Raw genomic sequence first — 132,423 nt, forward strand, 5'->3', positions numbered from 1 at the left:
GACAACAGTAAGTAAAACTTTGGCAACTTTTAAAATAGGGACTTCAATTCCCAGAATTCCATATCTGGCATGGTGGCTGGGGAATTCTATGACTTTCAAAGTCTGTATCTTAAGCTGCCTAGTGAGTTGAGATGACCAGAAAGTAGGTGTGTATAACGTTGCCTTCCTATGTCACAAATCAGACAGTAGTAGTTCTTAGTCTTAAGGAAGATTTCATGACACAACTCAATCCCTGTGGGGGACGTTTTCAGATCTAGAGCTCTGGTAAATCGAAAGTTTGCTGATAAAGAAACATGTAACTGGAAAAAAAAAGTGAAATCCAATGCCAGCTTGTATATTTAGAATAGTGTTTCTCACTATTGGCTATTTGAAGATGTGGGGATTTCAACTCCTCCTTCCCCAGTTAGCCATGTTGGCTGGAGAATTCTGAGAATTAAAGGCCACACAATGTTGAGAAACACTAGAGTTCCCAGAACACTTGGGAAAAAATTCTTGTCACTTTTCTATCATTTTCTGTGCAGTTGAAAACCATTCTTGTGTAGTTGAAGTCAGTTTTGAAACATATTTGATGCATGAATAAATAATGCAACCCAATATATAGTTTTGCTTCAAATTTTGTATCTTTGGCAGTCATATTTAGTTTTGTTGGTAAACTGTTCAATGGTCCTCATAATTTTGATTCTGTGTGGTCATAGCTGACACATAACTGAGCTTCTTGATATAAAATTTAAAGCCCCAACCAATGATGGTTGAAGAAGATGGAAATTGTTGGAAATTAATTTTTATTTTAAATTTTGGAAGGAAACTGATCTGTTTTATAAAAGTCGTCTGTTTGAAGTAATGTTGAAATACTGTTCAGCCAGTTGAGCTCTAGAAAGGATCTCTGGGTGACTAAATTTCCCTTTGGAGGGCCTGAGTATAATCCTTGAATTTTATCCCTTGCGTCTAACACCAATCAATCCTTTCAGTTTTGGTCTTGAGCCTTACTACTGTCTCTGCCCCTGAATATCACTATGGTTTCTTCAGGTCATAAAAATTATTACAAACATTCCCTTCGGAATTACTTAATATGTGATCTACTTAGCATGTTGCTTATGTGATCTACTTAGCATGTTGCTTTTTCTTTTTAAAATAATGTTGGAATTTAACTTGATTGCAGCACATAGTTTAGGAGCTGTTTTTATTAGGCTTTTATTTAAAGTTATTTGTTTTGTGAATTGTTCTACAGTCATCACAAAAAGGAATATAAACATTTAAAGTAAGGTACTAATTTAAAGTGCTGCACTTTATTTTCAAATTCATCCTTTTCATTATTTTAAAAGGTATCCTTAATCATTACAACTGTTACTCTAATAGGATTATGAGGAATTGACCAATAAATTAAATTTGTATCATAGTGATATGCTTCCCATTGTGTTACTTAGGGTTTCTGAAAATTATAGCTCAATATCTAGACTACCAGATTGTTTATGCTTTAAAATAAATGTCTGTATTCTGTATTTATGCCATGTTGATTTTTTCATCACATTACTAACATTTGTTAACTAAAATATATCAAATAAAAAAAATCAAGCTCTGAAATATTATTGATCTTCCTCCTATTTTTATACCATAAAATAGGTTTTCAGTTTAAGTGGATTATTTCATTTCTGCTATTTATCAGTACTAGTTTAGCAGTTAGAAAATAGAATCAAACTGTGCCACCTTTCCAAAGGAATCAAATGACCATTTCCTATAGATATATTGAAATGGACTACTGGTAGTCTGTAACCATAACCTTTTGTTTAACAATGGTTCAAAGTTATGACAACCTCTGAAAAAGAAAATTATGACCCATGCTCAAAATTACTACCATCACACCACCCTCCATGGTCATGTGATCACAATTTAGGTGTTAGTCAACCTGCTCACATCTGCAACAATTGCAGTGTGATTTGCAACCTTCCTAGCTGGCTTTTGACAAGCAAAGTCAACAGGAAGCTGGATTCACATAACTGTTCTTTAACAGTCATGTGATTCATTTAACGACCATGTGATTTGCTTAGCAGCAGTGATAAAATGGTCATTAAATAGGGTCCAGTCATGTGAAGTTTCACTTGACGGCCACACAGATTTACACTGGAAATTCCAGTCCCAACTGTGATAGTAAATCAAGACTGCCTGTATGCCACTTACAGTTCTTGGCTGATGGATTTTGCAAAACAGCAGCATTATGCACTATAAGAATATCCAAGGTTGGGGAGGGGGGGGGGGGTTCCAATTATTTGCTAGGGAAGCATAAGGACATTTACTTTATTGAAAACTTTCCATCTAGCACAGAGTTTCTTGCTCAGATCTTATTACTGAATAACACATAACGCTAAAGTTTAATGATGTTTGTTGAGTTTTGAATTAAAGAAATATAACACATCCATTATGACATATGGAAAGCAGAATAGTCAGTTGTTCAACAAGCCAGAAAGAAAATTCCCAGTGTTGCATGCAAAGAAGTCATTGTTTGCCTCAGATAATTCCATTTTATATAATAAAACATTTAAGTGCATAGTCGAACGTGTGATTTATATATAGCTGTTAGTCGCAGATAACAGATACATATCCAGTACTGGCCTCCTTTAGTTTATAGCTGGGATTCTGCAATAACTCTAGGAGTGTAGGCATGTGTGTCTGTGTATTTTAATGCAAAAGGACACGGCCACCATAATCATGCTGGATTATTTTATATCTAAACACCCATTCCCCACTATCCTTATCTTATGTGCTGTTTGTGAGAAACCCGTCTTTCATCAGAAACCCTTCACAGCAAGGAGGTTCTTATCAATCTCTAGCAATATCGACTTGTCTGCATCCTGTTTAGTGCAAAACAGAGGCACGTAATTTGCTCCATTATGGCAGCTCCTCTCACTTTCACTGTATTCCAACCCAGGGTAGAGAAGTACACACAGCAGATGGTAGTACATGGATAATCTTTATTGTTAGAGGAGCACCGGCAATCCATTACTGACTGTAGTGGAGACACATGCTAAGGCACTTATTATATAAAAAAAGGCTTGCAAATTTGGTTTGGTGACAGCAACAGGGATAGGAGGTTCCTGCAGTGAGAGCAATAACCATACAGTATAAGATATTCTTATTTTAATTTGTCATTTACTTAGAAGTTTAAATGCAGCATATACAATATGGTTAAGTACACAGATAAATCCAGCAACCAGTGTATTGGTGTAGAAAAGTAAAGACTATCTATATAATTGCAGTCCCCATAGAAAGGCAGTGATAAAGACCTTTACTGTATTTTCTTAATTACTTATAAACAAGAGATACCAAGGTCTTCAACATATCATCTGTGCAGATTAAAAGGGTTTTTTTCTTCTTTAATATACTCTTAGTCACTGTGCAGAATAACTAAACCTATCCCCTGATTATAGAGCTAGAGGCTTGGACATTATAGTAAAGAAGCACTTCCTTGCCCGTACTCCATTCAAACCCAATAAGTTCTGTTTCTTACCATTAAATATATTTGGTCCCAAACAGGTTCTCCAATAAGAACATTAGGAAAACTTGATGCTTTATTGACTTGTCTTTAACTATTGGTTCATTCCATCTTAGACATAAAGCCAGAGACACCATTGCACTTCAGAACTGTCCAGGTCTTGGTTACAAGGAGGGATCAAATTAATAAAGTCTCTTGTAAGAGAAGCTTCCTTCTCCTTTACCCATTCCCGAGACTTTGTGATCTACATGATTTCAAAGACGTTTGGAAGGCATGCTGGGAATCCTTGCTTTTCCTATTCAACATGACCCTTAAACTGCTAAGTGGACAGACTGAAGAAGTCGAAACTATGAGGTCACCGAACATGATTGCCAAAAGCAAACAAAAGAGGAGGAATAAAGGGTGGTTTCTTGCCTCTATCACAAACTCGTTATTAGAAAATAGTTGATTTATAGCAACAAAAAGTACTCTCTTTCCCACCAAATTACAAACATTTACTGGCAGCTGTGGGAAGAAAAATCAATGTTACAGTCATCTGTAGTGCCCAGTCTCTTATCAGACTACAGACTCTTTGGCATTCAATACAAAAGAGTGTGATGCTGGGAGAGATGACACTAATGTCGGATGGCTCCAAATAGTCCAAGAAACATTGCAACACTATGATCCACTTTCCCCAGCATACTTTAGAAGGGCTTTGTGACAAAGGGGGGTAGGTCATTTGATAATGGGTAACCTGGAAGCAATTCTATTCAGTAGTTTTGGCATCACCACCATCTGCTTTGCCATCCAGTTCTTCATCAGACATTTCACCAGGTCCCTTCCTGGGAATCCGGCGTGTCATCACAAAGGGCATATCTCCTCCTCGTCTATTGGAGAAAGTAAACACAAGTTAAATGGGAACACTGGTATTCCATTCTTAGGCAATCTACTTATTCAGATATTAGCATGCTCAAGGTAAAAACGTTAAGGGAAGTTCATGTGAATAGCAATGAACCTAAGCAATGAGCCTAAACAATGAACCGTTACCTAAGTTTGCTTCTCAGGGAAGTAACCTCCCGGTTCATGGCATCAGCGGTCTCAGTGGCATCCTCCAGTTCTCGTTGCAGCTTTCTGCGACCTGCGTTGGCTCGTTGTGCTTCTTCTTCTGCCTCTTCCAGCTGACGCTTAAGTTGCTTCAAGCGTGCATTTATCTTATCTGCCTGTAGTGCAAAAAAGAGGAATCATCAGGGTCATAGTTTATTCACATGCAGGTATCAATCCTGACTTGGAATCTTTGATATGCAGCCGATAAACTAAGTGCAAATTCTTCAAAAGAGATGTCTAGCAAAACATTTCAAATCATTAAGTCATGACAAAGTTGCCTCACAATCTGAAATGGCATAAGTACTTCTTTTGAAGTAGTAGCACACTTCTAACATGGAATAGTCCTGAACACGACTATGCAAAGTCAATTTCATTTTTATTTTATTTTTTGGAAATTCTTCCTTTTCCGTAATACCTCACAGTACTACACAAAGGCAATCTGTATCAAAGTAAGTACTCTAAGGGTATGTTTGGCCATGATACTAGTACCTGGGCCAAAGTCACACAATGAGAACTTGAAGAAAGTTTTTTGATCCTAATATAATACATTCAGTTGTATCCCCTTGGATACACTAGTTTCCTTCTTAACTTGGAGATTGATTTATGATTCCAGGGTTTATAAGTTAAGCAATACAAACAGGATACCTCAATCGTAAAATTGAGAAGTTCTATTACTAGACATCCTGATTACCTAATCATATACAAAATGTATTAATGCAGGACTATTTGGTCATAGCAAAAAGGTTGTAGAAATCAATAAAGGGCAATACTGCTAACATCTTAACTTGCTAAACAGTAGAACTTTGTAGAGGTGTAGGTAATGGTTTTTGTCATGCAGCTTGGATTATCAAGCATCGGTTTTGAAAATGCACATACCTGATCTTTATATTGTTCAGCATTGCGCCTTTCATCTTCCACTTGTAGAACAACATCCTTCAGCTTCTTCTCAGTACGTCGGACCTGCTTGCTGGCAGCCTGGCGTTCCCTTTAAAGAAAGCAGATAGGTCATGGATGTTTGCTTATAAACTGCACAAGTAGACTAAAGGTTAAAAGACTGATAGGCTTTGAAGTTGGCACTGCAACAAGTTGCACTATCTAAGTGAAGTTTCAGTTAGGACCAAAGCAAATAGAAAATGGGACATCATTTGGTTACTCTATGAAGATTCTCTATAGTCTGAGCTCTATAGGCTGTGTGCTTGATCTCATCAAGCACTCTGCTGCACTACACTGAACAGTTGTTTGTCCTGGATGGCAAACAAGCTAACAATAGCCTAATCCAGAAATCAGCAAGACCACCACCACCAACATTGACAGGGCAAGCCACTAGTACATAAAATGAGAGCAAATCCAACTCCTAGCACTGAAAATGTTACCTAGTTTGGTAATGAACCATCTACAAGAAAACAACCAAGCTCAGAGTGCAAAAAAAAAAAATACAATTCCATCTTGAGCTATAAATATTCTCTTCCATTAAAGGAGAATAATCCAAAAATAAACAGGAGAAACGTAACAGTTGAGTGTACACTAGAACAATTGAAGGTGCTAGAAACTGGAGTCCCTGAGGACCAATACACAATTTTCCATATACTTCAAAGATTAATTTTGTACTCTAGATAATTTGAAAGACCTAAGCAGTCACACTAATTGATCTGCCTTCCACTCAATCCTTTTATCAATCATTTCCAGGATTTAATGAAGAAGGGTAGAATAACCAGCACTTAAAGTTTAGGAGGTATGTGCAAAAGGCTGCTGAATTTTGACCATGTAAATCGTTCTCAATCACTCCAGTTTCTATCTCCTTCCATTGTTCCTCTAGGTAAAGACAAATCATGTACAGGGCCATTAAACTGCAACAACTGGAGGGTGAACATGTGGTAGATTATCAATACCTACTTTGTCTCAGTGTCGAGCTGTTCTTCCAGCTGTACTATTTTTGCCTCAAGAGCAGTGATAGAAGACTTGTATTTAGATTTCACAGCACTCTCCATTTCCTGAAGTTTTGCCTTTAGTTCCTTATTCTGACGCTCTGCTTGCTGGCGAGCATTTTCATTTTTCTGGGCATTACTGCGTTCTGCATTCAGATCTGTATTTATCTGATCAATCTGGGAAAGAGAGTACGAGGTATATTAGCTTCATGTATGTGAATATTTCTTCCTCCACATCCTTTAGGCTCTCCTTTCCCCATTTTTGTCACTTTTACTAAAATCTTATCTTTTCGGTTGAAATGATGCAGGGCAGGAGGATATGGAAAAGTAATCCCCATCCAGTGCTACTAAAGAAAATTATATACATATAATTATATTATCTATCTATCTATCTATCTATCTATCTATCTATCTATCTATCTATCTATCTATCTATCACATGTGATTTTCTTTTATTTTTATAAAGTAAATATTTATGGTTTAAGCTATGCTCATCAGAAGCTGCACAAGTTATCACTGCTTGATATCTAAACAATGTCTTGATTATTCATAGTTTGTTGAATATATCATAATATGTATTAACTATATATATTATAGTTAATACATATTAAGCTATTAACCATGGCTTGAAAGCCACAATTACAGGTTTCACACTGATTCTAAGCATTCTAAACTCAAACCAATGAAACCTCTCAAGCAAATACCTGAAGATTTGCCTTCTTGAGACGATCATTCACCAACTCTGTATTACTCTGCTCTTCCTCCAATTCTTCTTCAAGCTGAGCTATCCGAGCCTCCAAGCGACGTTTTTCTTCCAAGGCCAGAGCTCTGAGATAGAAAAGGAATATATTCATATACAACATTTCGAAGAAAAACATACCTAATTATTTATCATCTGTAAGCAATTCTCAAAAAGATATGAGTTAATCACTCTGTCTCCAGAAACAGGACATTTTCTATCTAACTACCGTGTTTCCTCGAAAATACGACATGTTCTCATAATACAGCCATGCCACATTTTTCTGGTGGGCAAAAATACAAGCCCCACCCCCTGGCATAGAAGCCCTCTGGACAGCCCCCCACCTCCGGCCAGGCAGAGCGCCACTTACCAACCTAGCAGTATCCTGAAGGTGCCAAGCCGCGGGAACTTGGGGGGAGGCAAAGGTGATTGCGTTGCTTGGCGCCTTCGGGATACCGCTAGGTTGGTGAGCAGCACTATGCCCAGCTGAAGAGGGGGGGTTACCGGGCAGCTGCTGTCTTGCGAGCGGGCTCCCAAAGAGCCAGATACAGCCTCATGGGCGAATGGCTATGTTGCACTGTTGCAGCAGCGTAACACAACAGCCATGAAGTGACCACAGTCACGAGCAGCCACCCGGCAAACCCCCTTTGCAGCCGGGCACAGCACCATTCACTGACCTAAGGGTATTGGCAAGCCGCATGAGCGCCTGTTCGCCGCTGCCCGGCTCACGCGGCTTGGCGCCTTCCAAATGCCAGTGAATGGTGCTCTGCATGGCTGGAGAGGGGGGTTGCTCAAGCGGCTGTTCCGCTCTTGCTCACCCACCTCCCAATGCATGGCCCAGCTCTCATTATGGAACCAGGACACCTCCGCTGCTGCCACTGCTGCCGCCATCCCAGCATGGCTTCCAACCTGAGTCTTTCGGCAGTGGCCATTCTGGGCGCATGCTCTATGGTTGTACGCTCTGCAGGCAGCTGGCCCAGAAAAAGCCAGGCTGGTATGGCGGCAGAGGTGCCCTGGCTCCGTAATGAGAGCTGGACCATGCATCCTGAGGCTGGGAGGCAAGTGAGTGAGACCGGAACAGCTGCTCACCCCCCCCCTCTCCAGCCATGCAGAGCGCCATTCACTGGCATTTGGAAGGCGCCAAGCCGCAGGAGCCAGGTGGTGGTGAACAGGCGCTCACGCGGCTTTGCAATACCCCTAGGTCAGTGAATGGTGCTTTGCCCGGCTGCAAAGGGGGTTTGCCGTGTGGCTGCTCGTGAGCATGGTCGCTTCATGGCTGTTGTGTTGCGCCGCTGCAACAGCACAACACAGCCGCCCATGCGGCTGTGCCCGGTTCTTTGGGAGCCCGCTCGCAGGAGAGGAGCCGCCCGTCAACCCCAAAACAATAAATCCTCCCCACATAATAAAGCCCAAACCATATTTTGTAGGTAAAAAGAAAATAAGACCCTGGCGTATTTTCGGGGAAACACGCTATCAGCACTTAAGGTACAGGCACTATGGAACACTTTTTCCAGAACAGCCTTATTGCTCCATGAAAGAAAGAAGGAAAAAAGTGCTATTACTCACCCTTTGCCACTACTGTTAGCAATCTCATCAGCCAGCTCATCCCTCTCTTGTTGAGCCTGGCGCTTGGCACGTTCAGCAGCTGCAAGTTCCTGAAATCAGAGTAAGATGTACACAAACTCGTGAAAATCAAGCTTTATGAAACAAATATTGTAATCTACTTGTAACTCAGACAATCATATACTTTTACATATCAGAATAACCAAGTCACCTACGTATAATATTTATTATATATATTTATTAAAAGATCCAAGTAGTATCATATACAGTAGATATAATCAGAAAGGTTTCAGAATAAGATGCAATGGTTTGTAGATAAAAAATAAATTGGCAAACTTTTAAGAAACCAAAGTAATTTATTAATAAATTACTAATACTAAATTACACTACTAACCTAGTGTTTATAGTCACAGTGAAAAATTTGACTGTTACCAATGTAATTTGGGATTTTTATCTGAAATAGCAATCACTTGCCAAAACAGCATGTAAAGCTACCAGGCATGTAATCACAAACTAATCAAAACATGTTTTTGTTTCTATCTATCTATCTATCCATTCATCCATCCTGATCTATTTGTATGTCCATCCATCCATCTATCTCTGGAAAGAATCAAGAAAAAATTGGAAAAACAACTATTTTTAACAGCTCAAAGGTCTCCTGTATTCCTACTGTAACATCAATCTATTGATACATGAACTCGCTAAGTAACTACATTTACTTCCTAACCGACAATAGGCTGGACTGGAAGATAACCTCATCCCAGCTTACAGAAAATAGTGTGAACATACAAGATATAAAAATTGATATGTTTGTGCTTGTGGCATGCTGGCTAAAATATGCCAAAATTGACTGGTACTGACCTTGACTAAATGAAGGACAGATACGACTATGTCTATACCTTACCTATCTTACTAAAATAGGCAACATGAAAGCCTTACTTGACCTTAAGACATGATAGCAGGGGAAGCCAATAAAGTATGGGTTAATTTGGTGAAGATCCATGCCACATGTAAGATTATGTTTTTCAATACAAGAGGAATAAATGGATTAATAGATGAAATAATAATAAAGAGGAAGGATTTGATAATGTGAATGAAGGTAGTCTGATCTTGCAGGGTAGTGTTGATACGCACACAGAAGTGATGATATAAGATTGATTATGAATTAAAGGGTAAAATGTATGTTAGAAAATACGTTATCAAAGTTTCTTTAGTTTGTGTGTAATGTAGTAATCCCTACATTAATGATAGTTGCCTACTATGCTCAGTGACTGGTGATAATGGAAGAATCAGATACAGTTTTTTTGTGAGAAAATGTGCAGTGTTCTGAATGAATGTGATCAATGGAAAAATTATTCTGCTTGATGACATGAATGACATCTGCTTTATGATGGTTGGAAATGAGACAAGTACAAAAAATGAGTTGGACTCTAGAATAAATCAAAATGTGATTGGTGTTTAACAGCTTCAAAAACAAAAGCTATTCATACCTACCCATATGGCAAAAAAAATCCAAATGAATGACTAATTCGATTATTTTGAAAGAAAATTAGTGAAGAATACAAGAATAATGACATATTGTGAATGTGAGATGGATGATTATTTGGTAGTGGCAGGAATAGGAAAAAATAGACATTGTGATATGTATCCTATATAATAAAGTGTTCAATGAATGGAAAATGGCCTTAAGGAAATTGGATGTGGATATTGTTTAGAACAGACTGCATAAAATTATGTTACAGTATCACTATAATGTAATGACAGAATGAGAGGACAACATTATATAATGTTTACACAGGAAAAACAATAGCTGAAAAAAGGGCTGAAAAAGAGAAAGTGACAGTAAAGGTTAAAAGAGAAGAAAATCTAAAGCAATTTTCATGGAAACAAAATTGTGTTGGAAGTTGATGAAGAAGGCTTAACAAGGACCCTCAAGCACAGTGAATGGATTTTAAAATAATGAAATTATCTGGATGGAATTGAAGCAAATGAGTAAACTGAATGTAGTGGAAATGAAGTACTTAAGAAATATGCGTGATAAAGCAACAAAATACTGTCACTGAAATTATGTACAGAATGAATGTAAATTGAAGTGACCAGCACAAAGTACTTGTAGTATTTAGGTCATTTAGAGAGAATAAATAAGGATTGAATTGCAAAAGAAACATAAGAAGCACCAGGGTACAGACTGAGAAGGGAGAGAAAACTATGACAAATATGATGACGTCTTCAAAAAGAATGAACTGAGATATTTAAAGAACAAAAAGCAATGTAACAAAATAATTTTATGTAAGTGGTGGTAGCAAAAGTAGGGACAGAAATATATGGAGAGTTATAATCAATGGTGCTAATAAATTATTTTTAACTGTTCCATTTTTTTTCCAGGCATGTATATTCTATTAGGGTCCCCCTCCTCCAAAAAAATAATTACCTCCTGCATTTGAATCATTTCTGCTTCCATACTCTTCAACTTCTTTTCATTCTCTTTAGCCTGTGCCAAAATTTCTTCTCTTGAGCCACGTGTGTCATCCAGTTCACGCATGCAATCCTTCATCTGGGCCTAAAAAGTTATAGGTAAATTAATGAGTATATGAAACTTATATAACAAATTTTATGTAAGTTTATATAAATTTATAACAAAGTCCACAGTGAATCTGATTTATAACAAATCAGATTCACTATGGACTTTGCCCAAGACAAGTCTAATTTATTGTCAACTGGTCTCCAAGACTTCGGGCATCTAATACTTTTCAACTCCGCAACCCAACAATTTTTAACTAGTGCACCCAAAGATTCAATGTGAGAACTTCTACACATAAAGCATTCTCTCTTTGAAACAGTTAAAAGGAATGTTATCAGGTGAATTCGACCTAGTTCTCAAGGATTGGTTAAACTCTTCTACTTCTGAAGGAAAGACAAAAGCCCAATTAAGGACCGAGTGGGTGGATGCCTCGAACTCCAGCAGGATGCAGACTGCTCATCACTACACCCTCGTGTTGTTCACCTTACCAGATGCCTCCTCAACAATTACAGTCCCCCACTGACATGGATACTACTGTGGCTCAGGAATGTCATTAGTCCATTTCCCGTTAGATAACACCTAGAACTAGAGGCCACTGGGCCAACCAAAATAAAAAAGACCAGTATGGAACTGGTTGGCTAATGAAGGTAACGTCCTGGTCTAAAAGGAAACAGAGTTTTCATAAAAAGTATCTGAAGATTCATATAACTAGACTTCTTTCCTAAATTAAAATAATAACCGCTAAGCCTTGATGATTGTTTGGATTGCTTACTTCAGTTCATCTGCTTGTGACATAGCAACCAAAAACCAGTATTACACAAGTGGCAAACCTCACCTGTAACTTCCGGAGCTGTTTAATAGTTTCCTCACGACTCTTGTTAGCAGAGTCTATATGGGCCTCCAAATCCTTGAGATCCATTTCCAGCTTCTTTCTGGCAGCTACAGCAATAGAGCGCTGTTTTCTTTCATCTTCCAGCTCTACTTCCATTTCTCGCACCTGTAAGGAATCAAAGCATAGACGATTTACTCATTAACACAATCCAGATCCCAAATCCTAATGCAAGGGGACCACACACACACACAAAAAGAATGCTTACTAAATCATCAGAGAATTGGTAATTAATCTTATTGCCTAGCTAAAGTTTTCCAGTAAAGGTTGCAAACAACATTTCAGGAATTTCCAAGATCTCTGAAATTCTACCTGTCTCGTTAGCTGCTTTCTCTTTTCTTCATTTTGTTCATCTCGGGCCTGGAGATCTCGCTCGAACTGTGCCTTCATGGCTTGTTGGTTTACTTCTAAGCGCAATTTGGCATCTTCTGTGGCCTGCAGTTCATCCTCTAGTTCTTCCAACTGAGTCTTCATCTCTTCTACTTGTTGTTCCAGAGCTCTTTTTGACTTTTCCAATTCATGAACCTATAGCATACAGATACAAAATTAGCTTCCCTATATTGGCACAGCCATTGTTTTTATTGTCCAGTATTTTAAAAACTAAGGTATAAATAATTTATTTAGTTAAAAACATTTATACAGCCATCCATCTTATACCAAACTCTGGGCAGCTCACAATAAAAAAAAAAGTAAAACATATAATAATTTGTTACAAATTGCAATGAAAAATATTAAAACCATGAGCAATAAAACATAGCAAAACGTGGCACCATAGGTGAAATCTCTCATGCAGCCCACAACCAGGTCATCTCATCAATCTCGCCCTGTCCCAGTCGTTGTTGGGGAGGGGGGGGGAGACCAGGTCTAGTGGGGAAGGATGGTGCAGAGAACAGGGCTGCCACAGTAAAAGGATTCTTCCTAGGTCCCATAAGATGGCAACATCTAAGATCCTTAGGGAGAGGTCGACTGACAGATAACCTGGTCCTGTGCTACATAAAGCTTTAAAGGTAGTAAGTCATTTATTAACAATTCTCTGCCTCTCTTAATACTCCTAGTATTCTCTGGACATTTTACTTTAATAAAAAACAGAAATTAACTTGATCAGGAGTTCCTGCATCTAGCTTCTCATCTCAGACAATTAATATATATTGAAATTAAAGCACTAAATAAATATTAGCACCTATTCATATGTAGGCAGGAAGCAGGGAAACCTATATAGAACTGTTAAAACGGTGTTCCCCAACCTTTCTGGCTTGGCATCTCTTTTTATAACCTTACTGAAAGTGCAAAGTAATCCAATTTCCCGCTAAAGCTTCTTATCACAAGCCTGTATTAATGGTAATCACTTTCACTGAAATACTATCAACTTACACTTTTGCCAACATCATCTTTTGAACTCATCAAATCCTCCATTTCTGTCCGGAACTGCTTATTCAGCCGCTCTAGCTCTGCTTTCTGCTCTATGGCTTCCTCCAAGGCTCTAGCCAAGGAAAGGGTTTTTGTTTCCTTTTCTCGTGCTTCTGCTTCAGCACGGTCCCGTTCTTCGGCATATTTGGCAGATATTGTTTTCTCCTCTGCTAACAGCTGGAAAAGAAACAACGATGGGACAATAAGATTTCCAAATAAATGCACGGCTATCTGGAATGCTTGTCCCTTCAGTTATCACCAATGAAACAATAGGAGCATCTCGTACAGGTTAGTCATCAATTCCAGATATGGGTTAGGATGAAAAGTTAACTGATCAGTTTTTGTCCCAAAATACAGCAGTTGCCACCCTGCCACAACTGAGCTAGAAAAAGTACAAGTGTAGCTCATAGGTTTTTTTTTTTTTTTTTCAAATCAAAACCAAATAAAGGAAATGTGTCAAAATGGTGGTAACTTTTGTTGCAAGAGACAAATACAGTAAATATTTTACTGCATAGATGCCTCCACTCTTTCACTGAAGTATCAGGGCAAAGGTGTTTACCCAAAATATAATGACATGTACCTGATCAAATTTCTTTTGTTTTTTCTCCAGGTTAGAAACTATTTGCCGCTGATGATCCAAATCCACAGCAATATCATCCAGCTCTTGCTGGAGCCTGGTCTTAGTCTTTTCCAGCTTGTCATAAGCAGCTGCTTTTTCTTCATAACGTTGGCTCATAGCCTCCAAATCTTTCTGAAGCTTCTTCTTGATTTCTTCTACTGATTCCAGACAAACTATGCTTTCATCCATCTTCTTCTTCATTTCTACAATCTAGGTAAGGAAAGAACATTGTTTAACTAACTAGAAAATAAGAGATGGGGTTTTAATACACTTTTGCAAAAAGAAAAAGGAATGTAAAGTAGGCCTCTTAAAAATTGTAAGAAAATTGAAGAGGTGGACAATTTTTTAAAACAGTGAAGCGGCATGATGGCATTCTCATGCAGCAGTATGGGGATAAAATACCATGCAGCTTGCAAAGGTAGCGATCCAGAGTAGCTCTATATAAAACAGAAAAGCTATTCAAATCAATATTCCATTCCCACCCAATATATTAATCCAATATTTCACATAACAGAACAAAGTATCTCTGAAAGCTTGATTTGGATATAATCTGCACAATCCAGCAATCCTCAGGGTCATACATTCTTCCCCACACTCCAATCCTAGCAGTATTAAAAAGAAATGGAAAGATTCTACTTCCATATCAGATTAATAGCATTATATTTTTATTCTTTATCCTAAAAGCTCATTCCCAGAGTGTTTTACAAAATATTAACACAGTTCTTTTGGATCTGTCCATCTTTAGGCTAATTTAATATTAACAGATCCAGTCTGTAAATTTGTTCTATAGTACCTGAAACTGAAGGGCAGAAATCTGTTTTCCCAGATTCCTCTTTGCTTCTTCTTCTTCCTCTAGTTGGTCTTTGAAACTATTCTTCTCATCTTCCATCTGTTTCAGCTTGGTGCTAAGGCTCAGTTTTTGACGGGTTTCCTCCTGAAGCAGTTCCTATAATAATGGATAAACTGAAGAGTCATAAAAGTACTTTTAATTTACAACTTAACTAGAAAGGGCCTCTGTTTCTTTTTTGGGTCCCAGCTTGGAATAAGAACTAAGGATCAAGAATGCTGCATTTTCTTCCAAAGTACAGAACAGAATTTGATTTAGAAAAGGTGCCGTTTTTCTGTTTTAAAGTTTTCCAAAGTTCAGTATGAATCATATGATCCTATTGCAGAAAAAGGGGTGGCTATTGATAACACTTGAAGTTAGCTACGAAATCCAATCTGCATTTCTCAGTCAAGCTAAAAGATCTGTCACTGGTAAATAGAAAACGTAATGATATTTTAAAATGTCACTGTGGCCAATCATAAAAAATATATATTAGGCAGCTCACCTGTGTATCCTGCAGTTGTGATTCCAACGTAGAGAAATCTTTTGCTAATTTAATAGATTTGCTATCAGACTGATTCAAAAGGCCAGTGACGTTGTCTAACTCAACCTAAAAAAACATTGAAACCATCCATTATCGAAAGGCTTGTCATTTATTACTGGTATCATCTTAATATGGCAGGCAAAACACATAGCAAGCAGCGTATTTATATTAGATGCTTATTATCCATCTAAATTGCAAACACGGTATTTTATTTATTTACAGGACTTATGTGGCCACCAATTCTCCTATGATGATTCTAGGCAGCTCACAAGAATTCACAAAAAAACATAGTTAAAAACAAAAGTATTCTTTCCCTCAAGTGCCAGACCAATCATTCTCACAATTCTACACCCATCCTAGCGCAATACCTGAGAGAAGGGGTAGGTCTTCACGCCCTCTTGAAGGCTAAAAGAATAGGGATCCCTCAGATGTCAGGTGGGAAGCTATTCCAAAGGGCTGGAGGCAATGGTGACATTCAACAATTTTTTCTACCACTTCTGTGGGCATGGCTTGGTGGGAGTGGCAGGGAAAGGATACTGCAAAATCTCCATTCCCTTCCCCCTCCTGGGAGAAGGATAGTGCAAAATCTCCATTCCCACCCCACTCTGGGACCAGCCAGAGGTGATATTTGCCAGTTCTCCAAACTACTCAAAATTTCCGCTACTGGTTCTCCAGAACCTGCTGAATTTAACCCCTGGCAGGGGGGATGGCTGAACAGGTGTGCCTCCAAAGTACAATCAGGTAACAGCATTTAAGGGAAAAGCCTGGAACATACCCTAACAAACCTAATAGGAAAGACAGATACTCTCAGAGAGAGGCAGTCCCACAGGTAACCTGATTCTGTGCCATGTAGGGCTTTAACGGTGGTAACTACATAAACTCTTGCAAAGCTATTTAGTATATTTGATATAATCTGGAACTAGGTGTGAAGCAATAATTCTAGGGGTTTCAACACAGGTTTTTTCCCCCTGTATTTGCAAGATATCAAGAACCCAAAGGGAACTTGTATTGAATCCTTACCTGCAACTTGTTAACTCTCTCAGTGAGTTCGGTCCGGATTCTCTCCCCTTCCGTGAATTTCACTTGCAGCTCTTGGAGTTGAGTGTCAACCCTCTTCCTTTTGTGCTCAGAGTCTCCTTTGCTCTGCAGAAGTACTTTCACCTCATTGGAGAGTTCAGCACAATCACTCTCCAGGCATTGTTTTGCCTTTTCAAGATTCACTTTCACCTTTAGAAGACAAGAACAATTGTATAGTGAGGCATGACTGTTCTAGAAGTCTTAATGTCACTAATTTAAAATAAAATGCTGATGCAGGAGTCAGAATGCTGATACGGATTTGGACACCACTGGAAGAGTGAGCCTAGGCTTTCAATTCTGTCTTAACAAGATTTGTGTTACTGTGAACTGAAGCTTCCTGCATGCTCATAATGTTTTTGCCAATAAAGCAAACTGAAAAGATTCTGCAGATTTACCAGTTATGATAAGAAAAAATATTTATATAATACCCAAAATACACTTTCCCTCATAGGTAAAACACAATCTGAATTAACTATTAGCTTGTCTAATTACCATCCATTCTTAAATCAAGCATCTCTCTCTATTGCTTTTCAGATATTGAAATGAGTGACCCATTTTCAAAAACATTATGCGACAGCTTCATCTTTAATCTCTACTGCATCATTTCTGAATATAATTCATGCAATGGGCAATCTATTCTAAACGCTGCAAACTGCATCTGTGCTGTGCTCAGATACAGAAACTAAAACACAATCTTGGCCCTTATCAGGATATTTAACTAATGAAAATACTCATTACATACTCGTTTAGTTTGTTCCAGCTGTTCGGCCAGCTCTTCTATCGCCTGGCCATGCTTCTGCCTCATCTCCTGTATCTGAGCCTCGTGAGTTTTTGCCTCTTCATCCAGGGCTTTCTTTAGAATAGTCACTTCTTGCTCACGTTTTGACCTATCAGGAAGTCACAAAAACCTTTGTTAGACAACCATTAATCCCAAAGTTAATATAGTATCTCAAAGTTAATATAGCGATTGAAACTCAGCATATAAAGAGCTGCCCAGAGTCGCTTATTGATATATAAATTGGATGGATGGATGGATGGATGAGAGAGAGAGGGGGGGAGGGGGGGAGGGAGGGAGGGAAAGGGAGGATATCTAAGGGAATTGCACAAGATGACAGAATTTTACAATCACCTGAGTTCCTGCTGTGCTGCAGTTGAGTCTAGGGTATCCTCTAGCTCAGTCTTAAGAGCCTCAAGCTCTTCACCCAAATCCCTCTTCTGCTTCTCTGCTTTGTTTCGAAAAGCTCGTTCAGATTCCAAATCCTCCTGCAATTCTGTTATTTGGGATTCAAGTTCACGGATCTTCTTCAGAGCCATGTTCTTCTGAGCAGCCTCCTCTTCCACCCTGCATAGTTCAAAGGCACAAACAACATGCTACATTATTTTATGTTTTTATACAGAGAAGTATAAAATTCTTACATACATTTACCTGGAAGAAAATCCTTCTGCCCTCACTAGAATTTACTTCTGAATAAACTTGTATAGGTCTATTCTAACAAGTTATTAACATGTGAACTTGTTACATCTATAATTGGATTCTATTTGAAGTGCTTAGTTTCATTTTTCCATACCAGAGAAAGTATCAGTACTGGTTAATTTGAGAAGGCTAACTACTAGAGTGGTCAGGGGTCTCCAACCTTGGCCACTTTAAGATTTGTGGACTTCAACTCCCAGAATTCTAGCATTCTGGAACTTGAAGTCCACAAGTATTAAAGTGGCCAAGGTTGGAGACCCCTGCTTTAAACTGATGCCAACTGATAGGTCATGAGATGTCATGACTCTATTTGTTTTTTTAAATCAGAGGTCTGCTATCCCCATCCCACCTCCAATTAGAAATACAACTAGGCTCACCTAGCCAAAGCTGCTTGAAGCTCCTCTTCTTTTTTTGCCAGCAGCATTTTGAGTTCTGCTATTTGAGCTTGCAGTTCAGCAATTTGATCGTGCAGATCTGTGGAGTCTCCCTCTAGTTTTCTGCGAGTCTTTTCCAATTCTTGACGATGCTTTTCTTCCCGGCGTAATCGTTCTGAAGAAAATAATAATAGAATTGGATGCATCTTGGATTTCAGAATGCTCTTCAAATACACAAAGAGCCAAAGTGTAATAACTTACACCTGCATGTGGCAGAGATGATGGTCTAGAGCAGTGTTTCTCAACCTTGGCCACTTGAAGATGTCTGGACTTCAAGTGGCCAAGGTTGAGAAACACTGGCCTAGAGCACAGTTCCTCGTTCAGGCTTCCACATTAAAATTAAATCCAAGAGTGAGAAATATTACCCTTGGACGCTTTGGGTTAATTCATTCCTCTCCATAAAACATTGAGGCTAAAGCAGACATCATCATCTTTATGTCAATGGTGGAAAACCATCACTAACATTCTGAATGTTGGAATGATCCTCAATTTTAAAAATGTTTAACCCTTAAGCTAGTATAATTAATAACTACAGACATCTATATTTTAGAGTTATTAGTTGCAACAGAAACCTCAAGATTCAGTCACCAATGTATACACAAGAAAGATATTCCCCCAAGAGGAGAAATTAAACTAGCCCTTCTTCTTCACTTGTCTATTTTAGACGTTGTTTTTATTCAGAGCACAGCTTGCCTGAGTGTGTAACCTTCAACCAATCAGCCACTGAATGGTTCTATCTGACTGATCAATATGTCACATACAAACTCTGTGACTGTGACATTAACTCTTTGAGATTCAGTCTCCAATAAAGATGTAACTGCTTTTCTATGGCGAGTAAGAAATTCTGATGGGGAGAAGCTGAATAAATCCACCTCTTAGAGGGTCTTTCTCCTACCTTCCAGTTCTGTTATCATAGCCTCGTGTTTGTTCTTGAGTTTAGCTAAACTCTTTGATTTTTCTTCTTCCTCTGTCAGGTTAGTAGTGAACTCTGAAATCCTTTCTTCCAATAATTTCTTTTCCTAAAAATATATGTAATGGTGATGGTGATAAGTTATTTCCTAAATGAAACTTTTAAATGAAATTAATCACACCTGAGCTATTTCCTAGCAATATACTGAAACGCCTCAATAACTGAAAATCAGAATTATCATTACAAAAATGCAGCTAGGGCAGCATATAGCACACCTGGGTCCTTAATGATTCTTTTGTGTTAGGAAGCCTGTATCCAAATAATTATTGACTTTTTTTAAAAAAAAAGAAAGTCAACATTTGACAACTGAAAGACCTCTTTTTGCTACTACCTAGTTTCAATATTTAGAAACAAATGTATATAACCCAGCATATTATTAAAGACAGGGATCTTCTGCAACTTTTGCTGAAGCTCTACATTTCTACAAGAAAGAACTTCCTTCAATTTATTGACCAAGACACCTCACAAAAGCATTAAATACACATTAAAATTATTTAAAATTAAATGTAAAATTATCTAAACAAGCACATAAAGGTTACATAAAAACAATCATAATTCAAGCAATCTTTTGAAGTATTTTACTTGCCATGAACATGTTTTTGAATAATTTCTTATACTTTTGAAAAGTGCCGAAAAACAAATATAAAATGTATCATGAATTTACTTTTCCCTGAAAGGAAGATCAACATTTGTTAATCATCGATCATTATCTTGATGTCCATACTCTTCTCACCAGTGAGGCAAGTGGTTTAGTGATACAAGTGATCAGCTATAGCTATGCTGTAGTTATTCCCTGTACAGTTTCTTTCTTAATGACGTTACTGACTCTGGTATCAATATTGATACTTCTAAAGAACTAAGGGAAGTAACAGCAATCAATGATAAATATTCAATCAACCAATTACTGAAATAGCTTTTTCCAATTTCAGGCCTATGGAGTTTCTGTCGACACAGATCCTACCTCCCAACTAAACAGTTGGATTAAAATCATAATTTTATATTGTCTAATCCTTTAATGAAGCATTCCACAAAAATGAATATTGAAAAACATCTTCCTTTTCATTCTATATTAAGTGTACTCCTAATTGAATGTAACCATACAACTAATTTGATTAGCTAGAACAATAATTGCATGGAGGGGATGTAGGGAATCAGACTTTGAATATCTATTCAAAGTGTTAATTGCAGAAATTACAAGCATTTAAGACCTTACCCAAATACCAAATGGATTAGGAATATTTATTTAGTACGTACAGAACGACGTTATCCATATTAACAATCTCCAGTTATTTATACACTACCAGAGATTGGCAAAGGAAACATTTCATCATGAATGTGAATTCTCACATTCATGATGAAAATGATGAGATATGTTTCATCTCTTTTGCCACTTCACCATATAGCAACATTTTGTTTACCTTGGCCAATTTGCAGTTCTGATCTTCAAAGACTATCAAGTCTTCCTCCAGTTTCTTTAGTTTTGCTTCAGTGGTAACTTTCTCCAGCTGTAGTTTTTGCCTGGCACTTTCTTCTTCTTCCAGCTGCTCTTCCAGCTCCTGCACAAACAAGGAAAACATGGCATAAAGTATCCAGGCCAGTTTTAGATTCTTCTATCCCTTTCTAAGAATTATAAACCCATCTTTTTTTTCAACAACTAGAATGTCTGAATGGAAATAACAAAACCTATATTGAAGGTATGACTTTACAGAACCCACTTTTGTCCATCACCCAAATTTTGCTATCTTTTGTTATACTGTCTTCTTTCACCTCCATTACATCAACCATTAGGTATTGCAGTATGTCAACACGCCTATTTTGTACATTACCTGAATGTTTTGCTGCATCTTCTTTTTCTCAGTTTGTAGATGCTGACACCGCTCCTCTTCTTCCTCCACTCTAGATTCCAAGTCATGGCATATCTCCTCCAGCTCTTGTTTTTTAGCTGTCAGGCGGGTTCTGATCTCCTCTGCCTCAGCACAGAGCTCGATCTCTGCTTGCAACTGCTCTTGTAACTGCATTTTCTCTGACATGAGCTAAACAAGAAAATGACAAGGCAAATAATTTATAATTTTGCAAAAGTTTCTGCAAGCAGACCAATGGCAGGTTTTATTCACACCATTCACACCCACCACGGATGGGTGATTCAGTCTGTCTATTGTCCATGCCATTAGTGCAGTAGTGTAAATTCAAGTATTTCCATTCCTATGTTAATGGATTTTAAAAATAGGAAGCAAAAAGTTTTAAAATAACATAGCAGAAAAAGCAGCATCTTATTTCATGGTTTTCTTCAGTGGTTTACCTCCTCATAATTAATTTTATGTTTTATATGTTATTCATGTGCAGCTTACATTGATCCATATCAGCAGCTATTCTGAGTTTCCATTACTTCCAAGAAACAATTTTGTTCAATTTCATTTTCATATGATCCTTGAAACTAAACTTTAAATGTTCTGTAGCTGCACAATACTATCTGCATTTGAATTCCTGTATGTGCTGTTTTTTAATGCTAACTTCTTAGTCTGTCAGCCACACATTTCTCCCTGCTAGGAGAGGTAATAGAATAGATTAAGTTGAACACCAGCTGACATTTAAAAGCACTCCACAGGAAAAGAGATTTATGCAATGGCAAATTAATAAACTCTCTGCCCTGCATGAATCAGGTATAGACTGCTCCAAGAAACACCTGGATAGAAGTCTGTATTAGAGAAGCGTATACATACAACTTTATATGCTATAACCTATATATCGGGGAAGGGAGGGCAAGGGTTTTTTTTTAATTAAATCCCACATTAATTTCTACTCCATTCCAAACGATAGTCTATCCAATGAAGAAATTTACCTCCCTACTTCATGTATCATTTAAATGTAAATTAAAAAAATACAGAGAAATGTGTATTTCACATAATGCTATGATGAAAAGTATTCTGTGCTCATTACCAAACCTAAAAAAAACCACAGCAGCAGCCATCTGTTTTGTAATTATTCAACCATTAATGTGAAACATAAGTTGATAAAATGCTACCCCAAAGTCAGTTACGATACTTTAAAGAATATGAATAAGTCATAAAGTGGCACATCAGAAGGCTAGCCACTTACTCACCTGTGTATGGAGAGTTTCCATTTCATTCAATCTGCCTTCAGCAGCCACCTGCTTTTCCTTCACCTTCAACAGTTCTTCTTCTTTGGCCAGCATTTCTTCTTCTTGCCTACTCACTTGCAACAGTGGCTTTACCTGCCGAGAGACCATTTCAGGGGTAAGTTATTTCACAGTTACAGATTTATCACTGGATGAGTACTTGATCTAATCAGTATAAAGCTTAAACACTGGACAGAGCAACTAGTGAAGAATGGATACCTATCTAGTGCTGTGGCTGACCTTCCTATTCCTGAAGTTTCTTCCAAGTCATACCTTTGTAAACAGTCGCCACCACTGCCAGTTGCGAAGCTTTAAATAGGCAGCACAGTTCCTCTGCAGCACCTTCATTGCTGTTAATTGTTGCTGGCGTTTGGCAAAAGCCCTGAAATGGGGAAAAAAAGTGACCTCAGATTCTTTCATGTTTACTCATTAGTAGAGCTGTCACACAATTGCACTTTTCCTTCCCCATCGCTGTGTTTAATTCTCAATCTTTTCTTCTCTGCCATGATAAAATTTTACACACACATACAGACTGATTCCATTTACCTATGTTAAAAGATCCTGATTGCCAATTTTCAAAGTTGACTAAATTCAGTATTACCAGTAATTTGTTGCCAGCTAATGACATTCATGAGAAGGGATTGCACATTAACGTATACGTACTTTCTAGCTAAGTAGCCTCTACAGCATGCCTGGAACCCAATGATGACATCGGTGATCTTCAAGTCTCTTTCTTCTTCAAGGTGAGCAAGAACACCTGCTCGGAAAAATACTTTGCTCTGTCCAATTCGATAAAGATTTGGGTCTAGTTCTAAGGCTTTGATCTAAAATGAAAAAGAAGAACGTTAAGTTGTCAATATTGAAAAATGTATTCATTTATCATTTCTTATCGCACTCAGTCATTAAATAAGCTAAGGCTTTGCACAAGCTTCTCAAATATTCAAATATGCAATCAAATACTCAGCAAACTTGAGCTAATTAGCACAGAACTTTGCTAACTGAGGCAAACACCTTAAAAAAGAAGTTTCAGGACATATAATCTTCTGTTCTAAAACTATCAACAAGCAGAACATGCATCTTAAAAGTTTTTTTTAAAGAAAAACTTAAATTTTAGAAATGATCCATGAGCAATAAGAGACTGCTCACTGTCAGTCATGCCCTCTTGTTTGGATAATCTCGACACGTTCTAATGGGGCTGCCCTTAAGAAGCATTTGGAAGCTTCAGTGATACAAGCTGTAAATAGTGTGGGCTATTCAGCACATATAACATCAGTGCTTCGGGAGCTACATTATTGTTGCCAGTGTTTTTCTGGGTGCCAGTGGTCACTTTTAAAGCCCTTCATTGCTTGAGACCAGACTACATAAGGGACTGTATTCTGATTCTAGCCCTCTAATCTGGTCTGACACAATGGACATCCCATCAATCAAGGAATGTCAGCTGGTGGGGATTAAGTGATGCCATAGCCTCTGGAATAGCCTCCTTCTTAGAGATTAGAATGGCTCTAACCCTGCTGGCCATTCAAAAGATCTTGAAAATCTGGTTATTAATAGCTTGGCTCCTTAGTGTGTGAAGGGCCCCATTTCCTGGTTATATTGACACTGATTATAATATTTCCTGACTATTTAATTCCTTGTTTGTATTGTGTTTTAACTGTTCTGTTTTAATGATTGTTTGCGCCTAGCGTCACTGGTTTGAGGTGGATGGCTACTTTGAATGAATGAATGAATGAATGAATGAATGAGTGGGATTAATTCAATATATAAAATATTACATGCATTTTCCACAAGCTGGGGCCCTCCAGATTACTTTAAATGGTTATGTTCTTAGGGAATTTTATTTTTTCTGGAACACATCCGTTGGGAGGACTGGTTTAGAAATTTTAAACATCCAAATTTCAAAGTACTCCAGATAATGAAGGAGTAAGTTTAGCTTCTTACAACTTCATTTCAAACAGGAGACTCACCATGAGCACACAAGCTTGTTTTCCATCCATGAAACCTTTAGGAATGGCATTTGGAGTCAAGATCTCATATCTAAGAGAAATAACATAGTTCTGTCATTAAATTGTATTCAAGTGCATGAAACATAAACTAGGAATAACAAGACTTTTTTTCCAATGGAATTCTGGAAGAAGAGTCCATTTTTAATTTTAAAAAAATGAAGCAACCTTGTTAGTTGTTTTATCAAAAACATATCACAACTGACATTACAGCTTTTGAGAGTCATACTTATTAGCACAAAAAGAAATGTTAATAGGATGTGCCTGCAAGTATGATCCTGCTTATACCTTCCCCACCGAATGGCACTCAGTATTCACATATCTCTGTCTATTAAATGGTGAACAGAGATTCTGTGTTACCATAGAATGAACAACAAACCATTATTTAATGCAGTAGCCAAGGCATACTAAAAAATGAACACAGAAGCCAACAATCTTGAGTTAATAATCCACTACACAATCTGAAACTATAACTCAGTTTTACCTTTGTCTGAACTCCTGGAAGACAACTCTGTTAGGGAAACCTTGCCTGCAGATACGGATCCCTTCCAGGACTCCATTGCAACGAAGCTGATCCAAAACTAAGTGTGGATCTAGTTTTCCAGCCTGTGAAGAAAAGTATTAATAGGATCTCTGTATATCACATGGTTACCAAGACCCTGTAGCCAAGTAACTATACTGCGTGTTCTGTTTTACACTTCCCTTTAGAGAACATCTCTGGCTAAAACCATTCTAAAACCTCAAAAGCAGATTACTGTAATATGTATTAAAATGGGCCTCCTTGACGGATGGGATAGAACATATGACTTCAAGATGGTTTCAATAAATTTACTTTCAGGCCCAAATTAATGTGTTTTTCTCAATTATCTTTTTTTTCTATTAATTGTTTCATCACTTACTGACAAAGTCAAGCTCTTTCCCACCCATTCCTGAATCCCCCATCTCCGCATCTGCCCCCATCTGGGGTTCAGCAGGCAAGAGTAAAAAACTGTGTTTCTTCAGTTGTGATTTTTTAGTTAACAAATTATATCTCTGGGTTCCAATATCAACTGCCTTCTACTGGATGATGAAAACATGTCTCTTTTGGACATTTTTAAAATAAAAGCACATGTGTTTCAGCAACTAAAAAGTATGGAAAATGTTACTTCTTGCTCTTGCTACCATGTTTTTTCTTGCTCTATTGATTTATAATTCCATTTCTCAACTTATGTGAACATGTATATTCCATTATCTATTGTCATTCAAAACTTTGCAGATTATATTCAAGTAAAGAGAGATCTTGTCTGATATGTACATATATTCCCTGTTTCACATAGAAATAACTTTTGACATTTAGTGTTCCTTTTAAAAAATTTAGGAATAGAAACTATGTTCAAAATAGTTCAAAATTATAAATATGTCAAAAAGAATACCAATATTTATAGTCCTCATAAATCTAAGGCTCATATATGGTCCATATATGATGTTACTTCTAGTATCCAAAATGTTGAATTTTACCTTCTTCTCATGATTAGGGATGATACAACGGACAAAGTTGGGGTTGGTATTCCTCAGAGTAGCCATCAGTTTGGCTAGTTGTTCTTTATACAATTGTCCTACTGTTCGGAACATGCCTTTCCTGGTTTTAAAGGCTCCTGGTAATGCTGAATCTGAGATGCCAGCAACCTGATCCAGTCCAACTATGCGGTCAACTGTAGGAAATACACAGGGCTATTAGATTGTTCTCCCTATGCATTCATGATTGAACGCATCACTTAACAAGGATACAAAAAGGATTTGCTTCAGCTCTTTATAGATATAGGACTTTGATTCATAATTTATATTGTAATAACAACAAAAACAGAAAGCAAACAACCATCAACAAGTGCAGGTTGGATCCACCTCATGCCTGACAGATCCAGCTGGCAGATTAAACTGCAATATTAGGTCAAAGGAATAAGACAGAGTTTGAGACAATAGGGTTGACTTTAGTTAAAATATTTTTACTATGATTGCTTTAACAAGATGCCAACAATGACTCGAATAAAGTTTGTCTTTAAAAGTTAAAGGATTTTTTTTCTCCATGCAAACCACTTGAAGTACTCGTATCAAGTAATTCTAAATTATGACAAACAGTCAAACATAAGCTTAGCACTGGGGAATAGGTCCATATACTTAAATAGGTTGAAAAAATATCAAAAACAGTGTGTTTAAATTTCTTTTGTAGTACAAAACCTATATCACTACAATAATTTGTTTAATATGTAGAATTTATGAAACTGTAGGCAAACATTCCAGGTGGTATGGAAAATGCATTTTAGCCGATGTATGTACAAAGATAATTTTTTTCAATATTATTTATAATGCCCTTGTACTAAGCAACCAAACCCGTCCATTCATTTTATTTTCTTGATGTCAGTGTACCAGAATGCTAAGATGATTACAAGAATATATCATGCACTGACTGCTTTAGTAGGAAGAAAGTCATTTTTTATAGAATTAGTCAGGATGATAGGCATTGTAGCAGACTGAATCTCTTGGAATTGGGCATTTTTAAAAAAAAAAAAAAAAAAAGGAACTAATCAAGTCACTGATGGTTGATTGTAGCCAAGGCAACTCTTCTATTCTCAATCATATGAGAAAACTTATTAAAATCAGTAATAATACCCAAAGGAAGCCTTTAAGTTGCCAATAGTGAAATGAGGAAATGACAAGAAGCATGATTCATATGGCTTGGTTATAAAATTAAGATATTGCTTTTTTCTCTTAAAAGTAACTATTCAATTGACTGAAGAGGAAGAAAGTTTTCAAAACTGATGTAAAATAATGATACTTGTACTATCACTGAGACTTGGCCAAAATGCTCTATTGGAAGAATTGATGCCCAACTATTTGGAGGCAGAAAATATTTAATTTTTCAAAAAAGAAATTTACCAGAGATGATCAGCTATGTTATTTTGACCAGTTACAGTAGTTCTTAATAGCAATTAATGTATTTAATGGGTTCTTTATGCCCACAATGATCAGGTTGGAGTACATATGGTTGCCAATCTTAATGGCGTCACAGGTGTCATAATCAGTATTTAATTATTTCAAATCAGAAACAGCTTCCACTGGCAAGAGATTTAAGATATTATCTATATATGTCTTTGTTGTATCTGCAAGATCACAACTTGCTTAAAAATCAGTTTTTTCAATGTTCAAGAGGAAGCTACTAGCAAAAAGCAGAGGAACTGAATGAGACAGACAAGCAGAAACAGGAAAAAATAGGAAGATTTAATGGAAGCATTTCTTGCATGGTTCTAGAAGGAATCACACACAACACAATAGCTGCATTGCTCAGTCACCTGGTTCTAGATGAAGAATAGGAAAATGTTGATAGAAATAGGCTCTCTGAGCGTTCTGTATCTCTGGAACAGAGACGTCAAAGAAAAACCCAAGAAAAGAGACAGTAATAGTAAGATTTAAAGCAAGAAATATTCTGAAGAGCAAGATATCTAAGAACACTGGAATAGGCAAAAATAGACTTTTGGTCCCAAATTTGGATGGGCTGTTCTGAGGAACATATGGTTGAAAATTATTCTGCTGCTTGATGAACTTGTTATTTCAGTAACAAGAGAAATTGTCAAGCATTTTTAAGAAAAATGAAAATGGCAACTGTCAATTTTAAGAGGCGGCTGCTGAAACTCATGCTTCCAAAGGACAATGCTCTTAAATAAAACAAGAAAAGTAATATGATTACATACCATCTCTCCATAGGTCAGATACAAACTTATCAGAGGACTGGTGTAGCAGAGTAGCGACATTATCATTGAGAGGGTCCATGTTCTTCATCAGCCACTCATCAGCTTTATAATCAACCTAGACAAGATATTTGTTGCCGGTATTAACTACACATTATCAAATTGCCTCAGTAATGTCTAAAGAGACACAGTTATGAATCTCTCTTTTTTGAGATTAGACACTAGTCTAGATCCATTGCACAAACAATGAACTCTATGTGAATGACCTAAAACCCCTGAAAAATGCTGAAAACATCAAGTGAACAATAATTAATAGCCAAAGGCACAGAATCCATAAAAGTTATGGTTCACCCAGCCTTCTGCTTTTCCAAAATGCAGGCTCACAACATGTTTTAGCTATTACCTTGACAAAATAAGGAGGTCTCATGACTTGTTTCATGGTAGGATTTTATATTAGTGCACTACCGCAAAAATGTGTGGTCAATATGCTTCCTATTACCTTGTGGGATAAGTGATTATGCACTCTCTTCCACTATTGAAGAACTCCCCCCACCTCCTCAAAAACATTAATCCACTTAGATTACTGCAGCTGCAGATTTAGAAGCATTTTAGTCTCTCTTTACGCTAAGAGTACTTACTTTTCCAGCATAGTGTATAATGCAGAAGTCAGCTTTATCTTTCAGCTGTTTTGGTTTCTGGAATTTAGGATGAGTGCCTTGCTCTTGCACCACCTTCTCCACAAAGCTTTTGTCTGTGGCCTTTGGAAACCAGCACTCTTCATCCAACAGGGCCAAAATGCCGGGAGGACCAGCCTAATTTAAAAAAAAAAACTGTAAATAAACATTTCTGCCAAGATTTAACACTTCAGGATAAAAGGCACAAATATTATTTTCATTTGTACTCAAGAGTGGTTTCCTGTATAGGTCAAACCTGTTTTTCAACACCTCTTTCGCCAAATCTTGCCTTAATTTTTCATGTTTTCCAACCTAAGGTGTTTTATAATTAGAAGACTTGAACTCTACAACCTTGTTTTCTCCATCGCTACAATATGATTACACTATTTAATATACACATACATATAGATATACATACATACTGGCTCTCCTTAGTGATCTGGCTATCCTCTGCTAACAACCATAACAAGATGCCTCACTCACTGGTTTTTCTATAAGATCAATGCAAGGCTGCAAGTCCAGGCCAAAGTCAATGAAGTTCCACTCTATGCCCTCCCGTTGGTATTCTTCTTGTTCCAGAATGAACATGGTGTGGTTGAAGAGCTGCTGCAACTTTTCATTGGTGTAATTAATGCACATCTGTTCAAATGAGTTCAGCTATTCCAGATAGAAAAGAAAAAGCATATTTAAATTAGTAATTGTTGCCTATTACCACATTCAGCAAATGATTGCCAACTTTCATTCTGTTCTTTTGCTTTCTTTACACAAAGAGATCATTATTTTACATGCTTACTCGTACTTTTTTCTACTTCTTGGAATAGCATATCTTACCATCTACCACCATTCAATCTGAAGTAATATATGTTTTATCATTCCCCACAATCAAGATTGTCATTTTTATTGATACATTATTTCATAGCAACAAATCTATCCCCAAATGCATCATTTCTGCTACAAAATGAAGTTTTTAAAGCAAATACTTAACACATTTTTCTTTAGTATATTAAATCTGTCTATTAAAATACAGTCCCCCTGAAAATCAACTTGTACTTTATTTTCAAATTTTAAAGCAAATTCATCCAGTTTCTTCAGAAGACTCATTCCTTCTGACTTTCGATTTGTTCTATAAATATCTTGTCCCTTGTCTCCAAGATTAAAGAAAATATGTATCATAGAGGCATCACATCATTGTGCTTAAAGTTAATGGTGGACCTCTTTAACATTTCAGGAAGGGTTGGAGGCAACATTGGTAATGAAACATCCTCTTACTGTCAGAGACCATAAAAATGCACAGATAATTCAAATGAGTTCTTCAGGGAACAGTATGTAATTTATGATTCTTTTATGTTTCAACCTAAAGCATCCACTCCAAGTCCTCACTTATTTAGGCATATATTATTAACTTAATTCAAGCATATTTGATACATTTTTAAATTAGTAACTGAATATAAATTGGGTGTTAAGTTCTATCAAAACCCATTTCTATTAAATTCTCTGTTGCTTAAAGAAGCAAAATGTATAAAATATGCTTACTTCATGGAGATTTTTAGATTATGTCAGATGGATTAATTAAACAGCTGTTCCCTTTCACTTACTTCAAAGATTTCAAATCCGGCAATGTCAAGAATTCCTATGAAAGAAGCTCCCTGCCTCTTTGTCTTATCCAATGCCTTGTTGATGCGCATCACCAGCCAACGGAACATGCGTTCATATGTAGCTTTGGCCAGAGCTTCAATAGCAAAATCAGCCTGAAAAAAGGTAAGATGTCTATTGTACATTCCAGATAGAAAAGAAAAACCAACCCTCACCCTCCAATAATGAATCTATGTTTCAGATCTGAATTTCTGAGTTATTTCAATTCCTTCCAGTCCTTCTCTACATGTAACATCCAGGGCCTGTTTGGTGTAGTGTACTGGTTAAGGTACTGGCCTAGAAACTAGGAGACTGTGAGTTCTATATCTCTAGGTTAGGATGAAAGACAACTTACCATATTTTTCGGAGTATAAGACACACCAGAGTATAAGATGCACCAAAATTTTGAAGAGGCAATTTTTAAAAAAGTTTTTGCACTCTGCAAACCTTCCGAAAACAGGCCCATTTTTTTTTCAAAAAAAGGGCATGGAAGGCCTTTAGGAAGTGGATAGAGTGCTTCTAAGGGCTGGGGGGGGGGGGGGCAAAATTGAGCAAAAAGCGGCCCGTTTTTTGCTCATTTCTACCCTCCCAGACCCCAGGAGCTCTCTGGAAGTCTCCTAAAAGCTATGCACGGCCATTTTGGTGAAGTGGGCAGGGTTTTGGGAGGCAAAAAATGCTGTATTCAGTGTATAAGACGCACCCAGATTTTCAGCCTCTTTTTTGAGGGAAAAAGGTGTGTCTTATACTCCGAAAAATACAGTATATTTAACAGCATTATCTTTAGTGTTGCAGTCACAGACTAATTAATTAACATGGCCAGCGAGACTTATTCTTTCTATTTACTCTTCTACATCTAAGTGACTTATTTCTACAATAAAACTGGTTTTAAATATGTTGCATATGCATAATACATAAAATTTGGATCGATCAGAGATCAACTTGCCAAGTTCAAATGCAAGAGCCAGTCAGTCCTTGTACAGTTGCCTATGAGCTGCTGAGAATAATATTACAAAGCAATTCAATCTGCTTCTGAAAATGCGGATAAAATGTCAGGATACAAAAAAATAGACCAAGGACATTCAGCTTGAAAGCTCATTGCTACCTGATTAATGCCAGCTGAGAAAGCTGACATCACATATTGTATAATACATACTTGCTCTTTAGTCTGAGCCTTTTGGACATAATCTCGGCCCACTTTGATGCGAGGTGTGAGAATGCCTCTGGTGAAGTCTGTAACATTGATTCCCAGAAGGTGAGAAACTTTCTGAGCAGCTAAAAGAGAGGAAGGCAAAAGGAGATGCTTAGTATTTTAACTTCTTATATTCTATTCCGAAAAGATGAATACTTGCAGCAAACTCTCCTAATTCATAACAACAGCTAGCCCATCTGAGAGACTAGACGGGAACGGAAAGAATTCATCTATAAAAGGGAACAAATGATCCCTATACATCCTCTGAGGACTGTATATATCAAGACTCATTTCTGATTGAGCTACTCCAATGAAGAACAATAATTTCTAATCAAAAAGATTATGCTCAAATAGCAGAAACCATGGTCTTAATACAGTACATATTCAAGTCCCCCAAGACATGAGTTTTACATCTGATAGTAGAGTCCAACTATGGCATTTAAACTTAAACCATTTAAACTGGTTTTGGTATAAACCTGCAAGCAAGATTAATTGTTCTTGGCTCCCAAATATAGCAGCTCTTATAACAGAAAACAAACTTTTGAAAAACATTGTGCTGCTATAAAGCAGTGGTCTCCAACCTTGGCAACTTTAAGACCTGTGAACTTCAACTTTGCTGGCTGAGGAACTCTGGGAGTTGAAGTCCACAAGTCTTAAAGTTGCCAAGATTGGAGACCACTGCTATAAAGGACCCACTCATTAAAATTAAGATGACTTTTAAAGCATGGACACCTTTGTTTTCTGCATACATGGAAGCTTGAGAAAAAAGTGGAGCTATTCCAATAAATATGTGAAAGGTGCTGTACTCATGAAAGGTCCAAAGCATTTCTTCCAAATAATTTTTAATGAATGTGTTGTTTAAATAGAGAACTGATTTTTGAGGATTTTTGCTGAGAACTTCTCCATTGGAGAACCATCTCTAATTTTATTTCTGTAAAATGCTTACAGAATATTATCTTCTATTCATTAGAAGCATTCGTGCAGTCTGACATGGAGATTTCAACCTTAACCTGTTCACTGATTTCAATAGTCGAAGGAAAATACCAGCTGATCTCATTTAATGATGAGACAACTATAAAAACCACTTAAAAGTTACATCCAGGACAATTCCTCATTGCTTTTAAATGTGCTCAATTTTACAATATGAACTATACAGAGAAAAGAAAGCATCACTCCCTAATCCATATCTAGGAAAATGTATTTACCTGTATTATCCGGCATGGAAGCCTGATCTGTGTTACGTTCTTTCTTGAAAATAATATTCCCAAGCTGAAGAACACCAGAAATAACCCTTAGCAGTCCTGCGATGGGAAACAAAGGAGCAATTCAAATTTCTTAAGAAGTGTTCAATTAGATTTTTTAATCTAAAAATGTTTCATTCTCTTGATATACTTATACTCATGTGACCTGTTCATGGTAATTCCATTCCCCTTCCCATTCTGTTTTATCTTATCATACCAGCTGGCATTTTGTGGCAACTGAGCAGCCTCAATTCTCAGCCGATTGTTTTTGCAATCCACCCACCTCTTAGATCCACCCTTTACAAAATCTCGTTCTTTTACAATCATTGCTACTTTTCCAAGTCTATTCACACTTCTATTCTGTAGAAGTTTAGCAACAAGCAAGAACATTTTCCTTTCAATAAAAAACACACTTTCTAAACAAAGAAACATAGGAGTCAATAAAAGAAGCACCTGAGCAACCACAAGAGAACAGGAAGTGAATTTTCCTGTGTATTTATTATGCAAAATGTATGTGTCCAATATAGAATTGCAGTTATATAGCTCCCCACATGAGGTAGTAGTGAGCAGTTTCTAATAATCTCTCTACAAAACATATTCTAAGATAGCAATAACAAGACTTTATTGGGACATTTTGTTCATGAAATGTCCCAGTGATTAGCTAACATATTAGTTCTATTTCCCTTTTTAAACAAACACTATTTTGATGGATAGAACTTTTAGCCTAAATGGCTTCCATATGTTGCAAGTTTGCCTGTTTGACTAATACAGTTCATAATGCAACTTAAGGGTTGAAACATGGCAGAAATAGAAACATACACCCTGTCTTCTCAATCACCCATGAGAATATCTCAAACTTTTATTAGTGTTCAGCAAATATTGAACAGCTGTTAGAGTGACAACAAACCTGGAGTTTTAGCTATGCTTTCAAGCAAACATAATAATAATTTGCAGTAACCAGCCTACCCACATACAGCTTTCAATTTTCTCCCCCATGAAAATAATAAGGCTGCCTGAATGTATATTGTGCCACTTTTTATTATTAATCTTGTGTTAGTTTCATGGTTAATTCTTATGACTTAGATTCAAGGCTCAAGATGCTTGATGAAGGAACCACATAATAACAAGCAGAGCTTCAAAAAAACTGTGGCGATTTTTATCTCCACAGATGAGTCACAGGGAGTACTGAAAGTATTAGACCTGGTGAAAAGTTTGGAAATGAGAGGAACCTCACTAAAAACAAGCAGTGTTGTTGCCAATGAGTGGTAACCAATTGTAGAGAACTGTGGTTTTTTTTCTTTGAGTTGGCATCTTGTTTTATTGTAAATTATTTTATTTCTACATTAAACCTAATCCCCCTCACTCCATGTTTAAATGAAAACAAATAACATGTTTTAGTTGACACCATATAAGGCTGTATTCATTATTTCCTATTGTTCACCTTTATTGAAACTTGATTACTTGTAATTGTTCCAATTTTGTTTTTTCAACTTTTGTAAGACTAGTATTCATTGCATGATATACATTTAGGCAGTCCTTGTAAGTCCAAACTTACAAGAGTTTGTTTAGTGACTGTACGAATTTACAATGGCATGGGAAAAAGTGACTTGTTTTTCACATGAAAATCCCCATGGTCACATGATCAAAATTTGGATGCTTGACAACTGGCTCATATTTATGATGGTTGCAGTGGATCACCTTATACAACTTTATGACAAGCAAAGTCAATGGAAAAGCCAGATTCACTTAACAACCATGTTACTAACTAAACAATTGCAGTGATTCACTTAACAACTGTGGGAAGAAAGGTTGTAAAATGGGGCAAAATTCACGTAACTGTCTCACTTAGCAACAAAAAAATTGAGCTCAAATCTGGTCACGTAAGTCGAGGACTATCTGTATATAATTGTCACAACACTTGTTTTTCTGGAATTCCTTACCCATCTTCTCATCATCTGGAATACCCATTATCCTCATTGCTTCCATTGTCTCCTGAAACATGTCTTTGTCTTGCTGGCCCGGAATTGTAACATGTCCGTTGGAAAAGAAACGGTACTTATTGTAGGGCTCTAAAAGCAAGTCATCTAAAACAATAAAAAAAAGTAATGAAATTTATCATTATTGGATTATATCTTGTTTGGGTAAACATTCAAAGGCAAGACTTTAGACTTAAATCTCCCATGGCCAGAATGGCATTACAAATCACTACTCACAAGTAAGATTGCTTGTATTAGGTTTTCTATAGCAAAATTTAGTTTCATTAAGCTATTTTGTGGTAAGAGATTTCAATATTAATTAATTTTTAGTAAGGAGCAAATTTTCAACTATGTCATGACTGAATAATATTACTTTTTTTCTTTTCCTATTTCTCGATCAAATAAAAGAAAATAATTGGACATAATAACAAGCAACTATATCCAATAGTGCAAATATTGTAAAAAGGGAAACTATGGAACAGAAATTCAGCAAGATGAAAGAGATGAGGCATGAGGACATTTATCTGATGAGGGTTCCGATAAATCAAAATGCCTGGGTCAAAGAGCAAAATGATTATAGTCAAGTACTCACTCTTCAGGTGCTCTCCTGCCCCAGTCAGCAAGTAGTAGAAAATATGAAATGTCCTTTCTTCTTTAGCCTGTCGTACTGCTCTTGATTTCTCTAACAGATCTTTAGGAATGTTAAGGAATGGAAGAAATCCTAAATATTACACAGAGAAAATCTGATAACTGAAGCACTTTTCAAGTAAAATATCAATGGACATGCTGCTTTAAAAAAACTCCAACGTTCAAAAACTGAGCTTCTAAACTGGGATGGACTACCAGAGAAGGACACAATGAATAAACCAGCAGGAAAGCAGCATACCACAATCTGGAGGGGGGGGGGGGAAATGAGATAAAAGCTTTGAGGAAAGGCTCTAAGCCAAAGTCCCTGAGACAGATGTGCCAACCTGGTGGTTATCACAACACTTTGGCATAAACACAAGAGTTAGAATTATCTTCATTTTCAATCACCATATTGTTTTTTAAAAGATACTTAAAGATTTTTCAATGTTTGTATAACTTTGACAGGTTTTTTTAGATATGCCCCAATGCTTTAATTTAAAAGAAGTCTCAAATATATCTCTGTCATATTTGGGGATTTTCTCCAGGCATGAGTCTTTGAATCTCACCCACAATAATTTTAAATTAAATATATTTTTCACAAATTGTCAATCGTGAACTGGGGGGAACTGGGGTGAGAGATCTAAAATTCAAAAGAAAAATGTTTTCATTTACAGAAAGTACAGGGCTAAAATTAAAAATGTTCCAATACTTCCACCTTAATTGATGGATTAAGTGATTATGATTTTCCACAAAGTAGAAATTCCCATGCATTAAGACAATCTGAGTCTTCCAAGTAAAATCTCAAAATGCTACATTTTTTGTAAGCCATTATACAGTTTCATTATGAGTTGTCTGGATCAGTGTATAAAGGATACAAGTCTCAATGTTGGCTCCAACAATGTATCCATTTACATCGAAGTTGATTCTAATGAACTTTCCCTTAAAGGAAAAAAAAAGAGCATAAGAATTAAGCAATTGCTACAGAAACAATGCAAGACAGGATCATATAATTCTTCTAAATTCCCACAAATCAATAGCTCATTTCACAGGATAGCCTCAAAGGAACCTGATCAGAGAGTATCCCTTATTGGCAGCAAATAGTTCCTAGAGTTAAGTACAAAACACCAAGGAAAAAGATTGTATCTGCTTTATAGCATTTCATACCAGCTGTCATCAACAGCCTAAAATTTTTCTTGTGACAATAGGAAGGAATGTACAGTAATAACTGTGTTTATTGTTACCTTCTAGATGCTACTTAATATTACAATCTCATCCTAGTACATATATTTCTATCTTCAAAATGTTTCTAAAATGAAGCCTATCTTGTTTTAAAAGGAAGTTTAATCCTCACCCCATTTATAGAGACATTTCCTTCACAATATATTATATATTTGAGGCAATCAATCTTTTCCTTAACAGCAGGCATTATTCAACAATGATACAATGAAACAAAAAATACTTACAAATCTTGAAGAGTTGTCATTTTTAACAGTTTTGGCATTTCCAAAAGCCTCCAATATAGGGTTGGCCTGAAGCAGCTGCCTCTCTAGCTCTCCCTAAAATAAGAAAATCAAATATAACCCTCTCAACTGGTTACTCTCCAAAGCTACTCGTCAAGTAGGTCATTATCTCTTGACTTCAACCTATACTGATCTCCAGAAACTATAAACGTGAAAAGTTATTGTCTATTACCAAAATTAATACTTCATAATCACCAATAATTTTACCAAGATTAAATTTTAATTAAATTTTATTAAGATTAAGACATACTTAAGTCAAATTAAATTATATTATTGAATGAGGTTTGGTTTATTGGTTATACTTAGGTTAATTGTAAGTTTAAAGATTTATTGAGGTTTTGCCTTGTTTGTGCTTTGGATATTAGCCTTCAAGATGCCTAAATATTCTTTCATTTCCATAGTGTGCCTCTAAGTCCTCCTATAGGCTAGAGTGCCTGGTGAGCAGAATTCTATGATTGTTCAAAAAAACAGGAGTAAAGCTGCTACCAGACAACTTGAAAGATTATATGGGTTTATCAAGGAAAGACTGTATGTTGAATAAAAGAAATGTAAGTGGACTGGAATTAGGACGTCTTGTGTATCACTAATGCTTTTGAGGAATCCTGAATAAGAAAATGTATTGGTTGGAACAAGTAAGCTATTTCTGTATTATGTGCTTTTGTTGTAACTGTTTATCTTTATCAACTTGCTTTTTCATAAACTGGGCATTTTGCAATTTGATTTCCTATGGCAGCACCCAATTTGGTGACAACCAAATGGTAGCCATTTTGTAGTAGTACCTATTTTAAAAATTCCTACTTTATCTACTGGTCTAGCAAACTGAAGACTCTTTAGAATCTGGCTTTAAAATAAGTCTGTTTTTGATCTATGTGTCTATGGTTTTAGGGGGGGCATGGTTTATCCAAGGGCCAGATATAAAGCTAGCATTTAACATATAAATGTTCTGAACAAAAAAAAAACACTTTTATAAACTTAACTACAATTCAGTATCAGGTTACTGAAAAACCTCAAAACAGTTTTGTCAGAACAAAAATATAAAAACCAAATTGCTGTCAAAAAACAGGAGTGCTAAAGCTTCAGTGCTGCTATCCAGAATATCCAGGAAATCCTTTTTCCTATGTGGTAAAATAGGAATATCATATCTAGGCAGCTCTAAATAGCAGCAATGAAATAGGAATAACTTTTAACTCTTTGGTGCTATCTTATGGACATCTAGGTATTTCAAGATCATATATGGTAGCTCTAAGAATAGGAATCAACGAGGAACAAAAAGCCACATTCAGGGGTGAGTGAGGTATTTTCAAAGATAAGGCCATTTGAGCAAGGAGTAGCGAATGATTAATTTTACAAAACAAACATTTCTCTTTTAAGTTTGTAATTCTTTCCCTCATTTTTATCTATTCCAGAAGTGCACAGAAAGAATCCTTTTTTATACAATGCCAAAAAGTTTCATTTTAATTCAATCCTAAATTCCAATTATTTTAAGATTCTTAAAATAGTTTTGTAGCATGGTCTTGAAGTAGCATTTTATAACTGACACATTAATCACCCAGGCATGCAGCTCTGGTGGTATACAGTGAAAGAAAGTGAACGCACAAATAATTGAAGAAGTAGATGGTTGCAGATTATTTATTTTGCAAACGGAACAATGACAATTTAAACTTTTACTTATTCAGAACCTTCCTTTCTTTCAAAACCCAAGGCAATTTATAACTTCAGACTGATGTTTGACTAATGTTATCACTCTAACATTCTAACATTCATTCTCAAAATGCAACAAGAATATTAATTAATAGTGAAACATTACTATTCTTGTTGCATTAATACTTGTTGCATTACTGCAGTGAAATCACTCTACTCAAGCAATTCAGGTGATAGAACCCTAAAAAAATGTATTGTGAGAAAATAGTGGCAATCACAGTGAATGCGGGATATTTTTCCGACATGGGAATTGATAAAATTTAGAGACACATTGCTGCTATCCATCAAAGAGTTATCAAGTGGGCTGAAGAAAGCAAAGCCATAAAGTCTCAGATGAACTCCAACTGTTTATTTTGTCAGCAATGTTGAGTTTCCTCTGTTTTGCTTTTCCCACTCACACACCCAAAGGTTGTCCTTCCCCCATTCATTGTCTTCTTTGATCCAGCAATTGAATCCCATCTCTTGCTTCTGATTGCAATCTGTTGCTATGGTGATGAGCGATATCACAAAATGAAACATTAACACTTCCATTCTTCTTAACATCTTAAAATCTATGTTTACAGCAAAGAGCAGATCCATTACAGGAATGCAGCATTTGGCTAAAAGAAACAAGACTTTCCATTGGATGCATTGAGTATTTCATGTAGCTATTATTTTGTAGTTCTTTTTCCACTTTAAGAAAATAATGGCCAAAAGATGTGAATTAATCCAGGAGAGGTCCACAGCATAAAGGAAAACAGGAAAGAAGGGTCTTTTTAAGGCATTACTACTTCCTTGAGTAAGTAGCAAATTGGAATTTAAAGACAGTCTATATCATCCTATACATATTAAATATTAGACTGTGCAGCAAGACAAAAAAAAATTTGGGAGCATCCTGTAGCATTTGCATGAAAATTCTTAAAGTACCATATCTATGTCTTTTCTTGAGACCATGCAACTCTGCTTCACAGCTGCAATTTAATTCCAGGAAAATCAAGGCAGAACATGTTTCATAGTACCTCTATGCATCCCCAAGTACTTTTTGCTTTCAAATCCAAAGTATTGCACAGTCATACTAAATGTGCTGTCTTGTTGAGCTTTTGGAGTTGGGGTGGAGGTGGGGGAGAAAAAGTGCAAGTTGTTCTCCATGTTTTGAGACTTGGTTATTTTTGTGCTATATCTTCTCATTCACTTCTTAGTTACTCTGCTTTGGTTCTTTTTCTTTCAGGACTTCTTACCCAAGATAATAAATAATGAATGAAGGGGATGACAGTATACTATGGATACAGTAGCACTATTTTAAGAAATATCACTGGAAATGTAGGACTAAGAGCCTGTTCATAGATTTTCCGATTTGCAGAGAAAGAAATCAGATTAATTCTTTCATGAAAAACTAGTACCACAGAGTGAGATCTATCCCAAGCTATTATGGGATTGATTTTCTCTTCTTAGTGATAGGAGAAAAGACCATCATCTTCCCAGATTTATCTTCAGGACTACCACAGGACTGATATAATATTCAGAAACGATTTTTAGAGTCAGTTTCATAGTTTCATAGCTATTCATGTCTTAGAAACTATTTAGTGTCTGCATCAGTATAACATTTTCAACTATTCAGTGTTATTAATACTTTTAGCACAATTTGTAACATAATCTATTCAACTTTATTTACTGTTCATATTTAATAGTCAAAATTTTTTGCATTTACTTGTGAATGTCTTCCTAAACTTTTTTGAGAGATGTGAAATACGTAGCATAGTTGTATTCTATTTTATATATTCAGAAAGTGCAGTACTTTTTCTTTTAATTGCAACCTGAATTATGCAGTGAATCTAGTTTTGCACAACAAAATATTAATGCCAATAAAATGTAGACTTGGGAACACTGCTATACTTCTAGTCCAACTTCCTAGTCCATTAGACCATACTCTAAGGATATGCAGATCTCTCTGCCTTCAATAATTTCAGAAGATCTTCCAAGCAGAAATCTTAATAATTTTCCCACAAAGCAGTTTCAAATATTTTTCTCTAGGAAAACAATCCAGGAACAGTATCACTCTTGGGAGTCTTCAAATTGTTAACCTCTGACCTGGAAAAAGCTTTCAAAAGCTTCAACAGCCTACTCATGATTCAAACCAGCTAAAAGACACTGAAAAGGAGTTCAGGTGCCATGAGGCAATTTTTGGATTAAATCATTAAATCAACACAATTTGTTGAAAATGATACTGATTTTTCTCTTCCACTAGGGCAGATATCTTAGATAACAATCTTTAACAAAAAAAATGTAATCTCTGAAACTTAGAAACATAGAATGTTCAGAAAATATTTTAAGTATAACTGCTGCAGTGGGGAGAAAAAACAGTCCTGAGAAAGCTGCATTTTTTCTTCCAAAAGCCACTCATTAGAATGTGCATATGCACACGCACTCCATGCAGAGATACTCATAGAACTAACCTATAGACACGCATCATGCCAGTGTATTTAATATCAAAATCAAGATTTTATAGAATGGGAAATAATCAAGTGTACTAGAAAATACTCTACGTGATAATGGTTTGCAAGATTAATTCTGAGAAAGAGGCTTCGAATTGGAACATCCAGTCTGTGCAGAGGCAGTTTCTTTTCAATATTTTTCAGCATCTTGCACCACAGCTAGTATACTGGGTGGGACTGGAAGTCCTGGAAAAAATTTGGTCCACATTGTTGGCCAAATCACCACTGATATCAGATACTCTGTATTTTAAAAGGACATCTATATTGTTGCTCAGAATGCCTTACTTAGTGCACATAATAAATTGTATAAGGCAGATAAAATGTGATTACTAAGTTTAGATAATAAGCAATCGTGTATTCATTTTTTTAAAAAACTACAACCTTTCATTCAGCTCACCTAAAAAAAGCCAATGTGAATTGTGAATAAAATAGTTCTAGCAGCAAAAAGTGTGATACAGGTGAGTGAAAAGCTGCTATAAATCACACAATGGAGCAACACACACACATTCTTGGTGCAGATCGTGCAGTCAAACGTGCAGCTCACCTACGAAGTACCAAGGGACGAATTCTGACATAATCCACCAAGAGAAGGGGAAACAGTAAGTGAGACAATATTTCACAGGCTCTTATTGGCAAAAAAGATACACATTGTCAGAGAATTTATATGATTATTCGTAACAGTAAAGAGTCTAGCAATATAGTTACTGCAAAAGAAATAAAAAACCCATAATTGTAACTAGTGACTTCTACATGAAGTAGTTCAATAATTGTACTCTGACAGCAAAATGTAGACAAAGCTTCTATTGCTCAATCTATAGATAATTATCCTTTCTAATTCTTTAAGGCTTGGAATAATTTACATATGTTGAAAATTCAGATAAGAAACATCACAAAGAATCAGTGAATACTGATTCTCAGTAATAAAGGATCAAATTGTGTAAAAGTATCTCAGGTAAAATATATATATATAAACTTTTCAGTTCAAGTAGGTGAGCAATATCTTAACTGGATAACTTACTTGATCTTTTTTGCTCTTGTGTGATGAAGCAACATGAGCCAGATACTGAATGACCTTTTTAGTATTTTCAGTCTTACCAGCTCCTGATTCACCTCTGGAAGAGAAAGGGGAAAAGAGAGAGAAAATCCTAGTTAAGACTTATTGCATAAATGAAAGCTATGCAAGCTAGTTAACTACAAAGCTAGTTAAGATATAATGCATACATCAAACCCAACATGTCTAGTTTTTAAAAATAGGACTCTACTTTTTTCCCAACCTGGTATCTAATATGATAGATAACAACTTTCAACTAAAGCTTTTGGAGAAAGCTGCTTAAATATTTTGCTAATATGAACATCGCCAACAAAATTTTGGTTTCTTCCCAAACCATTTTTAAAGAAATTAAGGCTTTTACCAATGAAAAGTCTTAAACACCCCCTCCTGAACTTTCTCTGTCTTTATTTCAATTTAACATAAACAGATATGACTCCATGCATACATACTTTTTGATATATTAGTTAAAGCAAAGATGTTGTTTTTTTAGTAAATGCTTCTGCTGGTCAACTATGCTTTAATCATTTTTCTCCATTTTAAACAACCAATTATTTAAATACTTACGTGCAGAGAATGGACTGGTCCTCTCGATCTGAAATTAAAGAAAGGAAAGAGGTGAGCAAAACGAAACCTCCCCTTTTACTGTTATCTCTCCACACACACAACTTGATAAAATACACCTTAGTTTTAATGTTTTTTCCTGATGGAATTTAGAGGTGAAACAGAAAGACTATGAGTTAAAGACTGAATGGATTATAGAATCATATTATGTCATAATATTCATGTAAAATTCATTTAAAAGTATAACTTTTTTGCCACCTTGCATGGGGGAGGATGAGCACAAGGTCTGTCCCTTTTTTTGTTTTTGCATCTCTCTTACAACTAAACTTCATATGGCATCATGCAATGCAGGTATTCCTTCAATTAGGACTGTAATGGAGACTGCCCATTGCAATCATAACTGTTTTTTTTTATTTCAGCACAAAGAAGAAACAATGGCTCAACAGCTAACTAATTAGCTATTGATTTTGGGGGGGGGAGGATTACAATTTTCATTTTTTCATATAACAAGGCTACTTAGGGGCCGGTCAGAAAAATCCACATGACTTCCAAATATGGGCTGTTACTTCAAGCAATTCATTCTTCACCTCATACCCTCCCCTCTTATCCAGGTTTTATTATTTGCTTGCTCCATACACTCTCAGGAATGTACCTGCATGTAGGGGCAGATTACATGGCTGAATGCAGACACTACCATAAAAGGAAACATCCTTTTTGGAATCCAGGAAAAAGAATTTACTCAGCCCTTGTAGAGCATACATCATTAGGATAGCTGGGATTCTTTTGCACACTGACAATTGACAAGTGTGATGCGGTCTCTTATTTCCTGTTGTTCAGTATTAAGAGATGCTTTTTTCCTCCCCCACCTTCACAATAGAAGTGCATTCTCACACAGCTGGCATATAATGATCGTTGCCAGTTACTGAACATTCCGGAATATACATTCCTTTCTATTCGAAGCACTATTCTGTTCACACCAGCATCAGAGACACCCAAATAATTTGACTAACTGATAATGCAACAGACTCTGCTCCTTCTCTGCATTTGGAATAAGACCAGGACGCTGCAAAAACCTTTTGAGTTTGGTTTATGAGGGGGGGTTGGGGGGGGTGAGGGAGATTGCTGTATTTTTGTGGAGAAGGAAAAACGTATATCCAAACCATCACAATAAAGATATTTACAGAATGTAACTGAATTGAATGTACAACAGCTTTACTAGGGAGGAATGACATCTTGGGACTGTTCTTGAAATAAAGGACATATTACTCTGGCTGTAAATTTCATATTTCAGCAAACAAGCTAACACCCAATAACTGTAAGGCTACTAATTCCCTTCGCAGTATTAAGTAACATGACTACTTTCCAGCTTATAGAAAGTCGAGGAGTAATACAGGTTTTCAAAGTACACAAGTCATCTTATTCTAAGCTAGAGAGAGACTTGTAGGCTCACTTGCCAAAGCCCATCTTTTATTAAATAGATAATTAAGGAACAATTGTACAAATTACTTCATCATGCAACTAATTACAGTTTTGCTGGTGGAGTCCCAATAATAGAATATATAAGTGCTGTAAAAGTCATGCATCATAAAGACCCGACAGAGTTTCATTGGGATCGTTTTAAATATATGTGATTGTCACTCTCACATTGTAACTGTTTGCAGTTAAAAAAAGAGCTTATTTAAACCATAAAAGAAGAGTGGAGGTGGGGAATGAAAGCAATATGCAGTTAGGTGCTTCACAAGCCAATTAACAAACATCCTTATCACCCACTTCCTCTGCATGAGCAACTCTGAGTTGAGTCTGTTTAGCTCCATAAAAGGAGAATATAGCATTCAGAGAATGGTGACATCATCTCTCCAGCCAAGAGGAAGTGGAACAACAAACAGGGCAAAAGTTTTTATTCTTTGCTTATGGCCAATTCATCAGCACTGATATTCTCATTACTGAGTCCTCCTGCAGGCATACACAGACAAACATCTACAAAATTGTCTACATTTGCATTGTGGAATTCCTGTTGGCACTGAAAGGGTGAGACATCATAGAATCAAAACAGAGGAAGACAAAACCTTTCTGGAGTAATTTCCTTTTTTAACAATTTTGAAAAAGAGGAAATGAAATAGCAAGGCAATTGTTACTTCTCTGATATTTCTGATATGGGGTGATTTTGATGGGGCTGGTAAAATAAGCAGAGATCAAGGAGATATGAAGGATAATGCTTCAAGGACTACTTTAACTGATTTGTCTATACTTGAGAAAGTTGCTATGGCTAACAAGTCGTATAATTTATAGTGGGGCTTACAAAGGTTTACCCTACTAATGCATACCATTTCAAAATTAGTAGTAAGCTATAAGCATAACTCAAGGAAGCACTGAGTAATAGACAAGAAGGTCAGTGTTTGTTCTTGTCAGGAGTCCTCATTAATAATACATGATACTTTTTAGATCTATTATTACACCAACCAGATGGAAATTTTACTGAGATTTAGTATAATCTCAGTATTTCTGGATGTCACCAAGCTGAAGCATACTATGCTATGAACAGATAATTTGGAAAAAGGCCAAGCTAAATCATTTTTAACAGAGAAGTTCATTCAGTTTCCCATTAAAATTGTTCTAAAGCTGTACTCATATGAAATAAATTATTTAAAAGCCACTATCATTCCTCTTTGAATGTGTCACAGCTCTTGTTATATTTTGTGGTTTCGTTACACAAAGAACACAGCTGTTAATCATGAAGACCTATGACAACTAAAATGCATTTCATGCCTGTTGAAAGGCCATCTATAGTTTAGCCTTGATCAGCACCAAGACAAAATAGATTTAAAACTCTGATTTTTTTTTCTTATTGTATGTCTCACTGTCTGGGCCCACGCGATGTGCTAAGACTCTTCAATATTTTTTCTGTGAAAAAGAACTTCTGTTCTAGATGTAAAGCAAAAAAATTGGATGGACTGTAAATGTCAGACATCCCTATGCAATTTTCCTAATCTCCCTTTTAAAATCCTAGAAAGAACTGGAGTCAGATAAACCCGTCCACATCTACTAGTTTGGGGTAGGAGTAGGGCAGTCATTGTCAGTATAAATAAAACTGGCAGATATGAGTGTAGATCAAGATCTTTCTTTTTTTTTAAATCAGACTACAGAACCTGTTAGTTAAAAAAAAAAGTTAGAATTCCTGAACAAGAGGCCATGTTCTAATGATAGAAAATTAGCTACCTTTGAGTGAACTTTTTTTTTGCTGTTTGCTCTTAAGTCTCTCACAAAACCCCATCAATTTCTCACAGGATGTTAAGGTTTCACAAAGCACCATTTGAAAAATCTTGTTTTAGATGACCAAGATACACCGAGTAAATAGCTAAAGCACTTTCAGTGTAGTACTTTCAGAAAACGGATGCGCTGTTCTACATAAACTTAAAGCAGGAGAGTTGTTGTAATTTGTATTTTCTTTTAAAATTATAGTTATATTGTCATAATACACTCAGTCTAACTACATAGAAATTGACACCATTTTATTTTAAAAAAAATAGTGAAGAAACACAAAGGTCATGGATTTTGAGAGTTATAAAATCAAATCATTTTTTAAAAATCCTTAGACAAAGACTATTGCTGCAACTTGTGGTAATACCAACAGTTCAGCAAAGTCATAATTGAGACACAGCTATTGAAGAATGCAATCTTGCTTGCACAAAATTTTGTGCCCCACCCCTGCCAGTTACAGTCTGGCTCTGAGGCAGGAAGTTTGTTCTTTGCAGAATCACCCAGATTATGGAAAAAGATGCTGACTTTAGCAAAGACTGTAATTCTGATTTAAACTGAGGTGAGATGGGCGTCAAGTAAACCAAATATACAAATAAACCAAGGGGTCTCAGATTCTATTACAGCGCCTGCCAATTAAGAAGCCCTAAACCAAGTGCTGAATTTAATCAATGTATTTAACATGCAAAACCTTTTTCTCTGATAGAACATTGTACTCCAAAGTGCTGACCATTTAACAGTCAAATTTTTCTGCTCCATTAACTGAGGGAAATAAGACCATATCTTGCTGACAATGTGTCAGTGATTTGTTTGTCTTTTAAAATAAAAATAAATAAAAGCATGCTGAAAACCATGAAAGATTTCCTGCTTGCGAGGCTCTGAATGGAATCTAGAGCACAAAAGCTAATCCCAATGCCCTGAGTTCTTGCAGAGTTGCTGGCATTTCAACACAGATTCCTCCCATACCAGTGGCCACTGTGTGAAATTTCCCCCTGGCTTAAGTAAATTCAAAGGAAAAGAAGAATGCTGCTTTCCAGGGACCAGAGGTTTGATTAAAATAAAGAACTATAACTTATAACAGAAGCTACAACATGCTGTTTCCATGCATGTGTTGACATTTTACAATCCTAAACCTCTGAGCAAATTATTTAGTTAACTGAGCACAGTTAACTAAATTCGTGTCCACAAATATTTTTTAACTTTAAGGTACATTACCTTGCATCATACTCCTGTAGGCTGTATCTGTGATAGCATAGATATGTGGGGGCATCTCATGCCTTTTTTTGCCTTTGTACATTTCCACAATCTCTTCTGAGTAGATTGGCAAATTCTTGTAGGGATTTATGACAACACAGAACAGGCCTGAATAGGTCTACAAAATGAATTGCATGAAGATTTATTTAATAATTTATTAGCACGTTACTAAGGCTGTCCAACTCATGGCATCACACAATAAATACAATCATAAAATAAAAGTATACAACCCAAACCCTGGAAGAAAAGAAACACTGGGAAACAAACACACAGGACCTGCCACCCCCTGTAACCTAAGTCTTGCAGAAAGACCCAGTTTTTCAAGGCTTTAAAAAAAAAAAAAACATGGGACCACACTTATTTTAGTGGAGACAGTGTTCCTGGGAATGCAAATTCTTAGTTCCATCAGGTGGCGCTGCTTGATGGATGAGGCCTGGAGCATGCTGACTCTGCCTGATTGTACAAGCTGGACAAAAGTCACAGAAGAGAGATGATCTTTAGATCAAGAATGGGGAACGATGACCCTGTCATGATTTGCGGACTTCAACTCCCAGAATTCCTCAGCCAGGATGGCTGGCTGAGGAATTCTGGAAGTTGAAGTCCGCAAGTCATAAAGGAGCCATTGTTCCCTACCTCTGCTTTGAATCAAGGGTGCTCAACCTTTTTTTGTTCATAGCTCCTATCTGAGCCTATTTACTTCCATGACACCCCCCTCCTCAGTTGCTGTTATCTGGGGGGGGGATTATAATTTATAATTTGCACTGTTTATACATTGACAAAATATTTATTCATCTAAAAATGAGAAGTGAGGGTTATTAGACATTGATCATACACCTGGAAGTTTAGTTTGGATGCATCCTCAAAATATGGCACATATTAAGAACCAATGCATTAGATAACCAGAACTTTATTATGAAGGGCTTTATAGGAAGTTATTAGAAGTTGAATGCAGTTTCACATGCACTCAGAATATCTACCCAGAATATATGGTCTCTACAATGTGCCCTACATGGCCATGCATTTATTTCAAATGATCTTACTATTTATTAGGTAGCACATTTAAATTAAAGTTGTTAGAATACTACTGATAAGAATGTGAAATATTTAATACTTCTTTTACATGAAGATTCAGTGATCAGGATTGTCACTGTATTGCTAGAAGATATAACAAAAAGATTCAGAGCAAACTTTATTGATTTAAGTGTACATTATCTGGCTTAACTATAGCCAGATGATCTATGTTAAAGTCAGGGGAAAAAAACCCCAGCCATCTACAGGTAGTCCTCAACATATACCAGTTCATTTAATGACCAAAGTTACAATCATGGTCACATGATCAAAATTCAGATGCTTGGCAATTGGTTCATATTTATGATGGTGAGAAATTTGTTGAGTGAGTTTTGCCCCATTTTAAGACTTTTCTTGCCACCTTTGTTAAGTGAATCACTGCAGTTGTTAGTCACATAGTTGTTAAAAGAAGCTGACTTCCCATTGACTTTGCTTGTCAGAAGATTATAAAAGGTATTCACATGACCCCAGGACACTGTAATCATCATATATGTGAGTCAGTTGTCAAGCATTTTAATGCAAATCATGTAACCATGGGGATGCTGCAACAGTCTTAAGTGTGAAAAACGGTCATAGGTCACCTTTTTCAGTGCCATTGTAACTTCAAATAGTCATTAAGTGAACTGTTATAAGTCAAAGACTACCTGTGGAACTCTTTCACTTCAACCTTGAATATAGTATGTTGAGGAAGAGAGTTTCTACTACAAGGACTCATACAAATTCCATACCTGGATAAAAACTTGGATTTGTTGAATAGATGTCAGATGGAAATTTGAGAATAAAATAGTATCAGTAAAGAATATGGCTAAAGCTTATTTTCACAGTATAAAGTCAAATTCAGCTGAACAGAAAAATTAGAAGACATGCACCAATAATATTTATTTTAATTCTGAACTCAGAGCATTGCATTAATCCATACTTCCTCCTATGGCAGACTCATCTATTCCTACACTATTAAACCCTATTGAACTAATTAGTTGATAAATGAGTCGTTTATAAAATCAATTTACATATAGAGAAGTTGCCAGTTGATACCTATATTTTGATGTCAGAGACCAATCAGAATAACTATTTTTCTTTGATAAATAAAACAGCTTGGTTCCCAGAGTTGTGGGTGCTCTATCATTGGAGGTTTTCAAGAAAAGATTAGACAAACATTTGTCCGGAATGGTATAAGGGTCTACAGTAGGGGTTGGACTGTAAGACCTCTAAGGTTCCTTCCAGCCTTATGATTCTATTATTCTAATCCATGAGATGGAAGAATAAATATATTTTTAGCATTATATTCATGCCAATTCTCATAAAAGCAATTATATATTCTTGTTTCCATAGCAGCAATCTCATGAGAACTATTACCATTTGAGTTATGAGCAAATGCCAAGTCACCTACTCAAAATCTGTTCTAAGCAATCTCTGCTGGAGGCCTGAAATTAAGAAAAACTAGAATAGCTGAATTGTTCTGAAATTCCTTGTGTTCTGCATTGAATAAGTTGACTAGATCAAAGTAGATTTCAGAGAAGACATAGCCACAAAGCTTTGTGCAGCTGAGTTTGATTGTGTAAAAAAAATCTTTTTTCTACCTTGATATAAACAATCACTACCATCAAGGTTTTAAATATAGGAAATGAGTACAAGATAAAATTCATTTTAGGATCAAATGAAATAATTTCTAAAACATTTTCCAAAATGCTTCAGTCACAAAATGCTTTTCAAGGCATCAATCATAAATAAGTGTGCCACTCCATTTTAACAGTTAAAAAAATTAGATAATCTCTCCAACAAAATTATTACTTACATAGATTAGCCCTGAGTAGTATCTCTCTTTTAGATTATGTAACACCGAGGCCTCATTCAAGCAGGTCAGTTCAGCCATGTCTTCCACTTTAGAGAACTTGGGTGGGTTCATCTTTTGGATGTCATCTTTGTTGACTTTAATTTTCTTCCCACTCTCAGCAAGTTCCACAATAGCTTCATCTCCAACTTCTTCCTTCAAACTAGCAGGCTCAAATCCATTCTTCTCTGATGGTACCCATACCAGTTTCTTGGCAGCCCAATCAGCTTGAGTAAGAGGATTGTTGATGACATTTCTATCCACATATAGGTATTTGTCAACATCTCTCTGAGCCATGGTTGTTTAAGGTAAGGGGACCTGTTAAAATAATTAATATAATTATGCATATGATATTACAATCCTTTCACCCACATATTCCATAGCTGTTGAATTCCTAGTATTTATATGTTTGGACATCTCATCTTATGTAATGAAGACAAAATCATTTAATGTACAGAAAGAGAATCCATAATCATTTTTGTTTAAATAACAGAGACAAGATCACTTAATATAAGGAAACAGTATCCATAAATATTTAGAGTTCTAATGTAGTAAATCTGATCAAAGCATTCGTGTAATCATAACCTACTGGCCAAAAGGTGAAAACAGCCATATATTGCCTCCTCATAGCTCCTATAAAGGGAGCTATTGGGGGGGGGGGAGTGTTCTGTATAAAATAATGTGATTTTTCAAAAGCTTATGGAAGTAAAAAATTGGGAAGACTAAGTTAACTGTCCTAATGTTTAATAACATACCAGTAATACAACCAACTATTCTAAATAATGTGATTAAACTACAGCAAGACTTGTTTGATCCTATAATATGAAAAATATATTTCTTTTATGGTATGTTTTGACTCTAGATACAGCTCAATCTGACAAAAACCCACTTATAGTGACTAAGCTTGCAACTTAAATATGGAAATGCTTATTAGCTGTGAAATGAGAGATTGTGTCTTTTTACTGGAAATCAGATTAGAGATGCAATTTATACAAGAATAAATTAGGGGTTACAATCACTTATTGCAAGCTGAAGTAAGTTTAGATATGCTATCAAAAAGACTTTCTAATAAGTTTACTTAACAGTTCTAGATGACAGCCCTGATAATTCTATCCTAGAGACAGGTCATAATAGGTAAAAGAGGTTAATAACTATGGGCCCATCTTATGTATCAAAGACTGAAACTAAGAATGTAAGAGGGACAAATGATAGAACTTTTAAATTATCAAATGAAATTTAAATAGCATATTATCTATCTGAAACTCACAGGAAAAAGATCTAATAATTCTAAATGAAGGTAGCCTGTTGTTATTTATTTATTAAATATCTTTGTATGTTACTCATGACAGATTACATAAAAGCATAAGAACGGATAGAGAAAGAGGTAAGAAATGTATCAAAGTGACTGGACCATGTGGAGTTGCAATAGTAATTGGTAATGGTAACTAATTAATATCTGCTTAGAATAAAGTATATTTCAAATACATCATTTATGTATAAGTGAAATCACCCAAAAAACAGCAGAGAAGCAATTATAAATCTACATGTCTGAAAAAGTTGATATTTTTTTATAAAAAATTATGCAGGAAAGGATAGTCTCTTACTTTCCCTCCTTCCCTCCCTTTTTATCCTTGTTTACCAGGTATAGATATATTAATAAATGTAAGACTAAAGCTGGCTATAGGCAATGGGAATGGTTTAAGACATGTGTGTGATAAAGAAAGAAGAGACAGGATCAACAGTGAATAGATAATTGATGATAAAAGACTGGACTGAATATAACAATGAGACATCAGTATGGAAGAAGATTGAAGTGACAGAACAGAAACACAAATAAATATTTGAAGGAAGAGTAAAGAGGTTGAGAGGAAAGTGAAGATGGGAAAGTTTGGTTGAATAGTGTTGAGATTATAAATGTTTAAGAAACAAAGGACAATGTATGAATCATTATTTGGATGTAATGTGGATGCATGAATGAGGTGCAGGGACAAAAAAGTACAGAGAAGTACAGTGAAGATCTACATATATCTTTCCGCTTATCTCATGCCTTTAATTTATTTTGTTTATAGATTTATGTTTATTTTGAATATCTAAATGTATTTCAACTGGGCGGCAAAAGAACAGGAAATAGATAAAATTTCTTCTCATTGTGATATTGTATAGCGAGACAACAGCTGCATATGAAACCTCCAGCTTATTTACAGTTTATATAATTATAAAGTAACTATATAAAACTGTTTCTCCTTTTTTAGCCATATTGAGCCTGAAGCTTCAGAAAATGAGTGCTTCCAGCTAAATTTAGTTACTTTCAATTTCAACATATTCTGAAAATCCTAACTGATCAGCCTGAAGTTTTTGTCTATTTCTTTTCAACATTTCTGATGTGTTTTACCAGTCCTCATACCATTCAGAAGAGGATATCCTTGGAGAAAAAAATAATCCTCTTTTACCCTTTCCACTGCTTTCACTTGTTATCCGAAACAGCGAAGGACTCTTTGGCATTGAAAGAGGGCAGCTGGCAGGCCAATCTCTTTCACCTTATGATTGTACTGTATAAAGGGCCAAGGGTAAAAGAAGACGAGTGCCACTCAGTACCCAATCATGATATTAAATAAAATTAAATAAAAATACATTTCAAAACCAAACAATTAATTCCATGCAACAAAGGGAAAGTAAACTCAGAAATCCAACAGTCCAGTAAGAATATATATTTTGTGATTAACATACTTAAAAAGATTGAAACTAAATTAAAATAACATATACCATTTAACAGTGCAACAGCAACTAAGTTGTTTACGAAAACAACTGAAATAAAGTTATTAGCATGAAATAAAAGCTCTGCAAATATTTCATTTATGTAATACTGTAGCCATAAATAGGAAGGTGATATTTCAATTATCTTTCCAGAAAAGAAGTTAAATGATAAATAAATATTAAGATTTCATCTCTATAACATGTACGCAATAGTAATGTATGTAGTAAAGCAGGGGTGTCAAACTCTATTTCATTGAGGGCCACATCAGGATTGTGTTTGACCTTCGGGGGCTGGAGTGGGCATGGCCAGGGTGGACTTGGCCAGCTGAATGTCACTCGTGTCAGGGGCACCTATGGTGGCCCGAGGGCTCTGCCAGCGAAAACAGGTTCCCGAGCTCTGTTTTTGGCTGTGATGGCCTCCTGCAACCCTCTGCCAGCAAAAGTGTAGTAGCGTTTCTAATTCTTCATTAGCAAATGCACAATTCACATGCAAAATGCCCATAACCTTTCTTCCAAAAAAAGTACCAGAAACACAAAAGTATTTTTGGATTATTATGATATGTTTCTTTTCTTTAGTTCTTTCTTTTTATAAATGTAAGATGCCCAGATTATTTGGAGTTGGGTAACCTCAAAATTGTATTAAATAAAAATAAATAGTCATTTATTTTTAATAAATAACTTTATTAAAAGTTATTTATTAAGGTACAAGTGCCAGTCTAGACCATAAGTTCTAGTCTCAGCTTAGGCAGGAAAGCTAGCAGTGTGACTCTCAACCTAAATACCTCACAGTATTGTTGTTGGGAAAATATGAGGAGGAAGTTGTACTGGATATGTTTGTTGCCTTATTTGTAAAAATAATAAAAGTGGAATATAAATAAATAAATAAAATACAAAACTAGACTGTAAGACAAATACCTTCACTTAATCAGCAGAATCCTACAATCCTTAAATGAAAAGCCACTTAATATTAAAAATCTTATAAAATTATGCAGTCCTGATGATCAAATTATCATAATGAATAAACACAATCAATTCTAAAGTAATCACAGAGAGAGCCAGTTTGGTGCAATAGTGGTTAAGGCACCAGGCCAGAAACCAGGAGACTGATTTCTAGTCCCGATTTAGGCATGAAAGCTGGCGGGTGACTTTAGGCCAGTTACTCACTCTCTGCCCATATGGCATGCTCAAGCAACAAGCCGATTGGTCAATTCCGGTCACAACCAATGGATCAACACTGGGTTGATTCAACAAAAGATCTTGTACTGGCAGAAAAATGCTAGGAAGAAAAATATATTCAAAGTAATCACAGGAGTGTTGTTCCATAAAATACTCAAAGAGTACTTAGTTAGGGTAATACTTTTATTTATTTTACTACAAGTACTCCTCAACCTATTGATGATTAATAGTATGCAGGAAGGACCTTGGGAGAGGTGGCTAGAGATGCTGCCTACAAAACAGTCAGATAAAAGAAGGCACAGCAGGAATGTGGATAGAGCAAGAGGCTCGAAAAGATTCTCACTACTCGGAGAGATTGTGGGAGATTTGTATTTTCCAGATTTGCAAGATTCTGTTAATGTAGCTTTACAACAAAATACAATCAATTAATCTGGACATATTTCCTGTCTTGTCTACCTGGGAATGTTGACAGCCTACAACCATTCATTCATCATAACCAACTTATCATAACCCGGTTCACACTAATGAATGATTGCAATGCTTCACAATCACGATTGTCATTTGCAACTTTCCACGATGGCTTCCCCAGAAAGGTAATGGGTAAGCTGGAAAGGAAGAGTGCAGGTCATTGGGTTACATTTTCCTCATCCGTGCACCACCCTCCTGCAGCCTTTCTATGCTCACTCTTGCACCAGCCACTTTCTGTGTCTCACTTGTACCAGCCACTGTCACTTCCCAGAGCACTCTTCCTGACCTCAGCCATACCCTTGTACATCCTTCACACCTCTTTGCCCTCTTCCTCATCCAGCAGCAGTCACTTTCTACCTGCCAGCCTCGGACTAACTTTGGTAGTAGGACACACATATACACATTTATTTATGCAAAAATATATCATCTTTCCTTTCTAAACAGCCAAGCTGCACTTTAGATGAAGAGTCTCCATTTAAGGGTGAAATACAGTGCAACAGCAATTTGCATTGACCTTCAGTGTGCTTCCAACTAAGTAAAGCATCTATTTATTCATTGACTACAGCTGTTTACAGGAGAGAATGTAGGGTTGTTATGTCTAGCAGATCTCCTGAGCATTCAAGAACTCCTTCTTCTGAATGTATACAGCATTGTTTATATGTACTTTCTATTCCAAGACCCTTCTGCGAGACAATTCCATTTTGGGTTAATTCATCTCATTAAAAAATATTTATCAATCTAATGTAACAGTTATTTGATGAAGGACTGCCTGCCCCTCACTCCACCCCATGTAGAGAAAAAAAATCAATTACATGAGCTAAAGGAAGATAAATTCTGTTAAATGTAGAATGGGGAGTTAAATATAAATTTAATGAATGAAACTTAATAGAATGCCAAAGAATCCAATTTAAGACTTAAAGGGAGCTTCAAGATCTTCTCAGATTCAGGATGTTGGTGATAACATGCCTTTTATCATTTATTGTTAGTACAGAAATACTTTCCACAGCGGTCATTTTCTCAAGACACTCATATTCCCACCAATATGTGATTAATTGTACAAAACTCAAGTCTAACTGATTTGCTTCATGAATCTGTTAGTTACAACTTACTAATTCTTTTTGTAGTTCTTTTTACTTCTTTTTCTTCCCTTCATTATACTATTTCTGGAAAATATTTCATATTTTTTTCACCAGGCCTGTAAGCAATGAACAGTTCTAGAGGAAATTCACTGCCCTGTGTTAATCCTGGCAACTAGTGGGAGGGGGGGGAGCTAACATTTTACCTCAAGTGCCATAAGCTAAACTGATGAAATTAAATGTGATGACTGGAACTATATGTGGAACAATTCAAGGCAAGATAGATAGATAGATGATAGATAGATGATTGATCAATAGATGATTGTTAGATAGATAGATAGACAGACAGATAGACAAATAAATAAGTGAGGCAAGAGAAGTATTGATACAAAACTCAGAACACTCTAAAAAGTAATGTAAGTAATATTCTTGCTAACATGCAGGGGATTTTAATCTTCCTATGTACATATACTTATTATAGGAAAGTTGATTTGATCTGCAAATGATCTCTATTCTTATTTTTTTTAGACACACATATACCATAAGTGTCATTTAATGACAGTAATAGTCCAGTCTTCATGAAGTCCTACAAAGCAAGGAATTTAAAAACTCACTGAAAACAATTATGTAGGGACAAACTATTTTTACCTACATTTTTATCATTTATCTCAAGCTAACTTTCTCATTAGTGATAGTAATATAAAATAAGGAAGAAGTACCCAGGAAAAAAAAGCTTCAGATTACATGAATGGATGCCAGAAGGATCCATCATAAAAACAGCACCCAAGTCTTTGGGGAGGGGGAAGGGAATGATAATTTGAATTAAGATTGCACTACCAAAGTTCATAAAATTGAGACCTGAACATAGAATTCCTACTTCATTAGTTTCATTGTGTCACACACCCACACAGTTCTATCATGGATCCATGCACTGCAGCATTTGTACTTCTGTGTTCCAGACTATTTTAAGATAGATAGATATATATCTATTCCAGACTTTTTAAAAAATATATATTCACCAGGTCTGAATTTGGCACTTACAAGATGTGTTTCAGAAAAAACAAAAAACAAATATGACCTCAGGGCCATAGGAATAATGAGAAAGTAAAATAGTTTCATTAGAGAATGTTAAAATCTCATTTACTTATATAGCAGAGTTATTGGAGAAACAACACAAGTTATCTATTAGGCCTACTGCTGCACTGGCCTAATCAGGCTTCCTTCCCTCTCCCATGACATCATGAACAATTGTTGCTCTAGGACGCCGCACTTGGTCTTCTTAAAGGCCCAGGATTTCCAGAGTTATGCTGGAACGAACACACACACACACACACACACACACACACACACACACACCTATATATAATAAAATAAAGAATAATGTTTTAATATAATATTTTATATTATTATATTATATATGTTATATAATATTATAGATAAAATATGCATGTATGCATGCATACATACATACACACACATGCATACATACATATAAGAGGAGGAGGAGGAGGAGGAGGAGGAGGAGGAGGAGGAGGAGGAGGAGGAGGAAGAGGAGGAGGATAGGTTCCGCAGCATTTGTATGGAAGTTGAATCTCTCTCTGAGGACTATATCTAGATAGTTATATAGCTGAAGCATAACAATCACTTAAAAGATCTTTCACTATAGATGTTATTTTGATAGTATTTGTTATTAGTGGCAAAAACACAGCCCTGCATTTACTTTTGACATCCAAATCTAAGACCATGTTGTCATTCATTCATTCTGCCATCTATTTCACTGTTATAGCGACTCTGGGCAGCTTACAATTCTTCACAGCAGGAAGTCTGTTTCTGTAGAATTTTTGCATATAATTAATTGTGAGTTGATTCCCAAATATTGGAAAGGCTTATTGGCATTTTCTATATATAGCTTTGCAAGCAGATATATTTAATATAAGAATTACTCTAAAGGTACTTTCACTAATTTATTCAATTCTCATCTTAAGGGCATCAAAGCAGAATTTGCTCACTGCCAGAGATGCAAGATTATACTGATCGGCCAGCAGTACTTGAGTATTTTAAAAAATGCATGGGAAATCCATAAAAGAAGTGCAATGTATAAGTTCCTCATACTAAGTTAGTCATTAACGGAGATGACCAATACAGCAATAAACTCCCTGACTTTTTAAACTATGAAACAAGAATCAATTAGATTACTAATATCCTGTTAGTAATGATGCAAAGCAAAAGTGAACCTAAGGCAAGACTACAGCAAGCAAAATTGAACAAGTGGGAAAACCCGTTTTCTAGCAGGCATCAGAACACCGTGCTCTATAATCCACAATATATTAATATTTAAATGTTGTCTTCAGATACAGACATGTAATTAATTAATTTGTCTTAATTCAACCTTCATTTTGACAAAGGAACTCTTTCTCTACATGTAAAGATAAAAAATAAATACTTCCCTACTGTTAATCTGTTAAAGCAAAATTGTACTGCACAATAGTACAGAAATAGAGATAGCAATTTAGTCTAATGGTCAAGACACTAGGTTAGAAACCAAGAGACTGAATTCTAAACCCACCTTAGGCATGAAAGCCAGCTAGGTGACCTTTGGCACCTAGTCATTCTTTCTCTCTCAACCCTATTCAACCTCATGGGATTTTTATGCAGAAAAACAGGAGGAAGAAGGAATATTATATGTTTGCTGCCTTGAGTTGTTGATAAAAATAATAGAAGTATGATAAAAAATATTTTTTAAAAAAATCTTACAATAGGAAGTCCAATGAGTTTAGTCCTATGGTAGATAACTGAGTAGATTATTTCAGCTTGGAGCAATTACTGGTTTAAAACCTCTTTCAATTGTGCAAGGGTATTTAAAGGAAAGAGAGTCCTATTTTTCTAATCTCTTTAAAATTATGTAGCACTTAAAACCTTCCAATTATATAAAGTGTAAGGCTGAAGTGTTGAAACATTAGGGAAGACCAAATTGTAAAACTCAGTAAAAACATATAAATGTTTATTAGAAGAAAATAGCCTCAGGCAGTGCAAATATTACTGAAATACAATTCCCAGCATGACTGATACAGTAGTAGAAGCCAACAGCATCTGGAAGACCATGTGTTTGCCATCACTGGTTTAATCATGGGCAATTCATACCCTTGATGAAAAATCTAACTTTTCAAATCTACTTGGCATCAAAGCAGCTTTGTGGATAAGGACATCTATTGTTTATAAAGAAAAGAACTGAAATAAGTCTGGTGTTTAAATATTTTACAAATATTGTCCAAAAATTAATATAATTTTATCCACATTCTGATCCCAGTGGCTGCTTGAAAACCAAATATAAAAACCTCCGAATGCTAAAAATTCTAAATTCCTTCTTTTCTCAATGATACCATGTTTGGGCTTTACTTCTTTTTTGGTTAAAATGTTAGATTTCTTTAACTATGTTCTTCAGTTTGCTATTTAAGCTTCTGCATTTCCTTTAATTATCTTGATCTTCATTTTTTCCTAATACATTGCAATCCAGCAGGCAGAGGATGTTTTTCTCAGCAGCCTTCAATACCATCAATCGTGCTGTCTTTTTTGGACTGCTGTTCCAACCTTTGAATGCAAGGGTTTGCAAGGGAATGCAAAGGTTGCCCTTCGGTGGCTTTGCTTTCAAGGAATGGCAAAAAGACCACTTGGAGGTAGTGGTTTTCCATTGCCATTCTTCAGGAGGAAACAGATTCACATTAAATGGCTCTAAAATATTTTAGGGAAATCTGTGTAGGGGTAAGTAAGAAAAGTGAGGAAGAGAAAAGAATGACTGCCAAGTTACAGTATTCTAATAAGCTTAGCTGTATAAGCCGGCTTTATTAAAAGCAATGCTTTGTGATGCAGTGGTTAAGGTGTTGGATTAGAAGCAAGGAGATCCAGGTTCTAGTCTATCCTCAGCCACTTAAACTCACCAGGTGACTTTGGGCCAATCACATTCTCTCAGCTCAGGGTACCCCACAGGATGGTGGTTGTGGGGAAAACAAAAAAAGAGAATAATATGCATGCTGTCTTAAGCTCAAAAATAAAAGGTTGTTATAATTCAAATCAAATAACTAACATTACATACTTTTCACCAAAATCACCACTAAAGAAAAATATGACATAAATCAAATAATTATTTTCACAGTACACAGAATCCATGAAAAAAGCACTTGGTGGGGACAATGTAGAGCAAATTAATGTGACAGCAAATGGCAATATAAGCAAATGTTAGGCCACATTGTACTCAAAAGTGAAACTGATAAGAATTGACTGAGCTTGCAAAGCACAGAAACTGTTAAAAAGAAATGGCATCTTGTCTTTAGGAGGTTATAAAAATAATTCACACTTCATTTTTAACACACTTAAGCTCAAAAACCCAATACTTTAAAAGTCTGGAATATATTTTATTCCAAATTAAATCTAACATAATATACTTCCTGTGACTCTTATTTCCTGTTACTATATGTGCAGTACATGCCTTCTTGGTAGAGAGGAGACAGTGTTCCACAAGGAAAACATTCCAGAAGGCGAACACATTCTTTGTAACCACTCTCTTACTTCAAGACTAGAACAGCACTTTCATAAACTACAGCCCATCCCTGCTGCTTAAAGGATTTGGCTCAGAACTCCCATGTCTCCCAAGCAACAGGGGCTTCGAGATAGGCACAAGGCGTTGTTTATGATGGAATAAACAAAGCAAAAATTCTTTCTTTCCTCACAGACTTTCAGCATATCTAAACTACTGCCAACAATAACTACACAGCACACTACCAATCAGAGCCAGTAACTTAATTCTATTCTTCTGCATAGGCAGCAACTATTTTCCCATTGATTTAGATCTGAAAACTGGATTGTCCATTTTCTTGCTAATCCCCCGTCTCCATAATCTATATCAACATCAAACTTGCTACCCCTAAATAAGTACCTCTGAACTTGCATCTCTCCTACAACTTCTCTTTATAAATTATAATTCATATCTGTTGCACCAGTGCAGATGTGGCATTTCTTAACATGCTTCCTAGATTCCAGGTGGAAATGTATATAATGGTTGCAGCTCCATCTCTATTTAGAGTTTATTTCCATTCAAGTGCATAAGCAAAATGGGACAGAAGATTTTTGGAGATAAAAAAAGAGTGGTGCCTCTCTTCATAGCTACAGTTACAGTATGTGGTTATAGTAGATTATATATAAAAGAAAATTAATTGGAAGAAGGGAGTTCAATGGGCAGAATGTAGCAGTAGAGCAGCAGGCTTTAGCACACCTCCTGTACTTCAAGACTTCCAGAGTTCAGATTATTTGATTCCTCTTGCCTTTTGTACAGGAACATGCAAACAATATATACAATGGTCCCCCATAAAACAACCTTATGAGGATAGGCTGGACTGAGAGAGAATGTCTAGCTCAAAGTTTCAGGGGGTATCAGTGGCAGAGAGAGAAAACTAAAACTTTCATCCCACTAATCTTCATCTACTACCTTAAAGACTACTATAGCACACTGGGTCCCATGTAAGTTATATTTACCGCCCATATAATTTGCACAATAGAGACAAATGATACAATGACATCAAATTCTACAAAGATTCATGACTACACCTTATGAAAAATAATTTATCTTTTTTAAAGTTCAACAAAGGAAATCAAGATACTTTCCTTTTCAAGAGCCACAATTCCCCTATTATAAAAGGCTAGGCAAAATGTCCAGCATTATCTAACAGTTTTTATTACTTCAAAATATCTTCAAGTATGAACAAATGGTATGAAACATGATTTACATATCAAACAAATTTTATAATATAATATTATACAATCTAGAATTCAAATCCCATGTCAAAAACTTTAATGGCTGGAGATTATGGGCAAAGTTCAAGGTTTTGAAAATGCATCTGGGTGTTGGCTACAGAAAGCTACTTGATATAATTGCTTTTGCAAATGGAAAATCAAGAGACACTTTCAGACTCATTAGCAATTACACTTGGTTGTGTCTACTATTAATATGAGTCACAGAATCATGATCCATTACAGTTCAACTATCCACCATCTGCTGGCTGGGTTCGCAAACCAGACTAACCTCAAATCAAACCAACAATTTAGCAACATAAGGTGAGAGATATTTTAGAAACAGAAAGGATGGTTCAATCATAGGCTTGAACCCCATAGGCCTTCCCCTGCTTTTTTCTGCCTTTTTAATCTGCCAAATTCACTTGGAGATCTGAGAATAGCATTGAGTTGTCTTGCTCCATGCTAAGCATGGAGAACTGCTACGTCTTTTGTAATTTGGACTTAACCCAGAAGACAAACAAGAAAATTTTGACCAATCAGCCAAATGCAGCTCATTTGTTTAAACTCGGGGTTTCCTACTAAATGTCACTTTGTTTGCATCAAAAAAGAATGCAATAACAAATAAGCACTGATTGCATCTGAACTGGAATTATATTTATTACAAAAAATGTCAAACCCCTGCATTCTTTAACTGAAGTTTCTCTAAAACAGAAGATTTCTTCTGTTCTGTTAATTGAAGGAATTTTGCATTTCGCTTCCTTATAAAATATTGAATACAATGGTATTGTTAAAAATAAATCTTTTATTTTTGTATAGTTGTAGCAATCAGTCAATAGAAATTTTTAGGATGTTTTAATACTGAAAATCAAAAGTTTGAATTAAAAGAATTTGAAAGCATCTGAATGTTGGGTAGCCATCTGTCTGAAACAGTATAGGGTTTCCTGCCTAGGCAGGGGGTTGGACTAGAAAACTTCCAAGGTCCCTTCCAACTCTGCTATTGTATTATTATTGTATTATTGAATCCTCTTGCCCATCCACACATACTTCAAAGGCTACGGACTACACACAATTAATATTGCTTCTTCTAGAACATATATATTGGATAATCTTAGATTAAAAGCAAGCAAGCAATGACTGTTCTGCATACTTGTGGGATAAAAGATAACATCTCTCTTAAACAAACTTGACTACTAGTGACTACGTGGACCTGTCCATATCCTTTTCTTGACAATTGTAAGGAAATGGTTTGGTTTGCCATTTTTTTCTTCCATGTTGTTTTTCCACTCTCTAGTATCTAGTAGTCTAATCCAAGTATTCAGTGGGTACCAATATAAATAACCACTCTACTTTTTCAATACAATCTAAGATCAACTAGTGCTGTTTTCCATCAAACAAATATAGTTCTAAATGATTTCTGCCACAGAAATCAATGCAAAAATACTTTGGAAGCTGGTTATTGCTTAATCAGATTGGACAAGACAGCATAAAAGAAATAACTAATAAATATTGGTATTAGCAATGCACTATTTAATGTTCAATTTTAGGAATGTCCATAGCTGCTGCTGCATGATTAACTTTTGCCATAAAAACAATTTGTAGTTCTCCAGATATTACTGGACCCCGTTCCCATTAACTCAGTCAACATGTCAAATAAGTAAGTATTGGAGCAGGCAGATTGTTCAGATGAGACACAAAAGCTTCTTTGACACTTTTGTAAAAACACAAAATCCATATTCATCTTGCAGGGGAAGTACTTAAAACAAAAGATAAAAAGTTACTTTTAAATTCATCGGCAAAAATATGTTACAATATAAATATAACATGAATTGTATTATTTCATGACATCCCTCCCCTCAAAAACAAAGTTCCAATTATTATTTGGAAAATAGGCATCCAGTCTACAGTCTGCAGAAAATTTGTACTACCAAATATTAAAGCTTTACATAGGCTATGTTTAAATAATATCTAAATAAATAGTTAAGTGAGTCATGTTATTCTGATTTAACCAATGTCTAGTTTTGCACAGCATTCTGTACACTAACTAATCAACGGCTGGGTTTGCAAAGGCCATAAGCTAGCCAACTACATTTTGGTCTAACAGGCCATACAAACTCAGACAATACATTATTACATCATTGCTTCTTTAATGGGCTACTGCTGGTAAATTCCATCTCAGAGAACCCAGCATACTCCAGGGAGGTCTAGTCATAAGATTATTTTTTAGCTGCGTACATTGACTATTCTTGCTGTAGCTCTTTAGAATTTTCTTGGAATATGGCCTCCTGCTTTACATTTCTCAGATAAGAAATAAATGCAATTATAATGCCATTACATCACCACCCAGACACCATAAATGATATTGATAGCAACAGAAGCAGTCAAACCAGTATGCCAGTTTTATCAGAGACTATCCAAAATGGTAATCTAGCATCACACTTTCTTCCTGATTCTGAAGAGGTGTTGCTGCCCAGGCTAACACCTCACTTTCCATCTACCATGTCTCACATAATTTCTTTCCTTCCAGCCTTCCCTGAATATTGGTGAAACCCTTCCACTTTTCAGCTTTTCTGTCCACTCAAAAATGTGTAACTCCTTTCAAACCAAAATTTGAGCACAGTTTTTCTCATATACTGCATACTCTATGTCAGGCACACAGTTAAACAAGAACAGGAAAGAAAATGCTTCCCACATAGAGTTATTAAAGCGAAGTTCTACTAGAAAGCAAATCCTACATTGATGATATCAATTGGCTTCTGACATTTCTGGAGACTGGTGAAAATAAAGTTCTTCTAGGCTAGTTTGTTAAGAGGACACTTTTCAAAAGAAAATAACTTGAGTACCGTTACAGAGTTAAGTATGTACCCTAGCCTAAAAAGGAGGAATGGATTCCTGCCTACTTTTTTCCTATTCAACACTAGCTGCCTCTGGGAACACAAAGCAAATTGAGACACATGCATTTTAAGGCAAGTAGTTCTAGCACTCCTTCACTTCAACAAGAGGCCAAAACACTCCATTCAGTAGCACTTTCCAATCAAAGATGTTTTTGAAATCACAAAGATTTGCCATATCTAAACGTTCTAAACGATTTACAATGGTTTAGAACAAAGCTGATGCCCAACATCCACCCACGGTGGAAAAAAGGGAGCAGAAACTCTCTCATGTACCCTAGAAGCAATCTTTCTCCAATATAGCACCCCATAAAGATCTACTGCAATGCATTTCCCATGTGCATTTTTGTTTCCTGCATTAGGGCAACAATGACTCATTTCTTTACAGCATTTAAGATAATACCACATAAATCTGCAAGCTATCCTCATTCAGCACCTTGGCAAGTTTTGAGAGTGACAGAAAACACTAAAGTGTTCTCTGTAATTAAAAAAAAGCCATTGGATTAAGTCACTGAAATAGTGTATCTAACAGAAGCAAAAATCAGCATATTTTCAAAAAGTACTTCAAGCAGGCTTATGTGTTCTGCAATTCTATCTTAAGACCAAAAGTTGGAATCTTTTCAATAAAAAAAACCTAACTCCTAATGGAATCATATCCAAAATTAAAGCAATTCCTTTCTCCTACCAAAAAAAAAAAAAAAAAAAAACCACAGCAAAGGTTTTACACATGGGGGAACAATCTATAACAGAACTATATTTATGCTATAATTCTGTGAGTTAATTTACTGTCTTGTAATTAATGCCCAAATATCAAAAACTATGTCAAATGCTGTTCAAATATTCCACAACTATCAACATCTAGACTTTTTGAACAATGCAGATCTCATGCTATCTTGACATTTAGAAAAGACAGATTTTATATGATTATTATTTTTTCTTGGTCTCAAATTAGTAGTAATACATTTACTGGCAACCATATATTTTAATATCAAATTAATTTCTGGGTTTATTGTCCTATTTTTTAAGTAACTAGGGATTATGTAAGTAATTTACAGATAGGCATTTTTTACATTATCACTCACCAATTTCCTAAGTTATGAAGTGCAATGATGTGCACATGGCATAATATACCAGTGATCACTAGGATTATTCCTTTACTATCGTTTAAATCAAGGCAAATTCACACAAGTTTTGGAGAGAGGGGAGTGGCGTAATAGTAATGGTTGGGTATTAAAATATTATGGAGGTCAAAGTCAAATTTATTACTCAGATATTGAGAAAAATGGATTGATACGTAGTAATTCTTTGTACATATAGTAATTAAATATTGCCTAGTCTCTTTTGGATGTTGCAACCTTTGCTACAGAGTTAACTATTGTCAAAGTAATCAGAAATAGAATACTGCTCTATCAAACATAAAAGTGTAGCCCTATTGGTTTTTTTTGTTGCCTTCATCACAGTAGGTGGCAGCACCTAGTCAACCTTCCCTGGTTTTGAAAAAGCAAAGCAGGATTGAACCTGGTTAGGACACAAGAAAATTGCAGGGTATAAATATTAGATTCAAAAGAAAGAATAACATTTTCAGAAGAACGCAATAACAAAACGCACATACACTAAGAATGAGATTTATTGTAGCCATGCTGTTGTTAATATAATCCTATCTGCTAAACAGTTGCTTCCAAAACTATGTAAATAAAGGTTTAGTTACATTCCCAAACTTTAATAACAAGCAAGCTCACATAATAATTATATTATGTATTGGAATTTTAAGCTATTCAGCTAACAAATTAATGAATTGATTTTAAAATTATTTTATTTCAGTTGAATATATAACTGTTCTATGGCACCAAATTTCCAGGCAGCAGCTTTATATATTAAACAATATTAGTCTCCACACACAGCAACTGCATGAGTCACAGTATGAGCCTGTGCAAAGGTCTGCAGTTTTCATTGGAATAGCGAAGTACCTAAACCTATTTTTCACCTGGTGACTAAGTTAGAACATATCTCTATGCAAGCAGTAACTGATTATATAGTTATTTGCAGTCAATTGTAACACACCTATCCTTCAGGGGAGAAACTATATTTGCAGGATTGTGTTACTCTAAGAATCTATGTTCATTCACTAGCTTTTCTCAAACAGGGAACATGCTTATTTTATCACCCCAATTTTTCATTTACATAATTTGAAGGGTAGTATTAGCAAAAATGCTCAAAACTTTATCAGAGAAACATGTTTTACCATTTGCAAAAGCTATTCCATAAATCCTGAATTACGCTGCAATACAAACAAGTTTATATATGCACAAGAGTTATTTGTGGCCAGTTCAGGTATTAAATTATACACATGGAAGTCACTATTCCAGATAAACACAACTGTGATGCTATTTTTCTCAAATGTGCCAGCAAGTTAGAATGCACTTTGCTAAATACAGTTATCCTTGCAGAAATGAACTATATTCAACAACTTTTTAAACACTGCATGAAAGTATTCATTTGAGCCTATGCCACTTAAGTATGTGATCTAAAGTGTGTAAAAGACAGGATACAAGCCTTAAATTATATACTGGGGGAGGGGGAATACAAGCAAGATAAAAGTTCAACCAATCCATTTTTGTTAAATAGCATATAAACTCTTCTACTGGAAGAGATTACTCTGGCAATCAAGATATGAAACTACCAGTGTTACTCTATATTGAAAAGATAACCAATGTGCGCCTGACATGGATCCTAAAGGGTTTCTGTGCAATTTGAAGGATGAATTTCTCTCAATACTTTTAAGCAACCAGACAACTTTAAAAGCTGCAACAACAGTAGTAAAGCGACAAATACACACAAAAACTCGTGTTTAAAAAAAAAACCTTGTTCCATCACACAATACATTGAGCATTGTGAGCAAGTAATGTCAGATAGAAATAAGCTAGCAGCTTAAAGCATATGCACATAGGTTTTATTTTTATTCTAAATATACCATTTCTTTTACTCAGCCTACAAGTAAGAAAATCAGCTCCAATGTTCTTCCCGGTTCTATTTTTTTGTGTAAATGAATCTTTCTCGTTTCTACGATAGCTTTGGCACGACTTAGCTATACCCTAACAGATGTGAAGAAAAACTGATCCAGCAGCCCTATTTCACCGCCTTTTTAATCAACCCCAAAAAAGTAAAAAAAAACTCGCTAAAAGAGAGAGAGAGAGAATGAATCTGGTCCGACTTAATAATGGGGTAAGTAAGCTCCAAGCTTCTAACTTACAAGCTTCGTCTTGCCCCGTCACTCCTTCCTCCTTCCCTGCCTTGACTAACGCAGAGCCACAACGAGGAAGTCAAGTTGGGCGGGCGGAAGCCGAGCCCATTGCAATGCCTGCAAGAAGACTGCCAGCCCGTGACTCAGATCGCCGACCTGACAGCAGCTGCCACCACATTAAGCGGTCTTTCTCTCCGCTATTTCAAAAAAAAGAGGGTCTTCCAAGCCATTTAAGGGGAGGGTCGCAAACCCTCTCCAACCCCCCCAATGATCACTAAGGTGCGGAGACCAATTGCAAGCGCGGACGCGAGAGGAAAGCAGATTTAGCCGTTCCCAGGGTAGTCTTAGGAAAAAAAATCTAGTCGTTTCAAAAAGAAAAATAGAGAGTAAAAGAAAGGTAAAGAGGATGGGATCACCTGACCGGCTGCTTTTTCTCAGCCCACTTTTCAGTTTGAAATTATTTCTGCCCGGTTGCCGCCGGGTGGGAAGGATGAAGCGGAGCGAGGCAGGAGCAAGGCATATGCTAGCTAGAGCATCAAAGAAAGACAACGTGAGAGCCACCGTTCCCTTGGCCCTACGCGTGGAAGACGCTTCCTTTACTAGCCCCAGGCAGAGAAGGTGAAAGGCTACACCTTCCCCAAAAGGCGACGTCCTCAATGGGTGGCACTTCCTGGACTCCAGAGCACTTGGCATAAAAAGGGAATTTTAGAAGTTAAGCCACACCCGCCCGCTTCTCAATGAACCTTTAACCCGCGGGCGCCAAACTGAAAATCATGCGCCGTATTGTACGCTTCCCGTCCTTTCCCGCACCAATTCCAAGCTGGGACTTCACCTGAGTCCGGCCAAACGCCTTAAAGACGACGACGACGCGGCTCCGTTTTCTTACGCCAGAAAGGCTTGAGTTGATAACTAATACCTTCTCGGAGAGCCCCAGCGCCCCACCCGCAGCGTTGTTCCAGCTTCAACGCCTCTAACTCACCGGCAGCAGCGAGGTTTCAAGCCGGGAGGGAGCGGCCACCGCTAAGGTCTGAAACATCCACTTGCGGCATCCTCGGCCAATAAGAACAGGAGTTTGCTCTGACAGAGAGCCAGTCTCCGCCAATGGAGACTCAAGTGGAGGGCGGTGTTTCAAAGGAGGCGTAAGACTTTTTTTTAATCTTCTCAACTGACGCCCTAGCTCCCGCTCTTCAATTAGCCTCCCCTCCGCCGCCAGAAATGGCCACAGCCAATGGAGTCACGTTCAAGAAAGAGCAAAGATTGGCATCTTAGGCAACCAATGCATTTTGGAGAAAGAGGGCGGTTCTTCGTAGGTCAATCTTTAGTGCTTCAGTGATTGTTTGAGGCGTGGCCACCAGTAGCATAGTGGTGGGAAATGACTGCAGAGGGAACAAACGCCTGTCATCCATGTTTAGCTCAATTCACCTTCTTGGCTGCTTAAATTCTATCCATGCTTACTCAGAAGAAAGGACCATTGTTTTAATGGGGCAAATAAGTGTAAGAACGATTGCCGCTTTAAACAACCTAAAAAGCCTTTTATCCATTTAGATACATTAAATCGCATCTGATATTTACACTCCTAAATTGGATTTTAATCTTTATTTAATTCCATGTGCTCTGGAAATCTTGGTCTTCTCTTTGATCGCTGTATTACTAAACACAGTCCTTCCTCACTTTTTTTTATGGATATCGCATAATACCTTGTTCTCTCGTTTGGGTGGTTTTGTCTCATGTCTTTTCTTACTTTCATATAGTATTTGTCAGCAACAGTAGTCGCCTCTCATTGCTTGGAAAAATTAAGTTAAGTCACTAAACTAGCTTTCTTCTTTCTGTAAGATTCTGTATGTATTTCTCATTCTTGCTTAAAAACTTTTTAGAGGTAATTTGCTCATTTTAATTTTGGATCTTATTATTTTTCACATTTCTATCCTGCAATCTAGAGATACCTATCTTGTATACTAAAATATTTTGTGTGTCAGTCTGTTGCTCTTTTCTGTTTCCTTTAAACCACTTGGTGCCTAGTACTAGTTCCCCAAACACCTGTTTCCATTTCTCTTATTTTAACTTCTTCCTGAAGAGTCATATTTTTCTGGAGAGGCTTTACAACAAACTCCCTCACTATACCAAAGAATGTTTAATGAAAATAATTGGTTATTCCTCACATTTCCCCACCCCCTACTATTCCCCCCCTTTTTTTCAGAATCTGTTAGTTATTAACACTAAACAATCCAGTCAAGGTCCATTTTTAGTTGAAGAACATTGTTAATCCAGCATTTGGGGATATTCATGGTAGAAAATAGTTGAGATTGATGTCCTTATGGTCTCTAGAATTTGATGACAAAAAATTGCCAATGCCTCTGAATCCCCCAGAGTCCTGTTCATGAATTCATGGGTGAACTTCAACTCTCACAATTCCCTAGCCAGCTATGGTAAATTTTGGTTTATAAGAGCTGCAAAGTTTAGTTTTAGTTTAGCTTTAGTTTTGCTGCAAAGGGTTAGGCATGAAGAATGAAGAGGTTCCGTAGATGTCACTTACAAAGTTATGACATTTGTTTGGAGATATTTTTAAAAGTCTAATTTTCAAAATTAGGGAGAAACAAATGTAAAAAATAAAAAGCAGGGTTAGGGTTAGGAATGATCCATGTCCATTTAAAATATTCAGATGTTAACCAAAATCTAGTAGAACAAATAATTAAACAAATGCTATAGGCAGAGGTGGGTTTCTACCGGTTCGGCCAAACCAGTGGTAGTATGGCAGCCTGAGTCGTTGGAACGGGCAGTGACCCAGGCCTGCCATGTCCCCGATCCAGTTCCCCAGTCGGCACCAGCAGTGGCACCATCTTGCATGCCCAGAATAATTTTAATTGAACTGCACATAGGCACACGGGACATCCAGCGCATGCACAAGCAAACTGGCAATAAAGCTGGCCGGAACCCACCCCTGGCTATAGGGCAGCAGTCCCCAACACTTCTGGCTCAGAAGAAAAAGTGTCTTCCACAGATGTGGGGCGGAGATGATTTAGGGGGCAACCTAAATCCTATGCATGGACAAATGAAGCTTTGCTCACTTATCTGCTGCTTGTGCAGCCCGGTTTCCAACAAGCCTCAGGCCGGTACTGGTCCAAGGGCCCCTACTGTAGGAGCATCCACAAGGGGGTAAAAAAATCAAGGGGTTGCTTCTTGCTGCCCGCCTGCATTTTTGACACACGGCAGACGTGATGAACCGAGGCCTTGAGGCCGTTATGGACTGGATGAGGGTTAACAAGCTTGTGCTCAACCCAGAAAAGACCGAGTGGCTGTTGTGCTTCCCTCCCAAAGATTCGACCAATATTCCATCACTCAGGCTGGGGGGTCAAATTTTATACCCCTCAGAGAGAGTTCGCAACTTGGGAGTCCTCCTGGATCCACAGCTATCGTTTGACCACCACCTGACGGCTGTGACCAGGGGGGCATTCGCCCAGGTTCGCCTGGTGCGCCAGTTGCGACCCTACCTGAATCGGGAGGCACTCACAACAGTCACTCGGGCCCTTGTGACCTCTAGGCTGGAATACTGCAATGTGCTCTACATGGGGCTGCCCTTGAAGAGCATCCGGCGACTTCAGCTAGTACAGAACGCGGCCGCGCGAGCGATTGTGGGTGCACCTCGGTTCACCCACATAACACCTATCCTCCGCGAGCTGCGCTGGCTACCTGTCGATCTCCGGATGCGCTTCAAGGTGCTATTAGTCACCCATAAAGCCCTGCATGGTAGTGGATCTGGATACTTGAGAGACCGCCTTCTGCCAATTACCTCCCTGCGACCAATTAGATCTCATAGATTGGGCCTCCTCCGTATTCCATCGGCCAGCCAGTGCCGGCTGGCAACTACAAGGAGGAGGGCCTTCTCAGTAGTAGCCCCGACCCTTTGGAACGAGCTCCCCGTGGAGATTCGTACCCTCACCACCGTCCAGGCCTTCTGCACAGCCCTTAAGAACTGGCTAGCCCGTCAGGCCTGGGGACAAGGATAGCCGCCCCTCCCGAATGATGAATGTATGTTGCTTATTACTTTTATTATATGTGTCTACGTCATTGTTTGTATTCCCCCTTCCTGATTTTATGTGAGCCGCCCTGAGTCCCCTCAGGGAAAAGGGCGGCCTACAAATGTTAATAAACATCTAAACACACATCCCCCTGAAATTATCTACAGGAGTCTTCCCAAAACAGCTGAACTACCTATAAATCTGAAATTTTTTCACCATATTTGGTGAGGCACCAGGTTGGGAGGGGCGGTAGTATTGTGAAACCTGAATGTACACGGAATCAGAGAATAGGTTTCCCTAACTCAGTATTCTCCAAATTACTTCAGCTACCATTATAATAACAGGATTAATGGAATTTGGAATCTGACAATGGTGCAATACCACATTTTGCGGAAGGCTGAAGTATAATACCATATTGTTCAGTTGAGTTGTGCAGAGGAGTTTTATAAAACGGAGGAAAAGCTTTGAGCACAACAATAAAGAATTTTGAAAGTAATTTAAGGTGTATAATTGAACATAGGAGAAGAGTCATAAATAATGACCTGAAGGAAATAACTGGAATTCTGGAATATTATTTAGCAAATCAGAGAAAATATTATTAAATGTTACCACTGAAAACTCTTCTGCTTCTTTGAATTATTGATTTACATTTATTTTACTTAGGAGATAATTTATACTTTTCACAGTTCTGTTTCCATCACATGGTATAAAGAGTCATGAGGGGCAACCATTGTACAGCAAATTCAGTCCAAAGAGCAGTTTGTTTCACCCACTCTGCTGTCATATTTATGACAATTTTGTTTTCACAGATGTTGTAGGCAAATAGATTGTCTATAGTATTGGTTTTAGCTGGTTAGGGCTTTAACAGGATGCAACAAATCAGTAGTGTTAATTAACAGTTTTCTTTTCCCAGTATTTTTGCTGTAATATATTTGCATTGCTGAGACAGAATTGGGGGTAAAAATGCAATGCAAGGAAGCTTAGAGGCTGAATAAAATGGGAGAGAGTGCAGGACCAGCATAATCTACAGTATTTGCATCTGAGAAAGAAATGATTGGTACCCTATAACTTATGCTGATAGCTGCCAATTAACATTAATGCTACAACAAATTTATCTGAGGCTGCCCTTACTTTCTAATCTATGAGATTTGCCAAATTTATAGCAAAGTATTGCAAAACCTGACACAATATCATGTCACTTAGCTATATCCCGTAATACCTGGATGATTGAGAATAAGAGATATTCTGCAAGGACTTTTCTCATAGCCTAACTTCAGTCTTTAGGAAGTTCCTGCAGTCTGGTACCTGAGCTACAAGCTCACCTAACTATGCAATTTATTTGAGAAGCCAGCAATTGTGTAAGTGTGAGCATCTTGCACTAGAAAAAATAATGTTTTGGTAGGGAGCACTTACAACTAGGTTCATACATTGCTTGCACTATAATTTGTTTGGGTTTTGCTTAATATGTTAGTAAACCCAGCTATTGTGGTTTAGTGAATAAGCATTGTCAAGCAAACCATGAGGAGGTAACCCCATTTTACACTCTAAAATGTGAAAGCTCTGCTTCATGTGGTGGAGGTACAACTACAGAATAGGAAATGCTTGTAGTATTTTCATATATTACCCTCTAGCTAGTTGGTTCTATTTTTCCCCAGATAAAACAATAAATACTTAAGTTAGGTACATAAATTTGCAAGATTGTATTCATATATTAGTCTATGTTTTTGTAAAAAGTGAGTAAAATAAGATATGTTTCCGACTTTGTTCATGCTCTTTCAGGCCATAAACACTGATTCTGCTCCTCTTGTTTGACTTAGTTTTAACTTTTTAATATTTATGGTTTTAGGTTCATAATAAAGAATTAAATGCCCACACTTCACTCTTCTGAATAAAAAAATCTCATAATCTTTTTATGTATATATGTCTCTTATTCTGTGATATTTGTGACAAAATAGGAATATGAAGTTTCAATAGAGGAGCCATTTGTAAACACCAAAATATTTTTTTAATGCATTAAGGAACTGTAACTCAGACAGGAAGTTACAAATAGAACTCCGATTCTAAAAATTACTGTTAGTTGCTCTAATTATAACTGAAAATATAGTAAATGAAGTAGGTAACTCTGATATTTAGCTGCCTGCTTTTAGTGCATTTGGGGAAATTCTGTAAATTAAATCCAGCCATGTCTAACATTTCTCTTGTTTCACAATACCCACAGTTGCTACAATGTTCTTATTACTAGGTTCAAGGACGACCAAAATGTTCTGTCAGTTTTTTCCACCTCAGAGTTAAAAAGCTTCAGTACATTAAAGACTGAATTCATATTACACTAAGCAATGCTTTATTATTCATAATTTACTGAATATACTAGTTTTACTAATCATGATATTCCAAAATCAAACTACATTATGACTTGGAATGTCATATGAACAAAATATCCCAGTATTGTCATGTTGTAAACCAGGCTTCTCCAACTTAATGACCTTTGGATGGTTGGCTGAGAATTATGAAAACTGAATCCAAGACTACAGAAAGCTACGCTGTCTGCACCAATTGGTAAGTCACTTATTTTTTAATTTAACTGGAATGCATTTTCTTTCCAGGAAACCTTGGTGTTGTCTCTGTCTTAATTGTGTGACAGGTGAATTGGACATTTCAGTTTCTTCAGAAACCTGTGAGGGGATTATAGCTAATTTATCAGCTCCAAAACATCACATTCCTAATTTAACACAGGAATATTTCAAAGCATTTTTACTATGTAGTGTTCTCAGTAGATTTGGAGCATGCTGGTTGCCATGGTAACTAGGTCAGTGTGGTGGGGAAAGAGGGTGGAAATGCTTGTGGTTTCCCTTACGTGTCCTTCCTTTTTCTTCAGACCTTGCCTGTTGCACTGACATTTTTTTCTGGCTGTTTTCTACGTTGTTAAATAGCTCCAATGAGATTGCTCAGTGCATTTCACCCAAGACTTGCCCAATTCGGCAGCTAGAAGCCCAGTTTTGGATAGCACCAAAGATCTAGCAATGGTAAAAGTGTTCCCTATAATGAGAACCTTTTTATATTACTAATCCATCCAATATGTAATTACAGCTAAAGTTGTCTCAATGATGGTAACTATATTTAGATAATCACATTCAAAGTGAAATCTGTGAATCCTTTTTCTGATTCACCTATTCTTTTTATAGTCTCCTGGAAGATTAGTTATGTGAGCCAATACATAGACTGTTAATGGTGTGGGGTTGGATGATTGACTAGATTGCTTTTTCAACTCTAGACTCTGATTCACATGATCATCAACTGCCCTTGATTATAGGATATGTAGGTAGTTCCTGACATACAACCATTGGTTTAGTGACTGTTTGAAGTTACAAAGGCACTGAAAAAAAGTGACTTATGTCCATTTTTCACACTTATTGTCCCTGTGGTCAAAATTTGGATGCTTTGCAAACGGACATGCATATATGATGGTTGCAGTATCCCAAGATCATGTCAACCATAACCCTAATCTTTTGCAACCTTCTGACATGCAAATCAATGGGAAAGCCAGATTCACATACAAACAGTGCTACTAATTTAACAACTGCAGTGATTCACTAAACAACAGTGGCAAGAAAGGTTGTAAAGTGGGACTGAACAACTGAGTGGTTCAGCAATGGAAATTTGGGGTTCAATTCAATTTGGGTCATAAATCAAGGATTACCTATACATGTCTGATTCACTTATGGTGCTGAGCTTGATCTGGACTATCTCATTTAGAGTGTGTTGTGTGCATTCAGCCACTAAGGCTTAGTCAATATAGAATGGTTGAGCGAAACATGACTTAATATGATATATCAGCCCAGCCAGGGTAATTATTAGTTATAGAACTGAGCTAACTCCACTGAAAAACAATCTCTCTATTCATACCACATGCTATTCAAAGCCCAGTTGTCAAGCACATCAACAAGAAACTTTATCCAGAATGTTCGGTTTACTCTATTACATGAACCCAAAATTAATATCACTTTATTTGAAGCTGAAATTTGCAGCCAAAGTTGCTATGTTTACATTCTATTTTCTGCAAATACAAAATGGCAGATTCTGAATTGGTTAACCCAATTCTGGAATCACACAACACCCAAGATATATTACACTGCATTTTAGCTTGATATATTGTCCAAATCCATTCTCTTTAGCAAGTTATGGTTCAATGTGTCATATAAATTAATTTGGGTAAACTTTATTATGTTTTAGTATGTTATTATGTGTGAGATTAGACCAAGTGTGATACCAGTTTGAACATTACATTCAATGCCAAGACACAAAGATTTCTCAACAAGTTTTTTAGTTTAATATGATGATATTGGAAATGATATAAAATTATATTTCTTTCTGATTCATATATTGATGAGCCATTTACACCTACAAATTATAACTGAGGGTTACATAAAGTGGACCCTACTTGAACAACCTTACCTTAACTAATAAAAATAACTAGAATTGCCTACTGATGTCATTTTATAATCTACACTTCCTTGCTTTCTATTTAACTCTCTAAATTGTCTTACAATTAACATTTAAATTAAATTTATTTAGTATTGTATTATGGGATACATTATTAATATCATTTATGTAGTGAATATCCCTCCCCCTTCTGAAGACACTCAACAGGACTCACTACAGCATCTCTGACAGATGATCCCAGCAGAGGAGATCTCACCTTTCATGTGGCAGTCTATTCCATTAGATGACAGCTTGTACAGTCAGGAAATTCTTCATGATGTTTAGCCTGAACCTCATTCCTGGTAATGTTAACCTGTTGGTTGTAATCCAGACTTCTGAGGCAATATAAAATTAGTCTCTCTTCATTGTGACAACCCTTCAGACATTTTAAGACTATCATATCTCCTCTTTGTCATCTTTTCTGGGGGTTAAACATATTGACATTCTTTAACCATTCCCTTGGCTCATTGTTTCGCAACCATTCTGACATCCCTGCTCTTAACTTGCTCTAGTCCATCACTGTTTGAACTATGGTGCTCAGAACTTTAATGTGCTCAAGGTGGGGCAGAATAGAAAAATTATTTCCCATGTAATGGACAAATGTTCTTCTGTTAATGCACCCGAGTTGCATTTTTAGTACCTGCTTCACTCATTTGAGTGAAGAAGCAAGGAGCCCCAGATCCTTTTTACATCTGCTGCTGCCAAGCCAGGTCTTCATCACCTCCATCCCATACTTGTGCCTTTAATGTTCCTATCCAAAATGCAGAAGTTTACATTTTTCCATTAGATTTCATCTTATTAATTTCAGCTCACTGCTCAAGCCTCAAATCTTTCTGAATCATGCCATTCCCCTACTAGTGAGTTCTTCCAATTTGACAATTGAATAAATCATCTGCAACTGTTCCTTAATCCCCTCATCCAAGTCATTAATAAAAATGCACCCAGGACATATCCCTGTAGTAGTCCATTGATGCATTCTGCCTACAGCCTGGAGTTGAATCCTGATGGGTTTAAGGTTGATTCAGCCTTCCATCCTTCCAAGGTTGATAAAATGAGGACCCAGATTGCTGGGATCAATATGCTGACATTGTAAACTGCCCAGAGAGGGCTGTAAAGTACTGTGGGGCAGTATATAGGTCTAAGTGCTATTGCTATTCCTCGAAGCTGAAATGGTGTAAATGCTCTTTGGATGTGATCATTTATCTAAATTAAAATCCATTGAATAGTGATGACACCTTTACCACATGGTTAAGGGAAATATGAGAAACTTTGTTGAAGGCTTTGCTAAGTTTGTGGCTTTTCCCTGATTTTCTAAACCAATATTTTTTTCCAAAGAAGAAGATAGGGTTAATCTGTCATAATTTGCTTATGCTAAACCCATGCTGACTTTTATTAATTATGAAACCATTCCCATTCAGGTGCTGACAAATAATGCTATTTCATAATCTGTCTGAGCACCTGCCCAGTGTAGATTTCAATTTCACAGATCTCTAGTTTTTTCAGATCTTCCCTTTCTCATTTTTGAGGATGGGAGAGTGTGCTCACTCTATTTTTCCAAATCCTTGAAAGTTTCTCAGGTATTTTAAAATACAAGTAGTCTCTGACTAATGACCACAACTGAGTCCAAAATTTCTGTTGCTAAGCAAGGCAGTTGTTCAATGAGTTTTGCCCCAGTTTAGTACCTTTCTTGCCACAGTTGTTAACTGAATCTGCAGTTATTACCTTAGTAATATGGTTGTTAAGTGAATCTCTCTTGCCCATTGACTTTACTCATCAGAAAGTTGCAAAGGTGATCACATGACCCTGGGACACTGCATTCCTCATAAATACAAGTCAGTTGCCAAGTCTTGGAATTTTCATCACATAACCATGGGCATGTTGCAAATGGCCAAGGGTCACTTTTTTCAGTGCTGTTTTTAACTTTGAATCAGGGGTGGGTTCTTGCCAGTTCTAACCTCTTCTATAGAAGAGGTTCCACAAATCTACCGTGCTGTTTAGAACCGGTTCCAGCTCCCTCCCCCCCGCCTGTCCGCACCACGCTTGCTCCACCCGCCGCTCACTGATTGGCTGACTCACCAATCGCCCCGCCCACCTCTAAGAGTCCTATCTAAACCTTAAAGTCTTAAAGCTGTCAAGTTTGAACACCCCTGGGTTTTTTTTCTAAAGGGTTAAGGGTGCAAGGGTCTTGTAACTTGACAGCTTTAAGACTTGTGTGCTTCAAATGCCAGAGTTTCTGAGCCAACATTTTGGTTCTTAAGTGAGTTTCACAACAGTTTACAAATTGGCCACACACACCCAGTCATATGCTGGCAAGCCACTCCCACTTGGCCACATGGCTGGCAAGCCACTCCCACTCAGTCACATGGCTGGCAAGCCTCTCCCACAAAGCAGGCCACACCCACAGAAGAGTTTCTAAAAAATTTTTGAAACCCACCATTGCTTTGAATGGTCAGTAAATGAATTATTGTAAGTTGAGGACTACCTGCACTATTGAGAGTGGTGTTTCCACCAGTTCCCTAGAGACCCAAATTTTTAAAATTAGCTAGGTTCTCTTACCTTTTCTTTGTCGTTCCTAAACCATAGTCCCATCCTTCCATTTGTGCAAGAATAACCAGCTAGATGCAATATACTGTAAGAGTTAAGAAGTTGCTTAAGTCTTGCAAGTCTAGAAATGATTAGTCAATTAGCAATAGACAAGTTGATTATTTACTATTAGCTAATATTACAATTAATTTATCAGTTCTACAATCAACAGATCAAAAGACAGGATGCCATATAAAGTATGTTTGCTCAGAAACGTATTTTTTTCTATGCAGCCAATGCAATGAAGTAAAGTATGCAATAGTAACGGCATCTGCTTTACTATTTCCCTTAGTTTATTAAAATCAGCTGTTCTAAAATGCATGGTTTCACAGTTTTTAATAACACTTTTGATTAAAATCAGGAATTCTTAAAATCAAGAATTCTAACAATAGATTTGAGAAACTGTATTCCAAGTTTTCACCCTTTTAATTAAAATGGTTTCTCCTCCAAATTCCTAGGAATTGTAGTTATTGAATGCCAAGAATTGTATTAACAGTTTGTGTTCTCTACATCATCAATTTCATGACACAGCCAAATCGCAATGAGCCTCACTCTGTTGCCAGTAATGCACTATATGCTATATGCTTGTCTTCAAGGTCACAAACTTTACTCAATATGATCCTATCATATGTACTGAATTTTCACTCTCAATTTAAGTACATATGAATATGCTCTACACTTTCTATTTTTTTTTTATATATATTTAGGAGATTGTTATCCAGGTAGTTAATAGATTTTAGAGGGAATTAAAAGCACACCCAGAACAAAGATGCTTCATGAAAGTAAAAAAGAAATACAAATAGACTAGCCTTCCCAAGAAATTATAATATTATTCTATTATCAAATTGCAATTTACAAAAAATAAATGCTGAAGATACTTTCAATTTACAGATATTTATACCAAATAAAGTGATTAAAATATTTCCACAATTGATGTTATTATTCAATTTATAAGGCTACCGAATCAAAGATGACTTCCATGGTGATTGGCCGGAGTAAAAATGGAAGCAAATGACCAAGGTGTCTTCTGGGGAAGGGAATCAAAAAAGGTAAGATCTTTTTCTGTTTTCTTCAACTCTATAAAAAAGAGCCTCTGATTGTGCAATTGTGGCTGCCATCTTTTTAATTCATCCAACATTACATAATTAACAAAAATAAATGGTACAGGTAGCCCTCAACCTATGACCACAATGGAGCCCAAACTTTTTGTTGTTAAGTGAGAAATTTGTTAAGTGTGTTTTGTGACTTCTTTTGCCACATTTGTTGTGAATCACTACAGTTGTTAAATTAGTAACACGGTTAAGTGAATTTGGTTTCCCCATTGACTTGTCAGAAGGTCGTGAAAGGGATCACATTACCTTGGGACACAGCAGGTGTCATAAGTATGAGTCAATTATCAAGCATTTGAATGTAAATCACATGACCATGGGGATGCTACAACGGTCTTAAGTGTAAAAAATGGTCAGAAATCCCTTTTTTCACTGCCGTTATAACTTTGAACCGTCACTAAATGAACTGTTGTAAGTCAAAGACTACCTGTATTGATATGTTAGCTTCCTAAACAAATTTTTCTCAATACTATATATGACAGGGATGTTAAACTCAAGGCCCAGGGGCTGGATCTGGCCCGTGGGGTGCTTAGATCTGGCCTGTGGGGCAGCCCTGGAAACAGTGAAGGATTGGCCTGCGGTGCCTCTGCCGGCGAAAATGGAGCTTGGGAGGGCCGCATGCGACCTGCCCAAGCTCCCTTTTTGCTGGCAGAGAGTTGCAGGAGGCTGACACAGTGAGAAACAGAGCTTGGGAGCCCGTTTTCTCTGGCAGAGTGCTTGGCCCCCCCACAGGCGACCCTGATACAAGTGACGTTGAGCTGGCCACGCCCCCTGGCCACGCCCCCCGGGGTCAAACACAACCTGATGTGGCCCCCAGTGAAATAGAGTTTGACACCCCTGATATACGATTAAGAAACTGAACCTGCAGTCTCCAAAATCTGATTACATTTTTGTCTTAACTGGTTGGAAAAAATCCTCACTCCGCTCCTGCCTTCTGTATAACATTGCAATAGCTAGTCCTATGTCACCTTGGAGTGCTTTATGAATATACACAGTATCAAAAGTGTAATGGGGATTTTTTTTAACATAAAAAGGATTACTCACCTAGTTAAATATTCATGCGGCCTCCCAATGCAATAGGCTTCCTGGGTCGGGTTGCTAAGTTCCCTGGTCTTAAGCAAAAAGGGAACAATGTGCCAAAAACTGTTTTTGTCAGAAGGGAAGACGCTGTCAGGTCGTGTGAGGCAAAAGACAAATTGCTCTCAGGGACAGGTGGCTGTTTCAGTGATGGCAATAATAGGAGAACCACTACTGGCATGAGGGGTGTTACTAATCTAGGGGTACTTTTAAAGTGCCTGCCTTTTCAATCTGTCATTCTGAATAATATCTTTAAAGTGCTTATATCATTCCTTTACCTCATGTTCCTGTAGCAGTTCTCCCTGTTGTTTTATTCTTTTATACAGTACACGAGGAAGCCAAAGACTGCTCACAGGCTGGAGGTAATGGCATCCTGCCAGATGCTAAGCAATATGTGCTGGGGTTCTTGCGGCTTGAAGCAAACTGTAACTGCAAAAAGAGAAGTTTGGTAGTATTTCTGATAGGCTGCTTTTCTGTTTGGTGGACTTTGCCTCATGTAGGGCAAAAACTCTTTCCAGACCTCACATAGGAAAGCAAATTATAGGGAAACAGCATTAATGTTATTTAGTGTAATTAGGGAAAGTCCACTTTGGCATACTGAATGCAAACAGGCCTCCCCTTGGGGCTTATACTAGAGAATCTTTAACAAAAGTATTCTTTTGGGGTGCTAATTAGGCAGGGAAGTTAAATTGGTGGTAAACAGAATAAATAAACCCTAAAGGATTCCAATTAAGTAGTGTGGCCAGAAACCCTTTCTTCTGTTAAGTTTGAAAATCTTTCACTCCCTTGATTATTTGACATTTTTCCGGTTGTCATGGAAATCTTCACGATCAGAACAAATAACAGCTTTCTCTTTGGAGGAAAAAATTAAAACTACCTCAAGAGACCTTTTGTTAAAGAAAAATATTTTCTGAAAACCATATAAAATCTTTACATGTTACATTTTAACATAGATCTTCGCCCTGTGGTAGGAATGATTCAAATGGCAGTTTTAGATCAGGAGACTGCATGTAAAACCCTTCGTTAAGGGAAATAAATTTCTTATATATTCAACAAAGACTAAGGCCGTTTATCACAATGTGGCTTCATTCACATGACACGTTCATGGTTAACTTAATCATAGGTTACAGTATTTCGATTTCCTGGATTCACCTGTAACAGAACTACAAACTGGATTTGAATGAAATGGTTGGGCTAAACTATGGTTGATTAATTATTGACTCAGAATACTGTGTGAACATCATTATGTATGAATTAACTCATAAATTATGTATGGACTATATTGTGAATGGCCGCTATCTGTACATAATTTTCATTGTCTGCACGTTTGCATTTAAATTCCCCTAATTTCCTTATGCCTCTATAGCAGTGGTTCTTAATCTTTTCTTTTTGCCTTAGACCCATTTGAAAGTCTAGTCTAAGTGAACTCTATAAACCTCTTAGAAAAATACATTTCAATTAAAATACATATGTATCATATTACCAGTTATTCTCAGATAACTGATAACCAAAATATTTTAATATTTTAAAATAACAAACTACCGGTGTAATCATATATGTGAAAAAATAGTTGCAATTTTTCACCCATCCACGTTTATTAACCCCTAAAAATCTATACAGAGGATAAATTTCAGAGAGTCAAGAACTCCTGCTGTAATGTAATAAATAGTAAATTAGTGCTGTAAAGCACTATGAAGCAGCATATAAGTCTAAGCGCTATTGCTAATGTTATCCACAAAAGTTTATGTGAATAACATGTGTTGGTTTTGACATTGCCTAAATTGTCTTGTTTTTTCCTACAACAGATTGGCTGTTCCCTAAAAATCTGGTATGAGCTTACCAGTCATACTTCACTGGGTTGTTGCTAACATAACAATGGGTGCATGTATGGGCATCTGTGGGGTGTCATGTACAAAAGGGATAGAGATTTCTTTTTGTTGCTACTCCCACTTACTTGCAGATTTAGATTTTGACCCCTATGCAGATGCCACTAGACTGTTTCTTTTCCCAAGCTGCTCTAAAAAAGAAAAAGAAAACTGGAAATAATATAGTAATATATGCACTAGGAGAAACAAAATAAAAATATGAACAAGATGCAAGACATATAAATATATTTTGGATAAAGCATCTGAGTACTAAGGAGAAGAATCCCAGCTGAATGTTTATCCCCATTGGAAAATGCTTAGCATGCTACCTGTAGGAAATGGTGTGCAAAATGAAGGAACAACTAATTCAAACCTTTATTGCTTCCTTTTCCTTCCTGCTATGAGTTTTTCATGTAGGATAACGGCGGCACATGCCATTTACTTTCTCACTTCTCTGCATGTTCAGCATACTTTCAGGTACAGAAAGTTATAAAGGTGTAGAGAGGCGTCTTTTCTTTGTCCTAGCAAATAAGTCAACAGTTAATCTTGATAATGCAACAATTGCTTCATTGCGTGAAGTAAGTGCCAGGAATTCTTTCAAAGGAATGTAGAAACCATAATCCAAGTTACTGGGAATTGGAACAGTGACATCATTTCTTCGTGTACAAACTTCCCTGTTTCATGTTTCCTAAAGCTTCAAAACTGGTCTGTGCTCAGTCACAAAACAGTTACACTCCAATAACTCATGAGAACAGGGTTCAAATTTTAAAATAAAAAAATATGCATTGAACTTCTTTGCAATGTTATTAGATTTTTCAAAAAAATTTCTTAGGTATTTCTACATCAATATAGTGTTGGTACCAGGGCTTAGAGGCATCCTTCATTGATTTCTTGCTTTTGAGATCTGTTGTATTACAGCAGGAGTCTCCAACCTTGGCAACTTTTAAGACTTGTGGACTTCAACTCCCAGAATTCCTCTGCCAGCAAAGCTGGGTGAGGAATTCTGGGAGGTGAAGTCCACAAGGTCTTAAAGTTGCCAAGGTTGGAGACCTCTGCATTACAGCACCAATTACTGCAGCCTGTGCACTTGTGGAAATCACCTATGAAGGTCTTGGGAAAGCAATGTTGGCTTGTTATTTTAAAGAATTTTGATGCATTGGAAATACTGCTATTTCCTTTATGGTACAACTTTAAAGGGGTGGAGGTCACTTTTCTAGAATCCAAAATACTACTTTTCTGCTAAAAGAGATTTTGAGTCCAGTCGGTGTCTAATTTAAAACTTGCATAAAACCCCAGTGAACATACTACACATTCTCCTCTAACAAAGTGTTACTCAACCTTAGTAACTTTACAGTGCGTTTTCTTTCCCAAGCTCGTCTGTGCAATATATAGAACAATGCAGGTTCCGAATTCTTGAAAATTAAATTGCCGACTTTTAAGAAACATTGGTTTTAACCCCTTTATCTCACGGGCACCAGGTTGGAGATGCCTGGTTTTTAGGCTTTCGTAACTTCGTCGGAGTAAAATGCATGGATTCTCACAGATTTGTCTAGACTTGTCCTTTGGAACAGCTGGGCCGGGAAAGAGGGTGGAATTGATAGCTGCAGGGAAGCAGGAAGGAAGGGTCAGGCTTGCTTGGAATGGTGCCCTAAACCAATTCAGCAAGAAAGAGGCAGGTGATGACAACATCACTATTTATGGTGCTTTGTGACAATCGCGCGGCCTTATATGGGCAGGCAGAGGACCTTGGAAGAGCTCTCGCGGTCGGAGGCGGAGCAGCGAGAAGTTGGCTGGGGAGACGCTCTCGCCAGATCGGCCGCCGGAGCCCGCTCCTCTTCGGAAAGTCCCTCGCCAACTGCGAATGCGCGCATCGCAAAGGCATATAACACACACACACACGCTCCAGTCGCAAAATACGGGCCGCTGGGCTGCCCTTTCCGGGACAGAAAGAGCTCTGCAAAAAGAACGCTCCTTAGCCAAGATAATCAGTTCTTATCAGAGACTGCAAAAGAAAGAAAATGTTTGCTTGTAAGGATTCGTAAGGATTCTAGGAATAAAGGCAAGAGTTGGCTGCGTTTGCACTCTGGGAGAGGCAGGGCAGTGACACGCCCTTCGTTTTAACTGTTATTTTACATGCTCTTAAGTGCTACTCAGCATGTGTTTTCTTATCCACCTGAAAGTCCTTGATTTGTCCAGTGGTAAAAGAGAGACTTTTCACATATTCACATTTTTAAAACCGATGTTTTTATTTATTCCACGTATTCAAATATTCCTGATCAGAAGGGAATGGGAATTGGAGTAGGGAATGGAATGGAATAGAATAGAATATAATTCTTTATTGGCCAAGTGTGATTGGGCACACAAGGAATTTGTCTTTGGCGCATATGCTCTCAGTGTACATAAAGAGAATAAAATACATTTCTCAAGAATCATAAGGCCCAACACTTAATGATAGCCATATGGTACAAATAAGCAATCAGGAAACAATATAAATATAAATTGTAAGGATACAAGCAGCAAAGTTACAGTCATAAATGGGAGGAGATGGGTTATAGGACCAATGAGAGGAGTAGTAATAGTAATGCAGCCTTAGTGAATAGTTTGACAGCGGTGAGGGAATTATTTTTTTAGCAGAATGATGGTGCTGGGAGGGGGGAGGGGGAACTGTCCTTGTGTCTAGTTGTTCTGGTGTGCAGTGCTCTATAGCCTCGTTTTGAGGGTAGGAGTTGAAACAGTTTATGTCTGGGATGTGAGGGGCCTGTAAATATTTTCACTTCCCTCTTTTTGACTTGTACAGTATTCAGGTCCTCAATGGAAGGCAGATTGGTAATAATATTTTTTTTCCAGTTCTAATTATCCCCTGAAGTCTGCGTCTGTCTTGTTGGGTTGCAGAACCAAACCAGACAATTACCGTAAGTGTAAAATAGAGCTGATTTCCAGAGAAGTGGCATAAGAATGCAGTCATAATTTAAATTTATTTTCCATCTTTCTCTGTGTGTTCAAGATACATCTTGTAAGATGAGGTCCTCTGAAAGATAGCATTTGAGCCAAGCAGAATTAGCAAACAGAATTTAGGCCTTTTTCCTAAGAATGCATTCTTGCCAGTGTCATTAATTGGTTTCTATATAAAAGTCTTTCTCACCTGTCAGTCCACTACCTAGCTGTACTAAGAATGCTAGAGTTTTCCATTGGAATCAATGGGTGTAGAAATAAAGAAAACAGTCTCCAGTACATAGTTGTTCTACTAGACAGTTTTGCCTTGAGCTGTGAGAAAAAAGCATTAAATATTGAGAATTGCATTTAATATTCTTCAGGTTTCAACATGAGCAATAATCCGGGGGTTAAACTGTGTTTCACCTGCATTCTGAGGAACTTTGAAAGCCGTTTCTCCACCTCAAATTGTGTTCAGACTGCAGAAAAACTGGGACTCTTTAGACAGGTGTTGAATTGTAATTAGCCACACCAGACAACCTGGCTTTTAATGAGAGAAGTTAAGAGTCCGAATTTGCAAAACTGATACTGAAAGATATTCTTTACTTCAAAACAATTGAAGACTGTATTATGAAGGGCGAAAGGTGGAGATTGAGCAACCTACAGTATTTGTTTTCATATGTATTTAATATAAAATATACTACATATTTTATGTAAAGAAGACTGCTAGATAGTAATGCGGCTGATTTACTGTTTATAAAAGCTGTAAAAGGGCTGTAAGTATATCAGAAGAATATACGTTGGAGAGCAGTTTGGTCTAGTGGTTAATGCACCCGGCTAGAAACCAAAGCATGAGTTTAGACATGAAAGCCAGCTGGGTGACTGGGCTAGACATGCTCTCTCAGCCCAGCTCCCCTTGCAGGGTGGTGGTTGTGTGGAAAATATTAGGAAGCAGAGTGTTATGTATGTTCACCACCTTGTTTATAAAAAAATAAGGCAAAATATAAAATGACTCTTAAAATTTAAGTTATAGATAAAAGTGTTTTCTAAGTCACTCTTAGGCAAACAAAAATACTTGTTCAAAAATGTCTTTTTGATCAAACGTGGCAATAGTTATGCTTGCATAACATACTGAATCATAAAATATCCTATCATAGTTTAGCTTTACTCATGAAAACCCAATTCTTTAGTATCACATATTGCATAGATATGGGGGAAAATCAAGAATGTCTGTCCTCCCATCCCCAAATTTATTGAGGAATACATTTATTGTTACCAGCTAAAGCTACTTGGTTTTGGGGGGGGGGGGGGTATGTGGAAACGAGCAGGTTGAACTGTTAAATGCATGAATTAAACATTCACACAACTCAGTTTTTCCTTTTTAACTGAGGGGTAGGAATTAAAGGTAGCAGTTCAAGCTTTTAAACATAGTTCTACTTTATTATATAAATGCATGCTGGATGTTCCAGGATATCTTCTTTCTTGACTTAGTGTTAGCTCTAACCATATAACTACAGATGAAGTTTCTCTACAGCGAAAAGGTTTATACTCAAGTTTCAGTCTGACCAGGTAGATTCTGTGTTACTCATTTGCCAGCTATTATGCTCCAGGCACCTAGAAATCTGGCTATCGGGTTTACAGTTCATACCTGTCTTTCATCTAGCTTAGGCAGGAAAGGGAAGAGTGACAAATACTGCTGACCTTTTACTTAGAATTAGTCTTACTGCTATGATCTCACAACTGGGTTCAGACAAGAGACTTTACTGATTCAATTGCAAAGACAATATGTCATATCGTGCCATGAATTGAGTCATTGTCGGGACAGGTTTCAATCTCAAGAGGTACACTGCAGCATTTACTAGTAATACTATAATGTGTGAAAATGAAAAGCCAGTCAACAATGTGGTATAGCAGTGCCCAGTTTTGCTTGATCAGTCCACCAAGGAAACAAAATAATGTGGCTGAAACTAAGATACTTTTTTTGAAATTTAATTGTCAAGGCCTGACAGCTGCAAGACACGCACTTCCCAACCACCAATTGGATTTAAATTTAAAGGAGACTCATTTGTCTGATTAAAGGGAAAAGCTATTGCCAGAAAAAAAACCTTGTTAGTATTCTTTTGATATGAGATGCTCAAAGATACCAAGTAGAAAGTGAATATATTTCTCAAAGTACCTGCCTTGGGCTGGGATGATGCGCTATTGTGTTTTGCCAGAATCAGTGATAGTTCTAACTGAGTTAAGCATAAGATGTGAATGCACTTAGAGAAAGAAATCAAAATTTTAAGTGTTCAGACCCATGGTAATCTACAATACATAACCTTTAACTTATATGGTTTATCTTGAATCCCAACAGTTACATTAAGTAGAATATCTCTTTAATTGAACTTCATTCCTAGTGAATTCATAGATAGGACACTTCATTTTCTTGGCAATAATATGGAAGTGGGTTTTTATGCATTTTCCAGGTTGCTTATTTTATTCCACCAAGTATGCCCCATATTTGCTGATGGTGGCTCACCGAAATAGTAAACAGATCTGACCCCACTGAGCTGGCCAAGATCAGTCAATTTACAAAATAGCTTGATAACTACAAGACTGTTTTCAATCATTTTATTGTAGTACCATTGATCTGTACCACCTAACAATCTACCTAAAAGTTACCAATCTTACGATCAAATTAAATAGGTGCATTATTTCAGGTGGTTTTTTTTAATTCAGATTGAATTAAGGGGGGGGGGGTCGTTTGTTCAAAATAACATGCTGAACTCAGAGATAACAGGAAAGTTCTTCTGCAAAGGAAGATCTCCAAACAGGAACATAAATAAGATCTGTTCTCAGAATTGCAACTGGGGAGGTAAATATTAAATCCAATAAACACCTGTTCTAATGTTTTTTACAAATAACACCCAATTGCTGATATGACTTGCATTAAGAAAAGGGCAGGTTAAATGCAAGATTGAATCAATGTCATTCTACATTCTTTGCATTAGAATTAAACCTAAATTCTTCTGGTTGAGTTCACACATAAATAAACTATGTCATAACATGATACTTCATTCACACATTGTGCTAAGGCACAGAATGGTTTGCTTGGCTTTGGCTTAGACATTGCGGTTTGTAAATCATGGTTGCTTAGCATGTCCTGTAAACCAGTGGTCTCCAACCTTGGCAACTTTAAGACCTGTGGACTTCATCTCCCAGAGTTCCTCAGCCAGCTCTAAGAGTTGAAGTCAGCAAGTCTTAAAAGTTGCCAAGGTTGTAGACCACTGTGTAAACCACAGAAGCTAAAATCTGGAGGCAGGGAGATCTTGTTGCTTCTGAAGAACGTCAAAACAACTGGTCTACACTTACAGGTAAATCTCACAGCAAGAAGCAGAAGTGATAACATGGCTACTCCAGGGGATGACTGCTACCATCAGTTCCAACACAGATTTGAGGTTTAGTTTGGTTTTGCCCAAGGGGTTTCTAACCAGAGACACAAATCCCTCCAGTACTTTCTGATGCCATATACAGAGCTGGAGGAAACCTTGGGGGTTGGGGGATAATTAGATCCCACAAACAATCTGGCTGAACTCTGTATTCAAAATTATCATGGGGGCTGAAGGACAAGGAAAATTTGGCATCTCCGTTTTCCCCAGTGCCTCTTAATTATTTTAAGAACAGTACTGCAGCTGGTTTTTTTTTTTTTTTTTTTTTTGCCAAAAGGCTGGGGGATATTGAAGTCAGCATCTGCAGTGGAGATAACATTCCATTCCTTCCTAATTAGTGTGCTATGAACCAAAAGGACTTCCTTTTCTTCCCTCCCCCCACTCCTCATCCTAAAACGCAATCGAAAGAGCACAGAGAATTCAGGCTTGCTGATGTGTCCTTGCAACCGGGTCTCTTCTTTCCCACAGCCTCTCTGGGCTCATCCCCTCACTGCAAAGTTTGTTAGTTGCTTCTTGGACACATATCTGAAGAATTAAGTGCCTTGGAATAAAACACATGATTGGAAAATTGTTCCAATTTTGGTTCTGCAAAGACTGTAAGATTTTTCTTTTTTCTTTTCAAGTATGCAAGACATGTATATTTTGAGATTCAGATTAAGCCTAGCCATACATGGAAAAGATATTCCTTATCAACTGGCATCACATAGAGAGTTCCAAAATTGACTATAAAATAGCTTTGAGTGGATTTCCATTTGACTGTAAGCTGAAATCCAAAGCTCAGGATAAAGAAATTGATGAAGAGTGTGCTAAGAATAATTTTAAAAACTTACATGTTCAAAATAAAAGAGAAAGAATCAGTACATCAGATGTTTCGTGAATATGGACAAATGCTAAGAGGTAGGATGGAAAAATGAAAGCCAGTTTGATGTAGTGGTTAAAGCATCAGGCCACAAACCAGGAGATTGTAAATTCTAGTCCCATCTTAAGCACAAAGCTAGCTGGGTGACCTTGGGCAAGTCACTCTGTTTCAGCCCTAGGAAGGAGGCAATGGCCCACCACTTCTGAAAAACTTGCCAAGGAAACTATAGGTATTGTCCAGGAAGTCTCTGAGAATCTGATACAATTGAATGGAAGAAAAAGAAAAGGAAGACAAGTTTAGTGTCTTTTTTGTGTCAATGTTTTCCAGCAAGAAATGTGTTCCATCAATTCAAGAGGATAAAGGAATAGGTTTGAAGGAGATTGACAGAATGTCACTTCCAATGGCTTAAACCACTAGGATCAGATGATTGCATCCTAGGCTACAGCCCTCGACTTACAACAAATCATTTAAGTGACGGTTCAAAATTACGAAGGCACTGAAAAAGTGACTTATGACCATTTTCACACTTACGTCCATTGCAGCATCCCTATGGTAACATGATCAACATTCAGATGCAACTGGCTTGTATTTAAGCTTGTAGTGTCCTGGGGTCATGTGATCACCTTTTGTGATCTTCTGACAAGCAAAGTCAATGGGGAAGCCAGATTCACTTAGCAACTGTGTTACTAACTTAACATCTGCAGTGGTCCACTTAACTACCATGGCAAGAAAAGCTGTAAAATGGGGCAAAATTCACTTCACAGCTGTCTTTATTTATTTTTTTTTATTTTTCTTTAAAAAAAAACACAAATATGTCATCATTTGTCAATCATTAAGACATTGAAGTACAATTTTTTTTTGTTGTGTGTACCCCTCCCTCCCTCCACCCCCCCACCCCCCCTCCTCCTTCCCCCCCCCCCGACTTCCCAGAACCCGTACACGGTATGGATTTTTAACTAACACAGTCTAAAATCTATTGAGAAAAAAGAAATAAAGAAATTAATAACATTCTAGATTGACCTTAGCTTCTTCTTACTGAACTGACTTTTAACAGTTTAAATCATTTCTGATCTTAAGCATAGGCTAACTGGAATTTCTTAGTCCCGTATTTATTTTGTATATAGTCAATCCATTTTTTCCAGTCTCGTTTATATCTCTCATTTGAATGATCTTTGAGATATGCTGATATTTTAGCCATTTCAGCTAAGTTTGTTACTTTCAATGTCCATTCTTGGATTGTAGGCAAGTCTTCCTTCTTCCAATATTGCGCCACCAACAGTCTTGCTGCAGTTATCAGGTGCAGAGTCAAATTGGTCTCTACCACTGTACCTAGTAAAAATAACTGAGGACTAAACTTTATCCTTCTTTTAAAAACATTTTGCATGACCCACCATATTTTTATCCAAAATGCCTTAACCTTTTGGCAGGTCCACCATATATGATAATATGTAGCATCGAGAGAACCACACCTCCAACATTTAGGCTGTACATTCGGATACATAGAAGCCAACTTTTTAGGATCTAAATGCCATCTATAGAACATCTTGTAAAAATTTTCTCTCAGATTTTGAGCTTGTGTAAATTTCACATTTCTTACCCAGATTCTTTCCCATGTATCCAACATTATTGGTTCCTCAATATTTTGAGCCCATTTTATCATACAATCTTTAACTAATTCTGTTTCCGAATCCATCTGTATTAATACATTATATATCCTCTTTATATGCATTAAGCTTTGATCTCTTATTTGTTTAAACAGATTATCCTCAACTTGAATAAAACCAATTTTTTGATCTATTTTCCACCTAGCCTGTAATTGCCCATACTGGAACCATGTTTGAACTACCTTCTCCTCTTTTAATACCTCTAAAGATTTTAATTGTAATACCCCCCTTTCCGAGGTAAGAAGCTGTCTGTAGGTAATTCTGTCCTGTTTTTGTGCTGTATTCATATTTTCAATTGCGTGTCTAGGAATTGCCCACATGGGTAACTTGTCATTTAATTTATATTGGTATTTCTTCCAGACCCGCAATAAAGCATTTCTTAAAATATGACTTTTAAAGTTCTTATCCAATTTTTTGTTGAATAACAGGTAAGCATGCCACCCAAATACCAGATCGTGTCCCTCAATGTTCAATATTCTATCATTGGTTAAGTGAATCCAATCACTAATTACAGATAATGCCACTGCATCATAATATAGTTTTAAATTAGGTAGCTTCAATCCTCCTCTCTCACGTACATCTTGCATTATTTTCATCTTTACCCTCGGCTTCTTTCCTGCCCACACAAATTTATTGATACCCTTCTGCCATTCTAAAAGGTTCGCATCTTTTTTAAGTATAGGTAACATTTGGAAGAGAAATAAAAATTTTGGTAAAATGTTCATTTTCACTGCCGCTATCCTACCCAGCAAAGATAAGTGCAATTTCTCCCATTTTTTCATCTCTGTCTGTATGCTATGCCAAAGTGGTTCATAATTATGCTTATATAATTTCCCATTTGAAGTTAAAATGTTAACTCCAAGATATTTGACTTTTTTAACTACCTCACATCCTAGCATCAATCCTAATTCTTCCTTTTGTTTAATATTCATATTTATAGCTAATATTTTGGTTTTTCCTAAGTTTATTTTAAAGCCCGACACTTGACCATATTGATTAATCATATTCATTAAAACCATACTGGATTCCTGCGGTTGTTCCAATATTATGACCAAATCATCCGCAAAAGCGCGGACTCTATATTCTTGCTGCCTAATCTTGATCCCTTTTAAACCATCCAAGCCCCGTATTTTATTCAACAATACTTCCAAAGTTATAATAAACAATAATGGGGACAAAGGACAGCCCTGTCTTGTACCTTTTCCAATTTGAAAAGAGTCTGTTAAACTTCCATTGACTATGATTTGTGCTGTTTGCTGTTGGTATATTGCTTTAATTGACTGTAAAAAATTATCTCCTATCTGCATTTTTTGCAATATCTTCAACAGAAATTGCCAGTTAACTCGATCAAAGGCCTTCTCAGCATCCAAAAATATAAACGCAGCAGGGATCTGGTTGTTCTTTCCCAAATATTCTAATGCATTAATAATTAATCTAACATTACTTTTCATCTGCCTCCCTTGTATAAAACCTGTTTGGTCCGTATGTATCAATTGTTGAGTGACCAACATTAACCTATTTGCTAATATTTTAGTAAAAATTTTATAATCTACATTCAGTAATGAAATAGGTCTATAATTTTTGGGTTGAGTAGTATCTTGATCTTCTTTGGGTATCAAAGATATAAACGCTGTCTTCCAAGATGGAGGGACTTTACCTTCCGTTTGAATCATATTAAATAATTCTCTAAGAGGTTCTACCATTTCTAACTGTAAGTTTTTATAGTAAACCGCTGTCAAGCCATCTGTACCTGGTGCTTTCCCTGACTTTAATTGCTTAATTACCTGCAGGATTTCCCCCGAGGTTATTGGTTGATTCAGTTTTTGCCTGTGTTCTTCTCTAACTGAAGGTATTTTCTCTTTGTCTAAATATTTGTCTATGTCTAAACCATTAATTTTATCCCCTTTATACAGTTCTGTAAAAAATTCCCCGAAAGCCTTTTGAATCTCTTCCTGTTGAAACACCTCCTTCCCTCTGTAAATCAGTTTAGATATATTTCGAGTTTTCCTTTTTTTCCTAATCTGATAAGCTAACCATCTGCCAGGTTTGTTTGCATTACAAAAAGTATTGTGTTTTGCATATAATAGATTAGTAGCCACCTGGTCAGAGATCAACATGTCAAATTGAGATTTTAATATGTTAATAGCTTCCTTAACCTTTGTATCGTCTGGGTTCATTATTAACTCGAGCTCTTTTCTCTTAATTTCCTCTTCCAGTTCTGTTCGTTTTAACCCTTGCTTATTTCTATGTGTTTTATTTATATTCATCAAAACTCCTCTCATATACGCTTTGCTTGCGTCCCATACAAATTCCATAGATGTACCCTTATTCATATTCAAAACAAAATATTCAGATAGTAATTTTTTACAATCATTAATATACTTTTCATATCTAAATAAGTTTTCATTCAATCTCCAAGACCTTCTTGCCTGCACTACCCTTCCCAACTCCATCCAAACTGGGTTATGGTCCGAAAGGATCCTAGCTGCAATCTTTGTTTTCTTGACCCTAGAAAGCAAATCATTAGTGGTTAGAATAAAATCAATCCTTGAGAGGGATTGATGCCTGTCCGAGAAGAAAGTGAAGTCACATTCCTCTGCATTTCTTTCTCGCCAAATATCTCTCAATTCAAAATCATCCATAATGTCAAAGAAAGATTTGGGTAACTTTGCTCGCATCTTGGTATTTAGGCGGGAAATCTTCTTATCTCTCTTAGTGTCTATCACTCCATTCCAGTCACCCAATAGTATACAGGAACTATAGTCCCACTGTACTAATTTAGCATGAAGATTTCTATAGAATCTATCTTGCTGTTGATTGGGAGCATAAATTCCCAAAAGTAATGTCTTTTTCCCTTCTAAGATTAAGTCTAAAGCAATATATCTTCCGAAGGGATCTGCTTCTATTAATTCAGCTTTCATATCTTTTCTTAAGTATACAACTATACCATTCTTCTTTTCCATAGCAGAAGCTGCAAAATGTTGACCAAGTTTTGAGTTGATCAAATATTTTTGATCAGTTGACTTGATATGAGTTTCTTGCAAACAAATTACATCGTTCTTAAACTGTTTGAGATAATGAAATATTTTCTTCCTCTTCTGTGGAGAGTTCAGTCCGTTGACATTCCATGTTAAAATCTTAGTTGTCATCTTTGGTTGGTTGAAGCATTTTTAGAGCTTCCTGCACGGCCTGTTTAACCTTAGGTCTAGCTCCTCCCATTGCTTCCAGATTTGTTGTTGTAGATCCTTGATCGATGGCCGATGATTGTTGATGCTGTTGCTTTTTAGCTTGTTTCTCCATACGTCTAGTAGTCATGCGGCTTGGTCTTGGTTCCATAGCACCTTGCACTTCTAGAGAAGAGAGATGCTCCATCTTATCTGGTGGTTGTGTAGTTTGCTGTCTATCCTGTCCTTCTTGTGGTCTTTCTCTAGGTCCAGATGGTGCAGGGTGTCCGGCCTTCAATATATTATAATAAAAATCTTGGGCTTTCCATACAGAGTTGAGGCGGTACCTTTGCTTATCAAATGTAAATATGATGCCAAATGGTGCATCCCATCTATACTGTATCTGACGATTTCTGAGTTCTTCGACCAAAAAAGCGTAGTCTCTCCTGGCTCTTAACATTTGAGGTGGTATCTCTTTCAAAACAACCAGGTCTTGACCGCCAATTTGAAGCTTAGTGTTATAAGATGCTTGCAGTACCATATTTCTAAACTCTCTTGTAGTAAAGTATATAACGATGTCTCGAGGAAGCTGCTTCTGCTTTGCCAGCCAGGAGTTAACGCGGTAAGCTTTGTCAATTTGCCAGTCTTGATTGGTCCCTGGTCTTCCCATCAGGCGGTCAAAAGCTTCCGATAGGATCTGTTTCAGGTTCTCCTGTTTCTCCTCACGCAGCCCCCTTACTCTTAATGCGAACTCCATTTGTCGGTACTGTATCATAATAATTTCTTTTTCAGCATTTTCCACTTTTTGTTCCACCACCTCTGTTTTCACTGTTAAGTTAGCATTGACATCATTAAGAACCTCTAGAGTATCTTCCACTCCAGAAATATGTTCTGTTAATACAGTTACAAGACTCAGCATGTCGTCTCTAATTTTATCAACCTTAGCATCAAATTTCTCATACAGCTCCTGTTTAAGTCCTTTTATTTCACTTTTAATTTCTTCTTTCATTTCTTTTATTTCCTCTTTTCTCTCCTGCTTTACCACCTCTCTATTATCTCTAAACTTATCTTCCATTTTAATTGTCTGTGCATTAAGAGCCTCGCTTAGATTACTCAGGAAAAATTCTTTCGTTAACACATCCCCAGCAGGGGGTGTAGGAAGCGGAGGCTGCAGCTTTGTGCCAGGCACTGAAGATGTGCCCCTGGAAGTAGAGGGTGACGACTTCAAGTTAATATTTGGTTTTGAGGCCATTTCAAAATTTATCTGCCTGCAGTTAATGAAACTCTATTGCCTGAATATGCAGCTTTAAGTAAAGAGGCTTTTATTTTGAAGTTTAAGGCTTGGCAAAACTTTCAGTGAGTAAACATTGTAACAAGACCATTCAGCAGATTCATCACCATTTAACTTCCAAATAAGCAAGGTTAATGAAGGAGTAAAATTCTTCTATTGTGAAACCAAAACAAATGATAAGCAATCTCTTTTGTTTTGAATTCTTGTGAGGATTTAGCAAAAAGTGTTCGTTATTACCGGAGAAACCAGCCTGCTCGGCGCCATTTTAGAAGCCTCTGAGTAAATAATTTTTCGGAGGAGAAAAAGAAAAGAAGCTAAAATGTTGATAAGCAATTATTGTCCACAGTAAACGGATCCAGCTCGTGATAAGAATAAATCAAACAAAACTTTGAGCAGAGTGGGAGAGACCTACTTTGTCCTGCACAAGGCAGTTTGAAGTTCCCAGCACGGACAGCCGTTCTGCCTTGGGCTAGCCCCCCTTTCCTTGCAAGCACAAAAGCTGCAAAAATCGAAGAGCATTTGCCAGCAAAACAGTTTCTTCTTTCCTTCTTGCCTGAAGGATAAGAAAACCTGATAAGACGTCAGATGGAAGATCCTCTAAACAGGTACGTAGCCAGGAATTCGGAGGCAGCTGATTTTTTGCTGCCTCCACCAGCAAGCTCCTCCCAGGAAGCCCACAGCTGTCTTTCTTAGCAACAGAAACTTTCGGCTCAGTTGTGGCCGTAAGTCAAGGACTACCTGTACCAAAGGAATTAGCTAATTATTTTCCTGAACCTTTATATGAGATATTCTGAGGGACTGACAAGAGAACAAACACATGATGAGGGAGAGGGGGAATCCAGAGAATAGGTATCAGTCAATCAACATCTGGAAAAATTCTGAAGCAAATCATGAAAAATTAATCAGCAAGGATGCAGTAATCGGAAGAGATCAGTATGGTTTGTATGGAAGATGTCTTGTCAGATTAACCTTAGTTTTATTTAATCAGGTAACCTCCCTAATAGTTGAAGTGCTGTATACATACCTTTATTTCAGCAGAGCATTTGATAGAATACCATATAACATTCTCATTAGCAACCTAATTTAGAATGGGATGAATTAACAATTGTATTTCTCAATGATTTCTCCTCAAACAGGACGGAAGTATCTGGTAAGGTGCCACCATATTCTCTTTTGGCCTATATACTCTCATATTTTTATTAATAGCTCAGAGAGTGAGGGGGGGGGACACCTATTGACTCTGCAATCTACACAAAATTAAATTCCCTACCCAATACCTCAAGAGACAAAAACAAAATTCTTCACATAGGAAGCAAAAAAGCAACAGGTTTGGGATACTTGGTTTGTCAACAGTACTTCTGAAAATTATTTTTAATACTGTAGTAGATTATCATAAACTGAATATTATTGATGCAAAATAAGCAAATGCCGTTCCAGACTACTTCAACAGAAATAAAACTTTCACATCAGAGGAAATATTAGTACCACTTTATTTTGCTTTGGTCAGACCCCACTTAAGTATTTGTCTAGTTCTGGACACCACATTCCACAAAGAAAAAACAGCAACAGCTAAAACAGGAATGGTCAGGAAATTAGAGACCATCCTGTAAAGAAAAATTGAAGGAACGTACAGACATTTTTCTTGGTGTATTGCAGCCTCTGTGTTCCCATCTAATACTATTAATCTTTAGGTTATTTCAACTTAAATAAAAATAAATGGAAAGCTGGCATGCCACAAAGATGAGTAATCTGCATCATTATCTTTATTTTTAACTGTGCTTCTGGCCAATATTAGAAAGCTTACAAAACTTGTGAGATCAGGAATTAAGCCCACATTTCTAGAAAAAAAATAAGGTAAACTGAGGTAGTGGCTAACATGCTATAGGGCTGGAGGTGTGGTGGGGAGTTATCAGTTTGCCTTTTAGCAAATAAGTATTTTGCAGCTGCTCATGCCCTTTGTAACAGCTGTTACATACAAAGGCAAGCCTAATCGCCATTTTGTGAAAGTACCTGCAAGATGCTTTTAAAATTAAAAAATGTGTCCAAATCAGCTGCTTATCTATGTTTCAAAGTCCAAACCTGTATTAAAACAACAAAGTTTCCTTTGAGTCCTTGATTTGGGGAAATGAGGTGGTCCTCTCAGGTAACATTACCTAAGAAAGTTGTATCATAGAGCAAGGGTCTCCAATCTCGTGACCCGTCAAAACCGCGCTCGACTAAACCGTGCCCGATTAAACCGCGTCGCTGACGTCATCAACAGGGTGACAACAGCCAGAGCGGAGAAAGAAGAGTGCTTTGAAAGCAAGCCGATTCAACTTAAGGTAAGGGTTAGGGTTAGGGTTAGCTTTAGGGTTAGGTTTAGGGTTTAGGGTTAGGGTTAGGTTAATGGTTAGGGTTAGGGTTAGGGTTAGGTTAAGGGTTAGGATTAGGTTTAGGGTTAGGTTAAGGGTTAGGGTTAGGATTAGGTTTAGGGGGGTTAGGTTTAGGGGTTAATTTTAGGTTTAGGGTTTACAGCGTGCTTCTGTCTCCGCGCTGTTGTCGCCCTGTTGATGACGTCAGCTACGCGGTTTAGTCGAGCGCGGTTTAGTCGAGTGCAGTTTTGTGGTGGAACCCTCCAATCTTGGCAACTTTACGACTTGTGGACTTCAACTCCCAGAATTCCTCAGCTGGCCTTACTTTGCTGGCTGAGGAATTCTGGGAGTTGAAGTCCATAAGTCTTAAAGTTGCCAAGGTTGGAGACCGCTGTCACAGAGCAAGTATGTATTTTCCTAAAAATTGGCTGTTATCTCCATATGTGGTGGAAACTTCCTTTTGTCAGTTAGCAAAGTATTCAGTTAGTCAATTCAATTTCTGAACAAAAAATGGTAGAAACTATTATTAATTCCTTCACTTCCAAACAGCAGCAGCTCGGGCTGGATATTCTTGCTTTTCACTTCCAGGCACATAGTCTCTATCACTAAAAAGGACAAATCCGTTTTATCATCTGTCATTCTGTCCACAGATAACATTCAAAATCTTTAATGGAATACCTATCTTGGTTTAAACAACTGTTTTTCTATTATCCTCTCTGCACAAGTAGAAGAGAGAAATAAAGGAGTTGCTCAAGGTAACATAGACATACTGATTCTATACAGTGCTTCCAATTTGTCCTGGCATAGGAAAATTATATTATACCAACAAAACAAAACTATTGCATACTTCCAGCCCCAAATATACCCATGTCCTTAGTCTTAACCTGCTTCAATTGTAATTAAATATCTGGAAGGCTATAGATCTCTGATGGCGTATGGCATGCATGCCAGAGGTGGCATGTAGAGCCCACCCCTGTGGGCACATGTGCCATCTCCAGCTGCTCTTCTGATTTCTGCCCCACACATGCATGCCAGCAAGCTGGTCTTCCCAGGTGCTGAAGTGCTGGAAAACGGCCTGAAAACAGCCAAAAGGCTGTTTTCCTCCCAAAGTCATCCCCCAAAACGTCCTGAAAATGACCTCCAAAATGCCTGGAAAATGGCCTGAAAATGGCTAAAAAACAGGCATGCATGCGTCAACCAGCTAGTCTTCAGGTTTTCAGTGCTCCAGCCAGAGGTGGTATTCAGCAGGTTCTGACCAGTTCTGGAGAACCGGTAGTGGAAATTTTGAGTAGTTCAGAAAACTGGTAAATACCACCTCTGACTGGCCCCACCGCCATCTATTCTCTGCCTCCAGAGTCCCAGCTGATTGGGAAGGAATGGGCATTTTGCAGTAACCTTCCCCTGGAGTGGGGAGGGAATGGGGATTTTACAGTATCCTTCCCCTGCCATGCCGCCATGCCATGCCCACCAAACCACGCCCATTGTAGTAAAAAAAATTGACTCCCACCACTGGCTCTGGCGCACATGCATGAGCTTTCCAGGCACTTGGTGCCAAAAAGGTTCGCCATCACTGGTACAGATTGACCATTTTTGAAATTTTATACAGAAATGGAGAAGGCATTTTGCTCTGGTGCTTTCCAGATGTAAACTATAGACTACCTCATTTCTCTAGGCCCTCACCTCTATCATTCATGAGAGAGACTCAAAAACATTTTTCTGAGGAACATACAGTTGAATATCTTCAGGATTAATTCTTCTGGAAGAAAATGACTCCTAAAGAACTAGGAAGCTAAGCCTTGTCAGGGTTTTATATCAATTTTAATTGAACTTGGAAACCTATTGCCAGAAATGCAACATTTACAAAATGGGTTTACACTGTAAGGGTTTTGTGCGCATGTGCATATCTTTGAGTTAATGTTGACCCCTGGCACCTTGCCTGGACAAGCCCTAAAGTTTTCATGCCAAGATTTCAGAAATGTTTGCCATTGCCTGCTTTATAGGATGAGAGTTACTGGTTCAAGATCACCCAGCTGGCTTCGTATCCAAGGTGAGGCAAGAACTCACAATCTCCTGGTTTCTAGCCTCGTATCGGAACCATTCCATCAAACCGGTTCTCTTAATGGTTTTACAAATACAGTCTGGACAAACAGCAATTTCCAATAAGTCTACAAAGGAGACTTTGAAGTAGAATCCATAATTGTAGCAATCTAATCTCAAAATGATTAGTGCATTCAAATCTTCGATTTGCCCCACCCGAGTGTGAATGTTGAATGCAAGTTGTGTTTTTATTACTTTATTTATTTTGTGCACATATTGTTTGTTTTGAATTTCACCCCCTCCCTGATGATTGTAAGCCGCCCTGAGTCCCCTCAGGGAAAAGGGCGGCCTATAAATCCAAATAAACTAAACTAAACTAAACTAAAACTATTGCTAGGGCTTTCTGCTCAAAAAAGGACTACAGCTGTTGCCCCATCTGTAGGTGTGGAAGGGCTCCTCTATCTCAGTGTCACAAGAACTCAAGTAGGAGTTCTGAGTCCAGGAGAATCCCGAATAGTAGAGTTTCTGTTTCAGACGGAGTACAATCTCTCATGAAGCCAACATTGGAGCTACAAGGAAGCCAGTCTGTTTCTACATGAAAGTACCTCCATCATGCTGAGATTCTGTTTTACTTGGTTTTGTCTCATCTAATTCCTTATAGGTTCCAAATACATAGGAATCTTCAATAGCATCTTCAGCTTAGTCCAGAGGTGAAGTGTAACATATTAGGAGGGCACTACATTGGAAAATTTGGGAATAAACTTAGATTAATATATTTAAAGCGCCCCTGCTTTCTCACAAAATCAGAGGTAGTATTCAGCAGGTTCTGACCAGTTCTGGAGAACCGTAGCAGAAATTTTGAGTACTTTGGAGAACTGATAAATACCACCTTGGACTGGCCCCCATGTATTCTCTGCCTCCCAAGTCCCAGCTGATCGGGAGGAAATGGGGATTTTGCAGTATCCTTCCCCTGACATGCCCACCAAGCCACGCCCACCAAGCCACCACCACAGAAGTGGTAGTACATTTTTTGGAATCCCACCACTGTACAGGATGTGTTGTTTCAGGCCAGATGTCTTAGTAACCACACTCACCTTATGCTTTATTGCAGCTGGACTCCACTTTCCTAATAGCTTTTTGCTATTACAGGTAATCTTCGACTTACAACAGTTCATTTAGTGAATGTGCAAAGTTACGACACTGCAAAAAGTGTGCTTTCACACTTATGACCATTGCAACATCCCCATGGTCACATGGTTTACATTTGGATGCTTGACAACTGGTTCGTAGTTATGACAGTTGCAGTGTCCTGGGGTCATGTGTTGCAACCTTCTGACAAACAAAGTCAATGCGGAAACTAGATTCACTTAGCAGCCATGTTATTAACAGCCATGTTACTAACTGCAGTGATTCACTTGCCCAATATGGCAAGAAAAATCATAAAATGGGGCAAAACTCACTTGACAAATTTCTCATTTAGCCACATAAATTCTGGGCTCAACTGTGGTCTTAAGTCGTGGACTATCTCTATATCTTCCCTGCCTTGTTTATAGCACCATGTGTCATGTAAGAAATTTTGGTGTTTAAACAAGACAGACGGTAAACAGCAAATAATGTCATGCATACAGCTTCTGTTCTGTCAACCTAACAGTTAGAAAGCATGTAAAAGTGCAATTGGAAAAATAGGAACCACCTTTGGTGGGAAGGTAACAGCGTTTCGTGCATCTTCAGCATTTAGTCATGCTAGCCACATAACCACGGAAACTTAGGACAGCACTGGTTCTTCGGCTTTGAAATGGAGATGACCACTGCCCCCTAGAGTCGGGAATGACTAGCATATATGTGTGAGGAGAACCTTTACCTTTTTATACAAAATATTTAAGGAAGGCTTGAAGCCAGGGGCACGATGTCTCAGGAAATAAGTGAAATGTACAGTATGTGAAGAGCTGATGACTGTAAGTTGGGGAGTTTCCTGCCTATTGGCAAAACTGTATAATTATAAATATGGAACAATAGCCGCTTTGTTTCTCGAACTCCTAAACTAGATGTTTGCAGAACTTCCTTTAACCAGCAGGCCAATTGACACCAATGACTTTCTTACATGCTCCCTCTTGATTTTTGTTTTAAACCTCCATGCTTTTCATTCTCTGTTGCTCCCTGGAGAGTTAATACTGAAGTAGAGTATTTCCGCTTCGGAAAAGAGGATGTGGTTTTTGTCTTGCCTCTCCTGAGAAGAATTCTAGTTTTTTCAGATATATCTCTGCAACCAGCCAGGGGTGAAGAGGTGGTACTTTTCAGTACTTAGAATAAGCTCTTACTCTCCTGCAGAGTACTTTTTTCCATTATTAGTCACTGCCTTGAAGTGAGGTCCTCTCACCAGTGTGAAAAATGTTGCCTAAGATTTCTGCAAGATTGAACAACCAGTCAGTTGTTTAAAGCACAATTAATTTTTACAACACCCCCCCCCCCCTATTTTGGAGCATGTCAGATACATCTGCCAGTTGGCTTTCGTAATTGCAACAGTTGAAGTTGCAGAACAAATTGTTCATACTCCCATCCATAAGCCTCACATGCTACTTCAGAGGAGGACCGCATTCCAACATGGAAATTACATTGACTCCTCCCAACACATAACTTTTCTTTTCTGTATACCCTCATCTACATAATTCCTATCACCCTAAGGCAGAGGTGGTATTCAGCAGGTTCGAACCAGTTCTGGAGAACCGATAGCAGAAATTTTGAGTAGTTCAGAGAACCAGTAAATACCACCTCTGACTGGCCCCACCCCATCTCTTCTCTGCCTCCCGAGTCCCAGCTGATTGGAAGGAAATGGGGATTTTGCAGTAACCTTGCCCTGCCATGCCCACCAAGCCACACCCACCAATCCATGCCACACCCACAGAACCAGTAGTAAAAAAATTTGAATTCCACCACTGCCCTAAAGTGAATATTTTTTGGAAGAAAAGAAAGAAATCAAGCTGATTTAAATTAGATTAATTATGCGTTTTAAACCTACTTTTTCAGAATTGGTTTAGGATCCCGATAGCAACTTTTTTGTTGTTTTAAATTCAAGATGACTGGAGTTGGAATGAAAAATAGCCCGGCTGAGTTGACCTTGCCAATTGCTCAGAATCCAGATTAAAAAATAACAATGCTATGTAAACATTTTAAAGACGTTCCCCAGCTTATGTGCATCATGTTGCTAACAAGGAATCTCATTACTGCTAAAGAACAACATAAGCTCTCTCCCTCTTCGGGGCCTCATCATACAAAATGGCCTGTAGGTTTTGCAATGTGTCTGTGTGTGTGCGTGTGCAGCCAGTTGCAAAGTTACTGTCAGATGTGACAAAACTTCCTTGAAAAAAAAAAGAAAAAAATAGCTGAGGCTGATGTGCATAATTATTTTTCCAGTGACAATACAAACATATTTTTATTAAGATCACTAAATACTCATTAGCTGGGGCAGGCAGGAGGAAAACATGACTGGGCCAAAAGATTGAGACAATATCTCTGTAACTCTGGACACACAAAACTGTGTGTATTTTTCTCCAGTGCTTCTACTGAAGAGACCTTTGTGCTAACCTCATTTCACCATTACTGCATAAGTACGGTGCACAAACAATAACACACCTCCCTGCTGCTTTCAGATACCAACCCTGCTACAACAAATACTTAGTGTTATCAGGTTCTACATAGCAAGGCTCAAAATTCATTGGATGATGACCCTTGCCATAAACAAGACTTAATGAGCACTTAGTTCGTTATATTATGGTGCTTGTAATTTGATATAGTCTTTTAAATGTTAACTTTTATGATCCCCTAGACTCATCTAAAGCTCCTACCCCTTCTTTTAGAGTCTTATAGATATTTTTATATATTTTCTGTTTTAATATCTTCTAACTTTCCATAACATTTCAACTCTGATATATCTTCTACACTTTTAATCGACTGTAACCTTCCCTCCTTATACTGGTCTATGACTGTAATGAAGATTCAATTTGATTTGAGCTGAGGCAAAGGGCAATATATTTCTCCCATTATTGCCATACAAAAGATCCCTAGACTATCATATAAATCATTCTCACAAGCAATTAAAGATCATCCTCTACAAAACCTAGGGCATAAAACAGCCTATGGATTACACAGAGTTCCTGGGCTAGTTCTTGCACTCAGCCACAGTCTATCCAATACGGGTTGTCTGAAGCAGCAGCCACCTCCTTTTAGTTCATGATACAGCAGATGCAGCAATACAGGGTGGCTTAGTGGCTAAGATGCTGAGCGTGTCGATCAGAAAGGTCGGTAGTTTGGCGGTTCGAATCCCTAGTGCCGCGTAACGGAGTGAGCTCCTATTACTTGTCCCAGTTTCTGCCAACCTAGCAGTTAGAAAGCACGTAAAAATGCAAGTAGAAAAACAGGGACCACCTTTGGTGGGAAGGTAACAGTGTTCCATGCACCTTCGGCATTTAGTCATGTTGGCCACATGACCACGGAGACGTCTTTGGACAGTGCTGGTTCTTCAGCTTTGAAACGGAGATGATCACCGCCCCCTAGAGTGGGGAACGACTAGCACATATGTGCGAGAGGAACCTTTACAGGAGATACAGTGCCATAATGAAGAAACCGAATTCCAATTGTAGATCAGATTTCACTGGGGAGTAAGACATTGGTGATAACATAGAGAAAAAAAATCCTGTGAAATGACCATCTTGTAAAGGCAGTTTACTTCTAGCAATCATCGTTTGGACAATGCTCACAAGGCCATTAAGTAGACTTGACAGGAGGACTTTTTTTCAAGACAAAACTAGAACATTGTCTATATACAACTAATCTCTGTTGTCCAAGAATAAAATCCTATATAGATAATACCATCCATGAATAAGAAGGATGAACTAGCAAATGACAAAGTGCTCAGCTATGCAGCAATAATAAACAGTCTAGGACGGGAAATAGCTAAGTGGATGGAAAATGCCTAAATCATGGATGTGCATTTTATTTTCTAAATCAAGAACTGCTTTCTCACAGAGATAAATTCCTTGGAAGAGGGCAACATACTAGGTGTTTTTGAATCAACAACAAACAAGATCAAAAGCTTCATTTTTCTTTCATTCATGGAAGAATTAGATCTCTTCAGAAGCCTGGGCCACCAGAGTGCTTTAGAAATTAGGCAGAAAGTGACATATGGCCCTAAAAGCAGATTGCCCATTCCTGTTCTGAGAAGTGCAATGTATACTGAACACACTAAAGGCATCACATGCTGGCTGGAAAAAAGTAGGAAAGTAAGGCAAGAAATGTGAAGAAATAAAGTATTCTGGGAGAATACAGAATGCCTAGTCAAGATATCAAAATGAGGGAGCATGCATAAGCGCACCATCCTGCCTACCATCCCTGTCCTACTGTCCCCATTTACTTGTACCCATTCCTTGTTCATGTCCATGTTTATGCTTATATCTGTTATCTAGTACATGTTCGACAAATTAAATAAATAAATAAAATAAATATTAGGCAGAGGTATTCCAGACTGCAATCTTGTTTGCAATCCCACATAAAGTATGGATTCACTTGCCTACCTGTTGGGCTGTACAATTCCCAGGAATATCTAGTTTAGGATCTGACCTTTTACAACACCAAGGGTAAAAGCAAGACTGGAATGTTTTATGGCACTATTTTTAGAAACAACTTTTAAAGTTATTTCAAAGCCACCGGTGCATTAGAACATAAATTCTGGCTGTGAAGCAGAACCATGGTGTACAATTTTGTAATATAGCTGTAGGGCAATTTTTCTTGAGATCCGAATAGAGCAGCAATACAAGATGGAACTAGATATTGCGGCATTTCAACAGATCCTAAGAGGAGCATTTCTATTCCAGGCAGTTTTGGGTAGGAATCCATAGGACTATTCTGGCCTTTCAGTGGGCAGTTCAACTTCAGAATTAGAAAAGGGATAAATAGGGTATTTTTCTTCCCACTTTATTATAGAACTCTCCTCAGCATGTTTTTAGATACCATCTAAAGACTGTCTTCTCCGCCTCTCACTTAAGAAGAGAAGAAATAAAAAAGAGGAGAAGCTGAGTTTTTTTTATATTAAGCATTCTGGGACACAGAATGTGACAAATGTTTTCTTCCCTGTGATTCCTCTGCATTAGGTAAATAAGGTCTGTGTTATACATGGCCTACACAGAGTCATGGTTGGGAATTTCTCTGACTGAGAAATTTTGGTTGGAATCCTTCCTCACTATGCAGAATTCTCTGTGTGGCATCCAATGTTCTCTTAGATCTCTTTTTTATCAGTTTAGCAGCACATTTCCTCCGTAAAACGTTACAGTGTTTTCCCAAATATAAGGCAGGGTCTTATTTTCTTTTGACTCCTGAAAAAAGCACTTGGCCTTATTTTCGGGGTGGTCTTATTATTTTTGAGGTGCAGGAGCGTGGTCACCTCATGGCTGCTGCTGTGTTGCAATATTTTCGGGGAGGGCTTATTTTCAGGGGAGGGCTTACTTTAGTGCATACTCTCAAAAGCCCAATTGGGCTTATTATCCGGAGAGTTCAGGGGAAACAGGGTAAGGAAAAATATCTGCTTCTAATTTTCATCTTTATTTTTTAAAAAATATTCTGAAAGTAAGTAAGATATGCTGTGTAACATTTCCCCTACACTCTTCTAGAACACAGTTGTTGCTTCAGTAGGAAAGCTGATTTACCTTTATCAGCTTAAAAGACAGGTTACAATCTGGCCCTGGCCAAATGTTGCTTGGTGTAGGTTTTAAAAGATTTCAGATTTACTATTATCACATGATAAATATTCACAAACTATATACCAGATGTGTTACCTAATAGCCATAGTAAATTGAAATTGAAAATTATACCAGATTTTATGGATATGAAATATACATGGGTTTACAGTGAAATGAATGGCTTTTCATGCCCTGGCCTTTCTTGAGATCGTGAGAGCATATTCATTTTACTTCTCATCTCAGCCTGCAATTAGTCTCTGAATCAATATTCACGTCGTGTATTCATCCTTTGAAGTTCCTCTTATTTTATCAGCCAGCCTTGGGCCAGAGAGGGTGATTGCTTTACAGTATCAGGACCAATTACCAGCCCAGTGTCAAAGGGCAAGTAACCAGGAATGGGAGTTGAGTTCAAATCACTAAAGGTTTATTGCGTGCTACCTATACACAAGAATCTGGCTTACTAATAGTTAAGCCAAAATGGTGCTATGTAAGGATCAAGAGAATTCACAGGGGGCTGGACTTGGGTCCCTTGTGGCTGCACAGTAACTCCAAACCTATGACACATTTAACCCCGCCCTCAAGCTCAGCCTGCTCACCTCTTGCACCTAGCTTGGGATCTTGTCCGTTTACCTGGTTAGACTATATTAAGGTAGCTGGGTTTTAGGCTATCCTGTCCAGTATTGCCAGAATAAGATTGCAGTTATTATAGCCATGGTTCCTGGTAGTAAGCCTCCATGGAAGGAACCACTGAACCTGCTGCCCAATTATTCTGCCTTTAGTCCAGGAGTTACTCTGAGAGATGAAGTGTAACAACCTTGCCAGAAGCTGCAGATTTTGCACTTCCTGCCTCTCAAGGGTTGTTGATTAGCTGGAATGCCCATCCCAGCAGCCTCACTATTCACTGAAATTCCAGAGAGCAGCTGTTTTCAAAACTTAAATTGTTTTGAAAGCTTTGTGTATGTTTGGATCTGTTCTTCAGGTCTCAGAAATCCAGATAACCAGATTAATCCTTAGTAGCCAAGTCAGCTGTATTTCTCATTTCTGCACTCATCTAACATTATACATTCAGCAATTCATATCAGAAAATTGGAATTTATGTCTTTTTCTTGTCATTTACAAACTTGTAAACTGTATCATGTCTGAGTGGTCTTGCTATGCTTCCAAACTGAGTTTGTCAATAAAGGAAAATAAATGGGACGGAAAGTAAAACAAAGGAGTTTTCTTACTTTTTATTCCAGAATTTTGGAGCTTATGGAGGAAATGTCATTTCACCCGCTAACATTTCTGTTTTCAGAACGATCAAATGTTCAACATTTTGGAGCCTACTGAGCAGGCTCAAGTGCCACTATTTTTCTCTGGAGGGAAATTGTCATAAATTTACTCCAAAATCTCCCGGTTTCTCCACAGTTCAGTTTGGATGCTAATCCTATTGGTGCCCACCATCAGAATTCACTGTGAACAGAAGTTACCAAATGTTGTTTATGCTACAATACATACACAAGAAAATAACGCAATGAGAAAGCAAGAGCAACCCAAGTTGAGAAACGTTATTTTGTAAGACCTCCTACAGAAAATGAAAAGAGTAAAGAATATGAATATGTTCTTTCTTTGAGCAGTAATATAGTTGGGACCATAACAACTCCTTTTTGCACAAGTGAAAGTTCTTTTTTAATATTAATAGTTCAAAAAGCATTTACAAGTTGAGTGTTCGAGGGCATTTGCTAATGTTTGGAAATATGAAAACTCAGGGATTCTGATCTCATCTGAAAAGTACATGCAATGGTGGCTGTTGTAAATGATGCTCACAATAAGTTTTGCCAGTAAATCTGATTTGTCCTGATAATGCACAATACCACCCAAGCCCCAGAGTCTTGGAAGGAAATGATAAAAGAGCCAATTTTTGCAGACTTTTAAATACACAATGCAAAGTCATAGTGCCTACAGCTGTTTTTTCCTGTTCTGTGTTTATGGCATGGCACAAGTTAGCTGCTGTAGAAACATAGCAGGCCTGGTCTTCCTCCCAGCTTTTTCCTGCACTTTACTGACAATACTTCTCTTTGCTGCAGGCAGGAAATGGGCCTGATCCAACTTTGCAGTGAACAAGTATGGAATGCACTATTTAGCCAAGGAATCTAAGTTTCTATTCCTCATTAATTTAGGGAATAGATTGATAAGAGTGCTGAAAGCTCTGCAGTCAAAGAGGGAAATAAAGATAATAAAGGAACTTACATATGTCTTCATATTTCTTTATGGCCCTTCAAGCACATTACCCAACTTTCTCCTTTCCAGACCACCATTTCCCTTTTTTTATAAAAATGTCCCAAAGTTTGAAACTGTGCAATCAGAGCCAAGTTGCCAGATTGCAAAGTGGAAAACTACTTATTTTCTTAAAGTGCTAACGGGTGAGGAGGTTGCAGGTGGACTTTATCCGGCCCTAATTCAATCATTTACACTTCTCTTCTCAGGGCAAAACAACAATCCTTGTATAAGGGACATTAAAACTTTGATGGGGAATGTTTTCCAACTTGAGTCACATTCACACAGAAGTCAACACCTGGAGGCCTGAAAACCTGTAATGAGTAAGGCCGGGCCCCAAAATGTGTGCAGCATCCCAGTGCCTGCAGATTGCCTGCCCCTCTGCATTGTGACCTGTGTCCCCAGCCCTTCAACTCAGTGTTTCTTAACCATGGCAATTTAAGACTGAGAAATGCCACCTAAATTTAAATAAACAGAGTAGGCTTCAATTTTAATACAGGAAGAATAATGTAATTCGAAGCCATCAGGAAAGAAAGCACCAATTAAAAACTCCTTGCTCTTTTAAACTGTGCCACCTGACACACTTGCTAGCATACATGTTCCCTAATTAGGTAATGAAACGTTTGTAAGCAAATGACCAAGTTCAGAGAGCACCAACGACTCTTTACAGTTCAACATACATACATTGTCTTCTATTGTGTCACGCTATTCCAGCATTTGTCTTTACGTTTCTTTTTCCCTCTGAATTTGTTAATTAGAACTAGACTTGTGTGCCTTTTTTCCACATACAATATCAAACTTTTAAGGGTTTATTGAAAGTGCAGATCTAAGGAGGAATGTAAAATGTTTCAGGAGCCAGCCTTTGGAGATGCTGAAGTCAGTATTTCACTGTACAACCAGTGCTATTTTGCTATATATATATATATTTCTTCTGGGGGTGCTACTGAGTTCACTTCGTTTCCATTAGTTTTAATCTAGAAGCAGCTTCTTAATAAAATTTAAAACAAAATAATTGTATTGGTATTAAAGATCCCTTGACAGAGTTTAAAAGAGAAAGGAACATCCTTAATTCTCCTAATCACCACTAACTACATTTAGACATTTATTAAGATTTATAGGCCGCCCTTCTCCCTGAGGGGACTCAGGGCGGCTTACAATCACGGGAAGGGGGTGCAATAATAAAAGACAAAAAGTGAGTAAACAAGATAAATAATAAAACACCAACTTGCATTCAACAGTCAACACTCGGGCGGGTAATTTAAGAACTTATCCCCAGGCCTGCTGGGAGAGCCAGGTCTTAAGGGCCGTGCGGAAGGTCTGGATGGTGGTGAGGGTACGAATCTCAACGGGGAGATCGTTCCACAGGGTCGGAGCTGCAACCGAAAAGGCTCTCCTCCGTGTAGTCGCCAGTCGACATTGACTGGCAGATGGGATCCGGAGGCGGCCCAATCTGTGCGATCTAATCGGTCGAAGGGAGGTAATCGGCAGAAGGCGGTCTCTCAAGTACCCAGATCCACTACCATGGAGTGCTTTAAAGGTGGTCATCAATACCCTGAAGCGCACCCGGAGATCGACAGGTAGCCAGTGCAGCTCGCGGAGGATGGGTGTAATGTGGGCGAACCTACATTATTATTCCTGTATTAAAATTGAAGTCAGCACAGTATGTTTACTTAAATTGAGGCAGTGTTTCTCAACCTTAAGTTGCTAAGGCTGAGAAACACTACATTAAGTTGTTGACTTTGTAGCTTGTTTACTGCTTGCTTGTTGTCTGATGTTACCGTAATATCTGTTTATCTGGTTGTTGATTGCTATTGAGGCAGCTTCCTGGTCTTTTTACTTCCTTTTTAGCTTTTTTAATCCTCTTTTTAATGGTGTGTAAATATTCTTTATCTATATATTCCTGTAATATATAACAATCAAACCAATTCTGACAAGGCAAACTACTGTATATAAACAGAGAGCAAACACTACTCGTTTTTAGCACTGAAGATGTTACCTAGCCAGGTAGTGAAACAGCTACAGAAAACCAAGTCAGAGAGCACCAAGGATTTCAGAGTGACAGCTGTAACTGAATGGATCTAAGCATAGCAAACCATTCAATTTAGTTTTTCAGGTTCCAAGTCAGTGATTTTCAACTTCAGCAACTATAAAATGTGTACTCCAACTCCCAGAATTCCCTAGCCAGCATGGAGAATTGTGGGAATTAAGAGTTACACATCTTAAAAGTTGCAGAAGTTGAGAAACTATGTTCTAAGTCAGGGCTGTCAAACTTGCAGCCCATTGTCTGGGTGTTTCACACACTGGCCGCCCCCACACCTAGTTTAGTGAAGGAAAAAAAAGTCATGTCACATCAGGATGCCATGATGACGCGAGTTTGACACCATTTTAAGTGATGTGTATCTACAAAAGGGTAGCTTTGTGCTCTCTGAGCTGGGTTGTTTTCTTGCAGATGCTTCATTACCCATCTAGGTAATATCATCAGGGCTGGGAGGAAGTAGGATATTCTCTCTGTTTATCTGGTTGGTCAGTTTTGGTGGGAGTGTTCATGGTGGCTCCTTGATTGGGAGCCACATTGGGAGTAAACAGTTGTTTACTGTTAACTAACTTATTGGCTGGTGAATTAGCCACACTCACTCAATAGGCAAGAACATGAGAAAAAAATGAACAGGAACAGAAAAGTAGCTGAGAGGAATTACATTCAATTTTAGGTGAAAACAAAAACAGCCGTTCTAGTCTAAAGTTTGGAACCATTTACAGCCTAAAAGCTTAAATTACCTTGTTATAAACATAACATAGGATTTTGTAAAACACAGTTGAAAGTCCTTCTCTTTTGTTGTAAAACTTAGCTGAAACTTTGTGCATTTTTTTAAAGACAGGTTTCACAGCAGGGAGTACTTTTTAAAAAATGCGCTTACAAACTGTTCTGAGAGCTTTTCGAAGTGAAAAAATATGGAAAATTAGTAAACCATATTAGACTACAATCACAAGTTTATCCTGTGCCTTTTTGGACCTTTGTAGGTACTTCCAAAAATCTCATAAAGACACAGTAGCTGACGTGAGCTTTGTTTAATTGTACTAACTGTACAAACAAGAGTACAGCATTTCCATAATTCCCACTTGAAAATAGTAGAAAATATGCTGGCATTTTCATAAATACAGTTCCGGGGTTAATAAATATATCAATGGGACTGCATGAAACTTTGGGGCCTTTTGTTAGTTGTCCCGATTTAAAATTAACCTATTTCATCTCTGTCGGTGCACTAAGAACATCAGCTATGACCTGAAGGCCAAGATACAGCAAGCTAATTCCAGACTAGAACTCCCCAAAAATTTACTGAACTTCTGGAATGAAGATTTAGAATAGCTTTATTGGATTGATGACAAGCTCACAGAACATCCTGTTCTCCAATAGGAGCAATTTTATGCATTATCCTGGCACAGACTAATATCCTTATTATTATAGGAAATATGTAACAGTACAAAGCAGAAATAGAGCAAAATCTGCTTCCATTTTGAGACTGTTTAAAACATTTTGTCCGTCTAATCTAGGACAACTATCAACAAAAAGGACAATGTTAAGAGTCTTCATAAATTCCTTAATTACTGATATGGTTGACCTAGCACACTCTGCCATGATTTGCTAAATAAACTATTGGCTGGGTTTGAAGAGCACAGTAAACTATAGGTCATCCATCCCCCCTTTTCATAACTTTTCAAACAACACACTAACCTAAGCCAAACAAATCACATTGTCTTTTATAGCAATATGTCTCAACCTTAGTAAATTTAAGATCTTTGGACTCTCAGAATTTCTCAGCATGGTGGCTGGGGAATTTTGGGAATTGGACTTGAGATATATTAAATCTGCTATGGTTGAAAACACGGCTTTGTGGTAATGTGTGAAGGCAACCTCTGACCATTCTCATGTTTCTATGACCAATACAAAAATATTTCTACCCATGTTCTATTGCTGAGTAAAAGGAGGGGGTGTTAAAAAAAATCCATCTCAGATGACACAAAAACAAACTGAAGCATTTTACTTTTAGTAGATCCATGGTCGTTCGGATTCCATACATAGCTGAAGTTTTGATGTATGGTTTAAAAGTCCATAGAGGCAATATTGAATTTATTAGATGTACCAAGTGGCTGGATTTTTGTTCTTTTAATTTCTTTAATATCTAAAATGCAAAGTCTGTACGATTGTGCAGAATTAAGACGCTTCATAGAGATGCTGCCTTTCTACCAGGTATTTTATTTGTTACAAGAAGAGAAAATGATTTTTTTTCTGCTCAGCTTCCTTATAATCAATAAAGGAAGCCTAATTAATTCCTTTAATGTTACAATCTTTTTACTAGATTTTACTAGATTTGTGAAAATGTAAAAATTCATAGCAAAATCTAAATAAATTGAACTTGAAATTAAAACATTGTGAAATTTAAATTTGACTTGATTTATCATTTATAGAGAATAAATTCAAAAATGAGTGGAAAGTCGCATAAAAGTATTCCCTTTCATTGGTTCTTTTTAAAAAAAGCACTTCTAATGCATGATTTCCCCCAATATGTTTGGAGATAAAATGCTTAGGCAAAAAAGAGGGGACAATTTCTTCTCACAAAAGGCTTTGTGTCTGTGGACTAGCAAAGGTTTAATGCCCAACTCCTCCTTATTCATATTTTGTATTCAACCCTAAAGTACTCAAGCCACATTGAACAATTTTAATTTTCCTGCAGAAGGGAAATTCTATACCAAAAGAAAATGCAGTAATTACAGCTATTTTTTATTATAGATCTACTAATAAAAAGGCTCCAATCAATCAATGTTTCTCTCAATTTAATTGATGACAGCAGGAGAGGCATTGAGGCTACCGTCAAAAACTGCAAATGATTTTAATCTACCACTAAACAAAGGAGGAAAGCTGCAGAGATGAAGCAGAACAACTGCTGCCATAAGCAGCAATAATTAACCACATTGGGTTTTACATTGGGTTGGACAGGAAAGGGAAGTGTCTCCAATATGTATGAGAAAGTACATTAAGAAGAGGCTGCTATATTAGGAAGACTTTCTTGTCATCGGGCATCTGCTAGCAGGCAGCAACCTCCAGTCTTTCTCTGTCACAGAGCAAGCAGTCTTTCCATGGCAGTAGGAACCACTAGTACCACTCCCCCAGAAGATGGGGGAAGTAGGCATCATCCGCTCTCTTCAAAAAACAGATGCTAGTCCAACCATGCAATTTGTCCCATTCCCCTCTAAGGAAACATGTATATATATATTTTAAAAAGGGACAAATGGAATAAGCCTTGGCTCGGAGAACACAACTGTCCTTGCTGCTCAGGGTCCAATGAGTTTTTTGAGAAAAGCTTCTAATTGATCTTCATCTTTGATTCCCACAAACTTATCCACCACATCACCATTCTTCATGCCTAAGACAGTGGGTACAGCTGACACCTAAGAACAAGAGCACAAAAGAAAAGGCATAAGCACAATAATAGCTAAGCTCCACTGACCTGTGAACGTTTCGAGAGGCAAAGCAAACATTAAAACAAAGGATTTATTGAAAGGTGAATGATTAATTCTTCCTGTTAGAAAGTTCCCTGAAATTTTAGCAGTATTGAACTTCATTTTAGAAAATGTCTTTATGTCAAGACTTCTACGTAAAGGAATAAAAATATTCTAACTTGGAGATATTAGTAAATCCATCCCAGCTTGGTCATTCTAACCACCAACTTTTCCCTAAGTTGGTGCTATCCAGATTTGTGGTCACCTGGCACAGGCCGAAAGTTGCAGCACAAGACACCTGAAAAGGCCAACCAGAGGAAGATTCTTTCCTAGAGGACCAGTAAACCTGGTTTTCAATGTTCAAATCAAGTTTATGCTATTTACTAAGCACAAAGAGACCTTTCAAGTAAAAAAAATGATGTATTTTTCAGAGTAGTAAAACTGACTAATTTTAAAAATACATAGCTTTTCCACAACTGGAATGAATAGTATTTAAAACTGCTGAGTAAAGGTGAGAAAGGCTAAAACTTTATTTCAGTCTAAAGGGACATCATCGCTCTTTGAAATGAAGCTCTTCAAAAGAGATGAGGAGGCAGCCTGCTTTTGTGATATGGTATGTGTAGGTGTAGAGAAACATGCTTGTCTGTTACTTCTGAATTTTATCACAAGTCCTGGCATCCCAAGTGCAGAGTGTTACGGAGCTTATTGAACGGATAAAGGCTAAGGAAGATAATCTCTGACAGTTATGATTAAATAAGATTTTAAGCAGCTCCTTCTTCACTCCTTGGCTATTTCTGGACCAAAATTGCCATTTTTGATTCAGCAACTAATACTGTTATATATAGCAACAATTCTGGAAACATTGCTACTATACCAAGCAATTTTTCTTCACTTTTCCCTGATAGTGGTTTTATCTCGTACCAAACAGAGATATTTCCCTCTCTATTTGTCTCATGTGTTTTCATACAATCTGATGAAAAAGAACTTGCCTTGGAAATTCTTTAAAAAGGAAGATTTGAAGAAATTCTCACAGATGCAATACAGCGTTCTTTCATTGATTCAGCTTAAAAAATAGCTAAGGGACTTGTGTATAATGTCTTGTCTTTCACTGTACAATCATCTCTCTGGTGATTTACAGCTATTCTGGCTTCCCACACTTCAATTCAATCCCAAGGGAAAACATCATGCCGGAACTTCCTCCCACTGCATTTTCAGAAATCGTGCTATCACCACAAAGGGGGAGTCATATCTTGAGCAATCCTCTGGGAATTTATTCTTTGCCCTGGAAAAGTCCAGAGAAATTATCCATCCATTTTTTTTTTCTGCCTGTGATTTTAAAGACAATTTTAGAGAATTTCATTTTAATGACGTACACAAAAGAGTCGGGAGAAAATGAATCTAGGCAGGTCTTCAGAAGCATGACAACAGTATCAACTTTAAAAACAAGAGTGTGAAATCAGACACAAACCTTATTTGCACACTTGTTTCTCACAGGGAAGATCTGAGCACTGAGGCCTATCATATCCTGTACTATTCTTGTTCTCAGCTAGTCAAACACACACTAGTTTCAACAGCTAGCAAAAAAACAACAACACGTAGCTCCAAATATGAATTCATGCATGCATGAACGGATTTGTTATGTATTTAAATTTCTGCACTTCTGCAGGACAATGCTAAATAGCCATACAAGGCAGCCAAATAACAATGTTGATTTTCTCCCTCTCTCTTGCAAACCCTTAATGGTCTATCAATATCAACGTCTTATTACCAATGAGACAAACAGTAAGATAATTGCCCAAGGAGCTGCCACAGAGTGTAAATTGAGAAAGTTTGAAAACCACATGCTAGCTCCCAAAAAACTATAGGCCAGCCCTTTATGCGTGCAGAGAATGATTTGAAGGAATCTATAAAAATGTCAGAAGGGGATGATACATTCCACAGCTCCTCTGACACCCTTATCTTAGACAGCAGGTCATGTCCCATCTTTATCTTATATGCTATTCTTCCCTGGAATGCGCTCTCTCATCAAATATGCATTCAGCTGCCCTGCATCTTGCTGCCATCAGCAATCTGTCATGCACAAACCCCAGACTCAAAGGCCTGCTTTTACTAGTCTCTGCTTTTCCTCTGTTGCTGGCCAATGCAAGCAGATTTCTTAAGGGTGCCACACCCCATGGTAATCCAGGATGGGTTAAAAAAAGGAATAAAAAACTCCCACTCTGTTTAACAGTCAAATCACTCAGTTTTGTCTGATGTCCTTCAGTGCCCTCTAGGGCTCAGCGCTAATACTTCAAACAGGCCTTCGAAATGCATTTCAGTGCACCCCACTCCCTTCTGGCAAGAGTTTTAACTATTCTAATTATGTTCATTTTTATCTCTGTAATTTTGGGGCCAAATAAAATAGAAGAGGTTGAGGCGAGGACTCGGCACTCCTTTTGCCAAATTCCCATTTCATTTGCAGAGGGAGAATCGGGCTTTTTACAAAAAAAAAAAAAAAAAAAACTGTTCCAAAGTCACATAAGAAAACTGGTGGCTCAGCTTTGACAGTAGAATGGAGGAACCGTTTTTCTGAGCTGCATCTTAAAACTATTCAGTTTCTGAGCACAGATCAATATAGATCAGCAGCAGTCAGTCCAATTGCTTTGTATCCAACCAAGACCCTCTCAGCCTCTGTAATTAAATTGTTGGTAAGCCTTAAAAAATAAGTTGAAGTAGAAGGCAGTAGTCAAAAGCAGGAATACAGCAATGGCAAAATTAAAACTATATATTCACAATAGGTGTGAATGACAGATTTTATTTTCCTGGACTCCAAGATCACTGCAGATGGGGACTACAGACAAGAAATTAAAAGATGCTTGCTCCTGGAGAGGAACCCTATGGCAAATCTAGACAGCATGCTAAAAAGCAGAGACATCACCCTGCCAACAAAAGTGCAGGTTATGGCAAAAGTCAAGGTTATGGTTTTCCCAGTTGCAATGTATGGCGTTGTGAAAGTTAGACCATAAGAAAGGCCAAAGAATTGAGGCCTTTGAACTATGGTGCTGGAGAAGACTCCTGCTAGTCCCTTGGACTGCAAGGCAATCAAACTGGTCAGTCCTAGAGGAGATCAACCTTGTCTTCTCTTTAGAAGGCCAGATCCTGAAGATGGAACTCAAATACTTTGGCCACAAGATGAGAAGAAAGAACTCACTGGAGAAGAACCTAATGCTGGGAAAGATTAAGGGCAAAAGAAGAAGGGGACGACAGAGAATGAGGTGGCCGGATGGAGTCACCTAAGCAGTAGGCGTGAGCTTAAATGGACTCCAGAAGATAGTAGAGGACAGGAAGGTTTGGAGGAACGTTGTCCATGGGGTCGCGATGGATCAGACACAACTTTGCAACTTACAACAATTCACAACAGAATGTAAGCAAGATTAGCAGTTAATGTGCTGGTCTAAGTACCTGTCCCACTTTAGGATTGAAAGCAGCTGGATGACTTTGGACCAATCACTCACTATTAGCCCAACCCACTTCACAATCCTGTGGTTGGGGTGAGAGGGAATAAGAGGAAGAAAGACTATTATGTTCACCATCTTGTAAAAATAATAAAGGTGGGATAACTACCTAAAAGGTAAAACAAAATGATTAAAAATTATGTGTGGCCGCTAGTTTGTCTCCTAAGAGAGCCTAAATATTTAGAAAAACAACAAATTAGCAGATGCCTCAAAAGGAGAGAGTCAGAAACCAAGTAGCCTTTTGTTCCTTTTCTTTTAAAACTTGTTCTTGTCTTTTTGTTGCTGTTTAATTTGGTTTATTGTTTTTTAACACGAACAAACAATAAATAACAATATAGTGGAAACAGCATTAAGTGTTTAGCTTAAGGCAGAAATATTTTGATGTAATTTGCAGCAGTTTACTAATGCTCTTAGCTTTGGATGTAAAATTTAAACAACCTTATGCTTATTAAAATGATTTCAAATAATAGTTAACACTGACATGGGTCTCTTTTCCTCTATCCTTAAAAGTCATTATCATTAGATCAATTTAATAATCTCTAGTCAATACATAGAATAATATTATAAAATGTATTTAAAAAAAAGAACTCTAAAAGGGTTGTGGCGTATTTGGTATTGGGCCATGTGAGCAGGCCAGTGGACACTCGCAAACATGCATGCTAGCCCATCATTCAGGCTGGGCCCCCGCTTGCACAAGAACTGCATGCATGCGCGTGCTGGGCCTCCACCTGCACAAGGACTTCTTGCGAATGTGCACATCGACCCAATTCCCCTCTACCCTCCCCAAGCCAGGCTGCCAAGTTGCAAAGGTTGGGGACCACTGCTCTCAAAAACAGGGATGACAACAGAAGAGGATCCATCCTTTATCAAATGGTAAATACTCCCTAGCCCAGGCTTCCCTAGTCAAGTACTAGACACTCTCTTAAAATCGCCAGGATTCTTAGCTAGGAATACCTATTTGGCATTAAGAGAGCCACAGTGAGAACTTTGCGAGACTGGCTGTGGTGAAAATGGAACATCCAAAACATCCAAGAACATACGATGTAGCAATTTAAACCCGATTCTTGCCAATCCAAGTTCAACATTTTGACCTGTATATCACACAGCTTTTAACAATGGAAGAAATGTGTATATGAAAAAAATAGTGGAAGTGGAGAACATCTGTCCCAAAACTATTTTAACTGCAATTTTCAAAATCTCCACCTGGCTGGGTATTATAGTTTACTCTAGAGCAAGGGTATCAAACTGGATTTCTTCGAGGACTGGATCAGCATTGTAGCACACCAGCACTTTGCTGGCAAAAATGGGGTGCGGGGGAGCCATGTGAAGCCCCTCCTGTGCCCCATTCTCACCCTGCACAGCTTCCTGCAGCACTTTGCTGGCCAAAGCAGGACATGGGGGGGAGGGGCTGCATGAGGTCCCTACATGCCCCATTTTGGCTGCCAGAGGCACAGTGGGCCAGTCCTTTGCTATTTCCAGCCGTCCCCATTGGCCAGATTTAAGCATCCTGTGGGCTGGATGCGGCCTGCGGGCCTGGAGTTTGACACCTCTGTTCTGGAGGATGCTAATATGTTTCCTTTTAATATATATAGGGTTCTTATGCAGGCTAATGGGGTTTCACATTTTTTTCATAAAAATTCCGAAACCATGTTTTTCTTTAACCCACTCTTTTAACTTGCTCAAGGGCTATGGTTGTTTAATTCACACCAGCTGCAAAGCATGCAGCTGACATTCACGTTCTGGACATGACACACTTATTGTTGCTCTATTACTGTTGCTCCTGAGGAACTGGACAGAACCCTAGAGGGTATGGGTGCAAGCACCTGTGTTTTAGATGCCTGGCTTGTGAAAGCTTCCCAGGAGGTGACATGTGGTTGGGTTCTAGTGGTGATTAATGCTTTTCTGTGGGAGGATGTGGTGGCCCAGCCTTTTAAGGAGGCTGTGGTCTGTCCTCTTCTTAAAACCCCCCTCTATTGGGTAATTTTCATCCTGTGTCCAATCTCTCCTTTTTGGAGGTTGTTGAGAAGGTGGTTGCATGGAAGCTCCTGAGGTTTCTGGACGAAATGGATTATCTGGACCCTTTACAGTCAGGGTTCAGGCCTAGGCACGAAATGGAAATGGCACTGGTTGTGCTTTTTGATGATCTCTGGTGGGAGTGGGATGGGGGTAGTGTGTCCATCCTTGGTAAGCTGCTGGGCAAGATCATCTGCTGCCATGGGTTGAGATACCATCAATATGGTGATGACACCTAGCTGTATGTCTCAGCTCACGGAGTTAGGTGATGCTGTGACTTCCCTCTTGCAGTGTCTGGATGGGGAGCAACAGGCTGAAACTGAAACCTGGCAAGACCAAATGGCTCTGGGCTTGGGATTCTTTGCTCCATAAAAAATTGTCATCTCTGGTGTTGCATGGGGTGGCACTGCCCCAGGTAGACCTGTGTGTCATCTGGGGGTTGTCCTGGACTCAGGACTCCTGTTTGAAGAAGTGGCAATCACGGCCAGCAGGGCAACCTGCAGTTGTGTCCTTTCCTGGACAAACAATCACTGCTCACAGTTTTTCATGCCCTAGTTACCTTCCGTATTGACTATTGCAACAACACTCTACATGGAACAGCCTTTGGAAAGCATCCAGGAGCTTCAATTGGTTCAAAATGTGGTGGTCTGTGTGGTTTTGCACAAGCCTAGATTTGCACAAGTGTACCTCTCTTGTGGGAGCTCTTTTAGCTGCCAATTTGCTTCTGGGTCCAATTCAAGGTGCTGGTTGTCACTTCACAGCCTTATTGGGCTGGAACTAAGTTATTTGAAATACTGTCTTTTTCCAGTTACGCCTTACCCACAAGAGTAGGGAGGCATGGAATGCTACGGATCCACTCCCCACCGCCCAAGGTAGTCCATCTAGTGATACCAAGAAAAGGGGTCTGCTTCATGGTAGCTCCCTCCATCATCATCCATGCAGATTCAAGACTGGCTCCCACTTTGACCCTCTTTTGCAATGCCCTAAAGACATGGCTCTACCAATGGGCCTGGAAATCCCAGAGTGATATGGAGCCCATTAAGAGGCTTGTTTAGTGTTGTTTCCAGTGGGGGATTATTGTTTTTGGTTGGGTGGCCATATACATTTTCTTAAATAAACAAATTTTCCACTTTGTTCTTTTTCACCTGCACTCCAATCTGGTCAGCCATTCTCAGAGAGTTATCAGCCTTAGTATAGGATTGAACAAATTGGAAAGCATTGCAGAAATTGGAAAAATGGAAACATGTCAGTACAAGAAAAAAGTTCAAGGCAAGGTGGCTACAGGCTGAGGCTGGTCCCTCTTCCTACCTTTGCAGCAACCTTTGATGGGCTCTTATTGCAAGAAGCCCGCCCTTAAAGAGGGAAAGGGCATTATAAATCATAGGCCAAGGAAAAAATAGTTAAAAAAATAAATCTGCAGGAGATCAAAGGTCTCTTCACTCAGAATGGTTCTGACAACATAGCAGAGAAAGGGCCCTGTCCCTGGGTGCTCAAACTCCTTCCCAAATTGGAAACTAGACAATAAAACTTTGCTTTGCAACATATCTAGGAAGAATCCTTGCAGGTTTTTTTTTTAGATCAGGAAAGAGTTCATGGATGGTTGCCCCTCTGGGACAACTTGGAGCCAGGAGCAAGCCAGGACTTATGTGAAGAATGCACAAGCATTCCAAGCATACAGAGGGGGAGACTCTCACTCTCTTGCTCTCTTCTAAAGAATGTGCTCCAGAGAGGGTATTGTGAAATGCTTGGGCCTAGATATCAGCTGTCTTGTAAACAGAAGTGGGTTGGGGCAGCAAAGAGGAGTGGGAAGTTTACTGGCAATTTGTTGACAATCCACAGCATTGTAAAGGGAATTTTGAAAAGCCTTAGCAGGAGGAAATGATTTAGGATCTTAAGAACTCAATCAGAGGGATCTGCCTGATGAAACTGCGTTGCAGTCATGGATCGCTTGCATCAGGTTCAGCATATACTGCTCGCTTTCACTGGTACTAACTTTTCAAGTTTTTAAGTAGCTCGGTCTCCTTCTCTCTCCATGTAATGAAAATATTGGGATATAAGCCCAGACCTTCTGCATACCACTGAGCTGTATGTTTATCTCTCAGTGGGGTGCGACTAGTGAATCTAAATTTCCATCTTGTTTTTTTATGTCTTCTGCATTTTTTTAAACTTTTACAACAAGATAAACAAAATATAGAAATACATGGGTTCTTCAGGTGGAAACTGTGGTGAAGTCCTGCTGCTCATAAATATTGAATCTAGATTTGTAAAGCAAATTTATTTTATTGCTCCCTTCCCCCCCCTTCTGAAGGAGTTGATATGTCTTATTGTTTTCTACAGATGGATTTTTTATAAAGATTATGGATCTTGTATCAGAGGTTATTATAAACTCTTCCTTGCCCAATCCTTAATAGTAGAGGTGAGGGGTCTACTGAGTTGAGTTTAACTGATGGAAATTTCAGACGTGTTCATGGAGTATTCTTGGCCATGGGACAGAGGTTGGATTCTGTGGCCTTCTTTCAGCATCATTTTTGATCTCCCAATCTCCTAGTCTTTGGCACTGATATTTCCTTGGTAATCTTCCATCAAATATTAACCTGGTGCAAATTAATTTAGTTTCCAAATCCAGACAAGGTCAGCCAGAGCTTTATTAAAGCTAAAGTCTCATTTGGACCAAGCTTGTTTCCTGATGACTTCATGGACAATGTGAAGGTTGTTTTTTTTTTTTGGGGGGGGGGGTGTTGTTTATTTGCAACAATGGGAAATAGTTTGCCATATCCTTTCCCCGGGATGTTCTTTGAGCTTCTAGTGCCAGATTATAATTTTCACTATTCCCGGACAATTTGCTGAAGGCTACTCTAAATTCAATAACACTGCCTTACCTAATGATTTTCTTTTTCTTTCATTCTTTAGTTCAATTTCCCACACAATGAAGATCAATATGTCTCACTATTAAAAAATGCCATAACAGATGTGTCTTGATTTTGGACCTAGAATTGCTGTAGCTCTTTTGCTATGTGTCCCACAATTTATTTAAATCCAGCCCTATTATTTCCTACCCTAGGTATGTTAGATGTGCAACTGTGCAAATTCTGCAAATCGTAATCCAGTACATCTGGAGATGAAAAGATTGGGGAACATTGAACTACAATCTTTCCCATTTTTGATTTTATTTGTGCTATATGCCAAGCAGATTCTATTACTCTTGCTTGCCAAAATCTGAGATAGTGGTCAGAACAAACAAAAATAAACTAGCTTTAAAAGGTAAAGGTTCCCCTCACACATATGTGCGAGTCATTCCTGACTCTAGGGGGCAGTGCTCATCTCCGTTTCTTAGCCACTGAGCCACTGCATCCCTCCTAGCTTAGCTTAGCTCTACACAATATGCAGGTGTTGCAGGGACATACCTCATATTCAAGGGCAAGATCAGTATGATCGTCAATGTCCACTTTCGCCATCAGAATCTTCCCCTCATGTTTGGACACGACCTTTTCTAGTCTGGGACCCAGGATTTTGCAGGGACCACACCATCTCAGAACAAAGAAAGACAGAGTTTAATGAGGAAAAAGCAATGTTAACAGTTTTTTTTTTTTAAAGATACTTCCCAAAGGATAAAGATAAGCATGTGCCTTTAAGAAGAAGCCTCTGAATACTGAAGTACCAGGTTTAATAGTGATGCCTGGATTGTTGTTACATTAAGAGAGATGATATACGAGTCTGCATTTTGTTTGGTAGTCTATGTGCCAAGATTTAAAAGCTGCTGCTTACAAAATGATCAGAATATTTTACTGCAGGGCATTCGTAAGCCTCTTGCATATTGTTTATGCTAAGCGTAAATAAAAGCAGCAACCCCCCCCCCCCTACATTTACCAAAACCATTTCAGAATCTCATGAATCTAGCCAACTCACATTCCTTTCCAAAAAGTGGAAAACTATATTAAAGAGGGCACACAAAGTTGACATCCAAACTAACAAGGCAGCTCATAATCTTGAACTTACTATATATCAGGGTGTCTTTCTCTGCACATGTACAGACCAATGAAAGAAGAGCATCATCCATGATCACATGCAAAGATCTTGTCTATTTGTTTTATGGTGTATACTTTGCAGTAATTTGTTCCCAAATATTGTACAACAGGCAAAATAGACATTTGAACAAGGACAAGGGACAAGGTTCATATTTTCTATACAAATTTGTCTGTTTGAGAGAGAGTTTAAGCCATCATGTTCTTAGTTACAGCTACTGTAGTTTATACAATTAACTTTTCGTAATGGGAAGTCTTTCACACATGTTATAAAAAAAAATCAACAAGAAATTAAAATATGATGCTTAATTGCTGGTCAGGTGATTTTTTGTTCTGATTTTTACATACTAGAACTTGTTTTTTGCTGCAGCTATTTTGATCTTACATCATTGAAACATTGTATGATAAATCAGTTCTTGCTAAAACAAATTTTCAGTATCACAACAGCATTTACAATTTCTCGTAACTCTGGAAACTGGTACCATATTACAGGATGCTTTAGCATACTGAGCCACTATTGATGTTTTCAGATGTTACAGCCACAGAAGGGTGTTGTGAGAACATGCATTCAGCAGTTAGGCCATTACATTGTTTCAAAGAATGAAAAAAGAAAGCCCTTAAGGGAATCATAAAATGGTTTCAGTATATTATATATGGAGCAAAATAATACAAATGTTAATAAGAATTTAGTGCTACAAAATAATCTTAGTTATCATCCCACTTTTGTGTGTGCTATTGTGTGTGTTATCTCAAAAAAAAAACAAAAAACCCCCCACCCCAAATCAATATTCCATTATCTATGCCAGTGGTTCCCAAACTTGGCAACTTTAAGACTTGTGGACTTCAACTCCCAGAATTCTCCAGCCAGCAGAGCTGGCTGGAGAATTCTGGGAATTGAAGTCCACAAGTCTTAAAGTTGCCAAGTTTGGGAACCACTGATCTATGCCCATCAATAAAAAAAATTCTGGAGCAACACAGAACTGCAAGAAAGCATATCATTTAAATAATTTCACAGAAGTCTGTAGAGTGAATTTAGTGCTACGAAATAATCTTAGTTATCATCCCACTTTTGTGTGTGCTATTCAAATTGCCACTCCCTCAATAAATGCGTAAGACTGATAAGGCAGAAAACTGCTGAATATAATTCACCATTCTATTGTAGGAATTGTAGTCCAGCAGACAAGTAGGGAAAGAAAAACAGTTTAAAATGGGATGATATATGTAGTTTACCTTTACTGCAAGGACTCTGAAACTGAAGTACTTCCTGATTTGACTCTTTTTTTAATGTTTTCAGTGTCAGCTGTACAATGGAATTTAGAAATCAAGAGAGCAGAAAATGTATGTGAAAATTAAAAGGTACCTATTCCTGCTGATGTTCTGAAATTTCTTTGTATGGCTTTAAAAAAAAAATCTTATGTGGAAAAGGATAAATCTTTTGCCCATTATCTTCAACATGGTTTCTATCCCATTCTACTACACTTACTTCATTTCACATCATCTCATCTTTTTCCGTATCATTGTTTGTTTATATTTAGAAATAGGAAGGAGGAAACAACCGGTAAATGTTTCAAGCTTCTAATAATCAGAGATGAGGATTATATTCCCGTAAAGAAAGGCACACGAGATTGCATTATAAAAGCATCTGTATCTTTTCCTCCATTAATTGGTAGAACGATATCCAAGCAATAGTGCCTTATTTTTATTGATTAGCTAATGCTCTGCTAACTTGTATCTGCCTATGCTTTGATGAAAGCAAGTACCAATAAACTAAATATATAGCTTCTTTTTCAAACTATTGAAGAGCATCAAGGGCTTTTTTTCAATGTTTCATGAGAAAAAGAATTGTAAGATGACATTTAAAATGTTAACTCTACTCACATGGGTAGAAGAGGGGTCCCCAAACTCCAGGCCGGGGCCTGTTTGAAACCAGGACATGCGAGCGTTGGCCAAGTGCATGTACACACAAAGTTCCACTCAAGCTAGTGTCGGGCCCTTGAACTTGTGCATGAAGCTCCACTGGTGCAAGTGGCAACCTCTTGTGCTAGCACACAAAGTTCCACTTGAGAGCGCAGGGAACTCATGTGCAGAGTTCCATTTGCTCAAACGGAGCTTCATGCATGAGCATTCTCCACTCACTTGAGTGAAACTTTGTGCACAAACACAAGTGCCCCAGCTCACACAAATGGAGTTTTGTGCATGAGTGCAAGCACACTCCACACATGCATGAAGCTCCACTCACATAAGGGGCAGATACTTGTGCTTCCCCATGAAGCTTGACTCGACCGAGTAGAGAATGCTCATGCTTGAAGGACCATTCATGCAAATGGAGCTTTATGTGCAAACACAAGCACCCTCTGCTCAAGCACCCACCACTCATGCAAATGGAGCTTCGTGCACAAGCCAAAGGCCCACTGTTCATGTGGAGCTTTGTGCGTGAGTGGAGGATGCTTGCACTCCTGTGTAAAGTTCCATTTGTGCAAGCAGTGAGCCCTTGCATTCTGCACAGAGAGTATTTGAGCAGAGGTCACTTGTGCACGAAACTCCATTTACACACGAGCAACCTCCACTCCTGCGAGTGGAGCTTCGTGTGAAAGCACAAGGGTCCGCCGCTTGCACAAATAGAGCTGTGTGTGCAAGCACAAACACCCTGTGTTCAAGCACTCTCCACTCGCACAAATTGAGCTGTGTGTGCAAACACAAGGGCCCACCCTCGCATGAATGGAGCTTCATCCATGAATGGAGGGCGCTTGCACTGCTGCACAAAGCTCCATTCGCCCGAGTAATGGGCCCTTGCACTCATGCACGAAGCTCCACTTGTGCGAATGGAGGGCGCTTGTGTTTGCAATTCAAAGTTCAGTTTACATGAGCGCTCACATGCAAAGCTCTATTCAAACCAATGAAGCTTCATGTCCGAGTGCCCTCAAGTTGCAGAAGTGAAGCATCAGGTATGAGCACAAGGGTGGAGTAGAGGGTCACACATTCACCGCTCACACCAACAAAGCTGTGGGTGTGTCACTGACATGCCCACCTACGCCGAGCACCAAGGTGGAAAAGTTGAGGACCGCTGGTTTAGAATGTTATATTGCCAAGTAATAATAAAGTAGGATATAAACAGTAATCAACCCATATAGCTTTTCAGTTATCCTATGGCATCTACAGTAGGTAACCAGAGACAGCCTGTATTAGCTAGGCCATGTAGGGCCAAAACCCTCATTCTACATAGTTTATAATGCATACATAGCACACTAAGGATTTTAACAGCTTTGTAACAAAGACATATACACCATACTTACTGGGCGTGGAAGTCTATCACCACGGGTTTTTCACTTTTCAAAACTCTGTCTTGGAAGTCATTCTCATCCTGGACATTAAAAGTATGCCAACAGACCTGAGTAGTAGAAAATGTCCTAGTCTGTGAATGCATGGCAGGAGAAGCAAAGGAAGTACACCAAGGTCTCCTACATGGCAGAGCTGAAACTCTGTACAGAAGCAATGAAGGTCTGGGATGAAACACTGGCGTGAGACGCTTGACCGGAATAGACAACAATGATCTGAAGAGATTTTGGGCCATCTAGGAAAAAGACACACACACAAAAAAAAAAAAGTTATAAGGAGCAAGCGGTGACCCTAAAAACTCCCTATATTTTCACTGCCCTCTAGCCTACCCATTCTGTTGTTGCTTTGATCCCTTCCCAACGGATTTCAAAAGTTCCTGCAATTCAGTGTACTTTATACATGCCATGTACTGCTTAAAATATGCCGGTATTTTTATTTTATTTTTGCGGGCACATCTACACATTGGGCAAAGAAAGAACTGTCAAGTCCTTTCCTCTAGCTTGTTATCTCACATTTCTCCATTTGGAATATATACTATGGGCTGCCTAGTTTTATTATCAAATGGCAAAAGCTAGATTCCATACTAAAATTGTTAAGGAAAAAAAAGTGACTTTAATTTTCTGAATCATGAACCAGCCTTTAAAGCACTATAGAGGTTTCTCAAGAACTCCAGATTCTCTGAGCTGCAACACATTGGTTTATTTTCTAAGCCTATCAACAAGTGGTGGGTTGCAGAGGTACGCCCCGGTATAGGCGTACCGGAGCCTGCCCGGAGCACAGGGTACCGTTCTGGTACGGTGCTCCAGAGGGCCCACCCACACGCCCGTGCTCCCTACCTGTCTTTAAAGTTTTTGGTGCTTCCGCACACAGTGCACACAGTGCCTGCGAGATGCTCCGCTAAGCAGCTGGAGTGTCGTGGAGGCGGCGCTGGACAGTAAGACAGATGTGCACACCGCACATGTTCATGTGGAGGATGCCGGGCCCTGTTGCAACCGTAGCGGTTGCAACGGGATCCGGATCCACCATTGCTATCAAATTAATTGCTCTTGGTCTAAGCTGGGAGTAAATCATTTGTTTTGATTTGCTGTTCCTTTTACCTGAAAGCAAGGCCTTCTGTCCTGGGACGTCATGGTTCCAGTATATTATTGAAATATACTTATTGACATCATAATACAAATAGCTTTCTTTTTAAATAGCACATCATTATTATTATATCAACTGAGTATCACAGTGAAGCTAAATTATTTACAATTTTAATTATAAATAATAGATAAGGTATAATAAGTGATACTAAACAACTTGCCAATGCCATTCAAAGAGATTCAGTTCCAATATATTCTGTCTGATGGACAACCATAACACAGTTGTTTTGTAACTCTGTCTATAAAATATTGATAAGAGACTTGAAAGAAATATCACAGCCAGGATGCATGGCTATGATATTAATATTGCAGCACTTTTATACTCATATTAGACTCATATCTAGACCACACCACAATTTTGTTAACAGCATTATCCCACAACAGCAAACTACTTTCATACAAACTAGAAATATAAAGGAAGAAGGCAGAATGGCAGATACAGTACTCTTTAAACATAGTGGATTGTTGAAGGGTTTGGGAGAGAAGATGGAGTATATGTTTTAAAATTCATTTCCTCCAAAAGTTCACATTTTATGAATCATTTTACATTCAAAATCAACATCTTCAAAATTTACTAACGTTTTCAGGAAAACTATATATATATATATAAAACTATATATATAAAACTATATATAACTATATAACTATATATGTAACTATATATATAACTATACATATAACTATATAACTAACTATATAGCTATATAACTATATAAGTACCCTGGCAGTGCTACCTGGTTCGTTCAGCTCCTCTTAACTGTAACCTGGATTTCTGAAACGTCCTGAAAATAAGTACTTTATCCCAAAATCTTACTTCCTGGTCTGAAAAGTACCCCCACCACCTTCTCACATGCTTAGGACACGTGGTTGCAGGCATGAGGCAACGGCATTTTGCACCTGTTCGAAGGCCCTCCTCTCTTTAGTCAGTATTAGGGCAGCTCCCCGAGGAGTAAGCAGCTCTGATGAAAATTAAACCCTGCCTGCCTGCCAATCTCCTACTGGTACCCCCATTTCTGCAGCCACCTATTTCCCACTTGCAGACAGCCCTGAATATTGTACGCCGTCCTCGTTACACCACCTTCCCCTCCATTGTGAAGAGTGACTCTTAAGGGCTCCCTTATCCCCGACTTGAAAATAATAATAATTAATAATAAAAGCCGTCGAGGGAACCGCTCCCCCCCCCTCTCACCTTCACACCCCCCGCAGAGCCCCTCAAGGCCGCCCTGGAGAATCAAAAAACTGAACGATCTTCCGGGAGCTGATTGGACGAGTGGACGCAGCTTTAGAACGCAACCATAAGTACTCTCGTGGCGATTGGCTGTAGAAAGGAAGCTGTTCGATAACTTTGGCGGTGGATTGGGTAAGGCGGAGAGCAGTAAGCATATCCCTATGTGCATATTGGTTAGAGAGAAAGCGAAGGAACTGTTCAGCCTGGGTGGTGATTGGCTCGCGGGGAAATCTGACCTCGCCGCCTCTTCTTAATGCACCAATGGCGGACCTGCATTCGGCTGTGTTTGCTCAAGTTCGCTGCGGGAGTGGTGGAAGTGCCCGGGCTCTTTTCTGCGGAGGTTGGTGGTTGCTTTAACGGACGGAAATGTGAAGTAAAAACTTTTGGTCTTTAGGTTTTTTAAAGCGCCCCTGTTTGCGCTTGGCTTAGTTAATCGGTTTCTGAAATTAATTATAGCCAGTAACTGTAAACTACTACTCTGCACAATCCTGACTTTTTAAATATAAATCTAAACTGAAGTTTCTGGGCCAGCAGTCTTAACCAGTACATCAAACTAGCAACAATCTGCATTGAAATTCATTAATTGATATTATGAACAGCATGGCACATAATAAAGTCTATTAACACTTGAGAAACATAACGGCTCCGTTATTGAGGGGGCATTAAAAAAAATCTCCCTTCAATTGTGTGTGAGATAATAAATTGATGTAATCATTTAAATGTCAAAATGTAATCACAGATTATTCCTATATTTTGAATTTTATCTTTTAAGAATTACAGTTCAGTGGTGCCTTTGGGAATGGCTCTGCATTCATATCCAGGGAAAGATAGCAGCACTGAAATCTGAATGCAAAAACAGACACAAAAAGATGAACCCAAAAACAAATAGACAAAAAGCAAACAGGGTGTGGTTAAAATTTTAGTTTCTAAACCTTTTTTGATATTAAAAACTTAAAATCTCAAATATGTTTGTATCATTAAATATTAAATATGATCCTTTTGTTTTTTGTTTAATAAAAACAATAAAAAACTTTTTTTAAAAATCTCAAATATGTTGTTTGGATCTACCAGTCTCACAAATCAAGATTTTGAAGAAACAATTGTCTAATTCAAAGTGGTATTAATGATTTTTGTGGGGAAATGCATCAAGGCAATTTTTTCTTGTTTTCAGACCTTACAAAACATTGTTCAGATTATTTTTTGGGTACATACAGGTAGTCTTTGCTTAGATACTGGCTGAAGTTGCAGTGGATCTCCCTAAGCATTGTACAATCCATTTTCGAAGTTCTGATGGGTGCACCTTTCCAGGTCCTGTGATTGTATTTTGGCACTTGGCAGCCAACTCGCATTTAGAGCCATTTGCAACATCCCATAGTCATTTCACTGTGATTTTTGGTGGATTTTTCTGGGTTCCAGCATTTACTTTTAGTTTTCGTCAAAAGTAACCATTACTGAGAATAGGTTTGCTTAATAGCCACCACTAAAAAGGTTGTAAAGTCAGGCGCAGTCTTGTAGTGACCTACTTAATGACCACTATTATATATGACTGTAATTCTGGGCTCAAATACAATGGTAAGTTGAGAACTATCCTGAAAGGTTGAAAGGTTCTTGAGTCTTTTTCACTTCATAAACAATACTTCTGCCATTAGTTTTCATGATAAAATAAGAATGTTTTAAAAGATTCATCCCAAAGAATACAACCATACAAAACATACAGACAGTATAAATTTATACAAATTATTTGCATAATTAAATTAAACTACTAATTAATTTTATGAACTTGACAAGTATTTTAAGTTAATAAAAATACTGTTCTAAAAAAGTCAAATATTCTCAAAATGAAGGAGCTACAATTTCCCCTTTCCTCCTTGGAATTATTGTAAATGTCTGAATATTTAATGAATAAAAGTATTCATGAAATACCTTTAATATTTAAAGGTATTAAATGATTTAAATATATGGTAGCCTGAGAAGAACAAGATATCACTGTTCTCTGTGGA

The 132,423-nt window shown here is 37.7% G+C and overlaps 2 protein-coding genes across 7 annotated transcripts; both read right to left on the bottom strand.

Moving 5' to 3' along the window:
• Positions 1-2,946: 2,946 nt before the first annotated feature.
• On the bottom strand, positions 2,947-68,930 carry MYH9 (myosin heavy chain 9). Of its 5 annotated transcripts, none has more exons than XM_032221910.1 (41): positions 68,831-68,930; positions 50,429-50,782; positions 47,527-47,683; positions 43,060-43,087; positions 42,463-42,556; positions 37,216-37,308; positions 36,628-36,691; positions 35,718-35,816; positions 35,090-35,233; positions 33,114-33,209; positions 31,873-31,991; positions 30,683-30,835; positions 29,571-29,744; positions 29,052-29,225; positions 28,417-28,531; positions 26,189-26,382; positions 25,176-25,297; positions 24,656-24,725; positions 23,355-23,515; positions 22,965-23,073; positions 22,656-22,787; positions 21,382-21,588; positions 20,974-21,111; positions 19,481-19,604; positions 18,529-18,700; positions 17,810-18,022; positions 17,423-17,567; positions 16,624-16,830; positions 15,565-15,669; positions 15,027-15,179; positions 14,195-14,443; positions 13,579-13,791; positions 12,520-12,732; positions 12,154-12,315; positions 11,229-11,357; positions 8,801-8,889; positions 7,200-7,323; positions 6,464-6,672; positions 5,447-5,555; positions 4,514-4,686; positions 2,947-4,353 (listed from the first exon to the last, which is right to left on the bottom strand). In XM_032221910.1, exons 2-41 carry the CDS (start codon positions 50,759-50,761, stop codon positions 4,233-4,235), a joined length of 5,886 nt encoding a protein of 1,961 aa, XP_032077801.1. In that variant the 5' UTR covers positions 50,762-50,782; positions 68,831-68,930; the 3' UTR covers positions 2,947-4,232. The 5 variants fall into 5 exon arrangements, with proteins under 5 accessions (XP_032077801.1, XP_032077800.1, XP_032077802.1 ...); XM_032221909.1 differs by lacking the exon at positions 68,831-68,930 and adding an exon at positions 68,684-68,824; XM_032221911.1 differs by lacking the exon at positions 68,831-68,930 and adding an exon at positions 68,273-68,523.
• Positions 68,931-113,924: 44,994 nt separating this feature from the next.
• Positions 113,925-130,523, bottom strand: TXN2 (thioredoxin 2). Of its 2 annotated transcripts, none has more exons than XM_032221011.1 (4): positions 130,385-130,523; positions 128,011-128,288; positions 124,100-124,223; positions 113,925-115,137 (listed from the first exon to the last, which is right to left on the bottom strand). In XM_032221011.1, the coding sequence occupies exons 2-4, from the start codon at positions 128,286-128,288 to the stop codon at positions 115,021-115,023; spliced, it is 519 nt and encodes a 172-aa protein (XP_032076902.1). In that variant the 5' UTR covers positions 130,385-130,523; the 3' UTR covers positions 113,925-115,020. The 2 variants fall into 2 exon arrangements, with proteins under 2 accessions (XP_032076902.1, XP_032076903.1); XM_032221012.1 differs by lacking the exon at positions 130,385-130,523 and adding an exon at positions 129,930-130,025.
• Positions 130,524-132,423: the final 1,900 nt, after the last annotated feature.

This window comes from Thamnophis elegans, chromosome 7 (genome assembly GCF_009769535.1).
Source record: "Thamnophis elegans isolate rThaEle1 chromosome 7, rThaEle1.pri, whole genome shotgun sequence".
In the NCBI taxonomy this organism is placed as follows: Eukaryota; Metazoa; Chordata; class Lepidosauria; order Squamata; family Colubridae; genus Thamnophis; species Thamnophis elegans.

What these genes read in the sequence shown, in the direction of transcription:
- MYH9 (XM_032221910.1), bottom strand. Translation starts at nt 50,761, where the DNA reads ATGGCTCAGAGAGATGTTGACAAATACCTATATGTGGATAGAAATGTC. An exon ending in GGCAGGAGAGCACCTGAAGA is followed by an intron (nt 35,234 to 35,717) that starts GTGAGTACTTGA and finishes TTATTGTTTTAG; the next exon opens with ATGACTTGCTTTTAGAGCCC. An exon ending in GCTAACAGTAGTGGCAAAGG is followed by an intron (nt 7,324 to 8,800) that starts GTGAGTAATAGC and finishes TTTCTATCTCAG; the next exon opens with AGCTCTGGCCTTGGAAGAAA.
- TXN2 (XM_032221011.1), bottom strand. Translation starts at nt 128,288, where the DNA reads ATGGCCCAAAATCTCTTCAGATCATTGTTGTCTATTCCGGTCAAGCGT. An exon ending in GTGATAGACTTCCACGCCCA is followed by an intron (nt 124,224 to 128,010) that starts GTAAGTATGGTG and finishes CTTTGTTCTGAG; the next exon opens with ATGGTGTGGTCCCTGCAAAA. An exon ending in ATCTTGCCCTTGAATATGAG is followed by an intron (nt 115,138 to 124,099) that starts GTATGTCCCTGC and finishes TCTTGTTCTTAG; the next exon opens with GTGTCAGCTGTACCCACTGT.